The following is a 144,179-nucleotide window of genomic DNA, read 5'->3' as shown; positions in this document are numbered from 1 at the left end:
AGTAATCTAGTGCTAAACCTTTAAAAAGGTGTTAGAAATGGCATGTACTTACCTTCTACAGTCTCATCCTTCAAAGAAATCAAGAGCAAAACCGTCCTCATAAATTTGCAATTTTTGGAAAGTTGAAGCGCCGGCCCCTTGAAGGGCGGGCCTGGTGCAAGCGGTAGAGTCTTACCGCCTATGACCGAAAGGTCTCGGGTTCGAGTCGCGGTCTCCTCGCATTGCACAGGTGAGGGTAAGGCTCGCCACTAATACCCTTCCCCAGACCCCGCACAGAGTGGGAGCTCTCTGCACTGGGTACGCCCCTTTTTGAAGCGCAGGCCCCTTGCTTTCTCCTGAGGCACGGGCCCATGAAAGCCCGGCTCGATAGGGGTCGGGCCGGCACGGCACGCCGGGTTTCCCAGGCCGTGCCTCTTAGGGCCACGGTCCTGGCCTTCGACCCAGGCATGGCACTATGTGTCATTTTTTTGGCCGTGCCGGCCCTCGAAGCACGACCAGAATTACGGGCCGTGCCAGCCCATGGCCCGTTACCCTTGCATTCACAGAATCAAACAGAATCAATGTCGAAAACTCGAAATGTCCAATACATTCACAGATCACAGTTTCATACATTCACAAAATCAAAGTCCAAATGTCCGATGCATTCACAGTCCAACAGAGATATCAAACTCCAAACTCCAAAGCCAACAGATAATAGAAATAACCAAAATGAGCTGTTTAGTGCAATGCTGCCTCATTAAAAACCTTTCTAGGTAAAATTCACCTTTGTGAGAAACCCTAGAAAGAAAAAAAGAGTGCAGCTAGCTCTTAATTAAGTCTTACAAACCATTGTTCAAATGATAGACAAGTCTTTCACAGTCACACTCACTCTTTCATAGTCACAGATCACACACACACTCTCAAGAGTCAAGTTTCAACCTCACTAAGTACCAGGAGCACCACCAGTAGCTTCATCTTCATCAAGGTACAAGTTCTGGAATGAGTCTTCCAGCTCTTGATTGTCAACAGCATGCTGTCCCCTTTTTTCTCCTAACTCCCAGTCCTTTATGTAGGTCAACATCTCCATAGTCTCTGGTGACAAACGCCGTCGCCGTTCCTCAATTAGCCTACCTGTCAAACTGAAACAAGACTCCGAAGAGACAGTAGATACAAGAACTGATATGATATCTCTAGCCATTATAGACAGGATTGAAAAGGTTAGCTTGTGGTCACGCCACCACAAAAGTAGGTCAAAATCATCCTCATAAGAAGTGACATTGTCACTGTCTAAGTAAGCTGAGAGCTCACAAACAGCAGAAGTAGATGAAGATGAAGTGGCAGGAAGAGGGGAAGGACCAACAACACCTGATCCATGGCCAAAGATTCTTCCCCATGCCTGCTTTTTCTTACCTGTATGATGTGATGGTTGTGCAACCCTTTGAGACCTAGCTGCACCAAACTTGCTCTCATATTTATTAAACAGTTTATACAATTTAGTTTTAACATCAGCATAGTATGAACTGCGAAGTGACCGGACTCTGGGTGCCAGCATCCGGTCAACATCAGTAACGTTCCAGAGAGCGTTTTTTGTGACCAGACATAGGTCAGAGTCCGGTCAAAACTTAATGGCTCTTTCTGACACAGTGGCGGGAATAACTGACCGGAGCATCTGGTCACCCCGACCGGAGCGTCCGGTCACCCCGTAGAGTGATGATTCAGCCTCCAAACGTTATGTTTTGAATGAGGGGGTATAAATACTTACTCCACTCATCCAAAGGAGGTCTCTTTCCCATTTGTTCAGCTGAAAACACCCTTGAGAGTGCAAAGGAGAGCAAGAGCCTAGTGAGGTGATTGAGATTTGAGAATCGAAGATTAAGGCCTCATTAGTGCAAGGAGAGTAGCAAGTGTGCATCCACCCTTCTCATTAGGCTTGTCGTGGTCAAGTGAGAGTTTGTGCTTGTTACTCTTGATGATCGCCATCACCTAGACGGTTGGTGGTGATTGGGAGTTTGGTGATCATCCGGCGAAGCTTGTGGATGACCCAACTCAAGTTGTGAGCGGTTGTGGGCGATTCACCGCGACGGAGTGTCGAAGAATTAGGCCGTAGAGAGCACTTGATCCTTGCGTGGATCAAGGGGGAGCTATACCCTTGCACGGGTGCTCCAACGAGGACTAGTGGGGAGTGGCGACTCTCCGATACCTCGGCAAAACATTGCCGCGTTCCTTTCCCTCTCTTTACTTTAAGCATTTACATTTGAGCAATTTATTTCTTGTCTTTACATTCTTGGAATTGCCATGCTAGAGTAGGATTGGAACCTAGGGTGCAAAACTTTTGTACGGTAGAACAATAGAAACATATTCTAGGCACAAGGGGTGAAGTGGGCTAAGCGCAGGGTTTAATTATTGCAAAGAATTTTAGAATTGGCCCAATTCACCCCCCCTCTTGGGCATCTTGATCCTTTCAATTGGTATCGGTTAAATCATCATACTCGCTAAATTAGGCTTAACCGTCTAGAGAAAGATGTCCCACAGGGATGGACCTCCTCCTATCTTTGAGGGAGATGATTTTCCTTATTGGAAAATCCGCATGGAGGCTTATTTAGAAGCCTTAGATGTTGGAATACTTAGAGCCACCTCACAAGGCTTCCCAAAATCTAATGATCCTGCCAACCTTCAAGGCGATGAAGTAAATTATGAAAAATGGAATGCAAATGCTAGAAACACCATCTTTAGAGGCCTTTGCAAAGATGTTTTAACCGTGTGCGGAACCATAAGGACGCCCATGCACTATGGTCGAACATTTGTGCGCTCCATGAGGGAACAAAGAGTGAGCGTGAGGAACGCTATCATCTTGTCATGAAAAAGCTTAATTCTTTCGAGATGCTTTCAAAAGAAAGTGTTAATGAGATGTACTCACGCTTGAATGTTCTTGTAGAGGAAGTCAATGGACTAGGACTTACACAAATGCAACCCTCCGATGTTGTAAGAAAAATTTTGAGTGTCCTCCCCATTGACAAATATGGGCATATTGTTACCATGCTTCATCAAGGTGATCTTTCCACTGCTACACTAACTCATATATTGGGAAAGATCAATGCACATGAGATGTATATGCACATCACACCACAAGATGGCTCTTCTTCCACCAAGAAAGACTTGGCATTCAAGGCTAGCCAAGAGAACAAGGGCAAAGCCAGAGTTGAACATGAGAGCTCAAGTGATAATAAAATTGATGATGCAAGTCTTGCTCTCATGGTAAGAAGAACCGCCAAGATGCTTAAGAAGCTCAACAAGAACGGTGTCAAGTTTGATGGAAAGAATAAGTTCTTCACTAGCAATAGAAGGAAGCCAATCTCTGAGTTGGATTGCTATAATTGTGGAGAACTTGGTCATCTAGCTCATCAATTCCCCAAGCCCAAGAAAGACAAGTACAAGAAGTACAAGGGCAAGAAAGATGACTCAAGTGATGAAGATAATGATGAGAAAAAGAAAAACAAGCCATACAAAAAGAAGGATGGCAAGAAGAAGGATTTCCACAAGAAAAAGAAGAATAGAAAGGCATACATCATCGGTGATTGGCTCACGGATATTGATTCATCAAGTTGCTCATCTGATGATGATAGTGAGAATGAGAAGGTGGCTGCTATTGTGATTGACTCTTCACTATCTTCACCGACACCACCGCCATCATCCTCTACACACCTATGCCTTATGACCAAGGGTGAACGAAAGGTACAAAATGATGATGATAGCAGTGGTGATGATCATGCTAGCAATGATGATAGTGATGATGAATTTGAATCACCTTCCTATGATGATCTTGTCAAGTTGCTCAATCAATATACTAAAATTATTAGAAAGACAAGAGCTAAAAATGAAAAGCTAGAACTTGAGAAGGACTCACTCTTAACTAAATGTGACATAGCCGAAAAAGCTAGTGTTGAGCTTAGAGAAGAAAACAAAATTATGTCATCCAAACTCAAGGAGCTCAAATCATCTAAAAAGGAGCTTAAAGAAAAACATGATAAACTTGAGGGGATATATAATGAGCTCACCACTAGCTACAATATGCTAAAAGAAGAGTATACCAACCTCAAGGTTAATCATGATAATTTTGTTGTCTCTCATGAGTTTTTATCCAATGAGCCACATAATGCTACTAACTATGTTGTTAAGATTGATATAGCTACATCATGTGATGATTTGATTATCGAGAGCATTGAGCGAGGTTCTAGTAGCAAAGGCAAGCAAGTGGTTGAGTCCGACAACTATAATGAGTATGTCAAGATCAAGAATGAGAATGAGAAGCTCAAGAAAGATCTTGAAAAGCTATCAACCACCAACACTATTGTGATAGAGAACCTTGATCATGATTATGATATAGCTCTTGAGAATGAGATGCTCAAAGAAGAGAACAAGAGACTCAAGATAGAGAAAAATCATGATGAACTCAAAGAAGAGATCAAGAAGTTCAAGTTGGAGAAAGAACATCTTAAGACCGGCTTGAGCAAGTTCACAAGAGGCCAACATCTTCAAAGTGACCTACTCATGAACACCGTAATGAAGATGGGTAGAAGTGGCATTGGGTACTTGGCACATCAAGAGAAGAAGGCTCAAGCTCAACACCAACAACAACACAAGTCAAGGCCAAAGCCAAAAAGGTGTTTTGAGTGTGGACAAGAAGGTCACTTTGCCCATGAGTGTCAAACTCCACCACCACAACCCTTGCCCAAGCATGCTAGACCTTTTGCTTTCAATCCTTATTACATGCTTAGAAAGGACTCTAGTTGAAAAATGAAAGTCATGTTCTTAGGACCTCCCAACAAGAATAGGCCTAAGAAAATTTGGGTTGCAAAGTCACTTGTTGAGAAAGTCAAGGGCCCTCAACAAGTTTGGGTCCCTAAATAAGCTTGATCTCTTGTGTGTAGGTGAACTATAAGACCGGTGGAAGTCATTGGATAATTGATAGTGGTTGCACTCAACATATGACCGGTGATCCTCATATGTTCACCTCACTAGATGGAGAAGTAGATGGCCAAGAAAGAATTACATTTGGTGACAACTCAAAGGGCAAAGTTCAAGGATTGGGCAAAGTGGCAATATCAAATGATCATTTAATTTCAAATGTGCTATATGTCACTTCGTTGAGTTTCAACTTGCTATCCGTTGGTCAATTGTGTGATCTTGGCTTTTAATGCTTGTTTACCAAGAAGAAAGTGGTTGTATCTAAGAAAGATGATGATCAAGTGATATTCAAGGGTTTTAGGTACAACAACCTACATCTAGTGGATTTCACCTCCGAAGATGCTAACTTGAAAACATGCCTATTCACCAAAACATCACTTGGGTGGCTATGACATAGAAGACTTGCTCATGTCGGGATGAGCTTACTCAAGAAGCTTATGAAGAATGAATTGGTGAGCGGGTTGAAGGATGTGAAATTTGAGAAGGACAAGCTTTGTAGTGCATGTCAAGCCGGCAAGCAAGTTGCAAACAATCATCCTACAAAAGCTTACATGTCAACAACAAGAGTGCTAGAGCTCCTTCACATGGACTTATTTGGACCAACAACTTACAAGAGTTTGGGAGGAAATCTCTATTGTCTTGTGATTATTGATGACTACTCTAGATATACATGGGTGTTCTTCCTTCATGACAAGACTGAAGTTGCATCATGTTTCAAGAAGTTTGCCAAGAGAGCACAAAATGAATTTGAAGTGAAGCTCAAGAAGATAAGAAGTGATAATGGAAAAGAGTTTGATAACACAAACATTGAAGCTTATTGTGATGAAGCTGAAATCAAGCATGAGGTCTCCGCTACATATACTCCTCAATAAAATGGTGTAGTTGAGAGAAAGAACTGGACACTTATCACACTTGCAAGAACAATGCTTGATGAGTATAATACACCCGAAGCTCTGTGAGCGGAAGCTATCAACACCGCATGTTATGCATCCAACCGCCTATTCCTTCAAAAGTTTCTTGGCAAGACACCTTATGAGTTACTCAATGGGAAGAAGCCAGACGTCTCATTCTTTTGGGTGTTTGGTTGCAAATGCTACATCTACAAGAAGTGACAACACCTAGGGAAGTTTCAAAGACGTTGTGATATTGGCTTTCTTGTTGGTTACTCATCAAAGTCCAAAGCATATCAAGTATTTAATCATGCCACCGGCTTGGTTGAAGAAACATATGATGTGGAATTTGATGAATATAACGGCTCCCAAAGAGCACATGAGAATCTTGATGATGTAGGTGATGAACCATTGAGGGAGGCTATGAAGAACATTTTGGTTGGAGACATCAAGCCTAAAGATGATGTACAAGTGATTGATTCACCTTCTTCATCAAATGTGCCACAAGATGGTGATAAAGATGGGAGAGTAGAAAATGAAGATACTCATGTCTCTCATGATCAAACGGTGGCACAAGATCAAGATGTTGATGCTCTACAACCTCCCCCTCAAGTGGTTGATAGAAGAAATTCACCCCTACTACAAGCACATCTACAAGATCTCATCATAGGGAGTCCTTCAAAGGGTGTAATGGCTCGCTCTCAAAAACTTGCTTCATTTATTAAACATCACTCTTTTGTCTGTTGTGTTGAATCTAAGAATGTAGAAGAAGCTCTTCAAGATTCCGATTGGATAAATGCCATGCATGAAGAGTTGAACAACTTCACTCGCAATGAAGTTTGGACTCTTAAAGAGCGACCACAAGGTGCAAGAGTCATTGGAACAAAGTGGGTGTTTTGCAACAAGCAAGATGATCAAGGCATTGTAGTGAGGAACAAGGCAAGACTAGTTGCAAAGGGGTTCTCTCAAGTTGAAGGGTTGGATTTTGGAGGGACCTTTGCACCGGTTGCAAGACTTAAAGCCATTCGTATCCTCCTTGCATATGCATCGCATCATGAAATGAAATTATATCGAATGGATGTTAAAAGTGTATTTTTAAATGGCTTCATAAATGAACTAGTCTATGTTGATCAACCTTCCAGGTTTGAAGACCCTAATATCCTAATCATGTTTATAGGTTGTCCAAGGTGCTATATGGGCTCAAGCAAACCCCAAGAGCGTGGTATGAGCGCCTTCAGGATTTCCTCATTGAGAAGGGCTTCACCATTGGGAAGGTCAACACCATACTATTCACCAAGAAGCTTGATGGAGAAATCTTCATTTGTTAAGTATATGTTGATGATATCATATTTGGATCATCAAATGAAGATTATTGCAAAGAGTTTGGTGAATTGATGTCGAAGGAGTTCGAGATGTCAATGATTAGAGAGCTTACATTCTTTCTTGGTTTTCAAGTCAAGCAAATGAGAGAAGGAATTTTCATCTCTCAAGAGAAATATACCAATGATCTTCTCAAGAGGTTCAAAATGGATGAATGTAAGCCAATCAAGACACCAATGCCATCCAATGGACATCTCGACCTAGATGAGGGAGATAAAACGGTTGATCATACTCTCTACCGCTCTATGATTGGTAGCTTGTTACATTTGACCGCATCTAGGCCCGACATCATGTTTAGTGTGTGTATGTGTTCTAGATTTCAAGTTAATCCTAAGGACGATCATTTGGTTGCCGTTAAAAGAATCCTTAGGTACCTTAAGCACACACCAAGCATTGGTCTTTGGTATCCCAAAGGAGCTAGATTTCAACTAGTTGGCTATTCCAATTCGGATTATGCCAGTTGCAAAATTGATAGGAAAAGCACATCCATAGGGTGCCATTTGCTTGGTAGATCACTAGTGTCTTGGTCCTCGAAGAAACAAAATAGTATGGCTTTGTCCACCACCGAAGCGGAATACATTGCCGCGAGTGCTTGTTGTGCACAAATACTTTACATGAAGCAAACTTTGCTAGATTATGGTGTAGTTCTGGAAAAGGTACCTCTTTTGTGTGACAATGAGAGTGCGGTAAAACTTGCTAATAATCCAGTTCAACACTCTCGCACCAAGCACGTAGATATCCGCCATCATTTTCTTAGAGATCATGTTGCTAAAAATGATATATCACTAGAAGGTGTAAGGACCGAGGATCAATTGACGGATATCTTTACTAAACCGCTAGATGAGGCGACATTTTGTCGGTTGAGGAATGAGCTCAATGCGTTTGATTTTAGTAACTTCACTCAAAAATGAGCTTGTGTTGTCCCTTGCATTGCATTGTAACATACAACATATTTAATTTTTGGTAATGCACTTAGGGCTTGTCTAATATGGTTAAGATAACCGCCGAAAAGCGTGTGAAGAAGCTTAACCTTGGATCAAACTTGACAAGCAACTAGAATTACTTTCAAGTATTGCATTGCATATGCATGTGTGTTCCTTTGTCGTTTCCTTTCAATTACTCTTTTTATTGCCTATTTTCTTAAAAAGAATTATAGCCTAAGGCAAAATATTTTGAAAATTTTGAGGGTTTGAGAGAGGTCACTCACATCAGTCCCAATTGGTGTTTATTTGGGTCTTATTGAAGTTGTGACTTGATTGGGAACAGGCAGCGCGAAGGAACATTGAAGATTCGCTGAAAAATGGCGATCGGACGCTGCACCGGACTCTGAATTCCAGCATCCGGTCAGTTCACAAGAGGTGAACAGAAGCACACAGGAGTGACCGAACGCTAAAATAGTGATCATCCTGCGTCCAGTGTGAAGGCATTCCTGTGTCCGGTCAATCAAAGAAGATGTTGCCAGGACCGACCGGAATCTAGCTGCGTCCGGTCAAGGGTAACCGGATGCGTCGGGTCACGATTTGAGGGGCTTAGGACCTTTCTGTTTCCGACCGGACTCCGGGTGGCAGCGTCCGGTCATTGCCACCGGAGCGTCCGGTCAGTGGAAATCGTGTGGATCTAGAACTCTATTCCATTTACTTTTTCTATCCAATGTGTGGGGGTCACCATATAGTCCATCATCGCGTCGCCGTGCCTCTCCTGCTCGTGCCCTAACCCTCACATCGCCGTGCCTGCGCCCCCACTGCTGCGTCATCTCACTCGTGCCAGCCGCCGCATCCACGTCTGCGTCGCGCCCGCATCGTGCTTTCACAGCCGCCACACCTACTCCATGCTTCTATGCTCGTGCACCCGTGCCCTAGCCTCATCTCCACCACCGTGCACGCATCCTTTCCACGCGCCTGTGCCCTAGCCACAAATCCACCGCCCGCATTAGCGCCACCACATCTGTGCCTACGGCGCCTGCGCTCGCCTCTGCCTCATCGTGCCTGCACCAGCGCCGCCACCAGAGCCATCCACTGCCGAGCTTCGCCTATGCCACTGATTGCCCTAGTCACCACTTCTTCTCGGCCGCTGCATTACCTCACCAAACCCTAACCCTTGCCTTTGCTGATTTTGGTGGTGCCCCACGGTTCTTTCCTCTACTGATTCATCGCTGGGTCATCTAATTTCATCAGCTAGAAAGCCATCGCTTTCAATTTTGTATCTACTACTTGCTTCTTAGGGTTTCGTACCTCTAGATAAATATTGTGATTATTTATATATCCTATCTATTCTATCGTGTAGCAAGTCGGTGCTCTTGTGGTTGTCTTTGCAGTTATCAGTGAACTCGAGGCCAAGCCCACGAGTACGGATTGAGGCCAAGCCTCGTGAGTGTCAGTTGGCATTGTTAGTGGTAGTGTTTCTCAACAGCTTTGGCAATGGCATGAGTCAAGAATGCCGAAGGTGGTCCCAGTGATGAGGATCCAAGGCCTCCACCTCGCTTGACTGCTTAGGAGAAAGGCAAGGTAAAGAAGACTATGACGAAGAAGCATAAGTTTGTAGATACTGATATAGAGAGAGCAGCAGTAGTGGAAGCTGCTGTAGAGTGAGCGGAGAGAGGTGGAGCTAGGAGTGGAGTTCGCATTGCTGATCAGCTATCACCAGCACAGAGGGCCGCCGTTGAGAGGGTTGAGAGTCATCATTTTAGTCTAGCTAGGACTGTCATGTTTGGAGGATGGCGTGCCACTTTAGAGGAGAGTTAGCCTCATGGGAGACTATTGAGCAGCCAACACAGCCAGCAGAGCCATCAGAAGACACTCAGCAGGTAGAGCAGACAGAGCAGGTAGCGTAGCCACAGCTTCGATGCTCTGGTCGTACTCGTACTCAGGTGTTGTCATGGCCTAAGACACAAAGGAGGGGCTCTCGTCCTCCTCCTAGACCATAGGGTCCGCCTCCGGTGACTCACCTTGACCCAAGGGCAACCACAGCCAAACAGGTGCAGCAACTCCACTTCGTGCAGTTTGAGGACTAGTTTTCGTTGAGACGGGATGAGTGTGCTTTAGAGCACTTTTATATAGTACTATAGGAGGATTTCTGTCATGCATATCTTAACAGTGGGGTTGCCTTCAGATCCCAGAGAGTTTGCTCCATTGAGTCACTTGTTGCAGCAGCAGGCGAGCAGATTCATCCTCACCTCTCATATCTGCCAGGGTTGACAGACCTTCTTAGACGGACTAGCTGCTATGTTCCATCATGGGTCCGTGAGTTCTACTCTTCACTTTGGATTGACTTGAGACACAGATTCATACACTTTGTATTCAGAGGCTGTGACTATAGGATCTGGATCTTGAGGGTCAGAGAGATTCTTAGGATTCCAGAGTCACCCATTCGCCTTCACAAGGTTTGCTATGGTCAGACAGAGCCTCCCAGATGCCCTCATAGCGGGCTTGTACCTCCTACAGACCTTGTCAGACCATGCTTCACAGAGCCATTTGTCAAGGGGTCGAGCAGGACACCACGAGACCTTACTCCTACATCTTGGCTTCTTGATGCTATTATGAGGAGGACTCTGCTCCCGAGGATGGGTTACCGCGAGGGTTTGACTCGCATTCAGTTGTGGTTAGTGAACTCTCTGGTGCAACAGACCGTATTTGACATTTGGGATGTCATACTTTCAGAGATGGAGGACACACTTGCAGAGGGTTTTAGAGGTCATCGTCAACTGCCTTATGCTCACTGGATTACTTTCTTGATTCGCAAGGCAGTTACACAGAAATCTCCTAAGACGATGGCAGAGTATACAGGTGCTACTATAGAGTTCCCTCCATATAACATGACTCAAATGCTCTGCCATAGTAGTGTGAGGACACCTCATCAGCCGAGCCATCACCCAGAGGTCCTAGAGACAGCAACCTAGTAGGATGAGATCATCAGGGGCATTGCAGCGACAGAGGAGGAGCAGCTAGATGCTCAGTAGGAGGGTGTGGTCGAGAGCGACACTAGTGACAGCTTTGATGATGACTATCAGCCTATTCCTCAGATGCCTCCTCGGCCACACGATAGAGAGCCTAGTGGCTCTAGCTCTGCTCCACATCCACCGCAGATAGATCTAGCTCTTCTAGCAGTACTTGAGCGGATGAGGTAGGACCAGGCACGCCAGGCATAGGGGACCGTAGCTGCTCTTGCACATATTCAGGCTCGATAGGACAAGTTCCAGAGGCAGTAGCAGGCCATGTAGCAGCAGTAGCTCATGATCTAGCAATAGTTACTTGGGTTCATGCAGCACGTTTTCTCTGCTATCGGGGTCGCTCCTCCACAGACTACACCTTAGATAGGCTAGCCTGCCACCACTTTAGTGACTCCAGCTGTACAGCCCAGTGGGCTTCAGAGTCAGGGACAACCAGCTACTCAGTTTGCTTCACCTATAGAGCAGATGTCCTAGTGGTTTGCTTCGCCAGTGATAGCCCAGGGTCCTCACTTCACTCCCATTGTTATGGGTTTCACTCCGCCTTAGAGTTCCTTAGCGCTAGTGACTAACACCCTAGTTTCCAGGAGCCTTGGTGCTACATTCAGTGAGCTTATAGGGCAGCCTACACCGCCAGAGTTGTGAGTCCATGTCCCTACCATAGTTGCTCTAGTTACTAGGACTACTGAGACGCTCCTGTCGTCTGTAGCATCATCAGAGCTACCTCCTACAGTGATACTTCCAGAGTCACAGGCTGTGCTAGTTCCTGAGTAGACCTAGACCGCTTCACCTTCACTTTCTACGATAGAGGGTCAGACCGCCCAGAGCTCAGGGTCCGAGGACAATGATGCTCAGTTCTAGATCTCTCATCGCACCTCAACGCCCAACTCGTCTGCTCCTGCCCCACCATCTGACCCTTAGGTTTTGGTGCTTGACGCCAAAGGGGGAGATGGATCGAGTATGTTAGATCTAGGGGGAGCGTTACATCTAGGGTGAGCATATGATTTATTTCTTTTGGCTCTTTATGTGTGATACATTATGCATTCACGTTTATCTTCATGCATTATCTTATTTACATATGATTGTGATACTTATGTGACATGTGTGACATGTATGCTCTCTACATTGATTTATATTTATATCATGTCACTTGGTTATGCTCATTTGCTTTGCTTCCGCGTTTTAACTCCGATTCAAATGAGCTTTACTTCTTGTACTCTTGCTTAATTCATATCTATTGAGTACACCATGTTGGCTTGGATCATATAAGCATGTCTAACTCCTTTGCTCTTATTGTCAAAAGCTTATATGAACCAAGCAACCTCATCTCTTTTACATACTCAAGGTTGTATTGTCATCAATCACCAAAAAGAGAGAGATTGAAAGATTCTAGGCCCCTAGTTGGGTTTCGGTGATTAATGACAATACTAGATTACTATGACTAACGTGTGTTTTGTAGAGACAATTTAAGTTAGGTCATGGTAATGGCAATTGACTGGGCAATCATGGTTGTCATGCCCCTATGATGGAAATCGTTTCGGTTTTCAAAGGATGGATGACAAGGTTAAGGATGGACTAGTTCTAAGTGTCGGTTGGTGTTGAAGAGACACTTAGAGTAGTTTAGGACTTTGTTTTTCCTTTGGCCGTACTATTAAGGGGGTATGGACTAGTACCTTGAACTAGGTGAGTCTAGTGGGTTATGTGTGGTGCACACTTATCAAATCTAGCACTAGGTAGCTCCAGAGTAGCCCTAAGATCAATTGGAGCAAACTTCATTCACATATGATTTCGTGTTGGAAGTGAATGGAGGGTCAAATGACTGACCGGACGCTGGTCTGGTTGTGACCGATTGCTGAAGGGTGAGTTCGGTCAGTTCATTTGATCAACTAGAGCCGTCTGGTTATGACCGGACGCTGAGTGAAAAGTGATCGGACGCTGGGTGCCTGCGTCCGGTCAACTCTAGAGAGGTTCTAGAGAGGGTGTTTCTTGATCGAACGTGTCTGGTCAGTGCTGATCGGACGCTAGTTAGGATCTGGTAACTGATCGGACGCTGACCTGCGAAGTGACCGGACTCTGGGTGCCAGCGTCTGGTCAACATCAGTAAGGTTCTAGAGAGTCCGGTCCGAACTTAATGGTCTGGTCAACATCGAACGTATCCGGTCAGTGCTGATCGAACACAGATCAGAGTCCGGTCAGAACTTAATGGCTCTTTCTGACATAGTGGCGGGGATAACTAACCGAAGTGTGCGGTCACCATGACTAGAGCGTTCGGTCACCCCACAGAGTGATGACTCAGCCTCCAAACATTATGTTTTGAATGAGGGGGTATAAATACTTACTCCAGTCATCCAAGGGAGGTCTCTTGCCCATTTGTTCCACTGAGAAACACCCTTGAGAGTGCAAAGGAGAGCAAGAGCCTAGTGAGGTGATTGAGATTTGAGAATCCATGATTAAGACCTCACTAGTGCAAGGAGAGTAGCAAGTGTGCATCCACCCTTCTCATTAGGCTTGTCGTGGTCAAGTGAGAGTTTGTACTTGTTACTCTTGGTGATCACCATCACCTAGATGGCTTGGTGGTGATTGGGAGTGTGGTGATCATCCAACAGAGCTTGTGGATGACCCAACTCAAGTTGTAAGCGGTTGTGGGCGATTCACCGCGACGGAGTGTCGAAGAATTAGCTCGTAGAGCATTTGATCCTTGTGCGGATCAAGGGGGAGCTACACCCTTGCGCGGGTGCTCCAACGAGGACTAGTGGGGAGTGGCGACTCTCCGATACCTCGACAAAACATCGCCGCGCTCCTTTCCCTCTCTTTACTTTAAGCATTTATATTTGAGCAATTCATTTCTTGTCTTTACATTGTTAGAATTGCCATGCTAGAGTAGGATTAGAACCTAGGGTGCAAAACTTTTGTGTGGTAGAACAATAGAAACACATTCTAGGCACAAGGGGTGAACTGGGCTAAGTGTAGGTTTTAATTATTGCAAAGAATTTTAGAATTAGCCCAATTCACCCCCCTCTTGGGCATCTTGATCCTTTCACTATGAAAGCACGGCCTGATAGGGTCGGGCCAGCACGGCACGCCAGACCTTCTAGGCCGTGCCTCTTAGGGCCATGGGCCTAGCCTTTGGCCCAAGCATGGCGCTATGGGCCATTTTTCATGCCATGCCGGCCTGCGAAGCACGACCAGAATTACGGGCCACGCCAGCCCACAGTCCGTTACCCTTGCATTCACAGAATCAAACAAAATCAATGTCGAAAACTCAAAATGTCCAATACATTCACAGATCACAGTTTCATACATTCACAGAATCAAAGTCCAAATGTCTGATACATTCACAATCCAACAGAGATGTCAAACTCCAAACTCCAAAGCCAACATATAATAGAAATAACCAAAATGAGCTGTTTAGTGCAATGCTGTCTCATTAAAAACCTTTCTAGGTAAAACTCACTCATGTGAGAAACCCTAGAAAGGAAAAAGAGTGCAACCAGCTCTTAATTAAGTCTTACAAACCATTGTTCAAATGATAGACAAGTCTTTCATAGTCACACTCACTCTTTCACAGTCATAGTCTCACAGATCACACACACACTCTCAAGAGTCAAGTCTCAACCTCACTAAGTACCAGGAGCACCACCAACAGCTTCATCTTCATCAAGGTACAAGTTCTGGAATGAGTCTTCCAGCTCTTGGTTGTCAACAGCATGCTGTCCCCTTTTTTCTCCAAACTCCCAGTCCGTTATGCAGGTCAGCATCTCCATAGTCTCTAGTGACATGCGCCGCCACCATTCCTCAATTAGCCTACCTGTCAAACTGAAACAAGACTCCGAAGAGACAATAGATATAGGAACTGATATGATATCTCTAGCCATTATAGACAGGATTGAAAAGGTTAGCTTGTGGTCACGCCACCACAGAAGTAGGTCAAAATCATCCTCATAAGAAGTGACATTGTCACTATCTAAGTAAGCTGAGAGCTCACAAACAACAGAAGTAGATGAAGATGAAGTGGCAGGGAGAGGGGAAGGACCAACAACACCTGATCCACGGCCAAAGATTCTTCCCCATGCCTACTTTTTCTTACCTGTATGATGTGATAGTTGTGCAACCCTTTGAGACCTAGCTACACCAAACTTGCTCTCATATTTGTTAAACAATTTATACAATTCAGTTTTAACATCAGCATAGTATGAACTGTACTCAGAACCAGTGTATTCACCAAGTAGTTGTAACACATTAAAGAAACCTCTCATCTTAGCTCTATGATCAAGAATGAATGCATATGAATATAACAGAGGTATGTCCTGCCAATATTTAAGGAATTTAAGCTTCATTGGATATACAATAGCTCTCAGATTTTGATCTTTTTCACATGCATGCAAATGAGAAGCAATCTCTAGGATATGGTGTAGAACAAGTGGACTTGTAGGATAATAAACACCAGACATAACAACAGTGGAGTCATAAAAGAGTTCCATGAACTCCAATAACTTCTCAGCAAAATACCAATGATTTGTAGCCAACAATTGTGAACCATAATGGGAATTAATCAACACAAAAAAGATATTCTTGTATGGAAGCAAGTGTTTAAGCATCAGGTAAGTAGAATTCCATCTAACATCCATATCCAAGCCAAACTTTCTAGGTCTAACACCCTTAGTATTACAGTATTCCTTGAACAATGCAATTCTTTGATTAGAGGAATTTAAGAAGTTAATTGCAGTTCTAAAATCTTCTGTGTAAGGTTTCAACCTCTTTAATCCAGATCAATGTTTTTCAAAATGGTAAACGGTCTTTACACGGTCGACCTTTGTTTAGCGTTTTGGCTGTTTACACGGTGTTTAACAATGGTTTTGTACTTTAAAAAAATACATATAATTATATATGTGCATGTAAAAAATCAAGTATTTTAGCATTTATACATATTTATCTGAGTAAAAATCAATTATTTTGGTACGTATATATATTTGTGCATGTGAAAAGAACCAAATATAGATATTTATGCATGTAACATATCTAGTGTACACATTTATAAATATAATAAACTTAAGTATACAAATTTATCCATACAAAACTGAACTAGATTTACCTTGTGTTCGCCTAAATAGCCGTTTAAACAGCTGTTTAGCCCGTTTAATACCGTTTATCTCCATTCCGTTTAGGTCGTTTAGACCGTTTTCCCCGTTTTTTGACCGTTTAAACGGTCAACCGTTTAATTTTCGTTTACCCTCTAAATAAAATAGTTTACCGTTTACTGGCCGTTTAGGCCGTTTTGGCGAACACTGATCCAGATTTTACAATGAGATTAATGATATGACAAGCATAACGTTGATGTACAAGACTGTACTTACAGTTACTAGGATCTAAAGGATTAGGTGAAGGATCAGGACCCAAGTAACCAGCAAATAGAGGTGTCAAAGTGTTCATAGCCTTAGCATTAGAAAAAGCATTGTCTAGAGTGACAAAGAAAATCTTGTCAATCAGACAATACTCCTCAACCATAGCAGCAATTCTTTCAGCAATGTTTTCACCAGAATGTTTAACCTCAATCAGCCTAAGACCAATAACCCTTTTCTGTAACTCCCAATCAGCATTCACATAGTGAGTAACAACACTAATATAGTCCTCCTTAGCATTACCAGACCAAATGTCTGAAGTCAAAGCAACAGAAGAAGCAGCAGGCAACACAAAATTCTTAAGCATATCATGGCGTTCAGTAAACAGCTTACCAAGATCTCTAATTGTGGTCTATCTAGAAACCTTGGCAAACCTAGGGTTATGAGCAAGAACAATATAATCCTCATAGGCCTATGTCTCACCTATACCTAATGAAAGGTCAAGCATAGCAATCAATCGACACAACTCAGATTGAGCAACAGCAGGATTGTAGTCCTAGTTATGCATAGATCCATTAGGATTGAAAGAAAGCCTAGAATGAACCCTAGCAGCGTGATCAACCTTTTTCCTATAAGATTTCTGGTGCCTAATCAAATGGCCAGTGCCAGCAGAAGATCTAGCAGACAATTTACTCTTACACATTTTACAGATAGCAGCAGTTTGAATCTTTGAACCATTCACGGTCTCATAGGTCTCATCAAAATAAACCCAGACACTAGATTTACGCTTACCAAGTGTCGACACAAAATTTTCGTTCCGTGCCGAGGACACACGCAGCAAGCCAGAAGGGTCTGCTCGATGGAGCTGTAGATCCGCTTAGCTTCAGCGCAGGGATGGTCGATCCTGCGTACTCTTCCCAAGACGTGCCAGTCAATTTGACCCTGTAATTGATAAGGAGAGAAAGTTCATCAGTAATTAAGGGCGTAACTTACCGGTGTTGCTAGACAGTCTTGAATGTGCGGCTCTGAGAGCCGATATGAGAGGAGATCGACTAAACAGCCGATTCCAGCATATTCATGAGAATAAATCGGTTAAAGCTCATTGTGTTGTATAAGAAGAATCGGTTATCATTCATGATAAATGTCGTTATTTGAGCAGATATTAATCAATGGCAATAAGATGTCAACAATGATTGGGTTATGCTGAACCAATGATTACAAGCGACCGAACTCCTTTTAGATAAAGAAACAATTCAACATCACTTAACTGTTTAATAAAGATAAATCTAATGAACATGTTAGATCTCATCTATCACTATTACTAGTGGGGCATGAGGCAGAATCATGCAAGCCGTAGAAATAACAATAGACTCGACGACCCTAACTCATTACTAATATCAGTGGGGCATGAGGCAGAATCATGCAGGCCGTAATACAATAATAAGATCATGGGGCTAACATATCTTTCAACCTATTTTTACTTCAACGATCTCGTGATGCGAACTGTTCGTGAAAGCACTCGATATCGGCTAAAACAGTCGATTCAGGCATAGCGCACAGTTAAAGTCATGCCTTATCAGGAATAGATCTATCAAATAATGATCCCCACTCCACGGTGCTAACAGTGGGGTGTGAGGTAGAATCACACAGGCCATGATAACGGGCCATGGAACGGTTCTCGCTAGCCAATAAATCTACTTAAGACGCAACATGCTTTAACCGCACACTATGCACGATCAAGATTGAAATAAAAGAACCGATAAAATGTAACTCATCATTTAAGGTATAGATTATATCAGTTTTAGATTAACAAACGATGGGCTAAACAAGATATAAGGCCGATCTAGATCAATCTCAATCGGGCAGAGTGATATTGCTGTAATTAGATAAATAATGAAAGCAATAAGCAATATCGGTAACTTAATGAATCTACCAAAGACTGCCACTCTAAGGTAGAGCCGATAACTTGACCTTGATCTAGTTCTTGCAGTGGGGGTCGATCGGATCGATGCAGCCATACTTGAACTAGGCAAGAGTCGATAACAAACTTATACCACAGTCGCAGTGGAGGTCGACCGGATCGATGCAGCCGTACGAACAGAGGTATAAGCCATTACGGTACTTACAACAAGTAGTGGAGGTCGACCGGATCGATGCAGCCATACTTGCTGAAGAACTCACCGAGATCTAGTCTACTCCTACTCCTAAGGGGTGGCCGGAGCCGAAAAAAGTAAATAACTTGTGTATTGGATTGATCGATGTCTTTTTACAATAGCCGGGGCTTGGTATTTATACCCGGAGTCTAAACATGAATCCTACTTGAACACGATGCGTTACAATTTTTTGGCATAAAAGAAAACATTTCTAATTTAAGATAACTTGGACTCTAATCTTTCCCTTTTCATAGAGTCCATCATGTTTCGTCCTGACGTCGATCGTAGCCTTTGTCATTATCTGCCAGCACTGCCTGAAGAAAGCCAATCCTGGTGCTGCATTCGAACCAGCTAATTCCGATCTACACGCAATTGATTCCTTGATGACACGATCTTGGGAGCTTTCGAGTCCCTGCAACTCTTCTTCCAAATTTTGGTGTAAACACCAAGAGATGAGATACCATCTGTGCTGTTGGAGCCGATCGGCGTCCCTGTCGCCATCGCCGCCGGCGCCGGCGCCACCCCTCCACCACTGTCGCCACCATCCAGATCGATCGGAGCAGAGCCGCTACTGACATTGATACCCAACAACGCAGCAACGTCGTCACAGATGTCGTCGTCATCCTTGAGGACTAGCCCTGCCGTGATCAGGTCATCGTTGCCGGTGAGTGGATAGACGACATCGTCGTCATCCGCTATGGCGACCTTGACCGTGGACGGCTGATCTCCAGCACCGTTCCTCAACGGTGCGCGTGACCGTCGTGCCCGGTCTATGCCATAGGAAGAGGATGAGGCATCGGCAACCGACCTGCACAGAGGAGAAAAACAGAGAGTCAGAGAGATAGAGATCTAGATCCAGGGTCAGTCGCTCAGTCTCAGAGACACAAGAAGATAGATCTAGGGTTAGGGTTCATGGACTACCTGCGCAACCGGAGCCCGGTGCCGGAGATGACGAGGGCCACCCAGAGGAGAGACACCGATTAGAAACGACGGCGAACGGCGGAGGAGGGACAAATGGGAACACGGTCACGAACTCACATAGTTCACCGAGAGCGAGAGGTCGAGAGGAGGGAGGGAGAAGGGAGGAGAGTGGAGACAGGGTCAGATAGGCGGATCGAGGTCACTAGAGTCGGGGACGACGGTCGAGATCACGAGAGAGAGCTCAGATTCGCCAGATCTTGGATGCGGCCGATGCAGGCACGCACGCGTGAGAGAGAGAGAGAGAGAGAGAGAGAGAGAGAGAGAGAGAGAGAGAGAGAGAGAGAGCAGAGATTGCGCCGCGCCGCCGCGTCGAGCGAGTGGGGATTAGGGTTAGGGTTGGGAGCGCCGGAGCGGACTGCGGAGCGGGCGAGGCGATTGGGCGAGCGGGGAGCGGCTGTGCCGCAACGAGCGAGTGGGAATTAGGGTTAGGGATGGCCGGTTCCCGGTTGGGAGCGGACTGTGGATCGAGCGAGGCGACTGGGCGAGTGGGGGCGAGGGGAGGGGGTAGGCCGGGCTGCCATGCGGGCCTCCTGCTTGAGGAGCGGGCCGTGCCGTGCTGGCCCACGTGCCTGGGGTAAGGCCCAGGCACTGACCTTCTCCTCCGGGCTGTGCCAGCCCAGGCCCGCTAGCCGTCGGCCCGGGCTTCGGACCTGGCCAAAAAAACGGGCCTTGGGCCGGCGACAGGCTCGGCTGCATGGCCATATAGATACGATATGGCAGTGCTCCTGTTTTAAATTTGCAACCATGAACTTTGATGGCAATGTGCCTCGGTACAATTTTGCATTATATTGCTTCTACTGTCCAAGTGCACTTAAAAAGTTATTTACTTTCTTGCTATTGAATTCTTGTAGCTTAGAGCTCTGGCAGTTTTACTTTGTTCTATGGCTAATATTTTCAGTTTACTTATCAAACCTTGTCTTTTGTAGCGTTCCAAGGGAAACACTATCTGTGGGGAGTGTTCAAGCGCAGGATGGGTACTGGGAAAACAGGTGCCGTACGGGTAACGAAAAGTTTGTGCATCACATGGGTGCAAAGTGACACCCTGTTCCAAGAAATGCCTGTTTCGAAGGGTATCACAACGTCAAGGAGACAACAGTTGCCAAGCGCTGTCCATGGCTTTTGCACCGAGACCGACCCCTGTGATCATACGAAGCCCTGCCCAAATTCAGAAAGCTCCCGCACCCAAGCTGTTTGGCCTTGTCATCGCGCAAACGACGAGGTTGGAGCACTTCATTCGGGAGCTGGAAACTGTAGGTGCATTGGTGGTTTCTCTGAACTTGTGAAAGGTTTAGCTAAGGCCCGTCCTGTCAAGTTCACGGCCTGAAGCAATGATGTAGTAGCAAGTAGGATCAGAATTCAGAACTAACCAGCGGCAATCACGCTCCGGCTTCTGAAGTGTAGCTGTAACCTTTTGTTGATGTTCAGGACTGAGAGCTAGATTGTCTTTTAACTACTGTCACGTTTTAACACTGAAGACGTTCCTGTGCCTGCAACCCTAATCTAAGATGTATCACGCTGCATCAAGTGGTGCCTGCTACTCTGCTATGAAAAGTCTAGCCAAAATTATGTTTCTGTGTGCTGTACTGCTGTTTGCGTTGTGTTTTTAAGCTGGACATGCATCTTACCTGCGCTAGTAGATTTTCTGCTCCAGAGATACAGTTGCATAAAATGTAAATGTAAAGGTGAATGCTTTCTGCAATGGTTCTAAACTCCAAAATTTTTAGATACTGATCTGAAGTATGAATTGCCGCTCATTCGCTTATTCAAGAAAGCCATATATGTAGTGACACTTCATACAGAGTATTTATTAAATAAGACTTGGACGTGTCGCGTCCTAACGCAATCCAGTCAGTGCACTGCCTCCAGCTCCAGGGAGTAGTGACAGCCGGACAGGAGTTACTTTCTCGAGTTACACGTTCCTGATGTCTCTGAAGTCTGAACCGTATCTACTGCCAAAGATCTAAGACAAAATCCAGAAACCGGAAAGGTGCACGCCCATGTGCAAAATGGGTGCAGAGCCGGAAAGGACGAGATCCGGCATCCAAGCAAGAGGGGGCAGGGAGCTCTGCTGTGATATGTCCGGTTGTTCTTGACTCTTGGTCAGAACAGGGGACATTCATTCATGTTGCTTTCTCGATTTACACGTGAGTTGATGGGAAACCACTGATCGGTTTGGTTAGTTCACTGGTGCGATTTGCGACGTCAATCTGATGATCCATAGGTCCGACTAAGCGAAGGAAGAAATACCTGACGAGTGTGACTTCTTAAGCTGATTTCCATGGTATGTGTTAGCTGAGGTGATACGGATGGGCCACCGGTGACCGTATCTAGCTTTTCCACTTGCCAGGTATGGAAAAGCGAAAAATGGACAGATTTTGTCATAGTTTACTAAGCACGTGGTTCTGAGTACGTTGATCGATTCGTGTCATGCCTGCTGCTGCTAGAGAAAGTATATAGGCGAAATAAAAAAGATCGGTCAGGATGAGCCCTCTCTGATTTTCACTTTTTATAATTTACTGTAGAAACAACACATCAATTTTTACTCTATGTAATCAACACATTGAAGAGCCTAGTGGTTAAAGAAAGCCTTAATAGCACCTCATCTGCGGTGACTTCGTCAATATTGAGAATTTGCCGGATGGAAACTTAATTTCTTTCAAAAACAAACTAAACCAATTGATTCGACTAACAAAATAATTCTAGATCTAGATCTAATCATGGATCCAAACAATCACTATTCAGAAAAAACTAAATAATAGACCGTAAAAATCAAGACATGGCCACTAAACAAGGTTAGGATCTTATTTCCCAACTAAATTGAACCTAAGAGCTTCAAAGGTTTTATCCAATTTCATTTATAGTTGCCTCAAGCATGCAAAGAGAGAGAAAAGGAGAACCTAATTAATCAAGTAATCTAGTGCTAAACCTTTAAAAAGGTGTTAGAAATGGCATGTACTTACCTTCTATAGTCTCATCCTTCAAAGAAATCAAGAGCAAAACCGTCCTCATAAATTTGCAATTTTTGGAAAGTTGAAGCGTCGGCCCCTTGCTTTCTCGTGAGGCTACACAATTCTTTCCCAAGGAAAAAAGGGGGCTACTACACATATTGTCGATGGTTTATAGAGCAACTCTAAATTAGACTCGTCTCTGAAAATATTACTTTAGAGGCGGTCCACGGCTCGCCTCTGAAAATGTATTTCAAGCAACAACTGATTTGGTTGGAGCTGGTGGTGGGCTATATAAAGACAGCTGGTAATTCAGCCGCCTCTAGCAACAAAATAGGTGCCCCTACAAATTGAAACTGAAATTGGAAAGACTAGGAATGGGAAAGAAAATGGGATTCACGGGCTAACAAAAGCGAATCAATTCGAATGAAGCGTGTCGATAATGGCCGGGATCTGAAAACACAAAACTAGGACACCAACACATTGAACCAAGAACATGACTTCACTTGCCGAAGTAAGAAATACCTGCTGAGTGTGACATCTTAAGCTGGTTTTCGTGGTACGGTTTATTAGGTGTTGAGATGACACAGATTGGCCACCACTTGCCATATCTTGCTCACCAGTTATGGAAAAGCGAAAAGTGGACAGACTTTGTCATAGTTGTAATCCACTTCTTGTCTCAATTCAGGTGGTACGTAGATGTTTTGTACTAGTAATAGAGATCAAGGCAAAAGTACAGTTCTACGCTACTGTCAAACATAAGCGGTAAGCCTATATATAGAGATGTAGCTAGCCTAGTAGCCTACACGTTCTCCTATATATCCAACATAGCTATAACAAGCTAATAACAAAACAACCGACACCATTACGCCATGGGGTCCATCACGGAGCAACACAGCACCGATCAGCAGGCCTTGCTCGACGCTCAGCTCGAGCTCTGGCACATCACATTTGCCTTCATCAAGTCCATGGCGTTCAAGTCCGCCTTGCAGCTTGGCATCGCCGATGCCATCCATTGCCATGGCGGCACTGCCACCCTCACCCAGATAGCCACCAAGGCTGCGCTGCACCCGTCCAAGACACCAAACCTGCGCAGGCTCATGCGCGTCCTCACAGTCGCCGGCATCTTCAGCATCGCCAAGAACTCGTCTGACGACGACGGTGGTGACCACGTCTACGGCCTCACTCCGGCGTCTCGACTCCTTGTCGGCTCATCACAGAACCTGACTCCAACACTGAGCCTGATCCTTAACAACACCTTCGTGTCCCCGTTCCTTGATCTTGGCACGTGGTTCGAGCACGAGCTGCCGGCCACAGACCTGCCCCTCTTCGAGTTGTCCCATGGGAAGAACGTGTGGGACGTCTTCGGCCACGACCCGTCCATAAGCCATCTCTTCAACGCTGGCATGGTCGCGGACACCCGCTTCCTCATGGACATCGCCATCAAGGAGTGCGGCGGCGTCTTCCAGGGGATAAGCTCCCTGGTCGACGTTGGCGGAGGCCATGGTGCGGCGGCGCAGGCCATCTCTGTGGCGTTCCCTGACATAGAGTGCACCGTGCTGGATCTTCCACATGTCGTCGCCACTGCTCCCGCTTGCGCCGGGCTCAGTTTCGTTGCTGGTGACATGTTTCAGGCCATTCCACCAGCGAATGCTGTCTTCCTCAAGGTATATATATCTTCTACCTTGAGTGGCATGACTTCTAGAAACAGTACTAGAAACAGAAATTGATAGTTCATAGTTCATCCAGAACATATATAGGAAGTATTGGAGGTAGTTACTAGTAGTCTAGTATCTCTGATTTAATGTTAAGGAACCACTAACCAGGAATAACACTGCCTCTTGATTTCTTATTTCATCAGTGGATTATGCACGATTGGGGTGACTCTGAGTGTGTCACGATATTAAAGAACTGCAAGAAAGCTATACCACCACGAGATGCAGGCGGCAAGGTGATCATAGTAGATACCGTGGTTGGCGCAGGGCCTCCAAATCTTAAGAATAGAGAGACACAGGTCATGTCTGATCTCTTCTTCATGATTGTCAATGGCACTGAGAGAGATGAGCAAGAATGGAGGAATATCATCTTTGAAGCTGGTTTCAGTGACTACAAGATTATACCAGTTTTAGGTGTTCGATCAATCATCGAGCTCTACCCTTGAAATCCAGTTTCCTCAGCCTCACCTATCTGTTGAATGCTTTGATGTGTGGATCTGTGTTATTTTTTTCTTTATTAATAACAGTGTGGATGTGTGTTTAAATTCGTATATATGTACTCACTGAAAGATGGTATATATATGCATGTATGCAAGCGTTTGAACCATTATTGTGTCTCTAAACTCAAGGAGTTCATGGTTATGTTCAAATATCTGAGGAATAACAAGTGATCCGTGACCCCATGTTATTATTTGAGTCTTAGCACTACTGGAAACAGAGACTTTGCCGAGTGTAAATTTCTTTGCCGAGTGTCAAAAATCGGACACTCGGCAAAGATCTTCTTTGCCGAGTGCTGCACTCGGCAAAGAATTACACTCGGCAAAGATTTCTTTGCCGAGCGCCGGGCACTCGGCAAACACAGGCACTCGGCAAAGGACTTCTTTGCCGAGCGCCAAACTCTCGGCAAAATCTATACACTCGGCATAGGCTGCCCGTGAAACGGCGCCGTGCCACGTCCTTCTTTGCCGAGCGCCTGCGGTTAGGCACTCGGCAAAGATTTTTTTTTTAATTTCTTTGCCGAGTGCCCCAGATCTGGCGCTCGGCAAAGATTTTTTTTTATTTTTTTTAAATTCTTTGCCGAGCGTCTCAGATCTGGCGCTCGGCAAAGAAAATTTTTTTATTTTTAAAATACTTTGCCGAGTGCTCCCTGGACGGCACTCGGCAAAGATTTAAAATTTTTTTTTAATTATTTCTTTGCCGAGTGCTCCTGTGTATGCACTCGGCAAAGAGGAAAATTTAAAAAAAAATTAAAACATTCTTTGCCGAGTGCCTGAGGGCTGGCACTCGGCAAAGACACCCTTTGCCGAGTGCCATGCCCCGGCACTCGGCCAAGTTTTTTTGTTTTTTTTGTTTTTAGCCTCCAATTTTTTTGTGCAGACTTTTTAAAGCACCAGGAACTCCTAGTTACAATTTGAAGATTTTTTTGTGGCTTTTTGATATATTTAGTTACTTTATTTCGTTTACTTGAATTTTTCTGGAAATTAGAAATTTGAACTGCACGTGGTACGAATAATGGAGTTTAATGATTCGAAAATTGATAGTCATGTTAGTGTGTGTTATGAGAGGCCGTATCCAGGAACAGACCCGAAATTTCGGATATCTCGTTCACGAAACATGTCCGCGAAATTGCGTGTGAAGTGTTTATAAATTCTACAAAATGCAAACGAAGTCCTAAAAATCATGAAACTTGTTGAGATGTCGTGATATCATATGTGGAGGCTATGATAAAAATTTCAGAAGATTTCGTGCACGTTGTCACGTACGATGCTTACAAACCAGGACATCTCCACATGTGATATCTGATATCACATGTGGAGATGTCCTGGTTTGTAAGCATCGTACGTGACAACGTGCACGAAATCTTCTGAAATTTTTATCATAGCCTCCACATATGATATCACGACATCTCAACAAGTTTCATGATTTTTGGACTTCGTTTGCATTTTATAGAATTTATAAACACTTCACACGCAATTTCGCGGACATGTTTCGTGAACGAGATATCCGAAATTTTGGGTCCGTTCCTGGATACGGCCTCTCATAACACACACTAACATGACTATCAATTTTCGAATCATTAAACTCCATTATTCGTACCACGTGCAGTTCAAATTTCTAATTTCCAGAAAAATTCAAGTAAACGAAATAAAGTAACTAAATATAACAAAAAGCCACAAAAAAATCTTCAAATTGTTACTAGGAGTTCCTGGTGCTTTAAAAAGGCTGCACAAAAAAATTGGAGGCCAAAAACAAAAAAAACAAAAAAACTTTGCCGAGTGCCGGGGCATGGCACTCGGCAAAGGGTGTCTTTGCCGAGTGCCAGCCCTCAGGCACTCGGCAAAGAATGTTTTAATTTTTTTTTAAATTTTCCTCTTTGCCGAGTGCGTACACAGGAGCACTCGGCAAAGAAATAATTAAAAAAAAATTTAAATCTTTGCCGAGTGCCGTCCAGGGAGCACTCGGCAAAGTATTTTAAAAATAAAAAATTTTTCTTTGCCGAGCGCCAGATCTGAGACGCTCGGCAAAGAATTTAAAAAAAATAAAAAAAAAAATCTTTGCCGAGTGCCAGATCTGGGGCACTCGGCAAAGAAATTAAAAACAAAAAAAAAATCTTTGCCGAGTGCCTCCCTGATCCGGCACTCGGCAAAGCCGCGGACACCCGGTTTTTGACCGGCCGGGCAGTCACTGCCAGGCAAACCGCGCCAACGCCAGCCCGCCCCGCTCGCCCGCGCCAGGACAAGCGCGCTGCGAGCCGCCCGCCCCGGCACGCGTCGCACTGGCCGACCGAGCCGCACCCCTCGACCGCCTGCACTCGCAGCGGGGCCACGCGATGGTCCCGCGACCGACGCACCTACCGACTCGACCCTCGAGCGCGACACGGGAGCAGAAAGAGAGCCATGTGAGAAGAAGAGAAAGAGCAAGAAGGAGAAGAGAAAGGAAGAGGAAAAGAGCCAGACACGAGGCAAGCGAGCGCACAGAGAAGGCCCGGACGAAGAGGCTCCAGCGCGACAGAGTAGAAGGAAGCGACGTTGCACGCCGAGAAGCCCGGCCGAGCGCGCCTTGCCCTCGCTGCCCCGAGCCGGCGCTCCCGCGCCCGCCGTGCCCTCGGCGGCCCTGCCCTCGGCCAGCGCCGCCCCGCTGCTTCCGCCCTGCCGCGGCCGCGCCAGTTGCCCCGGCTAGGCCCATTCCCCCAGCCGCGCCCGCCCTCTGACCCCGGCCAGGCCCTGCCGCCCCGGCCGACAAGCCTTCTTTAAGGCTTGCCCTTGCCCCCCGGGCCTTCGCCCCGTGGACCACCCGCCCCGACGCCATCCGTGCTCGACCCATCCCTGACTCCGCCCGATCCCGACGCCGCCCGCCCCTACCCCCCGTTCGCCCGTCAGGTATGCCTTCTCACTTATTATTGTGGAGGTAGTGGTAGTTGTAGTAGTATTAGTTGTACTAGTGGCAGTATTAGTACAACTAGTGGTAGTATTAGTAGTAGAATTAGTGGTAGTAGTAGTAGTAGAAGTAGTGGTAGTAGTAGTACAAGTAGAGGTACTACTTGGATATATTCTTCTACATGGATTGATATCCAAACTACATGGCTTCTGTTGAGCCATATGTGCTTGTCGGCCATCGTGCCGTTGTTTTTTGCAGGTTTTGGAAACCTCACCGTGCAGGGGAGGTTCTGCCGATTTTTTTTGTAAATAACAGTATTTTGTTCCATTTTTGTAGAGAAGAGCCCGTCAGAGTTGAGTCGGAGTTCTCGCCACCGTGTCGGTCTGCCTGCACCGCGTCGTCTCGCCACTGCACCGACCCGCCACGGCCCCGCTAGCCTGACTCCATCGCCACCCTAGGTATAACCCCTCTTTTTATATCATTGTCGTAGATCGCGTAACCCAGTTAGGCGTCTCCCGTTCGAAAGAGATACGGTTGGAGGTATGCAGATCTTTGCATATCTATGACCGTATCTATTTCGGATTGTCCACGCTTTTTGGACAGCCCGCGGATGCGTAGATGGGTTAGTTTCCATGTTCTGCTCTAGTCCGAGACAGACTTTCGGCATCACCTCCCTGTTGTTCTCCGGATACACACTCTTCTTTGGTAGGACGTGTATCTGGAGAACAGCGGGGAGGTGCTGCCGAAATTCTGTCTCGGATAGGAGTAGAGCATGGAAACTAACCTCATCTACACATCTGCGGGTGGGATTAGGACCTATCCTCACCTATTAGACAGTAGGAACACCATGTACATGCAATTAATGGTTACATTACTCGCCGATACATATGTTAGAGGATGGATGACCGTCAGTGGATGTACACGGGCTGGAGAAGTCAGAGTGATTACACCACGGAATGGATGAACAAGACCGATGCTTTCTTGAACAGTGCATTTGGCAACGCTGCTAAAGGACATTGCCTAGTTTTGTGTCCCTGCAGCAAATGTGGAAACAGGAGAAGGGTAAACAAGGTGGAAATGGGTAAACATCTTGTGAAGAATGGATTTACGCCGGACTACACCCGGTGGGTCCACCATGGTGAAGCCCATCGTATGAGAGAGGAGGTGGTGAGACCACGGGTGGAGGCTTTTGATGCTGATGCCGGGGTAGCAGACATGTTAGATGACTTTCACCAAGGACAGTTCGATGAGGGACGTGAGAAGGAGGAGATGGAAGCAGCCGCACAGGCATTCTACGATATGATGGACTCGGCACAGAAACCCCTTCACGATCGGTCAACGGTGTCTCAACTGGATGCCATTGGACGCTTAATGGGGTTGAAGTCCGAGTTAAACTTAAGTCGACCTGGCTTCGATAAGATGTTGGCCGTGATTGGCACCTTGCTTCCGGAGGGCCACATTCTGCCGAAGAGCATGTACGAGTCACAGAAACTCCTTCGAGCACTTAAGATGCCGTATGAGCAGATACATGCTTGTCCGAAAGGGTGTCTCCTATTTAGGAAAGAACACGAGCATGCAAAGTTCTGTCCAAAGTGTAAATCCTCCAGGTACCTAGAGGTAGACTCTGATGATGGCCAGAAGAGGCAACTTACGATCCCCATGAAAATCCTACGGTACCTTCCGTTCCTACCGAGGATTCAACGGCTATACATGACCGAGGAATCCGCGAAACAGATGACATGGCACAAAAATGGCAAACGGTACAATCCTGACAAGATGGTACATCCATCCGATGGTGAAGCTTGGATCCGCTTTAATGACAAACATCGTGACAAAGCAGATGAGGCTCGTAATGTACGTGTCGCGTTGGCAACAGATGGGTTCAATCCTTATGGAATGATGGCTGCCCCATACACATGTTGGCCCATCTTTGTTATCCCCCTTAATCTTCCCCTGGTGTCTCCTTTCAACGACATAACGTATTCTTGTCGTTGATAATTCCTGGACACCCAGGGAGTAATATGGGTGTGTTCATGGAGCCCGTATTTGATGAATTGGTCCGTGCTTGGGACGAAGGGGTATGGACATACGATCGAGCTACAAAGACAACCTTCAAAATGCACGTTTGGTACCACTACTCCCTGCATGACTTCATGGCGTATGGGATATTCTGCGCCTGGTGTGTTCACGGGAAGTTCCCATGCCCAATATGCAAGGAAGGTGTGAGGTTTATTTGGTTGCAGAAGGGTGGCAAGTATTCGTCGTTTGATAGACATCGTCAATTCCTACCTCTTGACCATCCATTCAGACAAGACATCAAGAACTTTACGAAAGGCGTCAAAGTGACAAACCCTGCACCGCGGATGATGAATGGTGCCGAGGTTCATGCTCAGATAGGTGCTCTCATGCCCAATGAAGAAGGTGGTTTTGTGGGATATGGTGAGCAGCATATGTGGACTCATATCTCGGGCATGACGAGGCTCCCCTATTTCGATGACCTTCTTCTACCACATAACATTGATGTAATGCACACTGAAAAGAATGTCGCCGAGGCACTTTGGGCAACACTCATGGACACTGAAAAGTCTAAGGACAACCCAAAGGCTAGAGTAGACCTGGCAACGTTGTGCGATAGACCAAATCAAGAGATGCAACCTCCTAGTCGTGGCAAGACTTGGAGAAGGCCTAAGGCTGATTTTGTCTTGAAAAAGGACCAAAGGAGGGAAGTACTTGAATGGATCAAGAAGCTAATGTTCCCTGATGGGTATGCAGCGAATCTAAAGAGGGGAGTTAACTTAGGCACTCTGCGAGTCAACGGGATGAAGAGTCATGACTACCACATATGGATTGAGCGGCTTCTTCCGGCGATGGTTCGAGGCTATGTCCCGGAGCACTCGGCAAATAATTTTTTAAAAAAAAATAAAAAATCTTTGCCGAGTGCCTGGAGGCTTGGCACTCGGCAAAGAAAATTTCCAAAAAAAATAAAAGCTCTTTGCCGAGTGTCTGCCGGGTTGACGCTCGGCAAATAATTTTAAAAAAAAAATCTTTGCCGAGTGCCTGGAGGCTTGGCACTCGGCAAAGAAAATTTCCAAAAAAAATAAAAGCTCTTTGCCGAGTGTCTGCCGGGTTGACGCTCGGCAAATAATTTTTAAAAAAAAAATAAAAAATCTTTGCCGAGTGCCTGGAGGCTTGGCACTCGGCAAAGAAAATTTTCAAAAAAAAAAAATAAAAGCTCTTTGCCGAGTGCCTTCCGGGTTGGCGCTCGGCAAAGAATTTTTTAAAAAAAAGGCTTTGCCGAGTGCATGGAGGTTTGGCACTCGGCAAAGAAAATTCTCAAAAAAAAAATAGAAGCTCTTTGCCGAGTGCCTCACGTGTTGGCACTCGGTAAAGAAAGTTTAAAAAAAAATTTAAAAAAATCTTTGCCGAGTGCCGGCAGGGTTGACACTCGGCAAAGTGACCGTCAACGGAACCGGCGCCGTGACGGTCGCTTTTCTTTGCCGAGTGTTTCCGGGGCACTCGGCAAAGCCTTTGCCGAGTGCCCGATAAAATACACTCGGCAAAGAGTGCTTTGCCGATCAATTTTTTGCCGTGTGTGCTTTGCCGAGTGCCACACTCGGCAAAGGCTTTGCCGAGTGCAATATAGCCTTTGCCAAGTGCCTCAGGCACTCGGCAAAGAACCTGAATCCAGTAGTGTAGGATCCTCACATGCATGGGTGTTGTATAAACACTACTACAGAAACGATTTTTAGGGTCGGTTCAAACGGTTTTTAGGGACAGTTTTTAAAACAGATACTATACCATCAATAATAAAGATATGACTTTTAAATTTACAGTGTCTGGGTTATAGCCGCTCCAGAAATGCATTTCTAGGGGGTGGTTTCCTTACAGACAACCAGCCCCCGAAAAATCTGATTTCCAAAGGGGATGCTTAAGAAACTACTTCTTGACACATATGGTTGGGTCAAGACAACTGACCCTAAAAATGGATTCTCATGGGAAGTTGGCCTAAGATAGTGTTTACATCAAAATTTAGGAAGAAGAACGTGGAAACTCAAAGCTTCCGAGATTGTATTGTCAAGGGATCGATCAGATGTGAATCGATATCAGCCGGTTTTGATGCGGTATCAGAAATCGGCTATTTCATAGATGACGTCAACAAACAATGTCAATGGACTACGTACGGATGGCGTTGGGGAAAAAATGTCGGACTCTACAAAAGGGAAAGAGTGGGGTCCAAGTTAACTTAAGTTAGGAATGTTTTCCTTTACTCCAAAGATTGTAATAAGTCGTATTTGAGTATGATTCATGCTTAGGTTCCGGGTATAAATATTGGACCCTAGCTATTGTAAAAGATATACAATCAATCAATACCAATTACTTTTTTCGGCTTCACGCCAACCCTTAGAAGTAGGAGTACTGTAGATCTTGGCGAGTTTTTCGACAAGCAGGGCTGCACCGATCCGATCGACCTCCGGCTTGCTCGTAAGTACCGTCATGGCTTATACTTTTGTTTATAAGGCTGCATCGGTCCGGCAGACCTCTTACGAGCTCTAGTGTAAGTTAGTTATCGATCCTTATCTAGTTCAAGGACGGCTACATCGGTTAAGTTTGACCTCCACTGCTCGAATTAAATTAAGGTCAAGTTATCGGCTTTGTCTAAGGGTGACATCCTTCGGGTAGATTCATTAAGTTACCGATCTTGCTGATGTTCTTGTTGTCATTAGTTTCAGCAATATCCACCTACCAGATCGAGATCGATCTAGATCGGCCTCACATCCTTTTAGTCCGTCGTTTATTTTGTCACACTGCGATGGTTCTTACTTTAAAACGACAGATTATGTTTTATCGGCTGTTTTACTTCGATCTTGATCGTGCATAGTACGCGGCTAAGGCATGTCTGATCTTGAGAAGGTTTACTAGCTAGTTGAATCTGGTCTATAGCTCGCTATTATGGCTATAACGATCCGGTCGATCCCCACTGTTAGCACTTTAGATCGGAGTATGCTAGTTGGTATATTTACTTTCGAATAGGCATGACCTTGGCTGTTTGCTATGCCTGCATTGGCTAAATAGCCGATCGCCCATACTTTAACACTTACAGTGTGTCTTCATGATTATGTTAAATGCGAATAGATCTATTTATTTTAAAGGTTCAATCTGTTGTCTTAATCATGGCTGCCATCGATCCAGTCGAACCCCACTGTTAAGGATAACAGGTCAGATCTGATGAGTTTATAGATCTGTCCATATTAAATAGTCGATTGTTCACATACTGTAACCCCTTTTCTACTCGAATTGACTATTTTAGCCGATTCGCTTGTGCTTTCACGCATATAGCATGTTTTTCATGAACCTGTCAACATATAGATGGTTTTATGGATTTTTTTACTTTAGTTCGTTATCATTATCATAGATGTATCGATCCGGTCGAACCTCACTGTTGATGGTAACAGATTATATTCAGATCGTTTGTAGATTCATCTGTACTAGACAATCGATTTGTTAGCGTGTTATATCTTTTCTCGTTAAACTTATCGGCTCGATGCTTTACATTGGTTATATCCACCTAGCTGATGATGTTACTTATATCTGGGTGCATTGTACTTGTCATCATAAATGAATCATGACCCACGAGCGTTACAGTCCTTAACAATCGATTTCTTCTCGTATCGGCTATTTAGTTGATTTTCCTGTCTGGCTGCTCCCGAAGCAGCACACTTGGAACTGTCTGGGCAAAACCGGCATGTTCCACCCTAAATTACTCATAAACTTTCTGCCCTTATCAATTGCAGATCAAATTGACTGGCACGCCCTTGGAAATTCGTAGGATCGACCGCTCTTGCATTGAAGCTAGGCAGATCTTTAGATCGTTCCGACTTGTTGCTTGTCCACCTGACGTGGCTACCATGTTTTCGTGCCGACATGCTTTCTGGCACGCCCGGTGGGACCCTACAATCGTCATGGCAACTCGCAACAACAGGGATATTCTTATGGTGCCTTATGAAGACCTACCTGAAGAGGGTAAAGATGTCATCAGTAAAGTTATAAAAGAATTTCAGAACAAATGTTTGTTGTCCTACACCAAGACACATGACAAGAAAGTTGTTCAGAAATACCCACTACCAAGAGTTTTGATGCATGGGCAGTCAGATACAGATGAAGCTAATGATAGGCGTTTCTTCATAGATGCTATAAACAAATCTGTTCATGATGCCATGTTGAACCATAATATAGCTTTCTTGAATACATTCCACAATACCATGAAAGAGGTGTTTCATGGATGTCCAATTGATCAGGTTGGACCGGCTTACTACAACATTCCACATCCATTGACTCAGGGGACTAATCAAGCCAGTACTAGCCATCAAAAAGCAGCACTAGCTGGTAATGATGATGTCCATGCAGTTTAGAGCTCATCTGAGCAAGTTTAGGGTACCACTACTAATCAGATGCAATATAATCCTTGATCATCAGTACAGCATGTGCAACAACAGATGGGGCAAGTCCAGAATCAAATGGTTAATTTTGGCACAACAGGTCAAATACCGTCGTCGGGTCGAAAAATGGTGCCATCAGTTCAAATGATTCGTAGAGATACAGATCCCAACATCTACAACTAGAGACTTCAAGCAGCAAATCAGTAAAGGACCCAACAGATAGAGATTCCACAAGGATATCATTATGGAACAGATTACAATACTCTTCATATGATTCCAAATCCGGGGTATCAAGGTACCCGAAATTTTAGTCCGCAGATAGGTCAGCAATTGCAAAGAAATCTAGATTCAAATAATGATGAATTGTTGCTCAGAGTGACCGAGATGATGAAGAATCAGTTTGGTTTGAAACCAAAAGGGCAGACCTTTCCGTACAAACGTCCATATCTAGAGTGGTATGATTTGGTCGCTCTTCCTATAAATTACAGGCTCCCAGAATTTGCTAAGTTCACTGGTCAAGATAGCACAAGTACAATAGAACATGTCAGTCGATATCTTACATAGTTGGGCGAAACATCCATTGAAGAGGCTCATCGAGTTTGTTTCTTCTCCTTGTCCCAATCAGGACCAGCTTTCACCTGGTTTTCATCATTACCAGTTAAATCCATTGCCAATTGGACTGACCTAGAGAAGAAGTTTTATACATATTTTTATACTAGGACAGGAGAAAAGAAAATCACAGATTTGACGACCATAAGGCAGAGAACTAATGAATCGGGTGCTGAGTTTCTTCAGAGGTTCCGAGATACTAGAAATTTGTGCTTCTCATTGAATCTATCTGATGATCAGCTAGCTGCTTTAGCTGTTCAAGGAATGTTGCCAACATGGAGGAAGAAGCTGCTTGGGCAAGAGTTTGACAATTTAGGTTAGTTAGCTCAATGAGTGGCTGCACTCAATAGCCAATTCTAGAATATGCGTAGAGATACCCGATTCTAGAAGAGTGCCGCAATTGCCGAAGTCTATAATCCATATTCAGTTGATGATGGCGATGAGGATGACGAGGAAGAAGAGACTGCTGCGGCCGAATGGAATTGCGGTAAGAAGACAGTGATGGTGCCAAATCCTTGGGGAAAAGGGGTTGAAGAGAGCTATGATTTCGACGTCATAAAATTGGATAAGCTCTTCGATTTCTTGCTTGAGATGGGACATATCAAGTTGCCCGCCAATCATGTTATGTTACCTCCTAATAAGTTGAAGAATAAGAAGTTCTGCAAGTTTCATAACGCTACTTCTCATTCTACTAACGAGTGCAGAATTTTCCGGCAACATATACAGAGGGCCATTCAGCAAGGAAAGCTTGAATTTGATACACCTCGGAAGATGAAAACTGATGATAATCCTTTCCTAAGAGATCAGAATATGGTCGATGTTAAGTTGCTCAAAGGAAAGACCAAAGTCCTAACATCAACCAGGGCAAAAGAAACCAGAACTGTCGATCCAAAAATGCAAATATTGGCTGATGAAGATAGAGAGATTAAAAGGCGTCGTGACCCATAGAAGAGCCGATATGAGCAGGGAGAGGCATCAAGGGACGGACGATAAGGCTGCGTGTCACATCTTGAATTTTGTTGAATAAATGGCAACGATAGAAGGAAAAGGATTATCAACGTTGGTTAGAAGAGAAAGAATACCAACGTCAACAAGAAGAGAAGTACGAAAGAAAACAAGCTGAATCACATTGAAATTGTCCTTTCTTCAGACATTGTTGGAATGAAGGTTTGAAACTACCTACTAGAAATAATTGCCCAGAGTGCAGTGAGCAATATTAGGAGTTCAGACAATCTCAAGCCAACTGCTAGTCTATCCATGCTCGAGATGAGTATCATCATAATAATATAGATCGGCGCTTAAAAAATAGAAGTGTTCACGATCGGCTCGGGAAGCGAGTTGTTGATCAAAATTGGGCTCATTATGAAGAAGAAGATAATGAGAAAGAGTATGTTTGGTAAGAAGGGTAATGGTGTCCAGGAGGTTTGACACCAGAAAAGAAGGGTGCAATGCCTAAGGAACATAGAACTAGAACAAGCTAAGGCATCGGGTAGACCTCAAGTGTGGCATGCTAAACAAACAGCCGATAGGGATCAACCATCGGCTAATATTTAAATGGCTTTTCTGTTGCCGTCAAAATTTAGAGCTCCAGCAGACCAAGAAGTCTACTCAGATTTTGATGAATCAGAGTATGAGGAGATGGTTGTCAAGTTGATAGTTATACCACAAGCTATATTCGATAAGCCAGTCAAGCATCGGCAGTTAAAAGCTTTATATGTAAAAGGTCTCGTTGATGGGAAGCCGATGAGCAAAATGTTGGTGGATGGAGGTGCTTCTGTCAATCTTATGCCTTATACTATTTTCGTAAGCTTGGCAAGAGACCAGGAGATTTGATTGAGACTGACATGATGCTTGAGGATTTTGGGGTAATGCATCCAAGACCAGGGGGCAATAAATGCCAAGCTGACAATTGGAAGTAAGACTTTGCTCACTACATTCTTTGTCATCGATGGAAAAGGTTCATATAGTTTACTCCTTGGTCGTGATTGGATTCATGCAAATTGTTGTGTACCATCAACTATGCATCAATGCTTGATTCAGTGGCATGGAGATAATGTTGAGCTAGTTCATGCTGATGATTCTGTGAGTATAGCGATAGTTGATCAAATGTATTGGGAACTGAAATACTTCGAGTGTTTTTCTGGCAAGCTATGGGAAGGAGGCTTCATTAAGATCAATGATGAAAGCCAACAGCCGATCCAAGCAGTTGTTTCTGAAACTTTGTTTTAATGGATAATCCAATAGATGATACAGATGGGAAACTTGGTGAAGGAAACGGGGATCCCGATCTTCCGTCAGGTAGTGATAACTATCGTTGTGGCAGAGAATGACACACCGATCCGGCTTCAGATCGAAAGATCAAACCCTGCAATCTTAGCACCACAATACCTCTAGTTATCAACCGAGACACGAATCCGGTTGACCTCACCAAGAAGGCTAATCCCTGCCTGTGCAACGAAGAACACAAGCAAGAACAACAAAGAAAGCAATTAAATTGCAGATGAATGATTAATCTCACGAAATTGGGGTCTCACAAACCGATGAACAGCGAAACTGTTCTTGACATATTAATCTAAGCAAAACCCAAAACCTAATGACGGCGGTGGCATATGATTATAAAGGTCTTAGGGTCGTCGCCTACCCTGGACACGCCCCTAATGGGCCCAAACACGATACACGGTCCATCGGACCAAAAGACGGTGTCGCAGCACCCTGGCAGATTCTGGACGCTGAATTGTTTTGATGATTCCTGTTGATTCTGGAGGCCTTTTGATGTGAGATCACTTGTATTGGCTTCCTTATCAAATTAGCTTTCCAACCATATGTGGATCGTCAAAAATGGAGTCCGGATGCGTCCTGGGTGACCAGTTTAAGGTAGACTGGTCATGGAGGCTGAGGCAGACTCGAAATCATGTTGGACCGGGCCTCTGGTTTCTGTTGAACGTCCTTGCTGGTCATCAACGCCTCCACCTCTTCCTCTAAGTCCCTCATGACCCTCTCCAATGTTTCTAAGCAAGATAACATCATTAGGTAGTAGTCTATTCTCAAAAGTATGAAAAAGATCGCTTAAGAACGAGCTCACCTCTAAATTGAGTTGAGGCATTCGAGCTCGGGTCATTAGACCTTGCATGACGGTTGGAGGATCAGCGGGTACATCCGAAGGAGTGATGTCCTCATCATCCTCCCCCTCTTGAAACTGAGTCATCCTCGACTCAAGCTCATCTTCTTCTCCCAAATAAGGCTTCAAATCTGCAATGTTAAAGGTGAGACTAACCCCGAACTCGGGTGGCAACTCAAGTTTGTAGGCATTATCATTTATTTTCTCAATTATCTTATAAGGACCAGCTGCTCTTGGCATTAATTTAGACTTACGCAGCTCAGAAAATCTATCTTTTCTCAAATGTAACCAAACCAAATCATCCGGTTCAAGTTTAATTTCTTTTCTACCTTTACTACCAGCAATTCTATACTTTTTATTCATTCTTTCAATATTTGCTTTAGTTGTTTCGTGCAACTTACGAATGAATTCAGCACGCTCTCTAGCATCACTATGTGTTCTCTCAGTAGTAGGTAAAGGCAAAAGATCAATAGGTGCGCAAGGGTTAAAACCATACACTACCTAAAAAGGACTTACCTTGGTGGTGGAATGTTCCGCCCTGTTATATGCAAACTCCATATGCGGCAAACACTCTTCCCACATCTTCAAATTGCGCTTCAAAATGGTTCTCAACATGGTGGACAATGTTCGATTCACTACCTCAGTTTGCCCATCAGTTTGGGGATGACATGTTGTAGAAAACAACAGCTTAGTCCCCAATTTATTCCACAAAGTGCGCCAAAAATGACTTAAGAATTTTGCATTGCGATCTGAAACAATAGTAGAAGGCATACCATGCAAGTGAACGATTTCTTGAAAGAAAAGGTCAGCAATATGAAGAACATCGTCGCTCTTATGACAAGGAATAAAATGTGCCATCTTAGAAAAACGATCAACCACCACAAAAATAGTATCCCTCCCCCTCTTAGTCCTTGGCAAACCCAACATAAAATCCATAGATATATCAGCCTAAGGAGTAGAAGGAACAGGAAGAGGCATATACAAACCATGTGGGTTCAACCGCGACTTAGCTTTTTGACATGTGGTGCACCGAGCCACGTATCGTTCTACATCTCACCTCATCCTAGGCCAAAAGAAATGTGTAGACAACACATCATCTGTCTTCTTGGCTCCAAAATGTCCCATCAATCCGCCTCCATGTGCCTCCTGCAACAACAAAAGACGAACGGAGGCAACTAGAATGCATAGGCGGTTAGCTCTAAAGAAAAACCCATCATTGATCATAAACTTATTCCATGTACGTCCTTCTTTACAATTTAGCAACACATCCTTAAAATCAGGATCAAGCGCATATTGTTCTTTTACTGATTCAAGCCCAAAAATCTGACAATCAAGTTGGGACAGCAATGTATATCGTCTAGACAAAGCATCAACAATCATATTATACTTCCCTTTCTTGTGTTTGATAGTATAAGAAAAAGATTCAATAAATTCAACCCATTTAGCATGCCTACGATTCAGATTATGTTGAGAGCGAAGATACTTAAGTGATTCATGATCAGAATGAATAACAAATTCTTTAGGCCACAAATAATGATGCCGCGTCTCTAAAGAACGGACAAGTGCATACAATTCCTTATCATACATGGAATAATTAAGAACAAGACCATGCAATTTTTCACTAAAGTAAGCAATGGGTTTACCATCTTGCATCAAAACACCCCCAATGCCAACTCCACTAGCATCACATTCTAGCTCAAAAGTCTTACCAAAATTTGGAAGTTGTAGCAATGGTACGTGTGTGAGCTTGTCCTTCAAAGTGTCAAAGGACTCCTCATGTGCCTTTCTACAATGAAACACCACCCCTTTCTTCATCAACTCATGCAACGGGGCAGCAATGGTGTTGAAATCTTTGACGAACCGGCGGTAGAATCCTGCAAGACCAAGAAAACTCCTCACCTATGTGACGGTTTGGGGAACCGGCCAGCTCTTTATGGCTTTAATTTTTATCTCGTCCACCTCAATTCCCTGTGGAGTTACAACATAGCCAAGAAAAGAAACTCGATCCGTGTAAAAGATGCACTTCTCAAGGTTACCAAATAAACGTGCATCACGTAAAGCATTAAAAACAACACGTAAGTGATCCATATGTTCATCAAAAGACTTGTTGTAAATCAATATATCATCAAAGTAAACTACCACAAAACGATCAATAAAAGCTCTTAAAACCTCATTCATTAAGTGCATGAAAGTGCTAGGTGCATTTGTCAAACCAAAAGGCATTACTAACCACTCATACAACCCGAATTTGGTTTTAAACGCAGTTTTCCATTCATCTCCAAGTTTCATTCTAATTTGATGGTAGCCACTTCGCAAGTCAATCTTGGTGAAAATTATAGAACCACACAACTCATCAAGCATGTCGTCTAACCTAGGAATAGGATGACGATACCAAATAGTAATATTATTGATGGCTCTACAATCAACACACATACGCCAAGTTCCATCTTTCTTAGGAACCAAAAGTACAGGAACGGCACAAGGACTAAGGCTTTCACGTACATACCCGCGGTCCAAAAGGTCTTGGACATGCCATTGAATTTCCTTAGTCTCCTCGGGATTGGTTCGATAGGCAGCACAGTTGGGCAAGGTTGCTCCCAGAATCAAATCGATTTGATGCTCTATCCCTCTCATAGGTGGCAGCCCCGATGGTATCTCAGCTAGAAAAATGTCCTCATACTCCTACAAAGGTTAGTGATAGCAGGAGGCACCGAGCTAACAATATCATCAAGCGAAAACATAGCTCGTTTGCATACCAAAGCATAGCAAATATCATCATCAGAAATTTCAGCAAAGTCATATTTTGTTGCAAGCATAACACCACCCTTCAATTTAATCCCCTCAGTCTTAGAAATAGATGTAGACTTATCCTTTTTAGGTGGGAGAATAGAATTAGCAACTTGCTGATTTTCAGATTGAACATCATTCAAACTAGCATCGCGTTCTCTATCAGCTTGTACAATTTGAGCAGGGGTCAAAGGTACCAAAGTAATTTTCTTTCCTTTATGCTCAAAGGTGTATTTATTACTTCTACCATGGTGTGTAGCATCATTATCATGTTCCCAAGGATGACCCAATAAGAGTGAATAGGCTTGCATAAGTACCACATCACAATCAACAAAATCAGCATAAGAACCATTGGAAAATGAAACTCTGCAAGTTTGTGTTACCTTTGCTTTTCCAGAATCATTTAGCCACTGAATATGGTATGGATGTGGGTGTGGGCGTGTGATCAAGCCAAGCTTCTTGACCAAATTAGAACTCACCAAATTATTGCAGCTACCTCCATCAATAATGACATGTGCTCGATGGTTGCTGATGACAAAGAAAATCTAGAACAAGTTATGGCGTTGTAGCTTCTCAGGTTGTTGCACTTATGAGCTGAGCACCCGCTGTACAATGACGCTCCTATAGGCCACCGTGGCCTCGTCACCAAGGACTTCATTGTCCTCCTCATCTGCATCCTGGTCTTCTTCATCCTCAATGTCAGAGGTGCTGATGTAACCATCTTCTTTAGCAATATATGTCCATTGACTTAGGCAGTCCTTCTGCACATGGACAATGCCATGACAGTGGTGGCACTGAATGCCCGAAGTGTGTCCTGTCGATGCAACAAATGAAGCACTCTTGGTAGGCACCTGCAAAGAATTTTTACCTAAATCTGAAGGTCATGCGGGAGGTGCCTTAGGTGTAGCGGTAACTCCAGAGGCTGTTGGTCGCTTGCTCGCTAGTGGAGGCGTCCAAAAAGTGGTTGGCTTGGTCAGCCCTAAAGATGGTGCCAAGCGTGGCGTGTATGTGGTGCTGACCTTGCTCTTGCTCTGTTGTTCACGCCCCTGCAATTCCTTTTCTGCAAGCATAGCAAACTGAAACAACTGGTTGACAGTGTTAAATTCTTTATAATCAACAATGTCCTGAATCTCGCGCCTCAAACCTGAATAAAAACGACAAATGTAATCTTCGTTCCCCTCGACAACACTACAACGCATCAATCCCTTTTGGAGCTCACCATAGTAATCCTGTACAGATTTATCTCCTTGTTCTAAACGCATCAATTTCTTACGCAAGTCTCTATGATAAGGAGGTACAAAATGATCACGCATAGCTACCTTAAGTTCTTCCCACGAACCAGGTAAAGCATCCTGTGTAGCTAGCCCATTCCACCAAATAATGGCAAAATCCTTAAACTCACTAGTAGCTTATCGAACTCTATGATGCTCAGGCACAAGGTGGGCGCTAAACTTTTGTTCTACTATCATCTCCCAATCAAGATATCCCTCAGCATCATAATGACCTGAAAAAGATGGTATTGTGAACTTAATCTTAGCATAAGGATCATCGGGCACACGGTGATTATTACCTTGATGGTGGTGGACACCACCCATACCTGTCGTGTTGCGGCGAAGACGTCATCGTAATCTTGCTTGTCGGAAGGCTGATCGATCTGTGTTCCCACTGGCATCATGCACCGTGTCTTTTGGTAAGTGACCATCGGTGTTGCTACCGAAGACGTCGTTATTGCCCGCCACAAAGGTTTTCAAATCAGTAACCTTGTCAGTTAGTGTGGAAATTCGTTTGTCCAATCTCTCCATGTTGTTGCCAATGTTGAGTTCAATGAGTGCGTCAGTGATGGCCTTCCTGACGGCCTCATTCATCCTTTTTTGGGCATCCTCTACAACAGCTTGCAGTTGCTCTTGGCTGACACACTCGTTGAAACCCTTAGGATTGTTATCTCCAGTCTGATCACCTCCTGCCATTGTAAACACAAAAATAGGAACAAATAGTGAAAGTTATCCCTAGCAAATGACTACGTGGTTGCAGTTGCAGTGGTGTCACTTTTCACAGCAAGTGGAAGCATCTTACCAAGCTCTTACAAAGTTTTTATAACACAAGTAGTGGGCGGTACAACCGGCAGCTGGTTCTTGATACCTGTGAGGCAGTGGTACCGAGATTGCAAGGCCCTTTTTCCGTACTGATCTGAAGAGTTTGTGGAGCTTGGAAGGCACACAAAGAATAATATGTATATCTGGCACACAAGTCAGTAACAGAAAGTAATGTTGAATTATAGTCCAAAGTACTTGTTCTCATTGTTGGTCTAAAATGTTCCAAGTACCAGGTGTGTAACAAACAAGTATGGTGGATAGCAAGGTGATAGGGGTATGAAAAACAAGTATGACAGATAGCAACAGCAATACAAATAAGGAAAAACCAGACAGCACACGCTAACACAACTCACTTTGGCCTTCTCTACGTGCTCCTCTAGATATTGTTCCTCTTTGGCCCCTCTTTTTTCTATTTTTTTGGGTTGTCGTTGTTTTTTTGAGAAATTTTGACTTTTTCTTTTTCTTTTTTTGATATTTTTCCTTCACTTAGGAGCACAAAAGAAGTAACCACAGAAAATATGAGCCTAAACAAGTGAAAGGTGTGGCCTGTGGAAATTTCAGAAGACGTGCTAAAAAACGACAAAAAGCTTGTGACCACGAAAAGAGGATCTTGTGACCAGTTTTTTACCAAAATAAAAATCTCCAACCCCAGCAAGGCTGGGGATGAACGGTTCCGAAATTTTTTTTCTGATCGATTTTGATTTATGGAACGTCGAAATCCGAGTTCGTATGCGAAAACTAGACCAGTTTTAAGAATTGGCTCCGAATTAGAGGACAAAACGGGAATAATGTGCGCAAAATTGGTCACGGAAGCAAAGATTTGATGGAAACGATGGGGGGAAAACACACGAACTGGACTCTAACATGACCTGACCAGCAACAAGACCTTGACCAGGACACAAACTCAACACGACGGCTCTGAAACTAAAATATGCAAAGGCTATGGCGCGGAAGGTTCTAGGACAGGAAAAAAAGTATAGCACTGGACTATGGGACAAATGCGAAACACTCCAAACTAGGGGATAAATATGAACCTGACAGTATACCTTAGCTCTGATTACCACTTGAAGGAAATGGGGATCCTGATCTTCCGTCAGGTAGTGATAACTATCGTTGTGGCGGAGAATGACACACCGATCCGACTTCAGATCGAAAGATCGAACCCTGCAATCTTAGCACCACAACTCCTCTGGTTATCAACCGAGGCATGAATCCGGTTGACGTTGCCAAGAAGGCTAATCCCTGCCTACGCAACGAAGAACACAAGCAAGAACAAGAAAGAAAGCAACCAAATTGCAGATAAATGATTAATCTCACGAAGTTGGGGTCTCACAAACCGATGAATGGAGAAATTGTTCTTGATAGATTAATCTAAGCAAAACCCAAAACCTAATGATGGCGGCGGCGTATGATTATAAAGGTCTTAGGGTCGTCACCTACCCTGGACATGTCCCCTAATGGGCCCAAACACGATACACGGTCCATCGGATCAAAAGATGGTGTCGCAGCACCTGGCAGATTCTGGACGCTGACTTGTTTCAACGGTTCCTGTTGATTTTGGAGGCCTTTTGATGTGAGACCACTTAGATTAGCTTCCTTATCAAATTAGATTTCCAACCATATGTGGATCGTCGAAAATGGAGGCCAGATGCGTCCTGGGTGACTAGTTTAAGGCAGACTGGTCCTAGAGGCCGAGGTAGACTCGAAATCATGTTGGGCCAGGCCTCCGGTTTCTGTTGAACGTCCTTGCTAGTCATCAATGCCTCCACCTCTTCCTCTAAGTCCCTCATGACCCTCTCCAATGTTCCTAAGCAAGATAACATCATTAGGTAGTAGTCTATTCTCAAAAGGATAGCTTAAGAACGAGCTCACCTCTAAATTGAGTTAATGCATTCGAGCTCGGGTCATTGGACCTTGCATGACGGTTGGAGGATCAGTGGGTACATCCAAAGGAGTGATGTCCTCATCACATGGACATGGCTTTACGTTGGCTGATGAATTAGAAGAGATAGATATTGGTCCTGGAGATAGGCCTAGGCCGACGTATGTGCATGCTAAGTTGTATCCTGAGTAAAAGCAAGAGTTGATAGATTTATTAAAGGAATTTAAGATTGTTTTGCTTGGGAATACTATGAGATGCCTGGTCTAGATCGATCAATTGTTGAACATCGATTGCCAATCAAACCTGGATATCGGCCATTTAAACAAGCTCCGAGGAGATTTAACCCAAATGTCCTTGATGATATCAAAAAGGAGACTGAAAGATCACTAGAAGCGAAATATATCCGACCGTGCCGATGTGCAGAGTGGATATCGAGTATTGTTACTGTGTATAAGAAAAATGTGAAGTTAAGAGTTTGCCTCAATTTCAGAGATCTGAACAAGGCTACACCCATGGATGGTTATTCGATGCCGATAGCTGATATATTGGTAGATGCAGCAGCCGGCACAAGGTTATTTGTTTTATGGACGACAATGCATGATATAATCAAATTTTTATGGCTGAGGAAGACATAGCAAAAATAGCTTTTAGGTGCCTTGGCGCAATCGGTTTATTTGAATGGGTTGTGATGACCTTTGGTTTGAAGAATGCTGGTGCAACTTATCATAGGGCGATGAATTATATTTTTCATAATTTGATCGGCAGGATTGTTGAAATCTACATTGACGATGTGATGGTAAAATCTAAGTTGTACAAGGAACATCTAGATGATTTGCGCGAGACTTTAGGGTGCACAAGAAAATATGGTTTCAAGATAAATTCCAATAAGTGTGCCTTTGGAGTATCAGCTGGACAATTTTTAGGTTTTATGGTCCACGAGAGAAGAATCGAGATTGGTCAAAAAAGTATGAAAGCAATTGATGAGACAGTGCCCCGACTACTAAAACAGAGTTAAAATCTTTGCTTGGTAAGATTAATTTTATCAGGAGGTTTATTTCGAATTTGTCAGAAAAGGTTCTGTCATTTTCTCCTTTGTTGAAGTTGAAAAATGATCAAGAATTTAAATGGGGTAACGTACAACAAAAACCGTTTGAGGAGATAAAAGAATATATGAAATGTCCACTCGTGCTGGTCGCTCCTCAGCAAGGTAAGCGTTTTAAGTTGTATGTGTCGGCCGATAACCAAACAATTGGATCAGCCTTAATGCAAGAGTTTGAAGAAAAAGAACGGGTTGTTTTCTATCTAAGTAGAAGGCTTTTGGATCCAGAAACAAGATATTCTCCTATTGAAAAGTTATGCTTGTGCTTATATTTCTCTTGCACTAAGTTGCGACATTACTTGTTATCAGCTGAGTGTATAGTTGTTTGTAAGGCTGATGTGATCAAACACATGCTATCAATGCCGATATTAAATAGAAGAATGGGGAAGTGGATTCTTGCATTGTCGGAATTTGACTTGAGGTATGAATCAGCTAAAGCAGTCAAGGGGCAAGTAATAGCCGATTTTGTCACTCAGCATCATAAGCCGAGTATTGGCTATGTAGAGCCGATACCTTGGACGTTATTCTTTGATGGATCATTGTGCAAGCAAGGTGGTGGCATTGTCATTGTTATTGTTTCACCTCGGAGGGCAAGTTTTGAGTTTGCTTTTCTGACCAAACCAATGACTACCAACAATCAAGCAGAATATGAAGCTATTCTTAAGGGACTTCAACTTCTTCATGAAGTAAAGGCCGAGTCAATTAAAGTATTTGGAGATTTACAATTAATTATTAATCAGTTGATCGGCCTATATGAATGTAAAGATGATATTCTGAGGGGATACTATGATGAATGCCAGAGGTTACTCAAGGAGTTTTCTCATATTTCTCTTCAGCATATTCTAAGAGCACAGAATCAAGAGGCTAATCAGCTAGCTCAAAGTGTGTCAGGTTATCGAGTGTTTCAAGAGATCTTAAGTAGTGAAGCCTTGACTAATGATTGGAGAGTTGAAATAGCCGATTACCTTAAGAATCCATCATAGAAGGTTACCAAGAAATTGAGGTACAATTCGAGTAAGTATGTTTTGCTGGATGATCAGCTATATTACAAGACAGTCGATGGGGTATTACTTAAATGCTTAAATCAAGAAGAAGCTAAAGTGTTGATGGGTGAAGTACATGAAGGGATATGTGGAGCTCATCAATCAGCTTATAAAATGAAATGGATTATTCATAGGACCGGATATTTCTGGCCGACAATACTAGAAGATTGTTTTGAATATTATAAGGGGTGTCAAGATTGTCAACGTTTTGGTAATATTCAGAAATCGCCTGCATCGGCTATGAATCCAATAATCAAACCATGGCCGTTTCGAGGTTGGAGAATTGATTTAATTGGCCAGATCTTTCCACCTTCAAGTAAAGGACATAAGTTTATATTGGTAACAACAAATTACTTCACTAAATGGGTTGAGGCAATTCCCTTGAAGACGGTAACCTCAAAGAACATGGTTGATTTTGTCAAGGAACATATTGTGTATCGTTTTGGGATTCCTCAAACTATTACTACTGATCAGGGGACACTGTTCACATCAGAAGAGTTCAAAGATTTTGCTGCCAGCATGGGAATTAAGTTATTAAACTCTTCTCCTTACTATGCTTAGGCTAATGCCTAGGCAAAGGCGTCCAATCAAATTATGATTAAGCTAATCAAGAAAAAGATCGAAGAGCAGCCAAGGAAGTGGTATTCAACACTTAATGAGGCATTATGGGCATATAGGATAGCCTATCATGGATCGATAAAAGCATCACTTTATGAACTTGTGTACGGTCATAATGCAGTCCTTCCTTGGGAGATTCAAACTGGATCGAGGCGTGTCACGTTGCAAAATGATTTGTCAGCCGAAATTTATAAGAATCTTATGATAGATGACTTAGAAGACTGAAGTTGCCATCGGCTACATGCTCTTAAGAATATCGAAGCCAATAAGCTAGGGATTACGAAGTATTACAATAAGAAGGTCAAGAGCAAACAATTTTCTGACGGAGACTTGGTCTGGAAGGTGAAGTTGATGATCGGATCAAGAGATAGCAAGTTCGGCAAATGGCCACCTATCTAGGAAGGACCTTATCGGATTAAACGTTGTGCGTCTGGCAATGCTTATATTTTGGAAATGCTAGGAGGAGAAGAGGAATTTGACAGAGCGATCAATGGAAAGTATCTAAAGAAATATTATCCTAGCATTTGGACTAATACTTAATAGCCGGTTTGTTCAGTCACCGGCTTTAAAAGCCGATATCCAGTTCAAAAACATATATGATATGTATCGCCTATAGAGCAAAAACAAACACAGAGACAATCTTGATGTATACAAAAATATTGCAGGAAGTTCACTAGGACGCGATCATAGAAAAAACAGGGATTTCATTCATTGATTAGTTTGTACTAGGTACAAGCTAATCGAACACCCTATTTATGACATCCTGAGCTGAGGTGATATCCACAATGGCCGCTGTGGCGTCTTCAAAGTCCTCGATCAGGTCCTCATGCATACCGGGGTCGTCGGCCATCGAGAAGCCCGGCTCCATGGTGCGGAGATCATGCCTGGTCTAGGCCTGCTCCGCGGCTAGAGCTACTACCAAGCCACGGTGAATGCCGTGGAGGGTGATCTCCTAGATGCACGCTAGGATGTCATGCAGGTGGTTATTGAGAAGAAGGCCCTAGGCGTTGACGACCACCGTAGCCGCGTTCGTTGCCAGTTGGAGGTTTTCCAACTACACCATCAAGGCTGGCAATCACAGAAACAAAGGAGCTATCAAAACAAAGACAGTGGAAATCGAAATGAAGGTTTTCTTAGAGTTCCTCTTACCCGCCACCATGGCGTCAGACTCGGCCAACCGTGCCCGAGCGGCATTGGTTTCTTCCTCGATAGCAAGGAGGGCGGATTGAGAAGCCTCGTGGCGGCTCTCAAACTGACCGTTCTCCTGAGTTGCCTCGGAGTAACGGTCCTTGGCCACCAGCCACTCCTAGAGGAAATGCTGGGTGTCATCGCCGTTGTAGGAGTCGGAGGAGTCTGACAATGAGCCCGGCGTGGCAGTAGCAGATGCGGCATTGGAAAACTCGCTGGTCCTGAGAGGAAGCGGCTAGAGCCTATCATTAAGGACGAGCTTGCAGATGTATTAGTAGATGATTCTTGCTATGGACGGGAGCATTTAGTCTTACCTCATGCGGCGGAGTCACTGGCCGATGGGGATCTCCTCCTCCAGGAGATCTTCCGCTGCGCGCTTGCCGTAGAGATCTTCTACTGCCATGGATGCGGGCCTAGATTGTGGAAGAAGGGAACTACTACAGAGTTTGTGAAGGCGGAGAAGTGCAGAGAATAGAGGCAGTTGCAAGTGTAGATGTGCTTGAAGCCAGAGCCCTTGGCCGGTGTTTATAGCCACGGAGACGGGATGGTCAATATCTCAGAATATGCAAAGGCAAGCCCAATTAATGAAATAGGGAACGTCGTTCTGCCAGTACTGAGGGAAAACGTGGCGATTGATGACTAGGGAGGAATTTAAAAAGTTTTACCGTGAGAACTATTTTTCAGATTTAATCGAATCAGATCAAATCGCAAGTTAGAATCGGCTAATCCAAAATGGTTATTCTACCAAGCCTCGAGGAGACACGCAATAGGCCAGATAACTGTTCCCCTTACAAGCTGGTATGTGGGGCAAAAGAGGAATCACTTTAAACGAAGAAATTGTTTGCTAGCTTCTCCTATTACAAACTAAGGGTCGGGGAACACTTTGTTCACTATGTCTTCGGCCTAGGAAGCGAGGGCAACAGAGTCGGCAGGGTTGAAGAAGTCCTTGACCTGGCGCTCATGGTCCTCAGGGTGCTCGGTGGCTGGGAAACCATGGGGAAGAAGTCTATGGTCTCTCTCGATGAGCATTTGATAGAGTAAACAAGGGGAAGGTGTCCACACATTTTAACCCTTACAAACACTAGAACAGCTCTGTGCTGATGGTGAGAAGACTCAGGTGATATCACAAGAATTCTTCTAGCCACAGCAGCTAATCCTCTTGCTCGACAAGGCACTGAAATGAGCGACACAATCGCCCTATGCATAAGAATTCTTCTAACCACTCAAGACCCTCATAGTGAGGGATTATACCATGGAGGTTCTAGCAGAGCTAAGGGCACTCGAGGAGGCAAGCAGAAGAGAAACATAACTGAGTTGTTGAGTTTCTCTCGCCAGAGTCAGATAGACATTTATAGTCAGTCTGAAAGGATGGATCCAAGCGCCAGTGAAGCAATAGTGCTCTAGTGAAGCAATAGTGCTATCGTGAAGCTTTGAACTATGGGCTCATAAGCAGGCAAGGACATTGGTGAAGGTGACAGATAGTAGGCCTTAGATCAAGATTCTCTATCCGTGACCACAGACCCATCGAGGCTACAGGCATGGTAATTTTAGAATAAAATTACTTTTATCCGAAAATTGGGGGCATATGATTACACCAAAATTTGGGAAGAAGAACGCGGAAACCCGAAGCTTCCAAGATTGTATTATCAAGGGATCGATCAGATGTGAATCAATATCAGCCGATTTTGATGCGGTATCGGAAATTGGCTATTTCATAGATGATGTCAGCAAACAATGTCAATGGACTACGTACGGATGGCGTCGGGGAAAAAATGTCGGTCTCTACAAAAATGGAAAGAGTGGGGTCCAAGTTATCTTAAGTTAGAAATATTTTCCTTTATTCCAAAGATTGTAATAAGTTGTATTTGAGTAGGATTCATGCTTAGGTTTCGGGTATAAATATTGGACCCCGGCTATTGTAAAAGATATACAATCAATCAATACCAATTACTTTTTTCGGCTTCACGCCGACCCTTAGGAGTAGGAGTACTGTAGATCTTGGTGAGTTCTTCGACAAGCAGGGCTGCATCGATCCGATCGACCTCCGGCTTTCCCGTAAGTACCGTCATGGCTTATACTTTTATTTGTAAGGCTGCATAGGTCCGGCTGACCTCTTCGAGCTCTAGTGTAAGTTAGTTATCGATCCTTATCTAGTTCAAGTATGGCTGCATCGGTTAAATTCGACCTCCACTGCTCGAATTAGATTAAGGTCAAGTTTTCGGCTCTGTCTAAGGGTGTCATCCTTCGGGTAGATTCATTAAGTTACCGATCTTGCTGATGTTCTTGTTGTCATTAGTTTCAGCAATATCAACCTGTCTGATCGAGATCGATCTAGATCGGCCTCACATCATTTTAGTCCGTCATTTATTGTCACATTGCGATGGTTCTTACTTTAAAACGACGGATTATGTTTTATTGGCTGTTTTACTTTGATCTTGATCGTGCATAGTACGCGGCTAAGGCATATCTAATCTTGAGAAGGTTTACTAGCTAGTTGAATCTGGTCTATAGCTCGCTATTATGGCTGTAACGATCCGGTCGATCCCGACTGTTAGCACTTTAGATCGGAGTATGCTAGTTGGTAGATTTACTTTCGAACAGGCGTGACCTTGGCTGTTTGCTATGCCTGCATCGGCTAAATAGCTGATCGCCCGTACTCTAACGCTTACAGTGTGTCTTCATGATTCTGTTAAATGCGAATAGATCTGTTTATTTTAAAGGTTCGATCTGTTGTCTTTATCATGGCTGCCATCGATCCGGTCGAACCCCAATGTTAAGGATAACTGGTCAAATCTGATGAGTTTAAAGATCTATCCGTATTAAATAATCGATTGTTCACATATTGTAACCCCTTTTCTACCCGAATTGGCTATTTTAGCAGATTCGCCTGTGCTTTCACGTATATAGCATGTTTTCCATGAACCTGTCAACATATAGATGGTTTTATGGATTTTTTGGCTTTAGTTTGTTATCATTATCATAGCTGTATCGATCCGGTTGAACCTCACTGTTGATGGTAACATATTAGATTCAGATCGTTTGTAGATTTATCTGTACTAGACAGTCGATTTGTTAGCATGTTATATCTTTTCTCGTTAAACTTATCGGCTCGATGCTTTACACTAGTTATATCCACATAGCTGATGATGTTACTTATATTGGGGTGCATTGTACTTGTCATCATAAATCAATCATGACACACGAGCGTCACAGTCCTTAACAATCGATTTCTTCTCGTATCGGCTATTTAGTTGATTTTCCCGTCTAGCTGCTCCCGAAGCGACACACTTGGAACTATCTAGGCAAAACCGGCATGTTCCACCCTAAATTACTGATAAACTTTCTCTCCTTGTCAATTGCAGGTCAAATTGACTGGCACGCCCTTAAAAATTCGTAGGATCAATCGCTCCTGCGTTGAAGCCAGGCAGATCTCCAGATCATTCCGGCTTGCTGCATGTCCACCCGGCGCGGCTACCACGTTTTCGCGCCGACAGATAGCCACCCTTGGAAATGTGTTTCTAGGGGCGGACTGCTTTAAAGAATCATCCCTAAAATTACATTTCTAGTGGTGGCTTGTTAATGAACCATACCTAGAAATACTTTTAAATTTAACTCCTTTTTAAACTTTGATTTTCCGGTTCATCTTCTATTTTCCAGGTCATATTTTAGATGTCGACATATGACCCCTCAGTTTTTAAATGAAGCATATGCGAGTTTAAAAACACATGATAGCGAAAAAGACGATGTCAAGCTCATCAGCTATTTTTAGTGTATAAGAGCGATGTATACATTGACCATTTTGTTCTATGGGCAATATGTGTATATCGGCTGTCATTCAAGTAGCTCTAGGCATCTTGCTTACTTTTCTTACGACAGCTGCATTGGAGATTGTGCCATTGCACCTTTGTCAAACCCGAATGGCATCACTTTGGTTGGAAGTATTTGGAGTATGGCATGCTGCTCTCGGATTCATCATTATGTTTAGTAGCACCAATATTCACTTTTTTGCTTATTGGATCGAGGATTTTCAATTTTATTGACCTACACCTCCATGGAGCCAATTGTAATAGATGCTTACTTGGTGACCTCATTGGGAGCAGCGGGAAACCTCCTTTTTAGGCACATAAACTTGCTTCGGAAGCGACCAAACATCTTTTTTATAGATTGATTCATCAGATTGTCCCTTTGCTTGATGTATTTGTTCATATATAAGTCGGTCAAAAGTAGATTGTGACTTCACCACTTTGCTGGAAATCTTAATCGTATTGGTCCTCCAAGTTCTAACCTATGGATGCTTAGGCTTGAAGGTGCATGAGGGTCTTTGATCCACCTAAACAAGGTCGATTTGACAAATCAATCTTGGTGTTTTTTATTGTCCAGTACCTTGGACAACAATAGTAACATCTTGTTTTTGCATGGCAATACATTCTGGTAATAATGTTTTTCAATTCCTCCTTACATCAGCATATAGATTCATCTCATGGGTCTGAATAGCAGATTTGTGAAGTATTTGCACATGCATTAGCTTGCTAACTTCTTAACTGTGTTTAGGAGGGTTTGGCAACACCGTATTATGATCAAAAGACACATACGATGCTGTTGTATTGGTATTGGCTCGTGTGGTGGAAACCGATGGCTGCGTGAAGGTAACCATTGGTAAAGTAGTAGTAACCCCCTAAATTGGCCTTCACCATCGGTAAAATAGTAGTAACCCCCTAAATTGGTCTTAGCGGCTTCAGCCGCCGGCCGAATTGGCCAATTTGGATTGGTTAGCTAGCCGATGCATAGTTCGTCTGTCTCTCAAAAAAACCGAACATCATATATTGAGGTTGGCTAGCAACTGGCGCCGATCCAATAATAGATGCATCAATATTTCTTTTCCTCCCTTTTATTATGGATATCAATAAATTTTCTAAGATTTTGTAGCACTTGTATTGGATTTCAACAAATATAGTATGTTCAACAAGCATCTTAGCGCATTCATCATGTGTCATACCAGACCCAGGGGATGTTGACCAGTTTTTATCTCAGATGAAGATGTAGCATGAAGGGGATCGAATTTGACGTCCTTGATATTCTTGATAGCTCCCAGCCGATACACCTCGAAGCATGCTAGGGCAATAGAGCATACCCTAGATCGACAACATCCCAGGCTTTCACCCTCTTCTCCAACATCATGTGAATCTTTTGAAGAAGTCGATCAACTAAAGGTTTGATGATGTCCTTGAATCTCCAACATCCCAGACTTTCGTAGTGAATTGATTTGCTTTCGTCCCTAGTGAAGTCACAAAAAAGTGTGTAGACGCTAAATCCGCCCACACACCAGCAAAGGCATGATCACCTAGGTCGCACATGATTGAGATACGCAGCGGAGGGAGGTACAAACAGCAAGGCCAACTAGCAAGTCAGTGAGGCCACACGCTCATTCTTCGCCCGAAAGACCCATAAACGTCTCATAGGAAGACCCATCAGGAAGGAGCACAACGGGAGTGTCCTAGGGTCAGCAAGGCCACTTAGAACATTGACAAATCTCGTTGAGAGATATGGTGAACAACAAGGTGGTTGGAAGAGGTTGACATGGAAGAAAAAAAGTGAAAATGTAATAGACTGATTATGATCGACTGGATAGATGGATCACTTAATCGACCATGATTCTCTCGTATACATAGACGGGTGATGTTATGATTCTCTCATATACATAGACAGATGTTATCCAGTAAAACCTATTCTGCTCGTAATTAATAAGTTTCACAGTAGATCAAAATGAGTTCCAACAGGAAAATCTTGATTTGGCCATGGACTGCTAAAACCGGCTCAGTCCGGTTCCAAAACGATCCTGAACCAGTTTTTCCTAGATGTTTGCAAAATTATCCAAATTTAACTCTTTTTTACCGCATTTGATTTTCGAGTCCAATCTTCGGTTCTCCTAGTCATATTTTAGCTGAACACATGGACAAGAGGCATGCACAGAACATCAATGATGCGGCAAAAAGGTACTAGTACGACCAAAACCGTCTTCAACAATCTGGTTTATCTACATTTTATTTGAGTTCAGATACAATTGGGAACGTGTGCATCATCAGAAGCATCTATGAGCTAAGAATGTTTAGAGCAACCCTGCTCTGAATCAATCTCCTGAACAGAATACCCACACCATCTCCAAGGTCTCCCATGTTGCGCTCAAGCGCCCCCAACTGCCGCTCCTCGCACACAACCTTTCTTTTCTGGAACCTCTTGGACACAAGGGACCATTTGCTCGCGTTTGGACTGCCAACTTGCTCCAGCAAGAGCCGCGAAATGGATTCAAGCAGATAGACAGCCATCTCTCTGGCTTCTGCCATTAGTCTGACCACTCTGCAACCTTCAGCAGTAGCCTTGCTGGTCCGTCTTCTTCAGAGGCTTGTGTGCCTTCTTCGCCAGACGGACGAAGGAATCGATTTTGAGCTGGACAGCTGGGTCGTCTCCTCTCCTGAGCACTAGGCGCAGCTCCTGGACGCTCGTCTTCAGCTCCGCCAAGCTCTCACTACGAGATACAGTAGCTTTGTCGAGTGCCAGGGGCACTCGGCAAAGGCCCAAAAATACTCGGCAAATGTTTTGTCGAGTGTAACACTCGGCATACAACACACGTGAAAGGTCCTAATATGGCTAGAGGGGAGTTGAATAGCCTATTTAAAAATCTACAAATCAATTAGAACAATTTGATTAGTATAACAAATAGCGAAATGCAAACTTGCTCTAGCACTACAAGGGTTGTAAGCCATCTATCCAATAATGTTAGTTGCTATGATCACTAAACACACAATTTTCTATTTTACTACTCACTAAGAGCTCTCACACTTGCTACACTAAAGAGCTCCACTAGATGAACTTAAACTACAAAGCAAGCTCTCAATTCTAGTTACACTAAAGAGCTTGCTACAACTAATTTGTAAGAATATAAATGAGTGAGTAGGGTGATTATACCGTCGTGTAGAGGAGTGAACCAATCACAAGATGAATACTAAATCAATCACAGGAAGAATACGAACGGGCAAGAGACAACCAATTTTTCTCCCGAGGTTCACGTGCTTGCCGGCACGCTAGTCCCCATTGTGTCAACCAACACTTGGTGGCTCGGTGGCTAAAAGGTGTTTCACGAACCTCGTCCACACAATTAGACACCGCAAGAACCTACCCACAAGTGAGGAAACTCAATGACACGAGCAATCCACTAGAGTTACCTTTCAGCCCTTCGTCGAGGAAGGCACAAGACCACTCATAATCACCACGATCGGAGCCGGAGACAATCACCAACCTCCGCTCGATGATCCTCGTTGCTCCAAGCCATCTAGGTGACGGCAATCACCAAGAGAAACAAGTGAATCCTACAACAAAACACAAATACCAAGTGCCTCTAGATGCAATCACTCAAGCAATGCACTTGGATTCTCTCCCAATCTCACAATGATAATGGATCAATGATGGAGATGAGTCGGAGAGCTTTGGCTAAGCTCACAAGGTTGCTATGTCAATGCAAATGGCCAAGAGAGTGAACTTGAGCCGGCCATGGGGCTTAAATAGAAGCCCCCACGAAATAGAGCCGTTGGCTCCTCAGTCCACTAAAAAACGGGACGACCCGACGCACAGGTCAGATTGACCGGATGCTGGACCCCAGCGCCCGGTCACGCGATGTGTGCCACGTGTCCCCTGCTTCAAGCGCTGATCGCCAGATCTCAACGGTCATCAGTACATTTAAGTTATGACCGGACGCGCTGCTGCGAAGTGACCGGACGCAGGACCCCAGCTTCCGGTCGTTTCCAGTAAGGTACCAGTCATGATCGGACATGTTCGGTCACCACCGACCGGACACACCCAGCGTCCAATCACTCACTTTCTCCTCTGTGCGCCGCCACATCAGCGTACGTCCGCATTGACCAGACGCGGACCCTGAGCGTCCGGTCACTCTTCACGCCAGCATCCGGTCACAAGACTAAGACGTGCACTCACTGCTGCTACTGGCCGGATGCAGGACCCCAACGTCCAGTCACTACGTGACCAGCGTCCAGTCACTCTGTGAAACCCTGTCTTTTCTGTACGGGCGGAGACTCCACCGGTGGAGTTTTGAACCCTTGCTCAAATGTACCAACCACCAAATGTATCATCTTGTGCACATGTGTGTTAGCATATTTTCACAAAAATTTTCAATGGTGTTAGCACTCCACTAGATCCTAAATGCATATGCAATGAGTTACAGCATCTAGTAGCACTTTGATAACCGCATTTCGATACGAGTTTCACCCCTCTTAATAGTACGGCTATCGATCCTAAATGTGATCACACTCACTAAGTGTCTCGATCACTAAAACAAAATGGCTCCTACAATTTATACATTTATCTTAAGCCTTTTATTTTTCTCTGTCTTCTTTTCAAGTCCAAGCACTTAATCATCACCATGGAATCACCATCATCATGTCATGATCTTCATTTGCTTTACCACTTGGAATAATGCTACCTATCTCATAATCACTTTGATAAACTAGGTTAGCACTTAGGGTTTCATCAATTAACCAAAACCAGACTAGAGCTTTCAACACGACATTAATTTATCGGCAAACAGTAGTTTGCCGAGTGTTTTTTTATCACGCGCTCGGCAAATAGTTTGCCGAGTGTCAATAAACACTCGGCAAAAATAAACTCTTGGCAAAAAAATGTTAACGAGATGGCACAGTGACGGCGATTTTGCCGAGTGCACGATGGAAAAACACTCGGCAAATTTTCTCAACTTTGCCGAGTGTCAAGAACAAAACACTCGGCAAAGTTTCTAAACTTTGCTGAGTGTCCAGCGCAAAACACTCGAGTCTCATGTTAATCTAATAAAGACAAATATAAGGGGCTTAGGGGCCAGTCTTGTTTAAACCTGGTAATAACTAATACTGGTAGGTGCTAGTTGTGATGAAAGAAGACTTGTGATCAGCACTGAATTAATGAATTAATAAAGCAATTTGTCACAAAATAGGTCAACAACAGGCATGGACAACTAGACACATTCCACTTAACATAAACCTAGAATTCATCGCATTCTACAATAAAGCATAAACTGATCCTTTCAGCCTTTTAACTGTGTACCAAACTAGTAACGTCCACATATAGAGCAACTCTATCATTAAGACAGACAAGCCGGACATGCTCCTCCGCCAGCAAGCCTATCCATGTCGCCCAAAACTCCCCCAGCCGTCTGATCTTGAATCGTGTGGCGTGATTGCTCGGAGCGAATTTCACTGGAATCAGCTTCCGCCGCTCCTTAGTGGCTTCCACCGGCTTCTCGTCAGCGTAGTCCGGCTTCGACTCCGGAGCCAGCCCAGCGAATATATACCGCGGCTTCCGATTTTGGGTCCACATAGTCGGCCTCATCTCTTCCCCGTCCTCCCCCATTCCTCCCGTGGCTCGCACGGACGCCGCCGCCACCCACCCGCCGCTCGCGCCTCCCCTCCCTCTCCTTCTCTCCCACGGCGACGCACCGGCTACGGCCACGCCACTGGTCGCGGGTGCAGGTGCCGCGCAGCCCCGGGGCGGCGCGCCTGGCGAGGGCGCCGCCGGCGACCGACGTGGAGGCCGGCGCGGGTGGCTCGGCGATGACCCACTGCGACCAAGCACCAGGTAAAGGCGGCCTCCCTCCCTTGCTCCTCCTCTCCTTCACACTCGGGCACCTGGGTCAACCGGGGATCTGCGTGCTTCTCATCCACCTTTGCTAGGGTTCATCCGGGGCCTCCATGACCGGATCCAGCGCCTCCATGGCCGGATCCGTTAGTTCCCCCATAGGATTTGTGTCTGGCGTTGAGGGATGCGACATGGGGGCATCCTGCAGCGTTATGGACTCTAGGATCTATGCTTGTCGGCGTATGCGGCCTGTGCAACCTTGCCCGCTGATTAGCATGAGCGTAGAGCACCGACAGCTCCGGGCTACCACGTCGACGGCTGGTCTGGAACTGCTGCTGCACGCCGTCTACTCAAGCGTGGCCGTTGTCTGCTCAAGCATACAGTCGTTGCAGCCATATCATGCGTACACCTTGATGTGGAGAAAGGTTTGTGCGATCAGCACTTGAGCACCCTAGCAGTTTGTATGTAGCAGGCAGGTGTTGATTGAATCCAAGATTAAAGATGCCCGGTGCCCTTTGATCTAGGAGGTAGATAAGATATAGTGCGGTGTAAGCTTAGAATGATTACTTATATTAAATTTTATTGTTACAGATTGCTCCATCAAATGTCTCTTAAGGTTGTATTGAAGAATTTAGAGGTAAACTGAAGTAAATTGATAAGAAGCAGGTGTTCAAATGCTTCTTATGATGAAGTAGACTGATATTCGCTGGGCTGGGTTGTATTGAAAAATTTAGAAGGGTACCTACTGACACATAGAAACAAGTTGAGTTTTATATTAAAAGGTCTGTGTTCTAATTTGCATTTGCACATCCAAAATGATTTCGGTATTAGCAGAATGAAATTTTGGTGTGCATGCTGCTGCTTGGCTTCACTGCTTTCTTTTTCAACTGTATGCCAATTGATGCTTTTGTTTGCCGCATGCCACCACTTGGGGTACCGTATGATTTATGTTTGATTTCAGATTGTGCATATGTCTTCAAGTTACTTTAATCAATAATCCATCTATTTTTACTAGATTTCCCACATCCACATGTTTAGTTCACCAAATATTAACTGATTTGTTGTTGCTTATTGACATGGCATATTTACATAATACAGATATAGATGTGGTTGCCCTATTATTAGTCCTAATGATTATAGCTACAAAAATTTGTTTACTCTACACATGGATGTACTGTCTATTAGTCCCTTCTTTTATAAAATAAAACTGCAGTATAGCACCCATTTAGTGTTATAATGACCTTCAAAGAAAAGCTGGCTGACAGGTTCATACTTTTTTTGTTTTTCCCCTGTTTCCTATATGGAAATTTCCTTTTTCCTTTTAATGTGTTATTTTTAGACCTTACCGTCTGCTTGCAGTCACAGCACCTATTGCATGTGCTACCTATAGGATTCAGGTACACTAATCATCCCTCAGCACTCATTACCTTAACAGTACAAGTTTCGTACAGACTATAACTCATTCAGAAACACACATACCTAGATTGATGAACCGGTAGCTCCTGACTCAAAACAAAGATGGAGAGTTCACTGGACAGCAGAGCAAGGATGTGCCCACGTCTCAAGCTAGCCATGTATAATAACCGTGCTCTTGTGCACAGCATCGCTATCAATGTACAAAAGCGCCTATTAATGTAACGTAGATCCTCTGCTTTGCACTGTAAATCAGGTGACATAAGGCTATGCCTTTGTTTGTGTTTGTAAAAGCACAAACATCTCCAATCCTGACTCAGATCAGTATCTGTACAAATTTTCCTATGTAAGCATAGTAATGCTTTATCTTAACACCGCGTTGTTTCCTTATATGTTTGAACTTTTCCATGTGCATGTTACAGCCATAATCTATTTAACCAAAAGTCCAACCATACTACATCGACGTTAGGTTTCCTGAATTCGCAGCCACAAAGGCTCTTACTGCTAACCGATATGCATATAGGGAGCAATAGGCGATAGTAGTGTAGCATTGAGTTAGCCAATATTTGGGTAGGGCGAAGACATGCCTTTGGGTTACATGTCGTTCCTTACTGACTGAATCGACGCTATTTGTTTGATGCAGGATCAGCCATTTCAGAATGACATCTTTTATGTAACATGGTTTCGATCTGCTATTTTACTGTTTGTTGCGTGTAGGGAGCAATAAGCGATAGTAGTGTAAAGTTATCTTTTACTTGCTGTTTGTTTGGTGACCATATATATTTTTTTTGGGAAATTAGGACAATCTTTTCTGTATAGTGTTGCTCCAAATTATAATGTGATTTCTGTCATCTATTGGGTTTCGCCTAAACTATTTCATATGTTGCTGCAGGCACCGTTTTATTTTACGATTCATGCCCTTTGTGTATTGACCTAATTTGCTGTTGCTCTTGCTATTATTATGAGATAATACAGGTTCCTCAGCGTGCATCGCTGTCCTGGGTTGGATTATTTCGCTCTGCTAGACAGAAGGTGCTACGTCGTGCTCAGTTGGATAGCTGTTCGGTGTTCCTCAAGATCCTCTGTACTTGATTCCTGCTTGCTCTCAGGTAAGAGCGGCTCATCCTTGTATGCACACCTATTCTGCAAAGCAGTGCTTCTTATGATGAAGTAAACTGATATCCTCCTTTCTTTTGGGTTCTGCAAACACATTAGAAGGACGCGGTCGCTTCTTATGCCTATCTGGATATCGACACTGGTTTTAGTTTTGGCTCCGCACGAAGGCTTTGCCAAAAAAAATTTTAGATCGGCAAAATTTCCACCAAAAGTTTTTTTCTCGGCAAACAAATTTTTTATTTGGCAAACCCAGCATTGGCATCATGTTTGATTTATGTTTGATTTTCTACACGAGTAGCACAGCAGAGGGACACCGGTGATGACGAATTGGACATTATAAGTCATAAAAATTATTTGGACTGCTTTCAAGATTAGTTGTTTGCTGTTATACATGGGTTCATTGCTTTCTTTTTCAATTGTATGCCAATTGATGCTTTTGTTTGCCGCATGCCAACACGTGGGGTGCCGTATGATCTATGTTTGATTTCCTACATGAGTAACACAACCAAGGGCCACTAGTGAGGACGAGCTGGACATTATAAGTCATAAAAATTTTTTGGACTGCTTTCAAAATTTGTTTTGTGCTGTTATACATCTAAGGCTCTTACTGCTAACCGATATGCATATAAGGAGCGATAGGCGATAGTAGTGTAACATTGAGTTAGCCAGTATTTGGGTAGGGCAAAGACATGCCTTTGGGTTACATGTCATTCCTTACTGACTGAATCAATGCTATTTGTTTGATGCAGGATCAGCCATTTCAAAATAACATCTTTTATGTAACATGGTTTCGATCTGCTATTTTCCTGTCTATTGTGTATAGGGAGCAATAAGCGATAGTAGTGTAACGTTATCTTTTACTTGCTGTTTGTTTGGTGACCATATATATATTTTCTTGGGAAATTAGGACACTCTTTTCTGTATAGTGTTGCTCCAAATTACAATCTGATTTCTGTCATGTATTGGGTTTCGCCTAAACTATTTTATATGTTGCTGCACGCACCGTTTTATTTTATGATTCATGCCCTTTGTGTATTGACCTAATTTGCTGTTGCTTTTGCTATTGTTATGAGATAATACAGGTTCCTCGGCCTGCATCACTGTCCTGAGTTGGGTTATTTCGCTCTGCTAGACAAAAGGTACTACGTCGTGCTCAGTTGGAGAGCTGTTCGGTGTTCCTCAAGATCCTCTGTACTTGATTCCTGCTTGCTCTCAGGTAAGAGCGGCTCATCCTTGTATGCACACCTATTCTGCAAACCAGTGCTTCTTATGATAAAGTAAACTGATATCGGTCTGCTTTCTTTTGGGGTCTGCAAACACATTAGAAGGACGCGGTCGCTTCTTACGGCTGTCTGGATATCGGCACTAGTTTTAGTTTTGATTCCGCACGAAGGCTTTGCCAAAAAAAATATTTCAGATCTGCAAAATCCCCACCAAAAGTTTTTTTCTCGGAAAACAAATTTTTTTTTTGGCAAACCCAGCATTGGCGTCATGTTTTCTTCCAACTCATCATATATAGCTATTTTGAGGGATATTGCACAGCAATGTTGCTTACCTTATATATCTTGTATACATGAGGTCATACAGGATGGGACACATCTTTATGGTATAGAGATTGAACTGCCATCCAGTGTGCTTCACACCGGCCGCCGCACATTGTTTTTTTGGGGTCATCCACATTTAGAGGAGGCTTTAGCGTATGAGGCCGCAGCGTTCCAAGCTATTATTGCTTTGCAAAGGCTATATGGTTCGGCTGCTGTTGATTATAGTGTGCATGGATTACATATGTATAGAGCTATTGCCCAGCGGCTCCTCCCAATTGCAAATAGGGGTACACAACTTGCTAGATTGGTAATAGCGGTCTCAGAACAACCAAATGTGCTTTTGCCTGCGCTCGAAGTTTGTGCACGGCTCCTGTTAGATGAGGTCGCGGCTATTCCGCACGGTAGTGCTCTTTAGTGTTTCTAGGCTGTGCCTTCTTAGACTGTCTCTCTGTAATAATTTTTTGCTTCCATTGTAACTACAGCTTCCTAAAGCAATAAATCAGATTCAATTGTGGAACTATGTTTTCGCGTTTCGTTACTTACATCTTGTTTGCTACTGAAGCCATGGTCGTGCTACCACATTCTGGCATATAGACGCAGATTCCTGAGTTATAGCTGTGTCCAAAATTTTTTACTGCACACCTAATTTGTTCATGCCATTTATGGCCATTTACCTTTTTCCGAAGTACCTGCTTCATACCTTTTTCTGTGTTAAAACTCCCATCTCTCTATATTACTCATATTATGTGTCAGTCATGTATTTTCCCCCTCCAAAAAAAACCCTGTTCATGTCTCTTCATAGTAAGATGCACAGCCAGCGAAACCACATGGAGTAGCCGCTTCCTATGGCTGCACGACAGACATGTATGTAAAATGCACTTTGTTTTAGTCGCCATTTTGTATAAAAGATCTCTGGAACTAATTCCCGAGACCTGCATATTTGTCTATATTGGTTAGCCTAACAGTATATGCCTATATATGGCAGTGGAGGCTCCTGTGCATGCAGAGAGCTCCGGTACACCGACATCGGCAAGGCGCCGCGCAAGACCACGTATGTGCCATCAGCTGTTCAGGCCCCCATGTGTACATACAGCATTAGATTCATGCTGTTCCTGCGTCTACTCAGGAAACAATACTTCGTGTGCTCTAGAAACATCCAATCCTGCTGCATGTAGGAACAAAAGAAGGAAACTGTTAAACCAACATCGCCTTGTCTGGAGAGGTATTTAGACCTACTAGACACACACACACACACTCTATCTATCTCCTTCCATATCCATATTCCTAAGACCTAGAGTATGTGTACAGGTGCTGCATCTAAGCAAAGTGCTGATCTAGAGTGTGGCCAGTTTGATGAGGCCTTCGTAGAAGCCCTCAAAGGTACTGATTCCATATGTTCACAGCACATGTGCCTTTACTTTAAGCACAGTGCACAACCCAAGCCCAAAAAAATAGCTTCTTACTATGCATCTTCCTATTCCATATCTATGAACCAGTTTCGTATCCTGGAAGATCATATTATGGTCCACCTGATCGGCAATGCTGCAACTGCCGAGCCATTTTTTGGCACGCCGAAAGAGTTGGCAAGGACTCCCAGGGTTCTTCGGGCTCAGTTATCTATAACAAGTGCTGCAAAGGAGGCAGAGTCGCCATTCCGCGGTTCCTGCCAAGACCTGAGCCTCTAGCAACTCTTGTGAGGTCTGACGGTGGTCCTATCTCCAATAAATTTATGAAAAATATCAGGCAGTACAATTGCCTTTTTGCCTTCACTTCGATGGGAGCAAACATAGACCGATCCATGAATGATGGTGGAGGTCCTTCGGTTTTCAAGATTTGTGGACAAATTCACCACCGCATAGGTTCTTTGCTGCCACCGGATGATGAGCCTGCCAAGTTCATACAACTATATGTGTATGATACATCGCACGAGGTGCAAAATAGAATTGCTTCTTTAGGTCATCATGACGCTAGAGGATCGGATCTAGATCCTGCTATTGTTCAGTCCCTAGCTGCCATGCTTGATCAACACAACTCATTTGCGCAGTAGTTTCGGATGGCGAGGGACCGGTTGGCAGATGATGAAACAGAAGACTTTGTTATTCGCATAGTTGGCCCAAGAGATGGTGATCCGCCTCAGTACAGCTTACCAACCATAGATCAGCTAGCTATGTTAGTAGTTGGTGATTTCAGTTACGAAGCCTTTGAGCGGGATATTATTGTGCAGAAACAAGCAGGAGACCTTCAACAGATTTTTGCTATGCATCCCGCTTTCATGGCGCTTCAATATCCTTTGTTATTTCCATATGCTGAGCGCGGTTGGCAAGCTGGGGTTCTGTACGCTGGAGTCATACAGATAAGAGCCAATGCTCATATAAAAGTCACCATGCAGGACTACTACTGCTACATGTTCCATTATAGGAAAGATGAACCAAATCTGTATCTGTGTTATGGTGCACTCTCAAGTCAAGCTAAGGTGGATGCTCGGGCCTGTGTAGATGAAAACAGGTTACGATACATAGTAGAAAACCAAGCTAATATTAGAATGGAAAGTATCCAAGGAATTTGTGATGCAATAAACAGAGGATCCACAGAGGGCAGCGAGATGGGGAAGATGACCGTGCTCCCGGCGTCGCACATGGGTGGCAGACGTTACATGATACAAAATTATCATGATGGGATCGCTATTTGTCGAGAATATGGTCCTCCAGATTTCTTCGTTACTTTCACATGCAATCCTAAATGGCCTGAGATCACTGAAGCCATCTTTGATCCTGGACAAAAGCCAGTTGACAGGAATGATCTGATAGTCAGGGTCTTTAATATGAAATTAGAGGAACTTCTACATGATATCAAAGCTGGTACATCTTTTGGACCCTGCAATGCAGGTACACTCATGTTTATGCATAGTGTCTTGCTATCCTTGCTTCAATACAGTCCTTTCCATTCGTACCTACCTGCATGCTGTTTCCTAACAAGCCACTCTTTCTTACAAATTCTTAAGATCCCTCTTTTTCCAATGCAGTGCTTCACACTGTCGAATTCCAGAAAAGGGGACTGCCACATGCCCATATTATTCTATGGACTTCCACGGATACATCAAGTCCAACTACAGCAATGATTGACAAATATGCCGCTGCAGAGATACCTGATCCAAAAATAGATCCACTTGGCTATGCTCTTGTCTCCGAACATAGATACATGGCCCTTGTGGTAAAGACAACCCAAAATGTCCCTGCATGAAAAAGAAAAAATGCTCAAAACATTTTCCCAAGCCATATGAGGCAGCCACTATAGTTAACAAGAATGGTTTTGCAGTGCACAAGAGACGAACAAATGCACTTTTTGTTAAGAAATGAGACTTCCAGATGGATAATAGATGGGTTGTCCCATATAATATGTTGTTGCTCAAAAAGTACCAGGCACATATAAATGTTGAATGGTGCAATAAAACGACCTTCATCAAGTACCTCTTCAAATATGTAACCAAGGGAGCTGATTGTAGCAAAGCTTACCTACAGAGGGTTCAGAAAGGCCAGCCAGCACCATATGATGACGAAACAAACACTATAAATGAGGTAAAAGAATACCTCAATTGCAGATATATCTATGAACAAGATGCATGCTGGAGAATATTTGGATATGACATCCATAGACACCACCCAGCGGTAGAGAGAATGCCTGTCCACCTTCCAAACAAAAATTTTGTAAGCTTTAGTGCAAGAACCAAAATGGAGAGATTAGTATCAGCAGAGTTTTTGAGAAGAACAATGTTGACTCAGTGTTTTAGGTGTAATGCAATTTTTCCTGAAGCTAGAGCGTTCACTTATCCGCAATTTCCCTCTAGATGGTTATGGGATCAAAGAGACAGGAAATGGCATAAGCGGAGGCAAAAGTTTGGTAAGATAGGCAGGCTCCATTATGTGCACCCATTGGCTGGTGAGCGGTACTACCTTCGCATGTTGCTTCTAATAGTGAAAGGTGCCACCAGCTATGAAAACCTTAGATTTCATAATGGAAAATATCATCACACTTTCAAAGAGGCATGCCGATCACATGGTCTCCTTGGTGATGACCAAGAGTGGTATAATGCCTTTGATGAGTCGGCTGCTTGGGCTACTTCGGCGCAGCTACGAAGCTTGTTCGTTACCATGATCCTGTTCTGTGAGGTAGGTGATGAAAAGAGTTTCTTTGAAAAAGTATGGCGCCATCTATCTGATGATATTATCTATCAATATAGAGATATGGTCGATGATCCAAACTATGCAGTACCTGATTCACGAACTAGAGATTTTCTTCTCGATGAGCTAGCCATTTTATTCTCGCAGAGTGGTAAGAACATAGCTAACTACAATCTGCCTCCAAAGACCCATTCTGAATATCCTGTTCTACACAATCGTCTGGTTGAAGAGGAACTATCACATCCCTCGGATCCATCCATTGATATGAATAGTCCAACTATTTCTCTCAACGAAGATCAGGCAAATGCTTTCAACACAATAGTCCAGAGAGTTGAACAAAACCAGCCTAAATTCTTCTTTGTTTCAGGATACGGAGGCACCGGTAAAACATACTTATGGAATAGAATGGTTGGATATCTTAGAGCAAAGAATAAGATTGTACTGACCGTGGCTTCCTCGGGTATAGCGGCGCTGCTGCTCCAAGGAGGTCATACAGCTCACTCAAGGTTCAAAATTCCTTGTGAGGTAGAAGAGGATACAGTCTGCGATGTTAGTAGGGGCACAATGCTTTCTGAGATTATTGAGCTCACAAGCTTGGTCATCTGGGATGAGGCCCTCATGGCTAATAGGAGATGCTTCGAGGCCTTAGACCGCACATTCAGAGATATTGAAAAAACCAAAAGCCCAGAGACTGCTCATATACCATTTGGTGGAAAAGTTGTTGTTCTAGGAGGGGACCTCAGATAGATCTTACCTGTGGTTGAAGGTGGTACCAAAGAAGATATCATTAGCTCCACTATCATCAGGTCTCGGTTATGGGACCATGTTGAAATCCTGAGTCTAAAATAGAATATGCGATTAGTATGTTCACTAGATGATCCTTCTAAACAGCAGGAGGTGGCAGCATTTAGTAGGTGGATATTGGACATCGGCGAAGGCAAAATACCGTGCACGGCTAGAGACGGAGACGACGAACCAAGCTAGATTACAGTACCACAGCGACTGCTTATCACTCCTAATGAGGACAGACTTACAGCTATTGTCCACTCAGTTTATCCTAACTTTCGTGCCAGATACAAAGACCCTGTATACTTATCACAGAGAGCTATACTAGCTCCAACAAATGAAATGACAGATACTGTTAAAGATTACATGATCCCCTTAGTCCCTGGTACAGAGAAGGAATGCCTGAGCTCAGATACTATTGACAAATCCACCGCTCAACAAGAAGCATATGACCTCTTATACCCAATTGAGTTCTTAAACTCAGTCAGTGGTAATAATTTCCCATAGCATAAAATCATTCTGAAACCAGGAATCCCAATAATGTTACTGCGCAATCTCAACCAAAGGGCTGGTCTTTGCAATGGCACAAGATTGATCGTCACTTCGGTTGGAGAATGGACAATTGAAGCTAAGATTATGAATGGGCGACAGGCAAATCAAGCCTTCGCTATACCTCGCATAACCTTAACTTTAAAAAGTAACAATTGGCCATTTGTTCTACAGCGCCGACAATATCCTATCAGAGTATGCTACGCTATGACAATCAACAAGAGCCAGGGACAAACTCTCTCAGCTGTTGGCGTCTACCTCAAAAAGCCTATTTTCTCACATGGACAGCTATACATTGTTGTGTCACGTGCAACTACAAAGCAAGGTATGAAGATATACATCGAAGATGACGATGGAAAAGCTACCAATGAGACCAAGAATGTAGTCTACAGAGAAGTGCTTCAGTATTTAGACTAGATAAAAATTGAAACCAGCCATACCTATGCATTTCACCTACCAAACTCCACCTGGTTTCAGTAGTATTTTGCTTCCTGTTTGTGTCTGTTAGGCCCATGATAGTTTAAGTAGTGTACCTATATATGTACAGTTCGTTGCAACAGGCCTACGTGCCTACCATAGCCGAAATTTGGCTTGTATAGATGCTTTTGGAAATCCTTCCACAGAGGGACTTAGGTAGTGCTGTCAATATGTACATGAATGCAGCGTCTGCACTTTTTTTGATAAACTAAGAAATGAAACAGTAGCTGCTTATCCAAAAACGGAAAAAGAGAGCAACCTTCTATTTCTGCTATTTTAAAACTGCCTCCATACCAAAAATAACACTTTCTTTCATACATACTAGGTACACCATGCAGCAGCCAAGGTTTCTCAGCAATTTGCAGAAAGGTCGCCACGCACAAGGCATAACTACTCGAGTCATCAGAAAATGGACACACTATGAAAACATGGGCCAGGGACCACCTCTGTATGTTGGCATGGTTCTAGCAGACGCATGGGTACCTTCCTGACTTGGTCAAAACCATCTTAAAATTAGTTAGCCTTCAAAAAATAGAATCAATACTATACCTTCTGCTATTACATGTTCATATTGATAGCATCTAATCAGTTCATTGCGTATTTACAATTACAGGGACACACCATGTATACAGAGATTTCAAATGACCTGATCAAATCCAAGGCGTCTCTTTTTGAAGTTGGAAAGGTTTATATTATCAAGAAATTTCTCGTTGACAGTGCCAAGAAAAGCTACAGGCCAGTTGACAAAGATCTGATGATAGAGATGGCAGCCCAAACGACTGTTGAGGTTGTTCAAAACCCTCCACAAACAATTCCTGAATACATTTATAGGATCACTCAGTTCCCAGCCATAAAACCAACATGAATGGTCTACAACTTAACAGGTTCGTTGTAGATCTAGAATATGTTGCAGATAAGCTCTATCTTCACTTTCAGTTTGTTATTTTCTTGTTAACTGGTGCTGTTGACCTCTAAATTTTTAAGATGTCATTGGTTACCTCGTCAAGTATGAAGCGACGCATACATTTGTGCCAAAGAACCAAGAAAAGGCAAAAACGCTCAGAGAGATCTATATCAAGGATCTAATGTATGTAACTGCCTATGTCACAGGCTACAACACCTTGCACTTACCACCCGCCTATACAGGTGTAAAAATATATATTCATCCACAATTAATTCCCATCCAGAGACACTATGATGAAGATTACCCTGTGGAGCGAGCATGCTAGAGCTTTCAACATTAGCAATATATACGACAGTGAGGCTGGTAATGTTATTGTTTGCCTTGTTGTTGGATGCATACCACGAGAGGATATTAAAAATAATGGTAATTTATCTTCTACATTCGAGACCAAAGGTCATAGGCATATGCCCATCTACCATAGTAAACCAGCATACTTTTTCACTCTGAAAATTGTTCGCCTCTGGCCTCTCGCAGATAAACCATGCCTAACAAGAAGTTCAGCCTACTGCTACTACTTGAACCCCAACATTCCAGAGGCACGTCCTTTCTACTCTAGGTACAGCCTTCGTCGACCTGATCCCATATGTAACTAAACCATCATATGCTGCAACACTCAAATTGCCGTTCTCAGATTCAAAAACACCCCGGTGTACATCGATCGACCAACAGATGAAGAGACTCACTCTCCAGCTGAAGACATTGAGCTTCCAGAGAAAACTATAGATGCACTCAACCAGGTTGACCCTTTTGATGAAGAGGTACGTGGCACACATATTACACTCATTTTTTCACATCTTTGTACATACCTTGTCAAAACATTCGACACCTATCTACTAACCCTATAATATGAACAGGGACCCTTCAAGTGCACGGTAACAGTTGTCTCCATTATAAACTCAACCAGCTGGTGGTACATGTCTTGCAAGCTGTGTAAAAAAAGGCTGAACAACAGGCGGATGGAAGCTATAGATGTCCAAAATGTCAAGGCACAACTACGGTTCCTAGGTACCTATTGCTGAAACCACTTCTGCTTAAAATACACACATACGCAGACTATTTCTCTAGGTACTTATAGATCCACTGTTTCCTAAATTGCACAGGTACCTAATATCGTTCACAGGACGAGATGAAACAGGTGAAGCTAGATTCTTTGCTTATGAGGATGAAGCCTACAAAATGATCCAGAGAGACTGTGAATCAGTGATGAACCCATTAGCTCCACGAGATGCCTTGTCTCAGCCATTACAGAAGATCATTAATAGCACGTTCCTGCTCTCTGTTGATCTTACTAATGATTCATGCAAGAGCACAAAATACAAACAATACCAGGTCAAGGCTGTTTTAGCAAGAGCACCAAAACAGTCTGAAACAGACATTATTTCCATGTCTCAGTATGAAGAAGAGAACCCAACAAATGCCTCTACAAATATCGATAGTCCACAACATCCAAGTGAGGTGCTTCTGATTGAGTCAGGAACACAACAGGTAACCAGATTTTATACAAGCTTATTCCATTATGCTAATGTTTATAAACATACTGCCATATTTGTCTTGCTATGACATGAAATAGACTCCAGTACCAGCTCTTGACACTGATAAAGAGACCTGTAAAGATGATGATACCAGGTGCTTTACAAAAAATACTCGAACCGGCAATTTTACATGATCCATACAAGACAAACTTTGATCAATATATTTATCTAATAGTACTTCATTCTTTGTCTCTGTAAGATCGTCGGCAGTTCATCCCGGTGCTCAGAGGAACCTATTCGGCCACCCAGATTCGACGAACAAGGTCAGCTACATTGATGTATATAATTCAAGATTCCATACATAGCATAGTGACACAAGGGTCTAACATATTAATGGTACAAGTTACAGCATGATGATGTTCAGAACGATGAAGAAGACCAAACCATCAACGACCTTAAGAGACTTGCTGCACAGGATGTTTCATCGTCGAAGACAAAATCCAAGAAGTATGCTGGAAACACTAATATGCTTCACATATTTATAGACCCATATCACTTCTCTTCGTTTACTGACTCTTAAAAAAATTACAGACCAAGGTCTCTCTCTGAAGGCCGCGCTGAAAAGAATGGTGCCCACAGCTAAAATACCTTTCCGGTATCACTAAGGTAACCTTATACATCGACTACACGCAAAGTACATTTATGAGAACGGAGTTCGGCTCGATACATCAATTCACTTCAGATAACACACAAAACAGCCTCAACAAGAAATTTTGCATTGTCTATTTACACTAACTAAAAAAAAATTTCCCAAACAGGTAACGCCGATGATGTAACCGAATGCTCCAGGCTTTTGCTCCAGACTCTTGTTGTCTGCAGTATGAAACTGTGTTCCAGTGCTTTGTAATCACATGAACTTTGAAAGGTGCCTGTTCCCTGTACAGTTCCCAGGCTTCTTTCATATGGTAGAATATTCGCCAAGACTAGAACAATTCAACTCCAAACTTAAAATAGGAGCCTCTTCCCTGTATAATTCTCAGCCTCCTTTTATATTCTATGGTTGTAGTCATGATTACCTCAGTTTATCTCCGCTTAAACTATGGCATGCTATAAACATGTGAACTTCCTGTAATGGCAAACACATCAGGCTGAACCACAGATTATGTAGTGTTAACTATTTCCTGTACTTTCATCTGTCCTGCAGCTTGGAGCTTTAGCAATCAGCCTGTGACTATTGCTATAACTTCAGTTGCTGATTCTTAATTGGACGTTCAGTTGCTATAGCAATCAGCATGTGACTGTTGCTATACGGATCAGCCTGTACCTGTTGCTATAGCCTGTGATGACGTGCTCGGAACAGAGCAGACTCTTCAGATTTGTTAGTCTGTCATGGTAATTCAAAAATGGCAAGCGTTCATTCCGCCGCAACTCGCATGGTCTTGCATTTGTGGACTATATATCCTTTGCTGTAGCCTGGGTGTGAATTGATTCTCTGGCCATGGTGCTGTTTTGAATGATACTGTAAGGTACTCTTGCAATGGCTCACCGATTCAGATTCAGCGTTCTGACTGCATGCATGGTACTGTCATGATTTCTACGTATTGAATGTTGAATTCGTTCGAATGATCCGCTAGATGAGTGTTGCCCTGTATGGGCAACCTTTTCGTATTTAACCATTGTCAGTGCAGCGTCGAAGGACAACATTAGTCAGAGTTCCAGATCTTTTCTTGCCGCCGAGCCCGAAACTCCGAAAGCGCAACTGCGCAGCCAACTAAATTTCCATAAATATATGTTGTCCCCGAGCCGAATAACAATACCCTGGTTCGTTCACAACTAATGGGAACATAACAAGCCTGCCCTGCTCCTCCGACAGAACCAACGTCCACGTCGCGTGGAATTCCTCCCACCGTCGAATCTGCCATTCGATGGATGAGATTTGTTGAATCAGATTTTACAGGGATCAGCTTCTTCAGCTTCTACTTGCCACCTGCAACTTTTCATCAGCTTCTATTTATCTTGCTGGGCTCCTAATGAGAATCCAGGAAAACAAAATAAATACCCAACTCCTGATTCTCCTTCCCGACCCTTCTCAAAAAAAACTCGCCTCCTCCCGTACAGGCTGCCTCACCGCTTCCTCTCTCTCGCTCCCGTCTCCCTCCTCCCTCGACGCGGGCAGAGCACCGGCGCTCGCGGCACGCGGTGCAGCGGCCAGCCTCGTGAGGCCCACTGGTGGCCGTCCCCGGTCACGGAGCGGCGCGGGTCGGCCTCGCCGGTGGCCGCGACGGTGGATCCCCGTGCGCTACCTCCTCCTGGCGCCTCCTCCCACTGGTAAGAAACCCTACCTGGCTCTTCGGCGGCGGCTCCGAAGCTCGCGACAGCAAGCAGCAGCAGCCACGTGCGGGGGCTGGCCTTTTGGGATGCCCCTGTTCCAGGGATTTCTTTGGTATTTCTTTTTAAAATTTTGGCTGAATCGATGTAGAGTATATGGAGGCCAATCCATTCCCTTGGCAGGAGATGTTTCCAAGAGGCTGATGTTCAATCTATGACATATCGATAGGTAACCTGTGAGTCAATTTTTGAGCGATTCTTCTCGTTCTCGATTCTGATAAATATACATGTGTAAATCTTTCACTTGCAGGTCGTTCATACATGGGGAACTGCATACTCAATAGCGGCTGAGACCATCGGCCCATAGGCCCATCAGGCAAATATCCATCCCTACCACACCGTCCCAGTCATAAAAAAAAGGACCCCGACCTCCTTATCTGAAACAGACGACGACTCCCACCCCACCACTTGCTTTCCCCAAATCCACGCCTCGACCAACCCAGCAAACAACCAAGGCGGTGCTGACCTCGATGTCCGCCGCCACACTGTCCTTCCCTGCTCCTTCTCCTCCTCCTCCCATCTGAGGCGGTAGCGGCGCCGCAGCGGCTACTCCTCCTCCTCCTCCACGCCCCTCGCTCCTCGCAACCCCTAGGAAGGAAGCCTCAGCCCTGGCTATGACAGTCAAATGCGGCGGCGCAAGGAGCAGGCGTGGCGGCCTCACCTAGGGCGGGCCCCACATAGAAGCAAAGCGACAGCACCGGCCGAGCGCACAGCGGGCGGTTGCCCAGGCCGACCATAGCCCCGATTTGGTGGCCGCGGCAATGCGGGGACGAGACGCGGCGAGCCTCTTATCTCCGACAAAAGAAGACGCGTAGCTGCTATCCACCACGGATACAAGGTATACATCCTCCACCTCACCCTCATTCCTTGCTCAGCCTAATATCTAGGATTACGATTCATACACCCATGGTTACCGTCGTAACCAGCAAAGAAGCCAAATTTTCCACAAATCATTTTAGTCATACTACAACTCACAGGTAGACCATAACAACCTACCGGTGCTTAGGCACCGGAACAGACACACGAATCTAACTGTAGAGTTGTTCCCTGCACACTGCAGACAGCATACAATGGTGTTCCTTTTCTTTTTTTTTAATAGATACGAAGACGGCCTTTATTCAATATATGCCAAGAAATTTCTTAGATATTACATTGATACTGTTTATATATATATATATATATATATATATATATATATATATATATATATATATATATATATATATATATATATATATGCCAAGACGCCCTTTCTCCAATCTCACAATCATCGACAACACAGATCTGACAGATGTTGACACAAACTCTTTTGCCAATGCCATCATGGTAGCTGCTCCAGACACAGCTTCACTCCCATGCAATGCCTATGAGCTGAGAGATGCAATCTACCAGCATCATGGAATCGCCATAGCCCTTGAAAGCATATCCTACTATGGGCCAGGATTTTTCCTTCGCCTACCCACACCAGCTGCCAAAACCCAACTGCTAACCAACTGTTTCATAAGCATCAACAATAACTACTTCGTATTCATGCCATGGAAACCACAAAACGGTGCCACCTCAGTTCCACTACAGGATTTGCTCAGATCTAATCCATTAAATCTGCTCCTCACTAAGGATACCCCTACAAACGAACCATACGAGCGACTCATCATCTACATCTCGGGCATGCCACCGCACCTATGCTCCAACTCAGTCCTATACCGACTATTTGATAGACTTTGCACTATCAATGAAATAAACTTCATATCTGCTACCCTCCAATATGAGATAACAGTCCGTGGCCAGCTCTCTGCACTACCCCTCCAGGCCCACATAGGTCTCAGAAACGCACCAGCAACCAATGATATTATCGATATCTGGCCACTGAAATATGAAATACTCACAGAGCAAATGCAAGGCAGGGACACTCCACCAGAGGAACGCATCTCTCATATTCGAGGTAATTATTGATTGACAGCGCAGCGAGAATTAGTACATCCACCTACCTATGCTTGCTTTATCACAATAACTCTTTTTTCTCCTTTTGTTTCATACAGGAGACTCAGTGCTCGATACGTCAGACCGCCGCGACCTATACTCCTACTCCGATGATGAGATCACATCTCATCCACATGGTATAGCCACAGCTCATGAACTCCAAAAACAACTCCTTATATTTATACTTGCTGTCACGTCCCATAAGTACACCCACATAACCTAAAAAAAGCTAATGCCTCCTACCCAACAAAGTCATCAGCTATCATTGTCTGCATACAAAAATAATTAGGCACACAAATCAATTACTCGCTCTAACACAAAAACTAATATCACGCAGTTGCTTGTGCAGGCCCACATCTCCATCCACCTGAAGACGACTCCTACTACAACCGTAAGTCCATGCTAATACTTAATCAACCGATTAGTTATTTACACATACAACTCTTTACTAATTTGCGGTTATGAAACTTGTATCTCTGCAAACAATGCTCCACCACAGCTACTCCAAAGCGCAATTCCGAAGCTGATGAATCTAGTTAGGAAATAGACAGCGCCAGCGGCTACCTCTGAAGACAAGCGCACACGCCAAAACAGCTACTCAAACAGAGTCTGTTAGCCTAGAAGTTTATCAACTACCGCCTCTAATTATTGTAGTTTTTATATAGCCCGTATGTACTGTGATAGCAGCAAATACTCTTGTAATATAGATACCTTTTAACCTTCGATGTACTAATGGACCGCCATCCTATATCCATATTTAGACTTCTATTTCACACAAATACACTGACTTTAGATCCTTGCAACTGGTTGCCACGACACCTCACGGGCGCGCGAATGCGCGCGCCCCAAATACTAGTATACTACATAAGACGAAGATGATGCCGCACTGCAAGAACAATATATCACAAGCACAGCCAAGAACGTGTAGCCGTGGGGGATCCAGTTTAGCCCCTAACTTCAATTGGCGTGCAAATTTTAATTTCTTCGCAAAATTTTACTAAGCTTCTGGATTTGTTTCTCACCGGTCGCAGCATAGGGGAAAAATCAATCCATACAAGCAACAAGCCAAGTTAGGGTTCCTTAGTCCTTACCCGACGAAGAACCAACCGATCGAAGCCCAGACGGATCCCCTCCCCGCACCAAGGAGGCGAGGAGGGCGATACAAGGACGCACGCCTGCTCCCCGAGAGAGGAATCACTTCGACGGTCGATGGCCAGGCGTCCTGTTTCGCTACGACAGAAGGAGGCGCGGATCACCTAGGGCCAGATGCGGATCGATTCGTCGAGTCAGGAAGGAAGAGGCGCGGGTTCTCTCTTCCTCGGCGTCGGCGCCAGCGAGGGGAGTGGAGGGGGATGGCGGGGGACGGCAGCGGTGGCACGGGAAGGCGGGGGCGGCCGCCCGGCGGCGGAGGGTGGTGGCCCGGCTGTAGGGGTGGCGGCCCGGTGGTGGAGGGCGGTCCGGCGGCGCGGGGTGGGGGTGGGGGTGGCGGTCCGGCGGCGCAGAGGGCGGCGCGACACGGTGCGCGTGTCTATGCCGGTGAGTGAGTGTGTGTGTGAGTAAGGGTGTGGCCGGATAGGGTAAAATTAAAGGGCTTTGCCGAGTGCCCGCGATTTGGCACTCGGCAAAGTAAAGGTATGCCGAGTGCCAGATTCAAAACACTCGGCATTGTTTTTTTCAATTTTCCAACAGGTATGATACCGGTAAGTGGGGCTGGCTTGGGTATTTTGTCGAGTGTCCACTATATGACACTCGACAACTATATTATTTGTCGAGTGTCGTACAGTTAACACTCGACAAAATAAATTGATATTTCAATCCCACCCATCCTCCGTCTTCATAACGTGTTTTACTAAATTTGTTACGATGTAATTTAAAAATACCTTGTCAAATTCACTCAACAATGCATATTTGATTTTTCTACGAATATTAATCCATTAGTTCATGCAGTTATAGCTCAATTCAATTTATATCAATTAAAATTCTATAATTGCAATTAATAAATTAAAATTATCAAACGGATCCGAAAAATTACCAAAATTTAACGTGAACCAATCTATGTTGTCTATTGCCTATACAAAAAGTTTTAAAGTCAAACCTCAACTCGACCATCACTTTGACTCCAAATCTTACCGGATCCTTCTCAACGCTACGATTCTTCTTCGGAGATGCTTCGGTTTGTAAAGGTCGTACGTGACAAATTGCGCGAAACCTTCTCAATTTTTTCCATAGTCTCCATGTATGATATCATGAGATTTTGACAAATCTCATGATTTTCAGACTTCATTTGCTTTTTTTAGAATTTAAAAACCATTCGGGCACACGTTCGTGGTCGTGTTTCCGGAACAAAATGTTCAAATTTTCTTTTCATTTCTCGAATAAGGCCCCAAAATGGACTCAATAACATGAATATGATTTCTCCACGAGCTTTATTCCATTATTTGAATCACTTGCAGTTCAAATTTGACTTAAACCAAAAAAATTCTCTAAATGCAATTAATTAATTAAATATAGCAAACAGAGCGAGAAATATACCAAATTTTAAAATGTAGTACCACATGTTGTATGTGGAGAGTAGAAAAAGTTTGGAGGGTAGGAGAGAAAAAAATAATAATTTTACCGAGTGCCAATAAAAAACACTCGACAAAAACATCATTTTACCGAGTGTCAAAAAAAACACTTGGCAAAAATATCAGTTTGCCGAGTGACAATAAAAAACACTCGACAAACTATGTCTTTGCCGAGTGTCTCTAACGGACACTCAGTAAAGTTATAATGGCAGGGCAGCGCACCCAACGGTCGTCACATGACCGCCGCACGCCCAGCGCATGTGCCTCTACTTTGCCGAGTGTCCGTGTTTGCCGAGTGTTTCGTTGTAGTTTGCCGAGTGTTTTTTATTAGACACTCAGCGAAGTTGGGTTTTGCCGAGTGCTATATGTTTGCCGAGTGTTGAATTAAAAACACTCGATAAATAGGATGTTTGCTGAGTGCCCGATGGAATACACTCGGCAAACCCTCAGGCACTCGGCAATTCTACTATTTCTGGTAGTGTCTCTTGCATGGCGTTGCAGAGATCGATCAGCACGCGAGACCTGTCGAGTTCTTCCTCTGCCATCTTCCTTTGCTGCGTCAAGGCTTGGTTGCTGGGCAAGCACAACATCTCCTCTACGCATCCGTAGAGGTCGCCAAGCTGCCTCAGACCATTGCACGTGGTGTCAATGGTCGCAGAAGGCGACGAGATGTGAGCTTTCAGGGTCTGCAGTGTTGAATAGAATAGGACCTTAGCCGTAGATCTAGCGGGTACATCTTACTATAAATATGATGAACACACTCTAGAACTTTGAACTACTAGATCTAGAGGGAGAGGAAGGGATGGAAAGGGCTGACCGTCTGTGCCCTTGAAGGAGGATTCACTCGTGTCTGCCATGGAGTCGGTGAAGGCAGTGGTGCCATGTAGTGGTCGTAGATGACACGGTCCGGTGGCGGTGGGTCGATGAAGGCAGTGGAGTCCGGTGACACAGTCCGGTGGCGCAGTTCAGTGGCGGCAAGGCAGTGGAGCTTCCCGTCACTGGCTGCGCACCCTCTAGACCAGATTAGGGATTTTGGGGGGGAACTGTAGCTCGGTCAACCTCATACTCAGAACCGCCAGTCCCACCTCTATATATTGTGAAGTGTGACAGGGGCCCTCCAGCCATAGTGGGCTGGGCTCCCCAGATCAGGGCATGGATCAAAGGCCCAACTGGGCCGTTGGTCCCAGTTTGGGATTAGAGATCAATCTAACAATCTCCCCCTTGATCTCCTACCATCTTTCAATTTCATATCATTTAGTTTTGTTCATGCCATTACAGATTAGCGCATAGAGCATGTTTCATCGTCATGGTCAATTGCCGATAGATTTAACAACTACAACACACCACTCTGTTCTGAAATAGATACTTAACTTTGGGCCTTCTTTTATCTAGGAATTATAGGCTTCCCCTTGAACCCATGCTGGCTACATGTTCTCTGAACATGTTGGGTGGTAAGCCTTTTGTAAGCGGATCTACGAGCACCTTTTTGGTACTTATATGCTCAAGACTTATGACATGATCTCAGACTTTATCTTTCACAACATTATACTTTATGTCAATATGTTTGGCAGCACCACTTGAATTTTTATTGTGAGCATACTGTACTACCGAATTATTATCGCAGTATAACTTAAGTGGTCTATAGATGTCATCAACCACCTTCAAACTGGGTATGAACTTCTTTAGCCAGTTCACCTGCCCCGTTGCCTCATAACACGCTACAAACTCGACATACATTGTGGACGATGTAGTGACAGTTTGCTTTGAGCTTTTCCATGAAATGGCTCCCCCTACGAGAGTGAATACATATCCAAACTGGATTTTCTATCATCTCCCGCATAATCAGAATCTGAATATCCCACTATATGGAGTGAATCTGATCTTCTATACGTCATCATGAGGCTTTTCATTCCTTATAAATAACGCAAGACTTTCTTTACTAATTTCCAGTGTTCTGCTCTAGGATTGCTCTGGAATCTGCCAAGTAACCCGGTAACAAATGCCAAGTCAGGGCGCGTACATACTTGAGCATATTGCAAGCTTCCGACAACGGAAGCATATGGAATTGTTTTCATTTGATCGATCTCATACTGATTCATAGGGCATTGAAAATCCCCATATCTGTCGCCCTTGACTATAGGAGCAGGTGAGGGACTACATTTGTGCATATTGAATTTTTTTAAGATCTTTTCTACGTATGCCTTTTGTGACAGTCCTAATACCCCTATACTTCTATCTTAGTGAATCTCGATCCCTAGAACGAACGAAGCTTCACCAAGATCTTTCATATCAAATTTTGAGGACAAAAACTTCTTTGTCTCCAGTAGTAGACTAACATCACTACTAGCAAGTAAGATATCATCCACATATAGGACAAGGAAGATAAACTTCCCATTCTTAAACTTTGCATAGACACAATTGTCCTCTACATTCTCTTTAAACCCAAAATTCCTTATTATCTAATCAAACTTCAAGTACCAATGTCTTGAAGCTTGTTTTAATCCATAAATGGATTTCTTTAGGCGGCATCCAATTCGTTCTTTTCCTTTCATGACAAAACCTTTCGGTTGTGCCATGTAAATATTTTCCTCCAAGTCCCCGTTGAGAAATGCCGTCTTTACATCCATCTGATGTAATTCTAAATCGTAATGTGCCACTAATGCCATTACGATTCTGAAGGAATCCTTACATGAGACTGGAGAAAAAGTCTCATTGTAATCAATCCCTTCTCTTTGCATAAAGCCTTTTGCCATAAGTCACGCTTTATATCTCTCTATATTCCCTTGAGAGTCAAGTTTTGTTTTGTAGACCCATTTATAGCCTACTGCTTTGGCTCCTTTAGGAATTATTTCCAAGTCCCAAACTTTATTGGCATTCATAGATTTCATTTCATCTTCCATGGCCTCAAGCCACTTTGATGAATGATCACTTCTCATGGCTTCTTCAAATGAGGTGGGATCATCCTCCATTTGAAATTCCTCAGTGTTGTATACTTCATAGTCAGCAGAATAGCTGATTTTCTAACTCTTTGAGACCTTCTAGGGGCCTCCACATTTGCCACATCTTCTATTCAAGGCTGTTGTTGCTCACCCTCACGTGTGGCAATAGGTTCTATAGGATCCTAAAGAGCAGGTTCCTCATCGTCATTCATTGTTGCCATAGGCGGAATAACAACAGGTGCTGGCACCACAGTATCTTGCACTGTCGGTGCAGCGACAACAGATACTGAGAAAAATAGCTCATGAATCATCGGAGTGGGCGCATACACCCGCTTCTCTTCAAGGTCAATTTCTCAAGCTACCATGCTCCCCCTCATCATTTTATTCTCTAGGAAGACAGCGTGTCTCGTTTCCATAAACTTTGTATGTATGTTTGGACAGTAGAAATAAAAACCTTTTGACTTTTCTGGGTAGCCAATGAAATGACAACTTACTGTTTTGGGATCTAGCTTCCCAATGTTTGGGTTAAATACTTTAGCCTCAGCAGGACTCCCCCACACACATAAGTGGTTTAGTGAGGGTACTCTTCCTGTCCACAACTCATACGGTGTTTTGGGCACCGACTTACTTGGTACTCTATTGAGAATATGAATGGTGGTTTTTAACGCCTCCATCCACAGGCTCAACGGTTAGGTAGAGTAACTTATCATACTACGCACCATATCCATCAGGGTACGATTGCGTCTTTCAGCTACTCCATTCTGCTGAGGTTCACCGAGTGTAGAATACTATGCTACTATGCCATTCTCCTGTAAGAACCTTACAAAAGATCTAGGAACTTGGCCATATGGGGTATGCCGACCGTAGTACTCCCCCCACGGTCGAACCTGACTATCTTAATCTTTAGATTGTGTTGGATTTCAACTTCTGCCTTAAATATCTTAAATTTATCCAATGCTTTTGTTCTTTCTTTGATTGGATAAATGTAGCCATAATGGGAGTAATCATTTGTGAATGTTATGGATGAATCATAACCATCCACACTCTTTATAGGAAACGGACCACAGATGTCTATGTGAATAATCTGTAAAATTCCTACGCTTCATTTGGCATCTTCTTAATTTTCCTTACATACTTTCTTTTTATGCATTCTCTGCATTGTTCTATATCTGAGAGCTCTAATGGAGGAAGAATATCATTCTTAACTAGTCTTTCTATTCTTCCCCTCAAAATATGGCCTAAACGACAGTGCCATAATTTCGAGGACGCATCGTGAGCTCTCTTTCGTTTTCTATTTACATCCACAGACGAGGATACATTCTCATTGTCGCACGCAACGTTCCCATCATTGTATACAACATTCACATCATCACGTAGTGATAACAAATAAAGCTCATTTTGTAAGATAGCAAGACCAACACATGCATTATTAAATGTTATCTTACATTTGCTATTTCCAAAATGGCAATCATATTCATCATTGTCCAAGCATGAAACACAAATCAAGTTTCTTTGTAAAGAGGGAACATAAAGTACATCTCTAAGTAAAAGTGTGAAGCCATCAACAAGCTCTAGAGAAAGATCGTCAACGGCTTCAACATTTGCTCAGACTCCATTTGCAACTTTAACGTGTCTTTCTCTTCTTTGCGTAGTCCACGTCGAACGGAATCCCTGTAAAGAATTAGCAATATGAACAGTTGCATCCAAGTCAATCCACCAAGTAGATTTTGAATACTGTATATACAGGGATTCATTTATGAACGTAATAATGTTCTCACATTTCTTTGCCATGATCATCTTTAAGTAATCAGGACAATCTTTCTTATAATGTCCCGTCTTCTTACAATAGAGACACTGGTCTTTCTCTACTGTGAACTTGTTCTGCTGAGGCTGATGCAGCATGGGACCCTTTCCCTTTGACTTTGAGGAGTTAGCATTATTATTCTTTTTCTTGTTGTCTTTCACATAATTGATAGTGCCACCATTGGCAGCTTTTATTCTCTCCTCCTCTTACACACACATAGCCATAAGCCTCTCTAAGTCTCACTTCTCGGGCTGTATGTTGTAGTTGACAACAAAAGTGTTAAATTCCTTTGGCAAGGAAGCAAAAATCAGATGGATAAGGAACTCTTCCTTGAGAGCCAGATCCATTGGTTTTAGCTTGGATGTCAAATTACTCATCCTTGGTATGTGCTCTCTTATACCACCATTTCCAGAGTATCTCTCTATCACCAGCTACTTTATCAGCTGGGTAGCATATGTCTTTGAAGAGCCAGTGAACTGACTCTTTATTCTATCGAGGTACTCGGTGACCATGTCACACTCTGGGATTGAGCCCACAATTGCAGACTCAATCGTATTCTTTATCACAGCCATACATTTCTTGTTGGCAGTGACCCACTTCCTATGCTCAAGGTCATAGGACATCTTTTAGGATGCAAAATCCCTCTCTCTAGTTGCCCAAGCGGCATCAACCTCGTTTGTCTCCCTCACCGGTGCCATGGGCTCAGTGGGACACGGTGAGGTGACTACCCAGTCCACCTCAGCCAAGATGAAGGCCAGGTCATTTTTTTTCTTCCACTCCGTGTAGTTGTCACCTTTAAGAGTGGGGATCTCTTTGATACAACCCATCAAGTTATATACGCCTGAAAACACAATTCATATGGAGTGAGAACATAAACATAATAATAACAATTGCATGCCTTAGTTCCAACGTTGATCAAAATTCAAACATACAATTATCCTCTACACTAATTCTACATCACCGTTGGACAGAAATAGAATTAATGCATGACAAAACTCATAAATAACATCATAATATTACCATTAATCAACGTTGGTCAGAATAATAACAATATTATAATAAACTAAAAATATATCTATTTTTCAAAATTAAATTCTCCCGTTGGCTCGAATTTAATAATGAAAATAACAACTTTAAATACGCAGCGGAAAACATAAATATTCTCATTATTATTTTTTCCAAAAACTTTATAGTACTATACTTTTCTCTGAACAAAATTGCCGTTGGATCAAAATTGTGCAGAGTTGGACATCAAAATTCAATTGAAATTCATCAAATGTGTATCAAAAAGTTTTTGGAAAAATAAAATCAATACTGTTCCTTCAGCCTGACCAAGAAAGCGGCCCGGCCTGTCTTGCATGTGCGTGCGCGGCTCCCACCCAGGCCGCAACCTGGGTCTGGGCCGCGAAAGCGGCTCGCCCGCTCGCGCCCTCCTGGGCCGGCCTCCGGCCCGTGGCTTCCGCACCGTCGATGCACATCGGACGGCCGAGCGTGCGCTTCGGATGAACAAAACCCCGGCGACGACGTCGTCACCCCGAACCCTAGGTCATTCACTGCCTCCCTTCCTCTCTCTTCGCCGCTCTCCTTCCTCAGCACAGCAGCAGCGAGCAGCGACCGAGCGAAACGCGAGACACAGTGAAGCATGGCGCCATCGCCGGCCCCTTCGATGCCGCGCGCACTCCCCACGCGGGTGAGCGCGCCGCCGTCGAGCGGACTAACGGCGGTGCCCTTTCCCAGAGCTCGCACGGCTCGGCCGTCTTCCCGCGCACCGGCGAGGCGGCAGCGCGGTGAACGGCGAGGTAGGCCCCTTCCCCTTTTCCCCTTTCTTCTTTTCTTCATCTATTTTTGATCTTCTTCTCTATTCTTCTCGGATTTCATCTGATTGGGGATTAGGGTTTCGTTAGGGTTAGGATTAACTCGAATCGTTTTTCTCTTTTCCTACTGCGCGTCGGCGAAGACGGTGGTGCGGCACCTTTCCCCGCACGGTGGCGGTGGTGACCGGCAGTTGAGTGACGCCCACCACCCCCCCCGTCTCTTTTCATTTTCTTTTATCCGGTCTAGATCTAAAAGCCCTAGAGAACCTTGCTCTGGTATCATTGTTGAATAGAATAGGACCTTAGCCGTTGATCTAGCGGGTATATCTTACTATAAACATGATGAACACACCCTACAACTTTGAACTACTAGATGTAGAGGGAGAGGAAGGGATGGAAAGGGCTGACCGTCTGTGCCCTTGGAGGAGGATCCGCTCGTGTCCGCCATGGAGTCGGTGAAGGCAGTGGTGCCGTGTAGTGGTCGTAGATGACATGGTCCGGTGACGGCGGGTTGGCGAAGGCAGTGGAGTCCGGTGACGCAGTCCGGCAGCGTAATTCGGTGGCGGCAAGGCAGTGGAGCTTCCTGTCACTGGCTGCGCACCCTCTAGATCGGATTAGGGATTTCGGTGGGGAACTGTAGCTCGGTCAACCTCGTACTCAGAGCCACCGGCCCTCACCTCTATATATTGCGCAGTGTGACAGGGGCCCTCCAACGATCAGGACGCGGATCAAAGGCCCAACTGGGCCGTTGGGCCCAGTTTGAGATTAGAGATCAATCTAACATGCAGCTCTTGCTCCACGTTGGATTCAGTGGAGTGAGGCAAAGAAGGAAGACTTGTAGACCTTTGATGGCCCGCCATTTTTGTGAGGAATGGACGATAAAGGAAGGTGATCTATGCATTGTTTGTGCTCAGCCTTCTGATGCACTGTATGTTGGCAAGGCACCTCAGCCACCATCTTCCCTGTGTTCTCAGTAATGGAGCGAGCAACTTCTATGATGAGGCGTAATCATAGGTTATGTTCAGTGCAACAAACACCAATAAGTGAACTTTATAGTATGTGGTGTTTGAGCAAATGATATGCACGAGCAGGTTCTCAAAAAATCAAGGATGGAAATCCTCAAATAGAAGAAAATGCAATCCGACATGTGCCATATTGAGTGACTAGCTAGCTGACTTCACCTTCAAGGCTTCAAACAGTCTGTCAATCGACAGACGACAGTTGCACCTGCATCTCCGCATGTAGCATTGCTGGCATGCCTCTGTTGTCTGCAACACCACACGCTGCCTATGCATTCAAGTTGTTGGTAAATTCTTCACTTCTCAATACCAAAAATCAGTTGACGCATAAATTAGTAATCTCATATCAAGTTGATGGACAAATTAGTTGTCCCAAATCAGACTTGCGTTTTGAATATTGATGGCCGTGCATTTGCACGAGTGCTGAACTGAAATACAGATAGACATATCTCAACTGAAATAAATGGCGTGCAAATTATGCAACTGTCTAACCGACATGTTCGTTAAATGACTAACTGAACTCACCTTCCAATGATTTGTCAGTTGGGTTTCAGCATCTTATAGTTGCAGTTGCTCGTCCTCGTGCAACATTGTTGGCTTGTCTTGCTATCTGCAACACAACTAAACACATGATCATTAATGATGACATTAGACATTACGAAACCAAGAAAGGCCTGTCCATCATCGCCACGAAACACGGAGAGATTGATATACAGTTTGTCCGCAAGTAGGTCACTGTGGGACTAGTTCACGTTCTTCATGCCCTGTCCTCTCACTAGTTTGCGGGCATCATGACTAAAGAACTGCACGTACAGTTGTTTACAAACTTGAACAGTTGTTTACAAACTTGAAGTCCTCCTGCTGTGACTGTGAAAGGGTATAAAGAAATTTATGGATAAGTGTCATATACACACGTTGTATTCCTGTAACCCAAACCAGCTTGGCTATATACATATCAAATGTCACCCTCCTCAAAGGCATGATCTGACATGTTTTTCCCCATCTTCTATTTATCTACAGAGAGGGGACGTGCCTGATAATAGAAGAGATGGTTCGAGGTTCAGTAAGTTACAAAAGGAAGATGCGGTGTGTGCTGCTAATTTAGTCTGCACCTAGAGCTCAATTAATTGAACAATTCAGCTTATGAGATGATATGGTGGATATTTGTCCATGTCAAGGATGATAAGTTATTGTCAAGGTGAGATGATCGAGCTTTGGTTGAGTTGGTTCTAGCATGATTCCAACTAAGATGTCGAGTTCGTATGTATTGTGCAACATGTCTCTTGGCTTGTGAATGTGCAAGGTTAAGTGCATTAAGGTGGTCGACAACAATGGAGAAGGTCAAGCGAGGAGTTCGGGTTGATGGATCACGGACGGTGGAGAGTAAACACGAATACTTGCATCAAGTGACCAAGGATCTGGAGGATGGACCAAGTATGGCTAGCACATGACACGACGAAGATCAACAGCAAACATGGAGATGGTGATGAAGACAACATTGACAAAAGTTGTCAAGGTTCGGGTTCGACAAAGTCAAGGCAACGCATCGTGAGCACTTGGTGGACCGCCGGGCAAAGGACATGAAGGACACACGTCCACATCAGAGGGTTGGATACAGCTACATGGCCTAGGAGGGTTTGGTGTTCTCGGACTAAAAAATACGGGAAGAGTGGTTTTTTATTTTCGGCCTCAAAACCCAGGGGACGACTCGGGGAGGCACATGGGGTCATCGAGTTGAGGTGAAGCAACTTCATGAAGGGCCCATGACCCTCCGATGCTTCGAAGACCATCTAGACCATTTTGCACCCCGTTGGTCAAGTGGTTTGTGTCTAAATGTATCGGCATTCTTGGAATGTGTAATTGATCAACCCTTCTTCTCTTCTCGCATAGTTGATCATACAAGCTTCCTAACTGTGTCTCTTCATCGAATGATAACTCCTTTATCACGTTGTGTCTGAAGAGTGTCGTTTGAATGCCTCGTGTTGCCTAGTCTAAAGGTTGCACCGTGTTGTTAGCGGCTGGTGGTTGTCGCTTAAAGGTGAACTCCTCAAAGGGGCCGATGGGTGGGACATGTGTGGTTGGGTCATTGCTTTGGTTTGGTGCAGTAGCTAGCAAAATGGTTGCATTTGAAGGATCACTCTGGGTGTTATTATTTTGAGTGTTGTGGGTCGCCCGGAGGTGTCCTTGATGTTGTTTTTCTTGCCATCGTTGTTGATTGAAAAGTACGAACCGCGGACAATGCCAACTATCGAGAATATCGGTTCCTGCTCAAACCCTCGTTAGGAGAAAACTATGATAACTTGAAGTAAAAAGATTTAAAGGCTAGTGTTGTATTCCTCCATTTTTATGACTGTTAAACATCATATTTATTGGGAAGCCAAATAGTCACTCTCCATATTACAAGATATCTCTAGTCTAGCTACTACATTCCTGTCATGTTTGAGGGCACAATAGTCTAGATCTGCTAATCCCATGGTTTTCTCTTGCTCCACACCTCGTGACTCTAGTCTGGTGCGCAGCATGAACCTTTGGGTCTCCCAAAGGTTTATTTTATATATTTATATCCACGGGTTGTCTTTAAAATTCTTTTTAGTAGTGTTATTAAAAAAAGAAATTCAGTGTTTTTTCAGGCAAGGCGGCAGTAAGGAAGACTCCTAGCCGGCATGTCGGCAGGGTCTCCTAGCCATTTATTTTTTTTCCACATATATGCGTGTGAACAAGTTTTGACCTTGACCAGGGCATATGCAGCTTGCAAGGACGTCCAAAATTGCAGCTGGTGGCAAAGGTCGGAGTGACGGACGGGCAAGCATTATGTGGAGTGCATTTTTTGCCATGGTCTCATTCCGCCATGCACTTGCACTACTGCTAGGTTCATACACACACACACACACACACAAAAAAAAAACTGAGCGAGATCAAGTTTGGCGAGGGTGAGAGCTTTAGACTATCATGATAACCTTGCCAATGATGCTTTGTGCGGCACTATTATTCTCTCTGGTGATTGTTTGGTCTGCAGTAGAGACGTCGTCGACCACCGTGCTAGCAGCCTCCGGAAGCATCATGGGCGGAGTAAACAGGACGTCGTTGGACGGCTGCCCGACGAGCTGCGGCAATCTGATCTTCGCCTACCCATTCGGCGTCGGAGCGGATTGCTCCCGGGGGCCCGATTTCAGCTTGATCTGCGACGACGACGCCAGTCGGTCCCCGAAGCTCTTCTTGCGAGATGGCATCACCGAGGTGGTCGACAGCATCGAAGTTAACATCGCCGACTTCGTCTTGGTCTCCATCTGGCGTGCCATCCCCATGAACTCCGGTGTACGCGTTTACGACATGTCCCGGAAACCCCTGGGAGGTCCTTCTCATTTGGCAGCTCTGCAACATTCAGCGTGACAGGCTGCGACCTGGATGTGTACTGGATCGACCAGATGACCAGCAGGCCTGTGTTTGGTTGCTCAACTTGGTGCCCCGGCAGCGAAGAAATAATCACGGAGGTGGCGGCTAGCTACAACTGCAGCGGCATGGGATGCTGCTCTGTTTTGGTGCAAGACGTTTTCCAGATATCTATTCAGCTCAGTTTCGTCCACCGGAAAAACAGCAGCATCGGCGCCTCCAGATCTTCTGACCGGACCTCTCTATTGCGGGATAGAATCACCGTTGTTACCAGCAACCCCCTGGTTACCAGTAATTCCACCCGGTTCTTTTGGACCACCCGGCTCTTTTGGAACATCGTCGACCAACCCAACTGTGCTTCCGCCGAGAAGAACCGGACAGAGTATGCTTGTATATCAGCAACCACTCATTGCAACGACGACACAACATTTGGCTACACCTGCGAATGCGAACAAGGCTTCACAGGCAACGCCTACAGTATTGACGGTTGCACCGACGACAATATTGGTACCATTTTTTTTTTTTGAAATCATATTGGTACCATTTCATATCTACTCTCCCTGCTGCTTCTAACATAATTGTTGTAGCCTCAGCCATGCTTAGCAAATATATAGGCCTCCATGTTCATTCTCACCAGATGCACTGGGAAAAAAATCTTAGAAATTATCACAGTAATCAGAAACATTAGACATTTTATTTGTATATTCTAATCACCATTATCAATAATAACCATAGGATCTATTTTGTTTTATAAAAGATTCCCACCACTACCATTATGAAAAAAATCCATAAAGTACCCCCTAAATTTTTATTCAAATTACCCACCATTGTCATTATAAAAGATAAGTCACAATAACCCCCCTAATTTGAATCTAAATTGTCCACCTATGCCATTATGTAAGATATTTCAAATAAGTCCATAAATTTGTATCTAAATTAACCACCTCTATCATTATGAAAAATAATTTAAAGTAACCTTCTAATACTTTTTTTTATAAATTACACACTCCCGCTGATATGAAAGATAATGCAAAAACAACCCCTAAGTTTGCATTTAAGTTATCCGCATATGCTATTATAAAAGAAAATATAGAAAGTAATATCTTTTAATTTGTATCTAAATTATCCACCTTAACTGTGTTAGATCTTTCAAATCTATATATAAATACTATTGTAAGCTATTATGAAAAATAATTCAATATTCATAAATTCTACTATGTATATTTCTAAATTACACATTTTTATCACTATTAAGTTAGAAGTAAGCATAACTCTATGCACAATGTAGGACAAATAAGCATGTATATCTTAGGATAAATATTTATTGTAATTGCTTATCAAGTGTGGAAAAATGTTCTCTTAACTAACCACATAGCGATGACACTGCCAATTCACTTTAAGTTATATTGATACTCCATGATAATGAATTTTGTAAGTTATTATTTTAAATAAGTTTATACATTTGGACTGAAATATTATGTCATATCAATATGGCAACTATTTCATTTTAAGCGCTCTATGTTTTATAAAATAACACTACTACATATAATTCTTTGATATGGATCATGGTGCATAGCATTATGCTTACTTCTAACTTATATTTCTCATGAGATATAATTTAATAAGCACTCTATGTTACTGGTATGTTGGGTGACGGTCTGAATTCAAAGAAGATAGAAGAAGAATTGGGGCCCGATGAGAGATAAGAAGAGAGAGAGAACCAAAGCAAGGGATAACGGTCAAGTACACATTTCATTCATGCCATGGCTATCGAAAAAGCATCTTGAGTGCCACGGTGCAAACTAAAAAAGACTATTTATGTCATTTTAAGAACTCAAAGGGAAGCCTAGACCTAGAATTTTTTAAAATAAAACTGAAGATAAAATGTTTGAATAAAAGATATAATTAACACAGAGGTTTTAACTTAGCTTGTCGATTAAAAATTGCTATAAGTAGATTAAAATTTGAAAGCTAAAAATATAGATTCATTATGTAACAGAAAAGGATACAACAAGGACTTAAATATATAACTAAGTCCTAGTTTCAACTAAATACGTATCACGCTATATTAAAGAATATAAATCGTAGAAATCCTAACTAGAGGTCCCCAATGGAGCCTTCCTATTATCTCATGATACTCGCTATGAGAAAAAAGATAAATGACAAAATTTCTCACAAAAACCATAAACATTTGGCTATCAATTCAGTAGACTCCAATGACCCATCCCTGCTATTGTGTAAAACAACCTAAAGTAACCTATCTATATTTAAATTACAGACCCAAGCCACCAAGAAATATGATCTAAAGTAAACCTGAATTTGTATCTAATTACTCGCATGCTATTATAATATATAATCTATATGTAAATCCTTAAATTTGCATCTAAATTACCACTTCTATCATTACTACAATATCCTCTCAAATCTACATCTAATTGCCAACATTTTCTATTACAAAAAAGTTGTTTAAATAATCATAAAGCATATAATGTTTCCACATTACCCACTTTCATCAATATTAATATATTAGCATTTGATTAAATGAAAATACATATTGTGAAATCATTCAAATCAACTACATATAAAAAAAACTCGACCGGGGGGGGAGGGGGGGGTGTTAAGACTGCCCCCGCAGCATTTCAAATAAGAAGAAGGACCTTCTCACCTGGCCGAGAAAACCCCCGAACCTCCGCCCCCACCCTTACACGGTGGCTTTCCGTTGCCCAAGTGAGAGTTGGGCCGATGCCCCCCCCAGTGCTTTGGTTATGGGGACGGACGATGGGATTTTTTTAACCTCAGCCTAAAATTCGCTCCCACGGGGAGTCGAACTCAGGACCTGAGGGTGCCGCAGGAAGCGCTTGACCAACTGGCCTACCGTCCGTTGGCAAATCAACTACATATGCTTGCATAAGTAATAAATATATGCTATGTTTCAACAATCATAAAAATATTTCATTAACAACTCATATACTAATGATACTAACAAATTATTGAAAACATATGAGCAATCATGACATAAAATTTATATATAAGTCTTACTTTAGATGTATTTATAAATTTAAACTAAAACGTTTTACATATCTATGTTGATAGTGTAATCATTACTGCAGATATAATTCTTTATAAGAAAACTCAAACATTTTGAGAAGTGAAAGAGGTTAGTGTAGACCAAAGGTAGCTATATCTTCCTGGCCTTTGAGACTTCTTTAGAGTAAACAGTCATTATAAGGTTTAAATATTCATATCATCTTGAGGTTAGCACCGCCACACCATCTTGGATTACATCAAGCTCTACCACCGATCTTATTAAGTAATGTAGTGCGGGTTTTAAATGGTTGTTGTGTCATGAACTTAAGAGTGTTGTCCATGGCCCAAAATTCCTATTTCTAAAAAGTACAAAACTAGAGTTAATAAGCACAAGATTTATAATTTAACTTGAGGATAATATGTAGACTATTGATTGATAACTTTTGCAATTGGATATATATGCTATGAAGTATCTATTATGCTTATAGAGGACAAAATCTATAGCAATTAATAAGATTAAATTTTAAAATGAAAATTTAAATTTATGATGTCATAAGATATGGGATCACTTAAACTTTAAGATCTATAACAACCTAAAATATATATCTACCATAGTTGAAGTTAATGTTTTAACTAAATTCATATTGAAAATATACATAATTGTCATGTGAAGGAAAAAACTAAGTATATGGATGAAAAAATATATAGACCAGCGATTAATAAGTTTATCACAACTGGATAGATACTGCAGAGTATCTATTACGCTTTATTGTGTTAGAAAATGAATAAAGGGAAAAAAGTATAGTTTAATCTAAGTATTTTTTATTAGTCAGAGATATTAAACAATAACTAATGCATATGTCTCTTAGGATTAGCCTGCAGGAGTCGACGGATTAGTACGCAAAATTTTAAAGTTCACTTAATCAGTAATTTTAAGTGTAGAAATGTGTATTTTACTCATATTGTTGGTATTTCTTATATATATACAATTGTAATGTCACTTTATATTTTGGCAACTGATTGAGTGAAACAAATGTTTTACTTATTTATTTGTTTATTACCATGAAAAGTGTAGCATACAAAATGACAAGTCGATTTATGCACAGTTACCTTTTCATTTGGAACTTGAATGCATGGTTAACATGTTTCTTACTGAAACTAGGGTATAATCCAAAAGGAAACAGAGCTAACTGTACCCGTCACTGTGGAAACATGGATGTGCCATTCCCATTTGGCTTAGAAGATGGTTGCTTCGCTATGGAAAATTTTCACCTCTTCTGCACAAATGCGACATCATCAGCTGTTCTCCAGTTGGCACCTCGTGGGGTTGTGATCATCAGTCTCCAAGTTAACGAAGGGATACTTAACTACACTGAAGAAATAATGAATGCGCCCGGTTTTAATGATTTTTATGGTTATGGTTTGACAAGCACCTCTATGCAATGGGTTGTTGCTAATCTAAGCTGTGCTAAAGCTAAACAGAATACATCTGGGTATGCCTGTGTGAGTATCAACAGCAGGTGTGTGGAAGTGAACACACCTGACGGCTATTATTTTGGATACAGCTGCAAATGCACAGATGGCTTCCAAGGGAATCCGTACATTCGGAGTGGTTGTCAAGGTACCCGACATCTCTCTCCTTTTATCACTCACTTTGAAACTCTCTCTGCGTTGTCACATCTTAGATCTGGTTTGCAGATATTGATGAGTGCCTTCAGCAAGACATTTGTAAGGGCAGACTGTGCAGTAATATAGAAGGAAGCTTCAAGTGCATTGAATGCCCTCGAAAGACGATATATGATCAGGCAAATAATCAGTGTACTAGAACAAAGCAGCAGGTTCTGCTCATAGGTATCGTTACTGTTGTTACTAAATAACAACATCATTTGTGCTCATATTTATTATTGTTATTACTAATAGTATTTCTATTGCAAAATAAGGTACAATATATATAAGGAGGTTATGTTCGTGTCTATATAGGTATTATTATCGGACTTTCGGGAGGCTTCAGCATCGTACTCTTGGCCTTCCTTGCATTATTTCTTCTTCGTAGATGGAGAAGAAATGTTCAAAAGCAACTACGCAGGACTTATTTCCAGAAGAACCAAGGTCTTCTTTTAGAACAGTTGACGTCGCCTGACAAAACAAATATTTTCTCTCTTGAAGAGCTAGAAAAGGCAACAAATAACTTTGATCCCACACGTATCATTGGACATGGTGGCCACGGGATGGTCTATAAAGGCATTTTATCTGACCAACGTGTTGTTGCAATAAAGAAGTCTCTAGTCATTGAGTACAGCGAGATCAAGCAATTCATCAATGAAGTTGCAATACTTTCTGAAATAAATCACAGAAACATCGTGAAGATCTTTGGATGTTGTCTCGAATCTGAGGTTCCATTGCTAGTATATGATTATATTTCCAATGGATCATTGACTCAAGTTCTCCATGATGAATCACGAAATGATGTTTCTTTGTCTTGGAATGATTACATAAGAATCGCCACGGAAGCTGCAGGAGCTTTATCATATCTCCACTCAGCAGCTTCAATATCAGTCTTCCATCGTGATGTGAAGTCCTCTAATATACTCTTGGATGGGAACTACACAGCAAAAGTTTCAGACTTTGGCGCTTCAAGATTGGTTCCAGTTGATCAAACACACATTGTTACGAATGTACAAGGTACATTTGGTTACTTAGATCCAGAGTATTTCTATACGAGGCAACTAAATGCGAAGAGTGATGTGTATAGTTTTGGGGTGGTACTTCTAGAGCTGCTTGTTAGAAAGAAGCCTATTTTCACAAGTAACTCAGGCTTGGTTCAGAACTTGTCAAACTACTTTCTTGAGGCATTGAAAGAGAGAGAAATCACTGATATAGTTGATCTTCAAGTTGCCCAGGAAGCAACCAAGGAGGAGATCAGCAGCATCGCCTCCATTGCGGAGATGTGCTTAAGATTACGTGGTGAAGAAAGGCCTACAATGAAGCAAGTGGAGATGGAATTACAGATTTTACGAGAGAAACAGGTGAGCACTTGGCAAAGCAGCCCGGAAAATGAGCAGCAAAATGAAACAATATTGCTAACTCGAAGAGCTAAAGCTACTTGCCAAGCATTTGCCACAGAACCTGGTCAGGGAGCCAATTTACCACTGGAACACAACCAGCGATGTTATAGTTTAGAGGAAGAGTTCATGGAATCTGCCACCCTACCACGCTAGATGTGCTTATTGAGTATGATTGATTTAGTGCCAGTGGTTATCCATCTACAGGGATGAAAACGGATCGGATAAGGACGGATATCATCGATATTACATTTGTTTTCATATTTCTGTCCGAATTCGGATTCTAATACGGATAGTGTCAACTATGTCGGATAGGATACGATTGGATATCGACATCATAAATATGCGATTTGAGTATTCGGATACGGATACGGTATCGGATGTTGGATATCCGGACTTGGATACGGACAGATCTCAACGCCTCTAAACAGATTCGGTTTCGAATACGGTCGAAAAATATCCGTACCGTTTTCATCCCTATCCATATCGCTACCGGAGACCGGCCAGTTGCCGAGTGTCAGGTGGTTTGCCGAGTGTTGTTTTTCGGGCACTCGGCAAAGACGTCTTTGCGAAGTGTTTTTTTTTTACACTCGGCAAAGAGGCTCTTTACCAAGTGTTTTTTTTGACACTCGACAAAGAGGCTCTTTGCCGAGTGTTTTTTTTAACACTCGGCAAAGAGCTTCTTTGCCGAGTGTTTTTTTTTGACACTCGGCAAAGAGCTTCTTTGCCGAGTGTTATTTTTTGACACTCGGCAAAGAAAATTTCAAAGCACATTTTGAAGCAGTAAATTAATTCAAATGAAAAAGTTTTCAACTACAAAGTTGTATAACTCATCAAGATGTACAATGTTTGTTTTGGTCTTTTCTTCATACGACAAAGTGAAAATAAATTTGTTCACAAATCTAACATATCTCTCTTGTAGTTTATGAAACTACAAGAGAGATATATAAGATTTGTGAACAATGTTAGAACGACCATGTCGGATGAACAGATGATAAAACAACCAAAATAAACTTTGTAAATCTCGAAAAGTTATGAAACTTTGTAATTGGCAACTTTTTGATTTAAAAACATCTTGTCATGCAAAACTGCGTTTGAATTTCAAAATTTTAAAATTCAAACTTTTCAAACGACCTCGGATGAAAAAACAACCAAAATAAACTCTGTAGATCTCGAAAAGTTATGAAACATTGTAGTTGACAACTTTTTGATTTGAAAACATCTTGTCATGCAAAACTGTGTTTGAATTTCAAAATTTTAAAATTCAAATTTTGTAAACGATCTCGGATGGAAAAACTTCCTAAACTAAAAGTGTAGATCTCGAAAAGTTATGAAACTTTGTAGTTTACAACTTTTTGATTTGAAAACATCTTGTCGTGCAAAACTGTGTTTGAATTTCAAAATTTTAAAATTCAAATTTTATAAACGACCTCGGATGGAAAAAACTTCCTAAACTAAAAGTGTAGATCTCGAAAAGTTATGAAACTTTGTAGTTTACAACTTTTTTATTTGAATTCGTTTAGGGCCTCAAACATGCAATTTACACTCGGTTTAGTATAATATATTGGGAACTAAAACGGAATCCAGACGCAAGTGAGAGTGTGGTGTAGTGGTAGAGGAGGTACGTGCACAGTGAGAGGTCTCGGGTTCGAATCGCGTCGGTCGCGTAGCCATGAAATTCACGCGAAAAATATCGTAGATGGGTGGGCGCTGGCCGGTGGGGGCCTTCATCGATAAAAAAAATCCATTTTTTTTTGGTAAAAAATCCTATTTTTTCGGGTTTTTTCGGTTTCAACTTTGCCGAGTGTCGGGCACTCGGCAAAGGCTTTGCCGAGTGCCCGTTAAAAAACACTCGGCAAAGTTGGCTTTGCCGTCATTTTTTTTGGCGAGTGCCGGCGAACCATTTGCCGAGTGTTTTAGGTGGTTTGCCGAGTGTTTCGGACACTCGGCGAATTCAAGCAGTCCGGTAGCGTATATAATGTATCACTCACCAGCAGGTCGCCTATAGTAACTTTATATATATATAGAACCAGCGTTTCACTGGCTTTATTTGGTGTATAATGGGAGTATTTATCCGTACGTGAAGATATAGCTGTTCTTTCGCGTTAGAATAAACATTATTCAGAACTTTGAAAAACTATGAGATTGTGCCAGATAAATAGTAATCTGATTTATCATTTACCTGTGTTCCGTACACATGTAAAATAAGTTATCATATAAATAGTGCACACGTATATTTTAAGTTTTTAACCAAACTAGTGTGCATTGGCTCACTAATTTATATTAGGAGAAAACACCGGAGGCATGCTTCTGTTACTACAGCACCACGCGCCACCTATAAATTGAAGTTGTTAACAAAGTCTCCATCCTGGTTATTAGGATTCCTCCCTTGTTCACCAATAAATTGAAGTTGTTAACAAAGTCTCGATCTTGGTTAGCTCCTTCTTTTCTTTTAGAATAGAGTTCTTTTAGAATAGAGTCTGTATGATTTATAACAATATCATCAATCGAAATGCCGATTAATGCCCTGTGGACCATTCATCAATATAGCCAAAAAGCATCCATACTTGCAACTTTTCCATAACAGCACTTAGTTTTGCTATTAGTTATTATTAAAATAATATTATTTAAAAAGAAAATTCCCCGCGCAGCACCATCACACCTGGTTGGCAGCACTGCAGCAGCAACCAATAATCTGTTTGGCTCGGCTCACTTGGATATAGTAGCGTGTGGGCCGTGAGGTTTGTACATTTCCAGGACGTGTGGCTTGCAGCCTCACTAGCTGTTCGTTTCCACTTTGCTAAAAAAAGACGGTTCATTTCCACTATTTTTTAATTATCTTCATTCACAGTCTATACTTTTCCTTAAAAATAAATAATACCATATACTTTAATCTCTTTCCGTTCTAAATTAAGGCCATTTTAGCTTTTTAAATTATAATAAAATGCTTCCTCTGATTTTATTTGCTTATCATATTAGCTTTATCCTAAATCAAATATTTATACTTTTGACTATCGATTTAAAAAAATTATATATATGTTTATGACATAAGATTTAAATTTTAGATTCACTATGAGAAATACTTTATAATATATAATTCATATGTTGTGAAATAATAGTAATACTTTCATAATTTATAATTCATATGTTGTAAAACAATAAGGATTTTTTTGAAATGAATGGTCAAAGTTAGTAATGTTCGACTTAGGACAAAGCTAATGTGACTTGTAAAACACACGTATAATGAAGTGTATAGAAAAATTAAGGCAGGACGATTTATAATTTGGAACCGAGATGGTATATATATATATATATATATATATATATATATATATATATATATATATATATATATATATATATATATATATATATATATAAGAAAAAACAGAAAGCCTTATACATATAGCACCACATTTACGGGTCGCTCCAGAGGATGAACTTCAGTCAGAGTTGGCGAAGACTCGGTCAATACAATGTCACATCTGTGCCAGAGGATGAACTGGTTCATGACGTCTCCGAGTAACACGAGCCCCTCGGGAGTAGGGTGTTCTATCTTCCAAGTCATGAACTCGGGCTTCACGGTGTAACACCCTAGGTGTTGGGCTTCCACAAAATTGCATTTCATTTCATAAACATGTGCATCATCTACCTCATCATGTCATTGTTACTGAAACATGCATATGCAACATTCTCAATTATGTTTGTTTCATACTTGATTGCTTGTGAATGGTAGTTAGTGCCACATGTAAATGCAACATGAGTTTCTCATACCTTGAAACATGGCAACATGGTAGTAATATGACAAGTTTAAAATTACAACAAAGTCATGAAACATGTGAAACATGGAATTGCAACATTAGGGTAAATTGAGTGTTTTGTGGTTTCATCACATGTGATACTTAGAAGTTGGTGTAGCACTTGGGTAGAGTGGTTAATTATGGTCTAATATACCTTAACTACACTTAGGGTAATTGATGGGACATTGTTCATGTGGACCAAAATGACTAAATTGCCCTCTAGGTGGAGGTTTGACTTTAGGATGACCTCTAGAGTGACTCTGTTTGACTGATTAAAAAGTCCAACCTAGAGACCTTGCATGGATGTGCACCCTTTACCAAAGTTGTAGCAAATTTATCAAGGAACAAAAGTGTCAATATGACCATCTCATGAAAATGGCTTGAACATGCTCAACAGGGCCCACAAGTTAGGTTTCCCTGCTGATTTCAGACTTAGAAAATTTTTTCCAGTCAAGCCCTGGCTTACAGTTTCATGAGCCCCTCTTTGCGACCTTGTATCTCCCAATCCAAACCGAATTAGTCCAAGCCCCAATTGACAATGTTGTTGTACTCCTGTAGCTCTACAAGTTTGCTGTTACTACCTACCGTTAACTCTGGCTGGATTACGAGATTTGAGGCGATGAATCGGCGCTGTCAGTCGTGCCACCAGACCCCGATTCAGGCGTTTCAGAAAACATTCAGTGAACGCCGTGGCCGACCGGTTCAGAGGCTGGCCACCGCATGGCGTGCATGCTCAGCTAGCGCCTCCATGTCACGCGCCGTGCTCCCAGATGAAAGCCAAGCCAGCGCCTCGCTCACTCCCTCTTCCTCTTGCCATTTCCCCCTCTGCCGTTCTCTTCCACGCGAGTGCGGTGACCGGGAAGCCGTGGCCGCCACGAGCCAAATCACCCAAAACCGAGCGCCATTGTCTGATTCCCCTGAACCACAGCACCACCGTGAGCCCCTCCACGTCCTCGACCTCACTGTAACCTCGTCTTCGCCTCAGGTAGGGCTCACCGTGAAGGCGGCTCCACCGGGTCGTCATGTTCGCCGCCGGCCGAGCTCGCACGTGGCTGTACCGCTTGAGCCTCTTACTGCCCCCTCTTTCCCTTGCTCTTGGTCCAGTGAGTGATGCTGATGCTCGTAGGGTAGACCATTAGGGCCGTGACGCCGTCGGCTCGCCAGAGCTGGCCAACCCGCGGCCGTGCGCCGCCATGGCCGTCGCCATTCTCCCTAGCCACCGAAATTGCTGCGATTAATGGTACCCCTAGGTGCGCACGGGTGAGGTGAACACGCTGGTACCCATGGCCTCGCCGGAGCTGCCACCGGCGACGAGCTACCACCGTCGCTCTTCTTCCCTCCCGTGTCTGTCTCTCTGACTTGCGGGGCCCGCTTGTCAGCAGTCGCACGCAGGCGGGAGCCGACCTTGGGCCACGCCGTGTTTCTGGGCCGCGCTGAATGTGCTAGCGCGCGCGTCGCGGGCCGCAATGGCTTTTCGGGCCGGCCCAGCAGTAGTGGTTAGGGTTTCCAATTTGTTTGGTTTTATTCTTTTTTCACAGATTTGAGTACAAATTCAAAAATCTATATCTCTTGGTTGGTAGATCCAAATGATGTGGTTCCAATTTTGTTGAGTTCCTGGTAATGTCTAGTTTATATTAAAAATATAATTTATGCCATGTTCTGTTATGAAAAATGGAGTTGCTAATTATCTCTTTTAATCATGTGGGAAATAGGGGTAATTATATCTTTTTTTGTGTAGCTCCAAATGGCATAAAATTTTTATGGTGTACTGCTCATATCATGAATAGCTTGTAGTTAAATTTTCGTACACTTTGGACACTGTATGTAGGAGTTAGGTAATTCTCTTATTTGCATGGATGGATCTTGGGTGACTTTTCATAATTTTTCTATAGATCCAATAAAGGTAAAATTTGGTGAGTGCTATTCTTATGCTAGAATGATACTAGGAAAAATGTGAAATCTATTGGTTGACACTTTTCAATAGGGTTTCCTAATTATGCTAGAAATAGACATGCCATCTGTTATTTTTGATACAGCAATTTCTGCTTGTCCAATTGCTTTGAAATTTTTATGGTAGTCTATGTGAAGCATGAGGTAGCTACTGTAATTTTTGTAGATTTTTCTGTATAGTTTTATGATATGTTGCTTTAATCACCTAATTAACTAAATAAATTAGAAAAGGACAGTAAATAATTTATTTAGAAGTTGGCACTATACTTTCTGATGTTCCTCTGGTATGCACAACAAGTTGGTAAACTTAGTTGGGTCCAATTATGCTTTTGCGTCATCACTAAATATTTAATTTAGTAAACCTGCCATTTCTGGACAGATTCTATGTTTACTTGAATTCGATTTGGTTAACGTAAGAATCATGCTTTGATGTTTATAAATGATTTGTAGAGAATTTCATAAGCTTTCCTGAATGTCCTCTTGCAAATCATTTGAAATTGTAGAACTCTTGTTGTGATTGAATTAAGGAATTGCTCGTTTGCATATGAAACCTTAACTATTGATTTAAGTATGCCTTTACTATTCCTAAGCTTGTGGTAATGTTCCTAGGTGTTAGGCCTTTAACTGAAGATGAGCATCTTTATCTTAGGTTATGCAAGTTAGGTAAGTTGATCTTGTTCTTCGAGTTAAGTTAGATACATGTTTTAAAGTGATTTGAATAGAGCTATTCTTAATCGGTAAACGAGTGTCCAGTGATGTTTTCGTTAAATACTTACTGTTATCCATTCATCATGAGCATCATGTCATTCCTTATGCATCCATGATATTTATCTCGTGCATCTGCATGCAATAGGTGTACCGGAAGGAGTGACACTGCTGGAATTCGAGGAACCGAGCGGGGAGCAGCAGCAGCCAACACCGGAAGTTCAAGAGGTGCAGCCCTCGGGAGAAGTGCCAGACGAGGTCGCCGTTGAGTGCCCGGATCACCGTCTGTGCAACTTTGTCAAAGGCAAGCCTCGGAGCATATTAAGCCTCTTAACTTCTGAAATGCAATTTAAGTATTATTGTTACATATATATTGTTGCATTAAGTTTAGGTGTTGGATGCAAACACTTGCTACATTGGTTATCCAATCCTTGTCTAGATATTGATACCCTGAATCCTATGTAGCTCAGGCTCGTTTAGTGCTTAGCCCTGCTTAAACGCGGTAGAAGTTAGGTGATTTCCTGTCACCTGCGAGCTATAGGGATACATATGGCACGGTTGGCTATATTTGCTATCGTGGAAAAGAACATGTCCTAATTTAAATTGAAGACCGGGCGGAGGCTTGCCGGTTTGTAGTGACTCTATCTGTGTCGCTTAAGGACTGAATCTTAGAGCCTTTCCTATTCATGTTGAACGCATGCCTCTCTCTTAGTTGGCCGGGTCTGGAGATCGACCACGAAGCCGAGTAGCTCACCTTAGGTCGGGAGTCGATAAGTATAAAGTACACCTCAGAAGGGAGCCGTAGGCGTGAGTCCAAGGGCAGGTGATTTAAAAGTCCTGATCGTCCTGGCAGAAGGGTAATCCCTGAGAGTGTTAGCGCTGATCGAACCCGCGAATTTGGTTCCTGAGTTGTACCAAAGGTGACCCACGGCTACCCTTGCAAAGTATGCCAGGGTGAGAGTTAGGAATACCCCCTCAGCTGAGTTGTAATTCGATTCGAGTCGCCGTCTCTCACCGGTTAGTGAGAACTTGACGGGCTTATCTCCAAAGTAGATACACTAAATAACATAATGGTTCAGGAATGATGGTATGATGATGACAGCCTTATTATACCTGCTATGGTTAATATTGTTTACTCCTAATAAGTGAGTGCTCTAGTACAGGTGCTAATCTAGTGGACAGGTAAATGATGATAAACTTAATGCTAAGTTAAGGTGGTCACTATATTCATAAGCTCTTTTATGCAACTGTGTCAAGCTAGACCACCTCATAAGCCTTGCATGACCCTTGGTGTCCTTTATTTCTAGTTTTGACGGATAAGTCTAGCTGAGTACCTTCTCGTACTCAGGGTTTATCTCCCACCTGTTGCAGATGGCCAGTTCTACTTTGGTTGCTGTAAGTATTGCCTTCTCCCTGGCTGGGGATGAAGACTAGACCATTGGGCGCGGTCTCTCCTAGTTCTCGTACCTGAAGATGCTTTTGTGGGACATGACTAAGATCTAGCAATGTATTTGAAACTATGAAGTTATGTACTAAACTATGTTGCTTCCGCAAATTTGAACTTGATTTGTAATATTTTATTTGAACTCTGATGGATGTAATCCGAATGCCACTTGTGAAATATTGTAATGAATGATGTGTTGTGTTGAATCACTACGGTCTTGGTTTGTATGTCGGGAGTTGTTTGAAGTCCTTCGTGATTTATGGACTACCGAGATTATGGGAGCTTAAGTACAGGGATTTAATCACTTTGGTGATTGTTTTTGTACTTGCGTTCTTATAATTTGGTCGGTTATGTTACACACGGTATGCACCTCGACCCGAGTGTAGTCCTGCAGGATGTCCCTATTGTGTCACGTGCCGCCCGGAGGATGTGCCACGCCCGTTGCCACCTCAATGATCACGTTTTGCCTGCCCATCGGAACCACCAATTTGCAACTGGTTGGCACCCGTATGCGATCGACGGGGGTTCCGGTTGTATTGGAACCTTGACTGCTGGGAACATCCGGAGGGCTACCAACTACCGCCAGTTCTCCGGGCGGCCTCATTAGTGTCTGTGGCTCCATCATAGACAGTCCTTTCTCCACCAACATCTTTTCTACTAGAGCCTTCACTTGGCGCTCAAGATTAGACTCTCGGTCTCTGCCATGTTTCTTGTACATGTGTCTCTCCTCTACGAATTCGTGCTTCTAGGACATCCTCTTCCCTAGCCCCCCTGGTGCATCCTATGTGCTCGGGGTTTCCCAAGGCAATGGTAAGCTCGTCCCTCTCTCTGGAAGGGTTGAATGCGCCCTTCTCCTTGTCTTCAGCAAGTTTCAGTATCTTTGATACTACCTCTTCGGTCTCTGGCTTAGCAAACTTGAGGCTACTACCGGATGAATACACACTCCTCGCGTATATCCACTGTTTGAGGCGTGGCTTCAACTTTGGCACTTCCGTATTCCCGGTAGCTTCGGCCTCTGCATCCATCTCCCTAAAGACCTCTTGCTTGCCAGCGTAGCCACCGGGGCCTAGACGAGGGTAGTGTTGGTTCTTCTTCGCCTGCTCGCTGTTACGGGCACTGAGGGCCAATGATGCCTCTGAAGTCTTCTCAGCCACAAGCTCCTCCCATTGACTAGGAGTTATGTTGCCAGACTCATGGAAAGGAGTTAACTTCTATTGGATAAAGTTCTTATTTAGATCTGACCGCCAACGTCGGAAGCTCTACCCCATTATCTTAAAAGCATTTTGTTGTACCAACTCGTGCGTTCCCTCCGGAAACCTGAAGTTCTACTTCAGCTTCTCCCATAGGTCTACCTTTTGGCTCATAGGTACAAGATTCCAGCCACGGATAGCTGGGTTCAACTTATCTCTAACTACAAACCCGATGTGATTACGGAATTTCGCCTTGTATGTATATGGCTCAAGGATCTGCCCGTCTGGCCTGACCTCCATTATCACATAGCATGCCTTGTCGTGATATTGGTTTGGCTTTCTAATCCCCCTATCGGGTACCATAAAAAGGGGGTACCCTAAGAGAAAGCCGAAAAAACTCATAAAACCCCCATGAGGCCTCCTTGGTCAAACTAAGGAAACAGTTCACGGTGATGTCCGAGGCCGGCTTGACCGAGTCCGGTCTCGGACCAAATCTCTGCCTCGCCCGAGGCCTTCGGTCAGGGTCTCGGACGTCCCGATCCCGCTCCGCCTTGCCCGAGGCTGGGCTCGTCCCGTGTCCTTGTCGCCTCCGCCTCAACTGTCCCTCTGGCAGGCTGTCCCATCCATTTAATGCGCCTACATGCACCCGCTACGTCAGCCACGACCGGCAGGGTATAGCAACAGGAGCGATGGGACAACGGTCAAATCTTCTTTTTACCATCCCTTACTGACGGTACAGGGGTTACCATGCCCTGTGGACACACGTCCCACGCTATTCCACCTAAACCGAGTACGACGTTGACCGCCGAGGCCCCCGTGTCGCACACGGGTCACGCCCAGAAGGCCTCGGGTGGTTAACTGCCTCTCCGCCTCGCCAAAGGCCTCAGACGGGAAACCAATTCTCCCGCTCGCCCGAGACCCCGCCCAGAAGGCCTCGGACGAGTTACCAACACTCCACCTCGCTCAAGGCGGGCTCGACAAACCGCCCCATCGCCTCTGCCTCGACCAACCACTCCCACGACGTCGTCCGGATGATGGCTCGGTACGGGAGAAGTTGCCGACGAGACGCAAGTCACATCGACACCATGCTGCCCGAAACAAGACAAGGCAGGAGTTACTAGCCACTGTGCGCAGCACTGTGCCCACGACCACTGTCCATACCGCACTATGCTGCCTAACTCTAACTGCTCCGAGGACAATGCGGCATGGGGAGTTAAGCTTGGATCCCTGTAGCATCGGAATCAGTGTACAGGGTCAGCCGCTCCCTCCACGCCTCGGCAATTCACCTCAGGGTCTCTATAACCTTGGGATTCACGCCTACCGAGCCCCTACCCACGATGGCTCGGCCTCGGCACCGACTAGGCCTCGGCACCAACTAGGCCTCGGCACTTCGTGCGGACAACGCGCTACGACCGGCACGTCGCTCGTCAGGCCCTACGTCGAGCGATTACGTCGCACAGGATCAGATGTGACCGATGCGCTGCTCCAGTACTTCAAGGGCGGAACCACTCCATCGACCATTTATGCCACAGCAACAGGCTATAGGGCTCGGATAGGCCACCTCCGTTCACACGATGCCACGTAACTAGCGCATGTATCACCCCCATCCCCCCTTCTACTATAAAAGGGAGGGACCGGGGCCATTTCTGGGGGGGCGCGGGACACTCGCAAAAACTTAGACACACTCAGGCACATGCGAACTCATGAGGTAGACGAACACAGGTTGTAACACACACGCTTGAGATCAACCTCTCAAGCAACTCACCCCGTTCATCATAGAGACCTGGGACTAGCTCCCTCCCTCGCCCTGCTTGTAACCCCCTACTACAAGCACTTCGGTGCAAGGAATACAAGATTGATCTCTCAGACTGGACGTAGGGCACCGATTGCCTGAACCAGTATAAACCTTGTGTCTCTTTGCATCATCATCCGGGATTAGGGGCACGCAGTACAAATTTACTAGTTGGTTGAGGACCCCCCGGTCCAAAACACCGATAGTTGGCACGCCAGGTAGGGGCTTCTACGTGTCAGCTTCATCATCCTAACAAGTCCCGGATGGCAAACCCCGTACAACCACTGCGTCTCGACACGGTAATCTGGTTCGGGAGCCTAGAGTTCATGTCTCTAGGATGTGAGTACGATATGGTACTCCTCACACCCCGAGTCTTGCTGACCGACGACGACATCACGCACCCACAGCCCAGGCACAGACGGCGCCCGGGCAGCAGCTCTCGTCGCGCTCGCCAGGCACGACGCGAGCAAGGCCACTCCGACACCACGCGAGCTCATGGTGACGCACTGCGTTCTACCGGCACCCCATGTCCAGCTGTTGGCGCTAGGTCCCTGGTTGGGGACCTGACTTGCCTAAGCCTAGACATGGGCAAAACGTCAATGGCATGCGGTGATGCCCCGTCATCTAGCTCTTCCCTACCGCATCCTTAGGGATCGGCTCCGGCGGTGCAGAGCCTGGCGATGGCACCATCCCCGTACCCCTTTGGGTTGAGAAATGCCGCCGCCACCTATGCTTCCGCCTATGCCTCTGCTCACATAGAGCCCTCAGGACGCCACCAATGCTTCGCCCTCAACTTCAACACCACGACTTCGATCCATACCCACGCTGACTCCTCGGAGGAGGACGAGGCATGGGCTGGGGCAGACTTCTCTAGACTATGAGACCCTGAATCCATGCGCTGCTTCCTAGCCGCGAGCAACTACTGCTTCGGCTACTCTGACTCTGACGACGAAGGCGCTTACGACCCCACTCGCGAGTGCTTCCACGTCGGGCTTGGGATGCCGAGGACGGGCGATGAGGACGAGGGACAGGCAATCATTCCCCGCCTTGTCGGGGAGCGGGCGACGCCACACCTCCACGCGTTGTCCCGCCGACAGCGTGGAATGAGAACCCTGCCCCTGCACAGCCACCCTCCTGTCCTGGTACCGCTAGCCAAGGACGAGGCCCTCTTACTCTACGTCGCCGTGATGACCCAGGTGGTCAACACGGCCGTGGTAGTAGAGAGGAAGGAAGAGGGGCACGCTTTACCCATCCAACGACCTGTTTACTTCATCAGCGACGTGCTTTCTAAGACCAAAATGCGCTACCCCCACATCCAGAAGCTGATCTACGCCGTAGTTTTGGCTCGACGCAAGCTGCGTCACTACTTCGAATCCCACCCGATAACCGTGGTGTCGTCTTTTCCCTTGGGAGAGATAATCCATAACCGAGAGGCCTCGGGCAGGATAGCCAAGTGGGCTGTCAAACTCATGGGGGAAGCCTTGACTTTCGTGCCTCAGAAGGTGATTAAGTCTTAGGTCTTGGCCGATTTTGTGGCTGAGTGGACCGACACCCAACTGCCACCTGCTCAAATTCAAACGGACTGCTGGACCATGTACTTCGACGGGTCCCTGATGAAGACTGGGGCAGGCGCAGGTCTGCTCTTCGTCTCCCCCCTTGGAGTACACATGCACTACATGGTTCGGCTCCACTTCGCCGCCTCCAACAACACAGCCGAGTACGAAGCTCTCGTCAACGGCTTGCAAATCACCATCGAACTTGGAGCACGGTGTCTCGACATCTGGGGCTATTCGCAGCTCGTCGTCGATCAAGTCATGAAGGAATCAAACTACCTCAACCCCAAAATGGAGGCATACTGCAAACTGGTACGTCGCCTAGAAGACAAGTTCGACGGTCTCGAACTCAACCACGTCGCGCGTAAATTCAACGAGGCCACGGATGAACTGGCAAAGATGGCATCGGCGCGGGCCCCGGTCTCCCCAAACGTCTTTGCCAGAGACCTCCACAAGCCTTCCATTGACCACGCCTTGGTAGCAGAAGAGGGCCCATCGGTCGAGCCCGCCGTAGGGCTCGAGGCCCCCTCTATCGCCGAGACTCATTTGGCCAAGCCCGAGGTCATGGAAGTCAACCCGGAACCTCCCGAGGCCAACCAGGACACAGACTGGCGAGTCTCATTCCTTAATTGCCTCGTTCGAGGACAGCTTCCCATAGAAAGGACCAAAGCCCGATGGCTTGCTCGGCAAGCCAAGACTTACGTTCTCAGCGACGGCGAATTGTATAGGCGAAGCCCATCTGGTGTCCTCCAACGATGCATCACCACCGAGGCAGGTCGAGCCCTACTCTGGGACTTGCACGCGGGAGCCTGCGGTCACCACACAGTGCCTCGGACCCTCGTTGGAAACGCCTTCTGCCAAGGGTTCTACTGGCCAATAGCAGTTGCTGACGCCACTAAGTTAGTACGCTCCTGCGAGGGATGCCAGTACTACGCGCGGCAGACGCACCTCCCGGCCCTGGCCCTCCAAACCATCCCCATTACATGGCCGTTTGCTGTGTGGGGGCTTGACATGGTCGGGCCTCTGCAGAAGGCCCCCGGGGGCTACACCCATCTGCTGTTAGCGATCGATAAGTTCTCCAAGTGGATCGAGGCTCGTCCGATCAATCGAATCAAGTCCGAGCAAGCGGTGTTGTTCTTCACCGATATCATCCACAGGTTCGGGGTTCCGAACACCATCATCACCGACAATGGGACACAGTTCACCAGACATAAATTCCTGATGTTCTACAACGACCACCACATCCGTGTGGCTTGGTCGGCCATGGGATATCCTAGGACAAACGGCCAGGTAGAACGTGCCAATGGCATGATCCTACAAGGCCTCAAGCCAAGAATATACAACCGGTTGAAGAAATTTGCCAAGAAATGGCTTGCCAAACTCCCGTCGGTAATCTAGAGCCTGAGGAACACCCCGAGCCGAGCCACAGGGTTTACACCGTTCTTCCTGGTCTATGGAGCCGAGGCTATCCTCCCCACTGACTTGGAATATGGTTCCCCAAGGCTATAGGCCTACAACGAGCAAAGCAACCGCACCACCCGCGAGGACGCCCTCGACCAACTAGAGGAAGCCCGAGATGTGGCGCTACTACATTCGGCCAAGTACCAGCAAGCCCTACGGCGCTTTCAGGCCCAGCGCATTCGAAGCCGAGACCTGAAGGTAGGCGACCTGGTGTTAAGGCTAAGGCAGAACAACAAGGGCTGCCACAAGCTGACCCCACCATGGGAAGGACCATACATCGTCGCCCAAGTGCTCAAGCCCGGGACCTACAAGCTGGCCAACGAGAAGGGCAAAATCCTCAACAACACTTGGAACATAGAACAGCTACGTCGTTTCTACCCTTAGAATTTCCAAGCATTGTATACATTGTTTCTCGGAATGCAATTAAGAAGCGTTCTTTAGTTGTTCTAATTTTTCGAGAAACCCGCCGAGCCCATCGTGGGCCTCGGCATTACGATAACACCATAAGGAAGGCTCTGCTCTGTCTCTGCAGAACCGAGCCTCCCTCGGGGGCTAGCAGGGGGGACCCCCCCTAAGTCCCACGCACCGTTTTTAGTCGTTTTTCGAAAAAATTCCTACGCCAAACTCTCTAGCGTGCTTTGACAAGTTGATTGTGAAAAACCCTAAGGACCGAAAGACTGTCCCAAGGCCAGAAGGTCGGTTGAGTCGCGAGATGGCCTACGCCTCCGGGCTACGGCACTCCCTCACCACCTTCTGCCCAAGGGGCAGCTTAGGCTCCGAGGAAGTTTTTTGCAAGAGATACGTTCAGAAACAAGACAGAGGGCAGAGGCTTGGAAATACAATAAAGAAAAATGATTAAAAAAGCATCGGCACACTATCACTTAAAAAAGGCCTCGACGGCCATAAGCGTCACGATACAAAGCTAATCCCTAGTCTATTTACATGGCCTCTTGGGCCCAGGTCAAGGCGTAGGGTCTCCAGCATCGGCCGACGGTAGAGGAGGGACCACCTCCTCTTCGAACAGCCTAGACAGCGCCGCGCCGGGACCCTCCGATGCCTCCATCAGCTTCGTCACCGCCTCATCGGCCTCCTCATCATCATTGAGCAGAACGTAGCCATCACTGATGGCTTGGAGGTCAACATTGATGTAGTGCGAGGCGATGATGGCCAGCACGCGCTTGACGCCCGTATGCAGCGCCCCTCGGAGTCGCTCGCGCACTTGGCCGCTCAACGCAACCAGGCGGCTCCCAAGAGAGCTTCCTGACTAGACCCCCTCGACTTCCAGGGCCTCGCAGGTGGTACGGGCGGCGCTCTTCAGTGCTTCATGCTCCCCGATCTCGGTGTCAAGCACCGCCTGCACTATGGCGGAGGCCTCGGCTGCCTGGGTGACCTCTTTCTCTAGCTCTGTGCCAGACACAATGGAACAAGGTTGAGCACAAATGAGTACAAGCCAGAGCAAGGGTGGAAGTCTATGGAACTCACCCTCGGCCTTCTGCCCCCAGCGTCGGGCCTCGACCTGAGAGGCCTCGGCTTTCTCCTTCCAACACTGGGCCTCGACCCACGACGCCTCGGCCTTCTCCTTCAGGTGCTGGGCCTCGACCCGAGTAGCCTCGGCCGCCCTAGAAGCCTCTCTCCCCAGCTCTGTGTTACGGCAGGGAGTTAGGGAGCGAACACAAGAAAAGCGAATAAAACGAGAGGAATAGGACTCACCTTCGGCCTTTCCCCTCCAGACCACAGCCTCGGTCTGGGAGGCCTCAGCCACCGCAAGGGCCTCGTCCAAGGCGCCTTTCGTCAGCTGGTGCGTACTCTGCTCCGCCCCTAGCTGCCCAGCAAGGACCTTGCCTGAGGCTGTGGCTTCCTCAGCCCGGGACCTGAAGGCGTCCCGCTCACCGGCCACGCGGGTCAGCTCCTCCTCCAACTCCTTGACCCGCGCCGCCAGAGGGGCGACCTACCCCTAGGCCGTGGCTGCCTCGACCTTTACATCGGCACAATGAAGGCAGAGGTCCTCCACCTCCGCGCTCCGCGCCGCCAGAAGTTCATGGGCACCGGCAAGCAGGCCCTTCTGCCGCTGGAGCTGGTCCCAGACGTCCCTCTCCCACCGGAGAAAGACCGACTTCCTGAGAGACTGGGTCTCGAGCTCCTGGGTAAGCAGAACAGGGGTCATTCACTACCAGAAAACCCGGAAAAAGACAACACCGCATGAGAAAAGAAAGTGCGAACCTGGGTGACTCCCGGCAGATCATCGGCCACCACGGACAGCGCCATCCATAGTGACCGCTCCGCCAGCTGGCGGTATTGCTCAAAGGTGTCCCACCGCCTGCCCTCGGACGCGTCCTCAAGGGTGAACAGAGGCTCCCCCTCAGGGTCATCCCGGCTCTGCCACCGGACACGTGGGTGATCCCACCCATGGGGCTCGGGTCGTACCCGTATGAGGGCTAAGCTTGCCTCGACCGAAGTCGGAACCAGCTATTCCACGGCGACGGCCACCTTGGCGTCGACCGCCTCCCGCCCCCGTGAAGTATCGTCGGAAGAGACCGGATGGACCTGAACCAAGGGTGCCACCGAGGCCACCGCCACCTTTGTCTCTACCTCTGGGGCCAACGGCCTCGCCGCGATCACGACGGCCTCGGTAGTCCCGGGGGCTCTGGCCTCTGCCATCGTGGCCTCGGCGGTCACGGGGGCTCCGACGGATGCCATTGCCTCCTCGGCGGTCCTGGGCGCCTCGTCCTCCATCGCCTTGGCCTCCGAGACCCTAGGGGCCTCGACCTCAGTGGCCTCGGCAACTGAGGGTGCCTCGGCCCCATCCGACTCATGGGCCTCGCCCTCGCGGGGCGGAGGCGATCCCTCCCCCATCAGTGTCGGGGCCACCTTGGCAGCCCCTCCTTGGGTGGCTAGCTCCTTCGGGTTGGCCCTCACCGACGCCGCGCCACATTGTAGGGCGACTTGTGCCTCCGCCACCCAGTGGGCGGTGGAGCCGGAGTTCACCTTGAGCGCTTTAAGGAACGCCAAGGAAGGCACCTCCGTGGGTCGCTTTCGGCTAAGGACAAAACACTTACAGGGTCAGCACGAGACAAAGGAACGAACGCAAAATGTTGCGGCTCCACTTAAAATACGCTTACTTCGAGCGGGGCAGCAACCGCTTAGGCACGGTGACCCTCGTTTGCAAGGGCGGTGGCGGTGGTAGATGCACGACCTCCATATCCATCGGCGCCGGTTGGTCCTCGACGGACCCCGGCGCCCCCTCGGTCCTCTACGGGAGCAGTTGCGTCGCCACCTGCACCACCGCTGCCGTCGAGCCCACTGGGCTGACGGCACGCTTGCCTAATGCCCACTCCTCGGGCGTGTCGGCCTCGGCCCCAAGGCAGGCAATCGCCGACCCTAGGGTGGCTCCTCCTCCTCCTAGGAGCGCCGGGCTGCTTGCCGATGCCCCGGGCGCCGTCTCCTCAACGTCAGGGGACCCTACCCCATCTTGCCCTCATCATCCTCGTCCGAGGCATCCGTCGATAGCGACGGCGACGGGGACTCCTCCAACGGGAGGCCGTCCTTCCTTTGCTGCCGACGACGCTCATCTAGTTTCTCGCACGCAAGAATCTACTTCGTGCACTTCGCCGCCTTGGCGACCTTCCGCTTTTTCTGTGCCTCGGCGTGCGCCCGGTTGATCGCCCGCTGCCTCACGTCCTCGGGAACGGGCGGTGGGGAGGCTCGCACGTCCCTCATCCCCTGCAGGAACGTCGAACGCGCATGAGGGAACGAGAAATGATGAGAAACGGAGAAGGCTCGGGGGCTACAGCGGCGCGCGACTTACCAGCGAGAGGTACCCCCACGACGGACACATCGCGACGGTGGTCAGACCACCGCTCCTCAGCTTCGCATCCACCGTCTCCCTCACCCGGCGAAGAATTTCCTCGTCAGAGAGGGCGGAGGCCGACATCCGGATGCCCGCGATCGGCTCGTTCGGCCTCATCTCGAACAGGCACCACTGCCGAGCCATCAGTAGCAGCACCCTCCGACTGTGGAAGGCGGCCACGACCACAGCCGCGGTAAGGTAGCGGTCCCGCAGCATCTGCAGCCCCTCCAGGAGCGGCTGCAGCTTGGGCTGATCCTCCCTCGGGACGCCATACTTCCACCCCTCCGGGCAGCTCCCCACAATCCGCCCAGTGTAGGGGGGAAGTCCGTCGTCGTCGTTGCGGAGATAGAACCAGCTCGTGTACCATCGACGATTGGTTGACGTGAGCTGGGCCGGGATATAGAGGTTCTGGCGGTCCTAGCGCACTTGGAGAGTGCAGCCGCTGGCCCTCACCGCCTTCCTCGTGCCCGACGTGCCCGTTGGCTTGGTGGTATGCCCCGCCCGGAAGAGATGAAGCCACAACTCCTAATGGGGAGCGATCCCCAAAAACCCCTCGCAGACGGCGACGAAGACGGCCGCCTGCGCGATAGAATTGGGGTTGAAGTTGTGGAGCTCCACGCCATAGTAATGCGGGAGTGCCCGCATGAATTGGTCCACCGGGACGCCGAGGCCACGCTCATGAAAGGACACGAAGCTCATGACGTAACCGGCGTGAGGCCTCGGCTCCGGCTCGCCGACGGAGCGATCCACTCTGGCCTGTTGGGGTCGGTCACCGGATGAAGGAGCCCGCCGTCGACGAGCGACTGAAGCATCTCCACGGTGACATCGGATGGATCCCAAGGGTCTGCCTCGATGACAACAATGTCGCCGGCCATGGGTGTGGAGGAGGGTTCGACTACGGCAGTGAGTCTCTCTCTCTCTCTCTCTCTCTCCGCCTCGCCTCTCTCCCTTCTTCCTCCCGGGGCTCTCCGCTCTAGCGATGGCTCAAAGACAGCGAAGCTAATACGGGCAAGGTAAGGAGGGGAGGGACGACGCTCGTTGCGTATTTATGCAGGGTGAAGGCGAAACGGACGAGCGACGAAATCGGGGAAGTTTCCCTCAGATCCGGCGCGGTTAATCCTAATCTGATTTTACCGCCCGCATGCCCACCTTTTCCTCATTAATCATGGGAACAATTACGTCCCATCCGCTGACACCACGTCGCGTCCGACCGCTGCAGCAGCAAGCGTCATTCCGCCTGCCCAAGGAAATCACCTCAAAAGTCGTGCCAGTCGTTGTCGAGCCGATGGGGGAGATATCCCCCCACCCTATTCCTTTCAGATGAAGGAACCGAGCGCCGAGCCCATTACGGTCCAGGGGTTCGAAGGCTGGGCCCCTAAGGGTTTCGACAGCCGCCCCAGGGCAACAGAGTCAGGGACGACCATGGGTGAGCCCGTACGGGGCCGAGGCCCAAGCAAGCGAAACGCTTGGGACGCCCAAAGTCGTGTCCGAGACCGGCAGGGAAGTCTCCAAATGGGATCCCACCGTAGGGAGGCACCGAGCCACCGGGGCCCAACGAACGGTCTCGGCACCCACTAGAGAAGCCCTCTGGTACTCTTGGAGTGCGTCCCTAGACCGCTAGCCGACCCCTAACGAACGGGGCTCGGGCCTCCACTCGGACTTACCCGATAACAGCTCACCAGAAATGCCACCGCTCGCGCCCATCGAGGGTAGCCTGGCATATTCCACCCCTCCTTCTGAACGAAAAGGAAGCGCGAGGGTCGTATAAAAAAAAGGCAGGGGAACCCCTGACGGACCTCTCGCAGAGGCTAAGGGGCTCTCCCTGCAACTTTGCCGAGACCCAGCGGCCCAGGCTCGCACTCGAGGGGGCTCGGCAAACAAACCCCTCCTTCCGAATGAAAAGGAAGCGCGAGGGTCGTGCAAAAAGCCAGGGGAACTCCCGATGGCCCTCTTGCTCCGTGCAGAGGCTAGAGGGCTCTTCCTACAGATATGCTAAGCCCCTGCGACCCAGGCTCACACCTGAGGGGGGCACGGCAAACAAACCCTCACGCGCGAGGGGCGTATAAAAAGCCAGGAGAGCACCTGATGGCCCTCTCGCTCCGTGCAGAGGCTAGGGGGCTCTTCCTGCAAGTTTGCCGAGACCCAGCGACCCAGGTTTGCACACGAGTGGGCTTGGCAAACAACCCCTCCATCCGAATGAAAAGGATGTGCGAGGGTCGAACAAAAAAGTCAGGGGGGCCCTGACCGCCCTCTCACTCCGTGCGGAGGCTCGGGGGCTCCTCCTGCACCCAAGACAAGGACAAGCGACCCAAGCCCGCACTTGAAGACTCGAAAAAACACAATAAAAGGGCATCGAGCCCATTACGGTCCAGGGGTTCGAAGGCTGGGCCCCTAAGGGTTTCGATAGCCGCCCCAGGGCAATAGAGTCAGGGACGATTATGGGCGAGCCAGCGCTTGGCTGAGACCCGGGCATGCGACTGCCCGAGACGCTCTAAGTCGTGTTCGAGACCGACAGGGAAGTCTCCTAATGGGATCCCACCGTAGGGAGGCACCGAGCCACCAGGGCCCAGCGAACGGCCTCGGCACCCACTAGAGAAACTCTCTGGTACTCTTGGAGTGCGTCCATGGACCGCTAGCCGACCCCTAATGAATAGGGCTCGGGCCTCCACTCGGACTTACCCGATAACAGCTCACCAGAAATGCCACCGCTCGCGCCCATCGAGGGTAGCCTGGCACATTCCACCCCTCCCGAGCGAAAAGGAAGCGCGAGGGTCGTATAAAAAAGCCAGGGGAACCCCTGACAGACCTCTCGCAGAGGCTAAGGGGCTCTCCCTACAACTTTGCCGAGACCAAGCGACCCAGGCTCGCACTCGAGGGGCCTCGGCAAATAAACCCCTCCGTCCGAACGAAAAGGAAGCGCGAGGGTCGTATAAAAAAGCCAGGGGAACTCCTGACGGCCCTCTTGCTCCGTGCAGAGGCTATGGGGCTCTTCCTACAGATATACCGAGACCCAGCGACCCAGGTTCGCACATGAGTGGGCTCGGCAAACAACCCCTCTGTCTGAACGAAAAGGACGCGTGAGGGCCATACAAAAAAGACAGGGAAACCCCTGGCAGTCCTCTTGCTCCGAGCAGAGGCTTGGGGGTTCTTCCTACAACTAAACCGAGACTCAGCAATCCGAACTCGCACTCATGGACTCGGCTAACACAGTAAAAATCCTTCGCACGACGTAAGAAAAGCCTCTGGAGGAGTAAAATCCACTCCTCCAGGGCCTCGGGGGCTACACCCGGTGGGTGCGCCCACGCGCAGCCACCGAGGCCTCGAGTACGAAACGCAAATCTCAACATGAGCCACCGCAAGTCGAGTCTCAAACCTCCAAGAGAGCGCACACACTCTCTCGGAGGCTCGAAGGCTACTGTCGGGTACCATAAAAAGGGGGTACCCTAAGCGAAAGCCAAAAAAACTCATAAAACCCCCATGAGGCCTCCTTAGTCAAACTAAGGAAATAGTTCACGGTGATGTCCAAGGCCGGCTCGACCGAGTCCGGTCTCAGACCAAATCTCCGCCTCGCCCGAGGCCTCTGGTCAGGGTCTCGGACATCCCGATCCTGCTCTGCCTCGCCCGAGGCTGGGCTCGTCCCATGTCCTCGTCGCCTCCGCCTCGACCGTCCCTCTGGCAGGCTGTCCCATCCATTTAATGTGCCTGCATGCACCCGCTACGTCAGCCACGACTGGCAAGGTACAGCAATAGGAGCGATGGGACAACGGTCAAATCTTCTTTTTACCATCCCTTACTGACGGTACAGGGGTTACCATGCCCTGTGGACACACGTCCCGCGCTATTCCACCTAAACCGAGTACGACGCTGACCGCCGAGGCCCCCGTGTCGCACACGGGTCACGCCCAGAAGGCCTCGGGTGGTTAACTGCCTCTCCGCCTCGCCAAAGGCCTCGCCCGAAGGGCCTTGGACGGGAAACCGATTCTCCCGCTCGCCCGAGACCCCGCCCAGAAGGCCTCGGACGAGTTACCAACACTCCACCTCGCTCAAGGCGGGCTCGGCAAACCACCCCGTCGCCTCCGCCTCGACCAACCACTCCCACGACGTCGTCCAGATGATGGCTCAGTACGGGAGGAGTTGCCGACGAGATGCAAGTCACATCGACACCATGCCGCCCGAAACAAGACAAGGCAGGAGTTACCGGCCACTATGCACAGCATTGTGCCCACGACCACTATCCATACCGCACTGTGCTGCCTAACTCTAACTGCTCCAAGGACAATGCGGCATGGGGAGTTAAGCTCGGATCCCTGTAGCCTCAGAATCAGTGTACAGGGTCAGCCGCTCCCTCCACGCCTCGGCAATTCACCTCAGGGTCTCTATAACCTTGGGATTCACGCCTGCCGAGCCCCCACCCATGATGGCTCGGCCTCGGCACCGACTAGGCCTCGGCACCGAGTAGGCCTCGGCACTTCGTGCGGACAACGCGCTACGACCGGCACGTCGCTCGTCAGGCCCTACGTCGAGCGATTACGTCACACAGGATCAGATGTGACCGATGCGCTGCTCCAGTACTTCAAGGGCGGAACCACTCCATCGACCATTTCCGCCACAGCAACAGGCTACAGAGCTTGGATAGGCCGCCTCCGTTCACACGACGCCACGTAACTAGCACATGTATCACCCCCGTCCCCCTTCTACTATAAAAGGGAGGGACCGGGGCCGTTTCTGGGGGGCGCGGGACACTCGCAAAAACTTAGACACACTCAAGCACATACGAACTCATGAGGTAGACGAACACAGGTTGTAACACACACGCTTGAGATCAACCTCTCAAGCAACTCACCCCGTTCATCATAGAGACCTGGGACTAGCTCCCTCTCTCGCCCTGCTTGTAACCCCCTACTACAAGCACTTCGGTGCAAGGAATACAAGATCGATCTCTCAGACTGGACGTAGGGCACCGATTGCCTGAACCAGTATAAACCTTGTGTCTCTTTGCATCGCCATCCGGGATTAGGGGCACGCAGTACAAATTTACTAGTTGGTTGAGGACCCCCGGTCCAAAACACCGACACCCCCCTTGTTTCCTCTTTGGCTGGGCAGTCTCAGTCGTGGTTGTGTCCTGAGGTTGTGGAGCGGAGGCCTCATTGTGAGTATCTGTGGCTCCTTCCTCTGATCTCCTTTGCCCCGCTACGTATTGTCTGGCAAGACGAGCCGGAGGCCGATGTCATCTTTTCAGAGGTTGAGTAGGGATGACCTGTTTATACGGTAGGTCAAAAGTGTTAGCAGAGGTAACATATAGCCATAGCATTAGCCAAATTTACAAGCTACTAAGGCTTTATCCGTACCTCGTTGTTCGGATCAAAATCCTTGTCCAACTCGTCCTCCGTTGGCCTCCGTCTGGGTTCTCATGCGAAAGGATCCTCGGGACTTACATATCCCCCTGATGAGGTGCCGTCATCCTCATCATCATCCCCTTCTTTGCCTTGGGCATCCTCTCCGCCTTCTCTTCCCTGGGCTCCCCCCACTGGATCCTCATCATCGACAAGGTCCTCCTAAGTAAGCATCACTTCTAGACCCTTTTCTAACTCGTTATCGAACTGCTCCTGAGTAAGCTGGTCATCTAGTTCTTGCTCTCCATGGGATGGCTGCTCATCATTCACGGGGCATCGGGATGCACTCTTTGATGTTCGTGACATTTCGTGCCTTGTTCTAAGAGATGCAAGAAAAAAGTAGTATAAATAGTAGAAGTAGTAGTACTAGTGGTAGAAGTAGTAATACTAGTAGTACTAGTAGTAGTACTAGTAGTAGTAGTACTTGTAGTAGTAGTAGTACTTGTAGTAGTAGTAGTCAAACAAAGAGAAAGCAGGACTAGCCCACTGCATATGCTGTATGACTCAAACAAGATGGACAGAAGAAAAGATAAGCAAAAAAATTCAAAGTTAGGAGGCAAATGTCCAGATGTCCTTGGCATGCCGCGTAGTGCGGCACCCCAAAACCATGTTTTTCAGTAATAGAAAACACTGCTGCTCGGTTGGCAATCCCTATGCCAAGGGTCTTTATGATACCTTTTGCCCAAAGCATATGCAAGAATAAATCACCAGTAAGGAAGCAAATAAGCAACATATAATGGCCAGCCAAAAGCTCACTAATGCGAATGTAACTAAGCAAGATGCAGCAAGCACGCAACATTCGGCAAGACACAGATATTGCAAAGACCTGTGTGGTATATTTGGCAATGCACACATATTTCAACGACCTATGTGGTAAAAATAAAAGGAATACTTCTCGGTTGCCAATTCCAATGCCAAGAGTCTTTATGGTGCCGTTTGCCCAAAGCAAATGCAAAAAAGTAAATAAATAAATAAAATCACTAACGTGAAGATAACAGAGCAAGATGCAGCAAGCACAGGGCATTCTGCAAGACACATATGCAAAGGCTTCTGTTTAGACTAGAGGTACTTGAGAAGGCGCAAATTGAAGAGGCTGGAACTGGAACATAATTGTAGAAATGGCGCATCCCATACTGGTCAAGGATTAGAGTTAAGACCAATGAACTAAGGGTGCAATATAATGTTGCATCCACTAGGCAACAGAGTAATTTGTCATTTACTACACCACTAATCCAAAGGCCACTTTTAAGTCATGAGCGTCGTAAAACTCAAATTTCTACCTTAATACAGTGATATGCAACGAGAGAGAAAAAAGTCATGATAAGATCGGAGCAGACACATACAGCTAGCATAATAACATTTAAAAAGAACTCCAAAGACACGAGGTGATGAAATAGTGTGGATAGGTGCATCAGCAGTCACTAATTGCAGATCAACCCCAAAGACGGAGGCGAGGTTTTACATGTGACAAGCCAACACCAAATTGAACTGGACTCGCTAGCTAGGGTAATCAGATTCCGCATGGGAGCACGCAAGGGCCCAACAAACTTTGCAATCGGTCGATACAAACTTTGCAATCTACTAAAGCTTCATAGGCTTATTGCTATACTAAATTTTGTTCCTCAACTTAATGTATTCAACTTAAATCTGAGAAGAACAAGTCCATTAGAGCACAACAACTCAATGGATGGCACACCACTGGATCAAGAAGCTAAGTAATTATAGCCATGTGTTAAACTGAGCCATCTCAAAGCACAAGCGAAGGAAAATAATCAAGATCGAAAAATGGTATATATCTACCACATGCTTGACAAAAATGTATATTTCCTGGGGTATCTTTTTTTCCACAACGGTCGAAACCGAATTTCATTAAGTACGTAATGAAATTACACAGTTCAGAATGTAACGTAACAGTGAGATATGAAATACCGAAAAAGCTGTCCATGACTCTGATCACCAAGGGATCAGCCATCAAGGACCCAACCAAACTAACCAAAACAAAATGCACCTACCCCACGGAAAGAGCAACACAGCACAATGTCAAAACCTCCCCAATACAGGTCCAAGGCCCCCTCAGCACGCAGGCTGTGACTAAGCAAAACACAACGTTCTATCCTACATAGGGAATGATCTGACATCCATCTTGCACTGCACCTGAGCCACATATGGGATGATTTCCTGGGGTATCTGATCAGATTAAGACTGATATAACATGGCATTTCTTTCCATTGGATATGGAGTTCATTATAATCTTGCATTGGTAATTAGGAATAATTTTCTAATTATATATTTTTACAGCAGAGGAGAAATTTCACAGACAACTATAGATATTGAAGAGATTAGTTGAAGTATCACTAATAGTGTCAGGTATGTTTTGTCCTAACATGTAGCGTCTACCAGAGATTGGGTGTATCGTGAGAGCAGTCCTCCCTGAGCAAGAGGCTTTCTGCTAAGGTCTGACATTATTGCTGTTCATTGTTTTGGATCCTGACAATGTTATTGCAGTAACAGCTTATGGATAAATGGGAATGGTTTTGCAAATGGTGACACCATAGACATAATGAGAGCAACAAAAGGCAAATGATGACACCATAGGCAGAATGAGAGTGACAAAAAGAAGGATCTGAACCTTTTGAAATATGAAGTAGTATGGTTCCTTTCAAGTGTTCTATTTATAATCTTCTATCCATTGCTTACAAGGGTAAACACATATTCATCTACTGATACCCTTGATTTTAATTGCAGCTCAAGGATGAATTATTGTACTTGACCAAAGGAATTGGAGCCACATGCCGCTTATACCATATCCTGGTCTTTTCTATCAAGGTACATCCACATTTTAAAAAATGTGGTTCACATATATAGAAACAAGGAACAAGTATAGGTTAGTGACTACAAGAATTGTATACTGGCTGGTAATCCATGCGCATCACAAAGTATATGTATATCCTGGGCTGGCCAGCTCAATTGTGTGCTACATACACGCTAGAAGTCCTTAGCTCCTACTCAGGATGCAAGTGGGTTTCACAAATCCACAAATAGGTTTTATTTTGTATGTAGGTAACCTGCAAAACTAAATCTAATTGCCGGTTCAAGGACAAAACTGCGTGCATCTCTGCTCCTACTGGCTTTGTTACAAGCTGATAGAACGAGTAATCTCATAAAAAATCCCATAAAATCTAAGGCCAAAACAACCGGCACGCTGGAAGCTGATCATTTTGAGATGCTGAGATGCCAAACCACAGGCAGATTACGATATCTCATATCTGGATGCAATTATCTTAAGCTGCTAGTGTTGCTGACCCCTACTTACTAATTCTATGACAGAATGATCAAAAAAAAATTACTATGACTGTGGATTGGATCATGCAGGACTCCTGGACTCCCTACGGAGTCACTAAGATTTGCTGCCACGCACATAAACCCGCTTTGCAATGTACTGAATATTAGATTAATTTAAGCATAAACATCCACATGTCCGCATCCTAATTCCTAAATTAGGCACTACAAAGTCAAAAGAATAGAGGCACAACAATCAGCATACCGCACATATGCACACACTAATTTAAATTAAGCAGTCCAGTATATGACAAAACGACCTGCATGAGTACTAATACGGCAATACCAAATGGCAAATGTATCCAGAATTGCATATCCATGAAATCATTAGCAAGAAACTAACAAGAGGAAACAATGGGGTAGAAATCAATACCCGGATGGACTGAGAGTTGAGGAGGTCTAGCAAGGAAGCACGGCGATGGGGACTGGAAGCCGAAGGAGGGTCGTGTGATGTAGGCACTCGGATTCAGATTAGGGCGTAGGCATGGCAATGGGGATTTGCAGTTGGAGGTTCGAAGCAGACCCACAGGAGGAGCGATGACTTCAAGGTCGTCAACAACGGCAGCCGGCACCAGGGTGCGGCGGCGCCCTGGCTGCCTACCTCCCTGGGCGAGGCGGCGGCCTGGCCCCCTGGGTGCGGCGGCGGCCTGCACCCCAGGCGCGCGGACCCTAGGCGCGACGGCGCTGCCCAGCCTAGGAGCAGCGGTGGTCGCCAGGTGGAGCCGAGTCGAGTTGCCGGCGGTCCACGAGGGGGATAGAAGGGAGGAGGTCAAGGCCGCGCCGAGGAGCGCTCCCACACCCTAGCCGCCGTCGTGGCCTGGGGAACGGCGGTGGATGGGCAGGGGCGGTGGTTGGGGTCAGGGAGACGGTGGAGGAGGCGGTGGAGGGGTCAGGGAGGGGCAGGTGATGGCGGTGCAGGTGCAGCGGTGCAGGCGGCGCCGGCGGCGAAATTGGGCAGCCTGACGGCACTGTAATATACCTCAGCGCCACTGTAGGGGCGGCTGAGGTTATAAGCCGCCCCTACAGTACCTCAGAGCCACTGTAGGGGCGGCTGAGGTTACAGTTGAATTTTTTTTTTCAAAATTCTAAATCAAAATGAATTATTCACATGTAAATAATAAATAATACAGTACAAAATTTTATAATTATTTTTTATAGATATATTTACATATACAATAACTAAAACAACTACAACAGTTTAAAATTGCAAAATTGAACCCTTAAAAATAGGAAAAATTTTAAATTTTAAAAAATTAAAATCAAAACTACTAAAATAATTTTGAGACACCAAATGATCTCAAATAAAAATTTGATAAACATCAAAGTTGTAGAGGTCATGAAGATCTACAACTTTTATTTTGGTCATCTTGTCATTTGACAAAATTTGAACCTTTCAAATTTAAAATTTTAAAAAATGACAAGTTCAAACCAAAATTTGAGACCCAAAATGATTTCAACATAAAAAGTGATGAATACCAAAGTTGTTCAGCTCATTAATATCTACAACTTTTATTTTAGTCATCTTGTCATTGGACAAAATTGGAACCTTTCAAATTTAAAATTTTGAAAAACGACAAGTTCGAACCAAAATTTGAGACCCAAATTGATTTCAACATAAAAAATGATGAATACTAATATTGTTCAACTCATGAATATATACAACTTTTATTTTGGTCATTTCTTCATTTGACAAATTTTTAGCACACATTGTTCACTAATCTTACGCATGTCTCATATAGTTTATAAAACCTTACGAGAGATGTGTCACATTTGTGAACAATGTCATTACCACTTTGTCATATGAAGAAATGACCAATACAAAAGTTATAGATCTTGATGAGTTATTCAACTTTGGTATTTATCACTTTTTCAGCTGAAAATCATTTGGGGTATCAAAATCTTGTCTGAAGTTGCATTTTTTTGAAATTCAAAATTTAAATTGCTCAAACTTTTCATATGTATATATTGACAAAACCAACAAAATAAATTGATAGAGAATGATTTTAGCAAATTTTAGGAAAAAATCATTAGATTTGGAGTTAGTATGAGGAAGAAAAACTAGTTACAAAGTTGGCCCACAGATTAAAAAAAAATCACACTGTTCACTATGATCATTTAAGGATCATCTAGAACAGTGTGATTTCTTTTTTTAATCTGTGGATAAACTTTGTAACTAGTTGTTATCCCTCATACTAACTCCAAATGTGATGGTTTTTTTTTCTAAAAATTTCTAAAATCATGCTTCAGCATTTAAGTTTGATCAAACTTGGATGTGACAATGTTTTACACATTTTAAAATTTGAAATTTGAAATTTGACAAGTTCAAACCAAATTTTCAAACCCTAAATAATTTCAGATGTAAAAGTGATGAATACAAAAGTTGTTCAACTCATCAAGATCTATAATTTTTATTTTGGTTATCTTATCATTTCACTAAATTTGAACCTTTTAAATTTTGAAATTTGAAAAAAGATAAGTTGAAACCTTAATTTGGACCCCCAAATCATTTCAACTGAAAAAGTAGTGAATACCAAAGTTGAATAACTCATGGAGATCTACAACTTTTATTTTGGTAATTTCATAATTTGATAAATTCTTAGTACACATTGTTCATATAAACATACGTGAATGTAGTCTCAAACACACACACATAAATATAGTTTCAAACACACATACATAAATATAGTCTTACATACATGAATGTAGTCTCTCACACACATACATAAATGTAGTCTCACACACACATACATGAATATAGTCTCACACACACATAAATGAATGTAGTCTTACGAACACTGACACACTTACATAAACTAGCCAGCCCACCGTGACAACTTTCCCATTGACATCTTTTCGTTCCCATGGCAATACATCTTTGGGCAGGTTCTTTTCCACAGCCTCGATCTTCTTACAAAAGTCTATGAATAGCGACATCTCATCGCACTTATTGTAAGCTTCAACATCGTCCACGCCATCAACTCCGATGATATGTTGTTTCCCGGAGGCCACCACGTGCTTTGTCTTCTTCTTTGGGGGGAGGTTACTTTGCGGGTCAGGCATATAGAAGACTTGCGCGACACGTTCAGTGAGCACCCAAGGGTCATCCTGGTAGCCTACATTCTAGAGGTCGACGACTCTCTGTCCGATCTCATTGAATTGATGTTGCTTGATCCAGCGGCATCGAAACAGGGCCACCTTTATATCCCTTCCATAGTCAAGTTCCCATATATCTTCAATTATGCCAAAGTACAGGACCTTTCGCCCCACTCTATCGAGAGCCTCTATTCGAACGTCGCTGTTCTGATTCACAGATTTCCTGTCCTTTGTGTCGGTATAGTATGTGTACCCATTGATGTCATAAGCATTCCAAGACGTCACCTATTTCGATGGCCCGGCCGCCAACCGACTAATGATAATAGAATCTATCGTTTCTCCAAGCTGTATGTTCTGGTCCTTCAACCATGATGTCAGGCGTTGCTTATGCTGTTTCATGACCCAATCATCTGAACGGCCATTCCTCTCGGCCATAATGATAGCCATGTGTTCATCAATGTATGGTTGCATCATTGCCATACTCTGCAAGACACTATAATGCGCCCAACTCACCTCTCTGTAATCATTGTCGATTAACACTTTCCTACCACTTGTGCCCTTCCTAGCTAGCCTTCCCTTGTGATGAGAATCGGGATTACCAATCCCTCTCTGTACTTTTAGCCACTCTTGGCAGCACTCGACGACTTCTTCGAAATTGTAACCCTCTATCATGGAGCCCTCTGGGTGTGTTCGGTTATGCACGTATCGGCTTAGAACCGACATGAACCGCTCGTAGGACCACATTCCATGCAAGAAGCTAGGGCACAGCGCCTCGATCTGATGAACCAGGTGAATCATGAGATGTACCATTATATCAAAAAAGCGGGAGGTAAACACATCTCTAGCTGGTTCTAGGTCTCCACCACGAATTCATGTAGGTCACTCAGCTCTTGCCTGTGAATCGTCTTCTGTGAGATCTTCGAAAAGAAGTAGCACATACGAGTGATGGCCATCTTTAGGAACTCTGGCTTTATAGCCCTGATTGCAATTGGTAGGAACACTGTCAGCATCACATGACAATCGTGAGCCTTACAGTATGTTAATGATAGGTCCTTCATCGACACTAGCTTCTTCGAGTTCGCCGAAAACCCAGTCGGCACTCTGACCCCCCTAAGGAAATTGCATATAGCTCTCCTCTCCTCTAGGGTTAGGTTGAAGCTAGCCACGGGAAGACTGTACTTGCCATTATCCTGCTGTACCGGCCAAAGCTCCCGCATCACGTTCAGTTGCACCATGTCTTTCCGTGATCTGAGACCATCCTTTGACTTGCCCGTGTCCATCAAGGTAGCCATGAGACTCTCAAAGACATTCTTCTGCACGTGCATCGCATCAATGGCATGGGGGACCTCCAAGTCTGGCCAATAAGGTAGGTACTAAAAGAAGATCGATTGCTTCTTGAATGGTACGCCTTCGATGGGAGGTGTGCTTCTATCTCTGATTGTTCCATCCAGATTCTTCTTTCCATAGACGACGTGTATGTTTTGGACCATTCTGAACACATGTTCTCTATTATGACGTCTCTCTGGAGGGGGTTCATCCTCCGGGATGTTGCCATAGTATCTTAGGTACAATTTGCCGCGGTACTTGTGACCTGTCTTTAAGAAGCGTCGGTTCCTTATGTAAACTATCTTCCTAGATCCATCTAGGAACACCCATTTAGTACCATCCAAACAGACTAAGCATCTAGTCTTGCCTTTGAACTGTCCAGACAGGGCAAACAGCGCGGGGTAACCATTGGTAGTAACAAATATTATTGCTTTTCATATGAAGTCCTCCTGTCGGAACGCATCGTACATCGGCTCCCCATACCTCTATAGCCTCTCCATTTCTTGCATCAGAGGCTCCAAGAACACGTCTATATCAATGCCTGGTTGTTTGGGGCCGGAGATAAGAATGGTGAGGAGAAGGTACTTCCTCTTCTGACACAAATACGTTGGCAGGTTGTAATGGTCAAGATGACTGGCCATGTGCTGTGGTCGGTCATCCTCTCGTTGAAGGGATTTATTCCATCGGTGCTCAAGCTGAACCGTACATTCCGTGGGTCATCACTGAATTCTACTTTGTACTTGGCATCGAACGCTTGCCACTGGCTACAATCGGCCGGGTGTGCGATCGTATCATCATCCACCTTGCGCTCATCATCCCACCATGTCATCAGTGCGGTTTCCTTAGGGTTTAGGAACATACGCCTTAAGCGGTCGGTCACTGGCAAGTACCACATAACCAGAGCAGGAATTATTCTCTTATTTGCATCATTGCCTAATGGAGTTTCCTCTGGGGGCTGAGATTCTTGCACCACCTTCTTCCCATCCTTCTTCCTCTTTCCTATGGAGGCTTCCACCCCACTTTTAAGGTCATTGTTCTTGTACCAACTAGCCCCACACCTAGGACATGTATCTAAAGTCTCGAACGATGTGCCACGCCGAAAAAGGATACAGTGGTTGGAGCATGCATGGATTTTTTCAACCTTCAATGTGAGTGGACTTATAACCTTCTTTGCTTGGTATGTGTTGGCGGGAACTATGTTTGGCCGTGGGAGCAACCGTGACATGAGGCACAACAGATCATCGAAACTGCAGTCTGACCAGCCGTACTTAGCCTTTAGGATGAGTAGCTCAAGCACAAAACATAGCAGTGTGAAGTATGTTGGACAACCCTTCTCAGCATCATACACAGTCTTCTTCGATGCTTTTGTCACCCTCTCAAGATTTTCTAGACCTCTCTTGCTCTTTTCTAATATTTCTGGTCCAAAGGCCCCAAGCATTTCGTCCAAGTTGTCACCGTCATCTGCATCCCCCTCACGTGCTTCGCCATCATTGCTGGCACCACCAGCATCATCACCACCTTGTTCATTGCCAAAGCCACCACCTTGTTGATTGCCATAGTCACGATCCATTTGTTGCTCAAGATCGTCTCTGAATCGGGACAAGTATGCTTGGGTTTCAGCTTCATCAGCTAGATCATCATCGCTGTCATCAACAACCACTGTTTCACCATGATGAATCCACACTGTGTAGTCCGAAACAAATCCTCTTCTAATCAGATGTTCTTTGATGGTACTCATATCTTAAAATGCAATAAGGTTCTTGCAATCTTTGCAAGGACAAATAATCGTGTCACTATTCTCTTTCAACGTCGCTGCATGCTTCTCTGCGGCTTTGATGAATTTGTCCACCTCATCACAGAAATGAGCGTCGTGTCTTAACGAATCATACATCCAAGAGTTCCTGTAGTCCATCTTATAGAAACAAAACAACCAAAGAAAGAATATTACTCGAGAATAATTGTATATACCTGAGACACGCACCATGGTAGTAGATGATAGCTAATTAATTGACTATTAATGCATAAATATTTTAAAATATAAATTAATTGGTTCAAATAAACAATTTCAAAGAAAACAATTAGCAATATTTAATATTTCATCCACTACCTTTCATTCAAACTCCATTCCAATTTCATGGTAGAGGATAGTTAATTAATGGCCTATTTATCCATAACTAATTAAAAACACACATTATAGAAAGGAATCAAAATAAATATTAAATGATAATTAGTAGCCATAGTAGAGAATATTTTACACATTAGCAACAATTAAAATCTTACACATTCACCTACATGCAAACCCTAGTCACATAAAGAAAAAATTGAAAAAGAAAAAAAAACAAAATCCTAGATCTAGATCTAGATATAGGGTTTCATGACACATGCACCAAACTTCACTAATACTACACTAAAATCAATAAAGATATACTAACAAAGGGTGCAATCTTACTTCCCTACATAATTTACCCTAGTATAGTGAAAATTAGGGTTTAATTTCACTCATAACTAGCTCAAGCTCCATGGAAGAGAGAGAAAACCAAAAATTAAATTACTCACTAACCAACGAATTAAACTTCAAATAAAGAGTTGGAGAAGCATTTCCTTACCTTTTAAAGCCTCTCCACCAAAGGATTTGAGATCAAAACCTTCCCCTTAGTAGAGCAATTTTTATGAGGAGCCTAAGGCCTCCCAACTTTTTTTGTGTAGAAGAGTGTGTTCCGAGGTGGAAGAAGGGGGTGACTGCTATTTATTCATGCGCCATCAGTAGGGGCGGCTGTTGATTCAGCCGCCCATACAGTAGAACAGCAGGGGCGGCTGGTGGCAGCCGCCCCTACAAATGGGCACTGTAGGGGCGGTTGGTGATTGAGCCGCCCCTACAAATCGGCCCCAACTGTAGGGGTGGCTCAGGTTACGAGCCATCCCTACAGTGCCATCTGTAGGGGCGGCTGGGCTGCTGGGGCTCGAGGACGCTCACTGTAGAGGCGCCCCCGACGCTAGCTGTCTCTGCAATAAAAATCCCCCCTTCCTTCTGTAACAATCTGGCGTAGCGAGAACCTCCCTTTCACATTCATCTCGAGCTGATCACACACACACAGCCATGCACACAACCACCGTTCAATGATTCAATCGCCGTTGCACTTGCACTGCTAGCTTCGTAATAAATCTCTGAGCGAATTATATAGCCTCTAGGCGACTCGAGGAAGTTGCGTCTGCGTGTGGCGGTTGGTCCTGTTTTCCATCCGATCCCCTACGGTTACTGTAGGATTGGTGCTTCCTGATCTTGTTTGTTCATCAGGATCGTGTTTCCCATCGCATCCACCCACCCAGAGTCTGAGTGCAACTTTGTTTGTGTGCTTCCCATCCCTTCGCATCCACCCGCCGAGATTGAGTACGGCTTTGCTTTGAGTGTGTCTCTGTGTTCGTCAGGCTTCCCCGCCCGGACGTCGTATTCGCGACGGTTCGGGCTAGGCAGCACAATGGCCGGAGTTGAGGGGTTGCTGGAGAATTTGCGGTTGTCGGAGGCGGAAAGGAAGAGCGTATGTATCAATCTTGAGTCGGCAGAGAAGAAGGATGATGATCAAGTGCAGGCTGTGGGGAAGTTGCTCTCGGAGAAGTGGACAAGGCCAGAGATCATTGAACAAGCGGTGGGGTGGATATGGTGTCCGGTGAAGGGGATTGAATGCAAGGATTTGGGAGAAAACATCTTCCTTTTCTCCTTTCATCAGGCATCGGGTAAGCGCAAGGCGTTGAATGAAGGCCCCTGGATGATTTCAAAAGAGCTTTTGGTGGTTGCTGATTTTGATGGATCGAAGTCTTTGGACGAAATCGATTTTTCTTTCATCCCTATCTGGCTGCGTATTTCGCGTTTACCCATGGGTATGATGAACAAGGCAGTGGCGATGGTGATTGGAAACGAGATTGGGAAATTCATGGAGGTGGATTTTGTCAATGATGATTTAGCGGCAGGCAGATTTCTGCATCCGAAAGTGCGACTGGATATTCGCAAACTTTTGATGCGCGGCACAACAATGAATCTGGGTGAGGGCAAAGGTGATCGGTGGTGTCCTATTACTTATGAATTTCTACCAGATTTCTGCTACATTTGCGGGATTATTGGGCATACTGATAAGCTATGTTCCAAGAAAATTGGAGTGAATGATCCATTGCCTTTTAGCAAGGACCTTCGGTATATACCGCCACGCAGAAGAGCAGGATATGATGGGTTTCGAGGCCACGAATCACCGAGTTTTTCTTCACGAAGAGGGGGTGGCTTTGGCTCACGGTTTGTGGGAGGTTCTGGAAGTCGAAGTGGTGAGGGGACATCTAGGAGTGATGTTTTGTCTTGGAGGAAGGAGGTAAGGAATGCTGTGGGTAAGGAGGGGAGTGGAGGAGATTGGAAGGAAACTTTTTTATCGCTGGAGCTTAATGCGCCGAAGGAGACTAGGATTCTGATTCAGGGGGCAAATAAGAGCTTGGTGGGGTCTCTTGGCGAGGACCAGGCGAAAATGGTGGGAGTAGGCGTTGGTAGTGAAGGTAAAGGCAAGGCCGTCCCACAAATTTTATGGGCCCTTGGGCCAGTAAGACACTAAGGATCGGTAATGTAATATTTGAATAGGACGATTAAAGTATATAACTTGTAGCATATATTTAATTCTTTTTAAAAAGGTAACAGTACATCAAAGAAGATAAAAAAATAGCAAAATAACTATGATGGTTACCTCAAATAAAACTACGGTGCTTCAGTGTTTTTTAAAAAAGCGTCTTCGGGCATTTCTTGATGCAAAACCTTCAAGAACACTTTCAAGATCAATTGTATCTAAAATATCCTTCTCAATGCTGCACATAGCCAAGCCATTTAATCTTTCTTGTAGCATAGTTGACCTCAAACAATTTTTGAGTAGCTTCAATTTGGAGAAGCTTCGTTCAGCTGATGCTACTGTCACTAGAATAGTTAACAGAATCCGATATGCAATAGAGGCATTTGGATAGCAATCTGCAACTTTAACAAAGTGAAAAATCTCAGATGCTGACATCAACTGAGAATACAAGAACAAGAATACGAGCGGCCGCCGCCAATTGGTACGCAGGCCTGTTGATACGCACTGTTGCCTTACCGGCGTATGGGCTGATAACATCTATTATACAGTATACACATGGGTACCCTCATGGGCCCCCAGCCTCATGGGCCCATGGGCATCGCACAGGTTGCCCCCCCTCCCCCCTATAGGACGGGCCTAGATGGGGCCCCATGGGATCGGGGGCCTAGGGCGGACGCCCCGCTCGCCCGCCCTCAGGGCCGGCCCTGGGTAAAGGAGTTGTGAATAGTGCCTTGCAGCCCATGCAAATTTCTCTATCTGTAGATGGGGGCGATGATGAGAAGAATAAGTCTCCTAGAAAATTCAAGAGGAAACCTCGGGATAATAGAAAGAAGGATGCGCAACAAAGTACAGGGATTTTGGGGGGGGGGGGAAGAAAAGGGATGGTGTTGAGATGGAGACAGGAAATAAGAAGGCTAGGAAGGGATCTGTTGGTGAGGTGGAGAGACGTGAGCTCTCTAATGACGCGGGGCTGGCGGACCAGCTCCGCGAGTCAAAATGAAGATTATCGCATGGAACTGTCGCGGGTTGGGGAACGGCGCGGTAGTTCAAAACCTTCTGAATCTTTAGAAGGAGGACCCTGATATTCTGTTCCTTTTCCGAAACTAAAATGGTTGAGAACAGAATCAAAGGCTTGAGGTGGAAGCTGTGATTGACAAATATGGTGGCGAAGGATTGTGTTGGGAGAAGTGGTGGCCTTGCAATATTTTGGAGGAAGGAGGTTGATGTGCATGTGCGGATGATCTCTAATCGGTACATTGATGCAGATGTGAAAGAAGTGGATGGTTCCACGTGGCGCTTGACGGGTTTCTATGGTGAGCCTAGTACGGAGCGGAAGGATTTGTCTTGGAAGGCAATGCGTGTCCTAAACACTGCTAGGCGGAGACGGTGGTTGTGCTTAGGGGATTTTCATGAAATTCTCCAGAGTTGTGAGAAGGAGGCACTACTGGAAATAGAGGCTTTGCCGAGTGTAAAATGCTTTGCCGAGTGTCAAAAATCGGGCACTCAGCAAAGACATTCTTTGCCGAGTGCCGCACTCGGCAAAAAAGGCACTCGGCAAAGGACTTCTTTGCCGAGTGCCAGACTCTCGGCAAAAGCACGGCACTCGGCATAGGCTGGCCCGCGTAACGGTGTTCGGCCACGTCCTTCTTTGCCGAGTGCCTGCTGTTAGGCACTCGGCAAAGTTTTTTTTTGAAAATACTTTGCCGAGTGCCCCTGACACGGCACTCGGTAAAGATTTATTTTTTTTTTGAAATGTCTTTGCCGAGTGTCCCAGATCTGGCACTCGGCAAAGTTTTTTTTTTGAAAAATACTTTGCCGAGTGCCCCAGACACGGCACTGACAAAGATTTAAATTTTTTTTTTGAAATGTTTTTGCCGAGTGCCCCTGTGGAGGCACTCGGCAAAGAGGAAATTTCTAAAAAAAATAAAAAAAATCCTTTTTGCCGAGCGTCTTATTCTTAGCACTCGGCAAATACCCCATTTGCCGAGTGCCATGCCCCGGCACTCGACAAAGTTTTTTAATTTTTTTTTGTTTTTGGCCTCCAAATTTTTTGTGCAGCCCTTTTAAAGGATCAGGAACTCCTCGTTAGAGTTTGAGAATTTTTCGTAGTTTTTTTATATATTTAGTTACTTTATTTCGTTTACTTGAATTTTTTAGAAAAATATAAATTTGAACTGCACGTGGTACGAATAATGGAATTTAATGATTCAAAAAATGATAGTCATGTTACTGTGTATAGTGTGAGGCTGTATCCAGGAACGGACCTGAAATTTCGGACATCTTGTTCATGAAACATGATCGTGAACTTGCGTGCGAAGTGTTTTTAAATTCTATAAAAACAAATGAAGTCCAAAAATCATGAAACTTGTTGAGATATCGTGATATCGTATGTGGAGGCTATGATAAAAATTTTAGAAGATTCCGTGCACGTTGTCACGTACGATGCTTACAAACCGAAGAATCTCCGAAGAAGTTTCATGATTTCGTGAAGAGACCGACGAGGTGGTAAGCACCGTGTGTGACAACTTGCGTGAAACCTTCTCAAATTTTTATCACAGCCTCCACATATGATATCATGATATCTTGACAAGTTTCATAATTTTTTGATTTCGTTTGCTTTTTATAGAATTTTAAAAAAATATGGTTTGCCGAGTGTCAGGCGAAAACACTCGGCAAAGAAGCCTTTTTGCCGAGTGCCAGTACGGTTGGCACTCGGCAAAGAATTTAAAAAAATTAAAATATACTTTGTTGAGTGTCAGATCGAGAACACTTGGTAAAGAATTTTTTTAAAAAAAACTCTTTTTGCTAAGTGTCTAATTAGGTGACACTTAACAAAAAAAAAATTAAAAAAAAATTAAAAAAAACTTTGCCGAACTCGGCCAAGGTGATTTAACCTGCCGGCCCAGCCACCGCACACACGCACGCCCCTGCGCAGCGTCACTTCGCTTCTCTCCATCCCGACGAGTCAAATTCGAACCCACAGCGAGAAATGGCGGCGGCGGCGCTCCGTCCGGCGATCCTCCGCCGCATCCGCCTCTCCCCCTCGCCGTCGCTCGCCCTCGCGGCCGCTGGGGCAGGGGCGTCCCACCCGCACGCGCTGGCGCGGTGGCTCGCGCCGCGGCCCATGTCCTCCCACGACGCGCACCTCACACGCGAGGAAGTCGTCGACCGCGTCCTCGACGTCCTCAAGAGCCACCCCAAGGTCGAGCCCTCCAAGGTAACCGAACCCCTCCACCCCAATCCCGCATCTCGATGGCGTCGAGCCCCCACAAAATCCTACTAACCCTAGGCTACTGTGGCGGCGGCGGCAGGTGACCCCGGAGGCGCACTTCGAGAAGGATCTGGGGCTGGACAGCCTTGACACCGTCGAGGTGGTCATGGCCATCGAGGAGGAGTTCAAGCTCGAGATCCCCGACATGGAGGCTGACAAGATCGACTCGCTCCGGCTGGCCATCGAGTACGTCGCCAACCACCCCATGGCCGGCTGAGCCTCTGCTCGACAGAGGGGAGGTGAGGCTTCTCTTGGTTTTGTTTCCGAGGGCAAATAATCGGCCGGAGTGGCACAGGAAAACTTGTCCCTGGTGCTCTGCATTGCTGCACGGTGACGGATGATGATGTCGAAATGGAACATTAACATTTTGTCGCTGCAAGGTAAAACCCAGTCAATTAGGAGGAGTTATAGACTTCTCAAAATTATTGTCTACACTTTGTCCGACTTCAAAAACAGTAATTTTGTACCTCAAGTTAGGCCCAGTGGATGGATGACATAAACATTGCCATGACTAGAAATTCTGAGCTGGTTGTCTATCATATGAAGTCTGTTTTAATATGATCTGTATGTGTTTATTTATTGCACGTCTGGTTGTCTATCCATCCAGTTAACAACAATTGGATGATTGGATCTGCACCAATTGTTTACATTTATCAAGTGTATTGTGGACATACAATTTGTTTGGTTAGTTGCCAAAGAGGAGATACATTCCAGTAGTCAATTTGTTTGTTTGTTTGGTTAATTTACCCAGCACCAGCTAAATAATCAATATTTCCCAGTAATCTTTGGGATTCAATGCTTAAAGTAGTTGATATAAATGTTTAGGAATAATGATACCGAAATTTATCTTTTAAAGAATGTTGCCAGGATTGTTATAGCTGGATTCATTTACGATGGCAAAAAAATTATGGGTGTTCGCAATCTGACTGGTAGGGTGCCGCGAAGCGTGCAAAAGTTTCTAGTATGTTTAGAGCAGCATGTTAGGTTTGTGGTTTTTAAAAATGCAGATCATAAGCTACTCCCAACAGTACGATTTATATGACATAAAAATCATATCTAGGTGATTTGATTTTTTTCTTTGTCGATATCATTACAGTATGATCCTTGAGTCACTTGTCCACTCTTCAAATGCTTCTAACAACCAGAAAAAGCTGGCTAAATCCTTTGGCGAATTAAAAATTGTGGTTTCTGCAACTTTCCATTGGAATGCTGCAAATAAGGATGTCACCAAACACCTTGAGAAAGGTAGTAGTGTTTAGGCCTTAATTCCGTAATTCTGTGATCATGCTCTGGATGCTATGGGCTGTGATCTTTTTTGCTAGTAGGACCACCCACCCTCCCTCCCTCCCACGCACGCACACACACACATGCTCTTCCCCGCAGCAGCGCAGCCCAGGGTTCCCCTCTCGTCTCCCATCGGATCAGTGAGCGCGCCCTGCGAAGATCTCCCCTCGCCGTGCCCTCCGGATGGCGACCAGCGACGAGCTCGCCCAGATCGACATCTCCAAGGAGGTACGCACGTCACTCCGAGCCCACCCTCCGCGCTGCGGAACGCCCGCCCGCGAGGTGTTCGACGGTTTGTCTGACCCACCGGTCCTGCAGGAGAAGGACAAGCTGGTGGCGGAGGTGATGCGCTACATGCTCTTCAAGACGCACCAGAACTCCGACTGCCCTATCAAGCGGGAGGAGCTCACTGGGATCGTCACCAAGAACTACCGCCAGCGTGCGCTGCCCATGCTCGTCATCAACGAGGCCAAGGACAGGCTCACCGCCACCTTCGGCTACGAGATGAGGGAGCTGCAGAGGACCCGCGCGCCAGCCACGCGTTCTGGCCGACCGTCACAGCCACAGCGTAAGGCGTCCTTCTTTTTCTTTCTTCTCATTTATTATTTTTTTGTTCCTTTCCTCTGCATTTATCATCACAGTGGTTGCGGGCTGGCAATGACTGACTGATGAAATTTGTGGGAAATGTCTTTAGTTAACGTGGAGGCCAAGAGCTATGTTCTGATCAGCAACTTAGACCCTGAGATGTACAGCAAGTATGTCGAGGACAAGGGCGCTGCCCATCTGTCTGGCTTTGCTTTCGCTGTCATTAGCACTATTCATCTTGCTGGTGGCAAAATGGCCGAAGGTAAGGAAAGGAGATCAAATTATGTATTTTGGTTGGGAAACATCATCATCTGATGTTCCTAAGTGCTTTCGATCACATTTCAGAGGACCTCTAGCATCAGTTGAAGCGGGTGGGTTTGAATGAGAATGACGAGACTCGCCCTGTTCTTGGTAACAATAAGCAGACGCTCGAACACCTAGTGCAGCAAAGGTTGGTTTGGTGTATGCTATGGAGTCTATAGTTCACTGCAAAGAATTTGGTTGCTGTATCGGTTCCTTTGATGCAGGTACTTGCTGAAGGAGAAAGTTGCTGGACCAGAAGGCCATTTCATGATGTATGAGCTTGCGGAGAGGGCATTGGATGAATCCATCAGTGGGAAGATTAAAGATCATATTTCACAGGTTTGTAAGCATCACAATGTGGTGATAGCATTGCACCTTTCAATCTGTTAAAAGTACTGACTTTTCCACGGTAACAGCAATGGTGATAATGTGTCTGGATAAATAACAGCCATACAAACCATGATGCTTAAATGTGATCGCAGTTGATTGTACCAATAACTGTGTATACTGCATGTTTATTTTTGAACCAACCCAAAGGATTTTATATAGTATCGTTACCCATGATTAAGATTGCCATGCCTTCTGGATTTGTTGCTTTTCCATCACTGGAGAGATGTTTGTTTGCATTAATTTGCCTTAGCCATATGTATGTTAAGGAGTAAGGACTAAGGAGGTTGCTTGTTTTCTGCTTCTAGAACCTAGTAGTGCACTTGTATTTGTTCCATAAGTCTTTGAAAGATGAATAAAACTGCAAGCAATTGCGGATCAAAAATTTATTTCACTTCTGATAACAAGCAGCATAGAAGCAATCAGCAGTAGGGGAACTTGACATCCTGAATGCATTGGTAAACACCGTGAAATCAGATTCTATTGAGACCATGCTTGTGAAAGAAATATCCTTTTTTCTTCTTATATTGTGAAATGTGAAATAATATTGTTTGGTGTCTGCTAAAAATAAACCTCTTTTTTTCTTCTTTGTTGAGTAGCTTGTGGGCACAAGCTTGCAGAAGTAGATTGAAGTGGATGGATATGACAATCAGTAGGTATTTCCGCCGCATCAAATATTTGCTTGTTTCTAGATCAAAATATCACTACTAGTAACATGTTTCTCTTATCTTATCTCTCAGCCTTGTAGGTTATCTGCCTTGCGTTAGGACAAGCTGACTCTCTCAGGCTGGGAAGCTATCTATCATCTTGCATGGATACGAGTCTTGTACTCTGCATGCAATTTTGTACAGGAGATGTGTGCTTCACAAGCCGTGGCAACTTTGGTGTTAGTATCCTTAATTAACTAAATTATGTGGACTCGGCAAAGATTTAAAAAAAAAATTCAAACTTTGCCGAGTGCCAGGGCACTCGGCAAAGAATTTTTTTTTTTTAAAAAAAAATTCAAACTTTGCCGAGTGTCAGCCAGAGGGCACTCGGCAAAGAATTTTTTTTTTTAAAAAAAATTCAAACTTTGCCGAGCGCCGGCCAGGGGCACTCGGCAAAGAAATTAAAAAAATAAAAAATAAAAAATCTTTGCCGAGTGCCTGCAGGGTTGGCACTCGGCAAAGAGACCGTACGTCAACGGGGCCGGCGTCGTGACGGTCGCTTTTCTTTGCCGAGTGCCCCCGGGGCTCTCGGTAAAGCCTTTGCCGAGTGCCCGATAAAAGACACTCGGCAAAGAGGGCTTTGCCGATCAATTTTTTGCCGTGTGTTCTTTGCCGAGTGCAATTTGGCCTTTGTCGAGTGCCTTAGGCACTCGGCAAAGAACCTGAATCCAGTAGTGAGGGGGTGTTCCAAGGTCCCAACAGTGTATGGACAAGTTCAAAAGAAGCACTGGAGGTTTCTGATCTTACAGATTTGGGCTATGTTGGGGATGCGTTCACTTGGCGCAACAATAGCCATACGAATTCACTTTATATTCGTGAGAGACTGGACCGTGCTGTGGCAAATGAAGAGTGGAGGATCCGTTTTCCGCTGCATAAAGTGATCAATGGCGAGCCGAGGCACTCTGACCATAGGCCGGTGATCGTGGAGACGGAGCATCGGGAGAGAGTTCTTGGCCCTCCAAGGACCAAAATGTTCCGGTTTGAAGCAAGCTGGACAGAAGAGGACTGTGCGGCTATAGTTGAAAATGCTTGGCGTAGAACGGTGGATGGGAGAGGAAGGAAGGTGGAGGATGTGCTCCAAGGGGTAACGACAGATTTAGGTGACTGGAGCCGAAATATCCTTGGTGACCTTGAGAAACGTATCAAGAAGGCGAGAAAATCTTTAGAGGAGTGTAGGTGGAGGGGAATAAATAACCATAATGTAGCAAAGGAGGAGCTGCTAAGATACAAGCTGGAACGTTTGGAAGACCAAAAAAATCTATATTGGAAACAAAGAGCTAAGGTTCACTGGTTGCAAGGTGGTGACCGGAACACACGTTTTTTTCACCAGTTTGCAACAGAGAGAAAACGATGGAGCCGCATCAGTCGTCTGGTGAAGGAAAATGGTGATGTGGTGGAGCAAGAGGGGGAGATCACGAGCATGATTTCTAACTTTTATAAGAACCTCTTTACATCCAATGCAGGTGGACGATTTGACGAATTGTTACAGCATGTTCCGATGAAAGTTACAACAGATATGAACAATATTCTTCTTGCACCGTTCACAGAGGAGGAAGTCAAGCAAGGCCTCAATATGATTGGCGATCTCAAGGCCCCGGGGGTGGATGGTATGCCATCGCTATTTTATAAAAAATACTGGGATGTGGTGGGTGTTAACGTTACTCGAGAGGTCCTGGGTTTTTTGAATGGTGGAGATATACCAGAGAGATGGAATGAAACAGTAGTGGTTCTAATTCCAAAGGTACAGAACCCTGATAAACTAAAGGACCTGCGGCCAATTAGTCTTTGCAATGTGATTTACAAAGTGGCATCCAAAGTTTTGTCTAACCGGTTGAAGTGCATCTTGCCTGAAGTTATTTCCCATAATCAAAGTACTTTTGTGCCGGGTCGTATGATCACTGATAATGTTCTGATAGCATATGAGTTGACACACTATCTGCAGACCAAAAGAAGGGGGGGTGATGGGCAAAGCATATGATAGAGTAGAGTGGATTTTTCTGGAGAAAATGATGACAAAGATGGGTTTTTGTTCTCGGTGGGTCCAGCTGATAATGAAATGCATAACAAGTGTGTCCTATCGTATCAGGGTGAATGGTGTGCTAACTGAACAAATTATTCCATCTCGAGGGTTGCGGCAAGGAGGCCCTTTATCCCCGTATCTTTTTCTTCTATGTGCTGAAGGTTTCTCATCACTTTTAAAGGCAGCCGAAAGAGAAGGAAATTTACAAGGTGTTACTATTTGTGAAAATGCACCTAGCATTACCCACTTATTATTTGCAGATGATTCTTTACTTCTCCTAAAAGTGGATGAAGAGAATGAAAGTCATTTGCAAAATGTACTACAACTATATGAGGAATGCTCGGGGCAGATAGTAAACAAAGAGAAGTTGGCTATTCTTTTTAGCAAAAACACGGGGAATGCAGCAAAGGAAAAATTCTTGGAGGACCTTGGATTAACTCATGAAGCCAGATCTGATAGATACTTGGGACTTCCTGTTTACATGGGAAGATCAAAGAAAAAGGTTTTTGCTTACTTGAAAGACAGGGTCTGGTCGAGGATTCAAGGATGGAAGGAAAAATGTTTTCAAGGGCCGGAAAGGAAATTCTGATCAAATCCATAGCCCAGGCTATTCCAAGTTATGCTATGTCTTGTTTTGACCTCACGAAGACACTATGTGATGAGATGAGCGCGATGATATGTCGTTTCTGGTGGGCTCAGCAGGAGAAAGAGAACAAAATGCATTGGATTTCACGGGACACGTTGAAAAAACGGAAGATGAAGGGCAGCCTTGGTTATAGAGATCTCCATCTTTTCAACTTGGCAATGCTTGCTCGCCAGGCATGGAGAATCCTTCAACAACCTGAATCTCTGTGTGCTCGTCTCCTAAAGGCAAGATATTGGCCTAATGGTGATCTACTCTGAGTGGTAGAGAAGCCTGGAATCTCATACACTTGGCGCAGTATTGTGAGGGGTGTGCAAGCTCTGCGGGAAGGCATTATTTGGAGAGTTGGGGATGGTACTCAGATAAGAATATGGGATGATCCTTGGATACCTGACGGGATGACCAGATGGCCGTGGACGCCGAAAGGGACAGTGTTGCTGTCCAAGGTTTCAGAACTATTAGACCCGGTGACAGGCTCGTGGGATACTGAGCTGATTAAGGATATTTTCTGGGAGGAGGATGTTGTGAATATTCTGGCCATCCCAACCAGAGTTGATCAAGATGATGTAGTGGCCTGGCACTTTGATCCAAGGGGTATTTTCTTAGTGAAGTCCGCCTATCATGCATTGGATGATGGAGAAGAACAAAATAAACAATGGCAGAAGGGTGAGGTTTCAAACCAGCAGCGAAATACAGAGGCCGACGATGTATGGAAGGAAATTTGGAGGCTTCCATATCCTCCAAGGGTCAAGCAGTTCTTGTGGCGAGTAACACATAACAGCTTGCCATTGAAGATGAATATTTAGAGAAGGGGAATTGATATGGATACCAGATGCCCGGTATGCTTACGCCTTGATGAAGATGGAGGCCATTGCCTTGTTAAATGCAAATATGTGCGACAATGTTGGAGAGTGCTGCAACTTGAGGATGTGAGGCTGAGTTTGATTGAGATGCGGTCGTCCAGGGAGTTCATTCAGGCGATCTTGAATTTGCAGCCGAATATTTGCTTAGTTGTGGTGCTATTAATCTGGAAATGGTGGGACGTCTGAAACAAAGTGAATGCGGGGGAGATGCAGCAGTCTTGCCATGAGGTTGCTCATGTAGTTGCTGCAATGATCAGTGACTTACAGAAAGAGGAGAAAGGGGAGAGAGATCGAAACTGCATTAATACAAGAAGATGCTGGTCTCTACCTCCTCCTGATTGGCTGAAGGTCAACTTCGATGGTGCTTTCTGCAAGGAGTCCAAGTTCGGCTCCTGGGGCTTTATCATCTGGGATTACATGGGGGCTCCGATCCTGGCTGGAGCCGGATGCATAGGTCCAGTTCAGGACGCACTTATGTTGGAAGCGGTGGCATGTTTGAAAGCCCTTGAGGCAGCTGATCTTCATGGTATTTCGCGCATAATTCTGGAGACGGACGCAAGCCAGATGGATGAGGCAATCCGTACGACAAAAAGAGATTTGGCCCCAAGTGGAAATTTGTTTAGAGACATTCGGGAACTCTTGTATGAACGTTTTCTTTGTCTCCATCTTGTACATGTACCTCGTGTATGTAACTCGTCTGCGCACGAGCTTGCTAAGATTAGTAGGAGCCGGGTACTGGGCCAATCATATGTATGGACGGACTCACTCCCAGTCTCTGTACACGATTTGGTCGCTCGCGATTTAGCTGAGCTTAGGTTTATTTATTAATATAAGGCCGTAGAGCCTGAACTTGTGAGATCAAAAAAAAAAAAGTTTCGCAAAAGGGTGAGTCACGGTCTCGCTGCTTGCGCGACTCGCCCGACGCCGCTCGCTGCTCCGCCCTCCAGGCTCGCTGTCGCCGCTTGTCGCCTCGCTGCCTCCGGCCACCGGCAGATCCGGGCATCCGGCGACGCGACCCCGCACCAGCCGGCCAGCCCCCAAACCGGCCGGCCAGCCGCTGCCGCTCGGCCTCGGCGCCACCACTCCGCCAGGTAGCAAGAAGCAGGTAGCGAGCCCCAGCCAGCCCTGCTTGGCTGCTTGAGCCTGTTTGGCCGCTTCAGAGTTCAGACTTCAGTGCTTACTGCTTTCGGATTTGGTACTGTTGCTCAATCTGAAGAACTAGAAGTGCCGCATCCACTAGAAACAGTACAAGAAACAGTGCAAGATGCTGAAAATGAAGACCAACCATCACATGAGCATGATGTCGAAGGTATTACTATTACGGTATTTAATCCGGATGTTCATGTTGTTTCTGATCCGGGCCTTCATGTAGCAATTGAGCAATTCCATCCTGATATTAGAGATGACCTTCTAGGGGCTTCAGCATCCTACTCCTGGGCTTTGTAGCATTATTTCTTTTCCGTAGATGGAAAAGGAAAGTTCAAAAGCAACTACAGAAGAATTACTTCCACAAAATCCAACGTCGTCTCCTAGAACAATTGATATCACCTGACAAAACTCGTCTCCTAGAACAATTGATATCACCTGACAAAACAAAAATTTTCTCCCTAGACGAGCTAGAAAAGGCAACAAATAACTTGTCAAGTAATCTGTTGCTTCCCTTGTCTGAACGCGCGGCAGGGATAGACGACGCTAAAAGGGCTCCCTGCTTGCTGCACTGTAGCCGCTGCAGGGGTAGGCGCCGCAAGGCTCCCCAGCCACACTGTAGCCACAGCAGAGGCAGGTGCCAAAGTCAGACCTGCTACACATCTAGTCACTGTAGCAGCATGGCAGCCTGACATATTTGTGTACTAGGATTAGATTGGTAGAGTTGTATATATAGTTTGTCACTGCAACTCAGTAAAGAGAGCGAGTTTAGTTTTGACATCTCCTTTGCAGAGCTTCGGCCAACGCTGGTGCTTGTGCTGTGTGTGCGCGCGTTCTGTTCTCCCTCCTTTCTTCTACATTTAGCCATACTGTGTGGTCGGCAACGCTGATGAGTGGTCGACTCACCCGTGCCAGAGATCCAGGGGCCAACAAGTGGTATCAGAGCCGTACAAGCGTCGTCGCCGGACTAACCGCTGGCGATGACGGACGGTTTGAAGATGGACGACAGCAGCGGCGCTGCTGTGGCTACCCAGCTACGACAGGAGGTCGTTGTGCACACGGTGCGGGAGGTCAGCGGCACCAGTTGGCCGACGCTGACTCGCACCAAATATGGCAAGTGGGCGGTGACCATGATGGTCAAGTTCAGAGCCCGACGACTCTGGAATGCTGTTGACAAGGACACCAACAACGAAGAAGACGACATGTCAGCGTTGGAGGCTATCATCGCTGCTGTGCCAGCGGAGTATAGGGAGCCATTGGGGGCGAAGAGCTCTGCTAAGGAGGCGTGGGATGCCATTGCGGCGATGCGTGTCGGTTCTGATCGCGCAAAGAAAGCAATGGCCTAGCTGCTGAAGCAGGAGTACGCCAGCCTCAAGTTCAAGGATGGTGAGGCGGTGAAGGATTTCTCCCTCTGCCTGCAGATGCTCATCAGCAAGCTAAGGAGCCATGGCGTCACCATCGACGAAGAAAAGACGGTCTCCAAGTACCACCACTCCGTGCCATTGAAGTACATCCAGATCGCTCTCTCCATAGAGACGATGCTGGACTTGTCCACCCTCACCATCGAGGATGTGATAGGCCGTCTGCGGGCGGTGGACGAGCGTATAGAGCAGGCCACATCGTCGAAGGACAACGACAAGCTACTGCTGACAGAGGAGGAGTGGGCTGCCCGGAGGAACTCCGAGGAAGCCTCCTCCAGCTGCGGTGGCGATGACGAGCGTCGTGGCAAGGCTTCTTCAGAGAAGAAGAAGAAGGTCGACCCCAACGCCTGTCGGCGCTACGGGAAGATGGGCCATTGGGCAAAGGAGTGCCCAAATCGCAAGCAGGAGAAGAAGGCTGAGACCCATCTGACGTGGGCTGATGATGATGATGAGACCACTCTCCTGATGGTGACGTCGCACGTAGGCGAGCTGTGTGACAGCTGCCTAGCAGGGAAGCAGAGGAGGCTGCCATTCCCAAAGGCGGCCAAGTATCGCGTGGCGGACGCTCGGCTCGAGCTTGTCCACGGCGATCTCTGTGGGCCAATCACGCCAGCCACAAACGGTGGTCGGCGGTACTTCCTCCTGCTCGTGGATGATTACAGTCGCTATATGTCGTTGCAACTCTTGACGAGCAAGGACGAGACAGCGGCGGTGATCAAGAAGTTCAAGGCGTGTGCAGAGGCAGAGAGTGGCAAGAAGCTGCGCGTGCTAAGGACTGATCGCGGCGGTGAATTCACTTCGGTGGAGTTTGCTGCGTACTACACGGATCAGGGTGTGGTGCGACACCACACTGCACCATACTCGCCACAACAGAATGGCGTGGAGCGGCGGAACCAGATGGTGGTCGGCATGGCTCGATCCATGATGAAGGCAAAGGGCATGCCGGTAAGGTTCTAGGGTAAGGCGGTGACCACGGTGGTGTTCATCCTCAACCGCACGCCCACCAAGGCCCTGATGGGCAAGACACCGTTCAAAGCTTGGTATTGGCACAAGCCGAGCGTGTCCTTCCTCCAGACATTCGGCTGCATCAGCCACATCAGGAAGATGAAGCCAGTCCTCAACAAGCTGGAGGACAGGAGCACACCGATGGTGCTCCTGGGCTACGCGGAAGGTACCAAGGCGTACCGGCTCTATGACCCACGCAGAGGCAAGGTGGTTGTCTCGTGCAATGTCATGTTCGACGAGAAGACGACCTGGGACTGCAACAGTCCGGGCACGAGGAAGCTGGTGGCTTCACCAACACCTTTGTCGTCGAGCACTTGGTCATCCACGGTGGTGGAGACGCTGGAGAGGAGGTGCTGACCACTCAAGCAACAGAGCCAAGCTCTCCT

The 144,179-nt window shown here is 45.2% G+C and overlaps 6 protein-coding genes, 1 long non-coding RNA gene and 2 pseudogenes across 8 annotated transcripts in view; 7 read left to right on the top strand and 2 right to left on the bottom strand.

Moving 5' to 3' along the window:
* The first annotated feature begins 23,427 nt into the window (after positions 1 to 23,427).
* Positions 23,428 to 24,886, top strand: LOC136486340 (O-methyltransferase ZRP4-like). The gene is made up of 2 exons (XM_066483208.1): positions 23,428 to 24,242; positions 24,437 to 24,886. Exons 1-2 carry the CDS (start codon positions 23,448 to 23,450, stop codon positions 24,734 to 24,736), a joined length of 1,095 nt encoding a protein of 364 aa, XP_066339305.1. The 5' UTR covers positions 23,428 to 23,447; the 3' UTR covers positions 24,737 to 24,886.
* A 29,745-nt stretch (positions 24,887 to 54,631) lies between these two features.
* LOC136486341 (uncharacterized) lies at positions 54,632 to 85,029 on the bottom strand (annotated as a pseudogene).
* LOC136486346 (uncharacterized) lies at positions 61,764 to 63,369 on the top strand. The gene is made up of 3 exons (XR_010766775.1): positions 61,764 to 61,923; positions 63,054 to 63,115; positions 63,237 to 63,369. It is a non-coding gene; the product is annotated as an uncharacterized lncRNA (long non-coding RNA).
* LOC136487139 (uncharacterized) lies at positions 63,794 to 67,176 on the top strand. The gene is made up of 3 exons (XM_066484269.1): positions 63,794 to 65,136; positions 65,274 to 65,461; positions 66,577 to 67,176. Exons 1-3 carry the CDS (start codon positions 64,305 to 64,307, stop codon positions 67,174 to 67,176), a joined length of 1,620 nt encoding a protein of 539 aa, XP_066340366.1. The 5' UTR covers positions 63,794 to 64,304.
* LOC136487138 (uncharacterized) lies at positions 69,433 to 70,224 on the top strand. Its single transcript, XM_066484268.1, has 4 exons — positions 69,433 to 69,568; positions 69,680 to 69,761; positions 69,837 to 69,963; positions 70,060 to 70,224. Exons 1-4 carry the CDS (start codon positions 69,436 to 69,438, stop codon positions 70,222 to 70,224), a joined length of 507 nt encoding a protein of 168 aa, XP_066340365.1. The 5' UTR covers positions 69,433 to 69,435.
* On the top strand, positions 70,310 to 71,284 carry LOC136486342 (uncharacterized). Its single transcript, XM_066483209.1, has 4 exons — positions 70,310 to 70,690; positions 70,776 to 70,831; positions 70,937 to 71,000; positions 71,087 to 71,284. The coding sequence occupies exons 1-4, from the start codon at positions 70,382 to 70,384 to the stop codon at positions 71,255 to 71,257; spliced, it is 600 nt and encodes a 199-aa protein (XP_066339306.1). The 5' UTR covers positions 70,310 to 70,381; the 3' UTR covers positions 71,258 to 71,284.
* Positions 85,030 to 88,207: 3,178 nt separating the features above from the next.
* Positions 88,208 to 95,079, top strand: LOC136486338 (wall-associated receptor kinase-like 3; annotated as a pseudogene).
* A 38,001-nt stretch (positions 95,080 to 133,080) lies between these two features.
* On the top strand, positions 133,081 to 134,790 carry LOC136486336 (acyl carrier protein 1, mitochondrial-like). Of its 2 annotated transcripts, XM_066483203.1 has the most exons (3): positions 133,081 to 133,240; positions 133,274 to 133,375; positions 133,470 to 133,655. In XM_066483203.1, exons 1-3 carry the CDS (start codon positions 133,148 to 133,150, stop codon positions 133,644 to 133,646), a joined length of 372 nt encoding a protein of 123 aa, XP_066339300.1. In that variant the 5' UTR covers positions 133,081 to 133,147; the 3' UTR covers positions 133,647 to 133,655. The 2 variants fall into 2 exon arrangements, with proteins under 2 accessions (XP_066339300.1, XP_066339299.1); XM_066483202.1 differs by having other exon boundaries at positions 133,081 to 133,375; positions 133,470 to 134,790.
* A 9,364-nt stretch (positions 134,791 to 144,154) lies between these two features.
* Positions 144,155 to 144,179, bottom strand: part of LOC136488140 (uncharacterized) — a 354-nt gene continuing 329 nt past the window's right edge. Inside the window, exon 1 of the mRNA XM_066485163.1 lies at positions 144,155 to 144,179. This exon is cut by the window's right edge and continues 329 nt beyond it. Within this exon, the coding sequence (XP_066341260.1) occupies positions 144,155 to 144,179 (25 nt within the window).

Source organism: Miscanthus floridulus, chromosome 10, assembly GCF_019320115.1.
Source record: "Miscanthus floridulus cultivar M001 chromosome 10, ASM1932011v1, whole genome shotgun sequence".
Lineage (NCBI taxonomy): Eukaryota > Viridiplantae > Streptophyta > Magnoliopsida > Poales > Poaceae > Miscanthus > Miscanthus floridulus.
This window is presented reverse-complemented; position numbering and strand designations above follow the sequence as displayed.

Bases quoted from the DNA above. Each gene is read 5' to 3' on its own strand.
- LOC136487138 (XM_066484268.1), top strand. From the start codon at position 69,436: ATGATGAAGATTACCCTGTGGAGCGAGCATGCTAGAGCTTTCAACATT. The intron at 69,569-69,679 runs GTAATTTATCTT...GGCCTCTCGCAG, and splicing joins AGAGGATATTAAAAATAATG to ATAAACCATGCCTAACAAGA. The intron at 69,964-70,059 runs GTACGTGGCACA...TAATATGAACAG, and splicing joins TTGACCCTTTTGATGAAGAG to GGACCCTTCAAGTGCACGGT.
- LOC136486340 (XM_066483208.1), top strand. From the start codon at position 23,448: ATGGGGTCCATCACGGAGCAACACAGCACCGATCAGCAGGCCTTGCTC. The intron at 24,243-24,436 runs GTATATATATCT...TTATTTCATCAG, and splicing joins CGAATGCTGTCTTCCTCAAG to TGGATTATGCACGATTGGGG.
- LOC136486336 (XM_066483202.1), top strand. From the start codon at position 133,148: ATGGCGGCGGCGGCGCTCCGTCCGGCGATCCTCCGCCGCATCCGCCTC. The intron at 133,376-133,469 runs GTAACCGAACCC...CGGCGGCGGCAG, and splicing joins CCAAGGTCGAGCCCTCCAAG to GTGACCCCGGAGGCGCACTT.
- LOC136487139 (XM_066484269.1), top strand. From the start codon at position 64,305: ATGGCGAGGGACCGGTTGGCAGATGATGAAACAGAAGACTTTGTTATT. The intron at 65,137-65,273 runs GTACACTCATGT...TTTCCAATGCAG, and splicing joins TTTTGGACCCTGCAATGCAG to TGCTTCACACTGTCGAATTC. The intron at 65,462-66,576 runs GTAAAGACAACC...TTATTCTCGCAG, and splicing joins ATAGATACATGGCCCTTGTG to AGTGGTAAGAACATAGCTAA.
- LOC136486342 (XM_066483209.1), top strand. From the start codon at position 70,382: ATGATCCAGAGAGACTGTGAATCAGTGATGAACCCATTAGCTCCACGA. The intron at 70,691-70,775 runs GTAACCAGATTT...GACATGAAATAG, and splicing joins TTGAGTCAGGAACACAACAG to ACTCCAGTACCAGCTCTTGA. The intron at 71,001-71,086 runs GTCAGCTACATT...TACAAGTTACAG, and splicing joins ACCCAGATTCGACGAACAAG to CATGATGATGTTCAGAACGA.